Here is a 144179-nt window from a genome sequence, read left to right as displayed (position 1 = left end):
TTCATATGCTATGTGTATTGTTGCAGACATTTTGAGAAGACAAAAACAGTTTAGTCACATTCAGTGTGTTCTTGGAAAGTTACACAATGGCAATGTGCCTGGTATTAAACCTAGTCAGTGAAGGCATGGAGTTGTTTGGAAGTATGGGGAGTGGCATTCTGCAGCCATTCTTTCCAAGTATCACTTCCTGTTCTTTGCAACGAATTCCTAGAAAGCTCTATTTTGCATTCCTTAATTCCTATCTCAGGAAAGTTGTGCATATGTGGTGAAAAAGAATGCCCTCTTTAGGAAGGGAAATTAATTGTCTTACCTCAGTGTGAATTAAGGACATGAAAATTAACACATCAATAGGAAAATATGTAAAAGATAAGTTTCTAAAGAATAGCATTGTATTAAATCACCGAGTGAGGAAAGAGTTGTGGAAAAGTATTTATTCCCTACTTTTCATGTCAAATCATCTTTAAACATATGAAGCCATATTAATACTTGCAATGGTCATTATGCTCTCTGCTTCGTGTACATGGAATAAACAGTCATTCCTTTCTTAAAAATATGAACTGAACACTGGCCGTTACGGTCAGGAAAAGATTTATTTTTGGTTTACTTTTCAGGAAGCCAAATAACCAGTATTGCACGTCCAGAATAAAATAATTCTGTGTATACCATTTGTTCAAGGTCAAAACTTCTATAATACACATCTTTCCCATTAATACTTTTTGAGTACCTCATCAATGACAGATGTGAATGCCTTTCACTATTTTCAAAAGTTTTTCAGTATCAGCACAAGACTATTATTAAGAATTTCTGTTTTAAACCAGATTTTTTTAATGCTCTTTTTTTCATACATCAATAAGATTTAAAATGTGAATTTCTCTTTTCTGCATTTTCAATCAAAAATTCATCATGTAAGATTCATTGACTATAAAGTCTAAGACTGTAGGCATTATGTTGAGGTGAGTACAGTTTCTACTGCATATAAGCTAACTGTTTTTAAGGATTTATTAAGTTCACAGTCTTGGGGGGTTCACAACTTGGGGGTGAATTCTGCCCTTGGATGAGTGTGTGCAATACTCTTTGAATTCAGTGGGAATTCTATGTGAATGACTCAAGGCAGGAAATGGCCTTTAAAAGGTACTGTTTTGCCTTTTAACAATTCATTCACTGCAAACAGAGGCTTTAATCAGTCTCCAGAATAATTTGCTGTTCAAGCAAAACAGCAAACCTCTGACATTAAATTGGGAGAGAAGATGATTAATCTTCAGTATAAACTGGAAGAGACACTGGAAGGGGAAACTGAAGCTCTTCCTTGTGCCATGTCCTCTGCCAGAGAAATCCCTCCTGCAGTGGTTCAGGTGATGAGGCAATGCCCCATGTTCAGCAGCATGATTGAAGCAGTCTGGGCTGGTAAGGATGTCAACACACACTCTGGCTGCTGCATAACTGCCTTGTGATTCTTTTTGCCTGCTTTTCTTTTGCAGGGAGGCTGGAAATAGGGACAAATAGAAAATGGCCTCCCCAGCCCAATACTTCTACTGTAAATTCACGCTTAAAGCAAGACAACAAAAAAGTAGTATGCACAGGAGAGTTCACCAGTATCACTGGTCCAGAGTTTTTCAGCCATTATACTTCATTGTTTCCCTGAGATACTCTCCTGTGATCAAACAGAGCAGCTCCACACATGATTTTGTCACTTAGAAATCAAGATTGAAAGACAAAACTCTATTTATAGATCTCATAAAATTCTGTCCTCAGCTTATTTTTCTACTTCATCTCTTTATGTTTCCCAGTTTCCTGTTTTCATTGGTATAAGGTGAAAATGAAACCATCCTCCTCCCACCTGTTTGTAGCCTTGGTGTCAGAGATTGTATAAAGTACTTGTAAGAAAAAAATACCTGCAAAAAACTCGCCTCTCCAGTGTGTGGGTCCCTTATGATATTCTGGAAGTACTCTGAATGGAAATTTACAATTATGATAGGTCTAAGACAAAAGTATGGTGTGAAAAATATCTAAGAGGAAAGCAGGAGGTGGATCTTTATTCTTCATTCCATGAAACTGCTAAGCACAACCTGATAAAAATAAAAGTTACTTCAGTACCCAGAAGGGAGACCTAAATTCCAACTATGTCCTCAGCAGCAGCTTCAAATGATATTGCAGGTATTCAGAACTAGCACAGTAGAAAGCCAAAGATTTATAACTTACATGAGCTTTTGTTTATTAACAACAGAGAAAAATTCAGTTCTCCTTCAGAATCATTGATTACATTACACACAAAATATTTTGAAAAAACACTGTAAAAGAAAACTTATGTTATCAAACAGAGATGGATGCAGATGATTTGGAACATCAGTTTTGGACTTCCAGCTCCCAACAAAACTCCAATTCTTTCCTTTTAAAAGTCCTATCAAAAGATCACAATTAAAATATTTGTAATATGGCTTTGAAGCTTTAAGTTTAATTATGAGAGGAAGAAGAGCAGCTGCCCAGTCATCAAGTTTCCATGGTGGCATTATATTAACTTATAAAGTGGGGGTTATTCATAATTTTGCATATCTTTATGGCTGTACATCATTCTTTTGCTTCCAAGGGATGGTGCAGAGCTGCCTGAAAGAAGAGCAACTCCGGGAAGGAATTTTGTATCAGACACACTTCTTTCAGGGTTAGTGACAGATTTTCCAAAGGACTATGCTCTGAAAATCTATCAGCAAACAGGGTGTACTGCAATTAGGCCAGATTTCTTTGTGATAGATAGCACAGTGTGGTGCTGAAAAAATTTTAAACCATCAAAAAGCACCAGCTAACATGATACATAATCTTCTACATGCTATGTGATGTGGTTGTGAACATGCAGGGCTCCATCCCTTTCTGCCAACTCTGCTACATAACATCTGGAGTCAAAGGGGCCAGAAACATGGCGTTACCTTATCCATCCTCTTTGTGCTCATTCATTCAAAGAGGAAGCCAATGAACTTTTGTGCTAGCTTGTTTTCTTAAATATGTAGACAAATTGCAAAACCCTACTCTGGCAAGATGACTATCAGGCAATAGCTAATGAGTCATGAACACAGCAGCTGGAGACAATTAGGAATAAACCTCATTAAAATTTGTTTTAATGGCAAAGAAAGAAATTCTGTATCCAAAAACTTTGTAACTGAAATTTTACATACCATTCATTCGTTTGCTTCTTACTTACCTGAACTTAAAATTTCATGTAAGTTCTCTATGGTAAGAACTGTATTTCTATATTTGTTTTTAAAGTACATGACAGTAGGTTACCTGGTGCATTGGTTAAATAAATACCTAATGATGATAGTACTAAAAAATTGTAATAGAAGTACAGCCATTAAAAATTTATCTTTAGAATATGTTTTGGGGAAACATATAATGCTTTCCCCTGCCCTATCTTAGTTCACATAAAGACTGATTCAATCAATTGACTTAAACAAGTTTTAGATGGATCAATTTGTAAAAGCATGCTTTTTAGATTTTATTTTTTTTAATTAATTTTAACTGTTGTTCCAAGAGAATGGGCTTCTATTTCTTCCCTCACTCCCGTCACTTTCCATAGCCTAGTCAGTTAAAATTTCCTTCTTGGTTTTAACCCATTCTACCCTGTTATTCCTCTGTGTAACACACCAAACACTTCTCAAACTATTTTTATAACCACTTTTTGTAAAGTGAACTTCCTCTTATTAATCACCTCCTAGCTTTTTAATGTCTGATGTAGGCCAAGTTCTACAATGTTCCACTGCTTTAATTCCTGACATCCTTCCAGTTTCTCATCACTGTCATGGTGTTGAGTCTGCACAACAAAAGGGTGTCAAGGTTCTCTTCACAAAAACCTTGGAAAAATACAGGAAATTCATGTTTTTATTATTATGTAAGGACTCTGAGACTCATCCTTTTCCTGATGTCAATACCTTTGCACTCTCAGTGCAAGAAAGAAGATTTTGTTAAATTTGGCATAAAAAGTGTTATCTGTGTTCTAAAAATAGAAGTGCATTCAGTAGCTTTAAGATAAAATCCTTATGTGTTGATTTACACAGTGTGACGCTGTACTAATTGTAAGTCACACGTAAACCTTTGCTTCTGAGGATCATTTCTGAAGTCGTTTTATGCTCTCATGCTTTAAGCTCATGAAAAGTTCTCAGACAAAAGTGAAAGAAGATTTGAGTCAAAAGGAAATATGACACTTTATAACATCAAGTGAAAAGGCAACAAGTAAAGTAAATTACTATTTTGGTTTTGCACCTATTTTATAGAAAAATCCCATCATAAGAATATAGCAAAACCAGGCTTTTATCCCCTTACTGGAAGTTGCTTTTGGAGTAACATGAGTACACTGAATGGGTTAACGAGAAAAAAAGAACAGCCTTATAATACCTGCCATCTATGATTATTATAATCTTGCAGACAAATATAATTACAGTGTGTGATGTCTGTTTATGTCTGTGAAAGCTTTGATTGTGTAGTCTTCTTTGCAAAACAGCATAAACAATTATATTGTATAGTAACTAATCCAGTGCTAATGCCCTGGGTTATGGGTGTCACTTCGAACTGCAAGGATTTATGTGGTACTTATAGATGCCTTTTTCAGGTGAATTTGACCACAATGCACTTAATGCTTTACTGATTTGTAGAATCTGGAAGCTGATTAACAGAGTGCAGAGAGGACTGGAATTCCTTAAATAAGAGCACATATAATAAAATAATTACTCCAGAGTTTCATTATCTGATACAGAAATCAAAAGAGAGGCTGTAGTAACTTTGTAATGATTAAAATATTAAGATAGGACCTCTCAAATTTTAAAGACAGGGTTGATTTTACAGAGTAGGTTATATTCAAATTTGTCATCACATATTACCAATGTGCATGTTGCATTCAAAATAAAAGCTCTTAGGTTGCATAGTTCACACCTCTACTTGATTCTTGAAAAACAGGTGTTTTAAGATTTGGTTTTATTTCTTACTATCCTACTCTGATTTGATTGGTAGTAAATGAAACTAATTTCCCCAAGTCAAGTCTGTTTTACCCATGACAGTAATTGGTGAATGATCTCTCCCTGTCCTTATCTCGACCCCCAAGCTTTTTGTTATATTTTTCTCTCCCCTGCCCAGTTGAGGAGGGAGAGTGATGGAGCGGCTTTGGTGGGCACCTGGCATCCAGCCAGGGTCAACCCATCACAAGTTCCCACTTCCTAGCTGCAATCAGGGTATGAGAAAGGATGAACTAGAGGAAGCTGGTGTCAGACCCCCTCTTGGGGTTTTGACTGCCTGGGCTCAGGGCCAGCACTGACAGTGCAGCTGTGTGGCCTTCAGTCAGACAGATGTTTGAGGAAGAGCTGTAAGAAGCCTTAGCAGAGGCTTGTCCCCTTTCCCTCAGGAGCTGCACGAAAGCTGGGCAATTGCCCTTGGTCCCTGCCTGAGCTACGCTACAGCCATGCAGGTGCCTGGCCTTGTACCTCACGGATCCAAATCTGACCCGCTGACCAGGACTTCCTGGCTTGACCTTGGACCTGCCTTACTGCTTATGGACTTGCCTGCTGGCCGATGTGTTGGCTAACTGTCCCCAGACCTGCTCTGCTCTCCTTGTTCAACTACTGTGGGACTGTGCCACTTCTCAGTCTGGCCATTGCCCTCACTGCCTTGCTGCTGCCCTTGGCTCTGCCTCGCCACCCCGGTGGAACAGCCTGCTCTTGCTGCTCCTTCTCTGTTGGAGCTCAATGTGAACCCAGTTTGGCCACTGCTAGAATGAAGAAAGCCTCTGAAAAGGATAATGTTTATGTTTTAGTTCACCTTGTTTAGGCTTAGCTTTCAATTTCTGTGGAATATAGGGGTTTCTTTTTGATGTGGATTTCTTTTTGTGTCATTAAAATTTTGCAGGCCCATGAACGGAGATGTTGCTAATTGGTACTTTCAATGAGACTCAGGTAAAACACTAACCACTTTGACGTCCCAGTCTTCTCATATGTAATGTTTTTACTCTCATTTAAATGTATTTATTTGGAAGTAAATATATAAGATCAAGCCTCTGAGTGCCAATAATTAATACAATAATGTTTCTAGGACACTGTAGTAGCAGTGAAGACGCATTCTCTACATCACCACAAATGTAAATCAGAGCAGGTAACGTTGATGTAGCATGCACAGTGTCTTGATTCTTTCTGTGTAAACTTAGCATACAGTCACAGAACTACAGTAAGGCAAAATGAACATCCCTATTTGTGCTGTTTATGTTCCAGCTTGCTCTATATATATAGAAATAAATTGAAAAATTTAAATTAAAGCAAGCTCTGGCACAAACACTCAAGCACACTCTACTAAGTATATGATTTTTTTGCTTCTCATGATTTAGAATCCAATAGCTAAGAATGGTTTAAGACAGAGGAAATTGCTTACATAAAAGTGAAACTATCATTTTGCCAAGCCTGATGCTTAATTTATCTGTAGCAGCATGTATTTGTTTGCTATTTGTTAATTTCCTCTTAGTCTAAAATTAAACTGAGCTTTCATGAATGGCCTTTCCATTTTTTGTATACCTATTGTAATAAAAAGCTGAAAACAAAACCCAGATACAGGTACTACAGCTAGTGTAATGAAACACAATTTTAAAAGTTGTAATCTAGTTTTCAATCTAGTTTTAAAAAAACAAAAGTATTTCCTCTAACATCCTGTTACAGGACTGATTGTGGTTCCCCAGGACCCTGCAATATTCTAACAAATACAGTAAATAGTATTCATGCTGATATTGGTTTGTGTCATTTGTGGACTTTGTAAATCAGTTGTATTCATCAGTTAGATATCATATAAACTTTCTAAGTGAGATGCTGAAACATGAAAGACACATTGAGTACTGTGTCATACTCAAAAAGCCCCATTTGCATTTTACATGCAGAAGTTCAGTCAGCAGTAAAATTAAAGAGCAAAAAAATTTTTTTGGAAAGTGAGGAGCACGAAATTCAAGAATATAGATTTTTCTGATGCAGTTTTTTAAAATGTTCTTCCTAACTGAAACCAGGAATAACAGACATAGGCAAGATACATAAAAGAAGTATTTATGCAACTATTAATGAATTAAATAATTACTTTGAAAATAGTTTCATTTAACACTTGAAGACTGTAAAAAAGGAAAACAGATTTTATCTAAGTACAGTTCATTTCTTGCATTCTTAAGCCTCTGAATCTGTTCAAGAATACAGAACAAAGTGCTGGTGTGCTGTTCCAAAATAGTGCAAGTTCTACGCTTTCAGGATAGCAGCAGCAGATTGTTTGCGCATATACCTGAATTCATTCATGATGAGCAAGCTGGTGTTGCAGCATAGGAATAATAATTACAATAAAAGCTACTTGAATGTTCAAAATGCCTTTCAGCCAAGATCATTAGGATTCTGCTGTTTGGTTCTCTCCATGTATATATATGCCTGTATGGATATGTCCTTGAGACTCAAAAGTGAGCCTGAATAGCTTGATACCCAGAGGATCACAGCTGTTCATATTTTAATACTGGTTTAGCTTGTAGCCATAAGAGTGTAGTTTTGTATAGAACCTAGAAACACATTCTAGTATATGAGTCCTCACTCTGTCTATACTGCTTGTTAAAAAGTTTTGCTGCAGCTTTTCTGCCAAACATAAGTAGGTCAGGTTTGAGTAAGATCTAATTAGCAATGGGTCTCAGTATAAAAGTATTAAAAAATTCCATTTAAACATTTACCAACAATATTTCATTTTTGAATGACGTGCAGTAGTGTGAACCTTTGACCATGAAAGAACACACAAGTTGCTACTTGACTGCAGAGATATGTAGCAACATAGTTATGCCTTTCTCCACAACTGGAATGGTCAACTCTTTTCTACTATTACCTCATGATACTTATACAAAGATATGTATTGACATGAAAGTTGCAGCCACTGCTGCTTTGCCATTAAATCATACAAAAGCTTACCTTTCTACAAATCTTAAAAAGAAGCTGCCTCCTCAGTCTGAATGTCTAAGAAGGAAGATTTTCTTTTAATTAAAAGGAAAGCAGGCTGATTTTCCTTTGTTATTGTGTTAAAGTCACTAGCAGAACAAGGAATAAATGAGGATAGATCAATAAGCAGTACAAAAAATTAAAACTTCATTCATCATAAGGAAAAAACCCACATTTCAAATAAATGTTCTGGCTTTTTAATATGAAGCTGACCTAGCATTTTTATTCCTGAGTCACGCACAAAAAATGTTGCTGTGCAGTGGACCATTAACAGCATGAAAGCCTGACCATTTTGCAGATTTATGGAATCCCAGTAGGATTTTCTTTCTAAATATAAAATATATGCTACACTCATAGGCAGAGTCTTAAAACAGCATTAATGCTGTGATATCAGCATTGCCAGGAAAACATTCATACTTTGAACTACTGCTGTTGCTGGGCAAGTCTGTCATTTCAAAACTTGAATGAAATCTAAGACTCTCAATACAAATGTGTATTAAAGACTTTGAAAATGACCCACAAAAAATATTGTAAATGAATAAATAATTTTTTAAGTTATTGGAATGTTATCTGAAAAGATCTGACTTCTTAACAAGCCTTTTTAATCACTTTAATTACCCTCACTCTAAGAATGACTGAATGTGCAGAGTGCATAAAGTGAAAGCTATTTGTTTGCAGACAGCCTTGAATGTAAACATTATACTGTAATTGGCTACAGGTTTAGCTTTTCCATCATCACCCTCACACATGAAGGTCTTCAGTGTCTGCCAAAGCAACAGCCAGTCTACTGACAGTTCACTGGATCTTCAGTCTACTGTAACTTTCCAGAAACCTTTGTGAAGAAAAAATGCATTCTCTGAATTATGAGCCAACTACAGATTATATATAGGATATAGTTGATAACATATGTCTGTAAATTCCTTTTATTTATTATATGTTGAGTTGCAGCAGAATTGCATCTGGTTTCCCTTTGTGAGGTAGAGGCATGCTTGTGGACATATCCTGTAATATTTTTTTCTACATTAGCCTGGGATTTGAAATTATACTAATACTTGTCAGCTTTTTGTAGTGGAGAGATATAAAGTGAATTTCTTAAGTGAAATTGTCATTGTCTACAGTTGAGGGGAAGCCAGAAGAGGGCACAGTGGAATACTTTACAAGAGTCTCAGTCAGTGATGACACTGTTCACACTGAAACATTTGTTCATTCTGCAAGAGGAAATGCGGCTGGATTCAAATGCCTGAGAGCAGAGAAGACCCCAATAGCCAGCCCCCCAAAACACCATCAGCTCTCACCTCTAGAGACCCCCAGATCCCACAATCTTTCTGGTCTTTCTCTAGAGCTGGTTGGGACACCCCTGACACACACACTCATGCTCACATGCTCACTCACACGTCTGCACGTGCTCCAGTTGCTGGCTCCACAAACTGACGGACCCTCCAACCCAGAGTCTGACTCCAGTCAGTGCACTCAGAGCCCCATACACACACAGGCACACAGAACAGAGTCTCTCACCCAAGAAAGAGTTGGGAAGGAATTTGGTGAGAAGATAGGACAGACTGCGCTGATCAGGCACAAGGCGTGGCCACACAAGCACATCCACCGGCAATCTATTTACATGTGACAGGCCCTTTCTATCCCCTTATTCCTCTATTTTTCTCACACTTGTTCCTCCCCAAATCACCTGAATTCCTCCCTTTTCCTATCTTTATTTCCTCCCCTAAACATCCCATAGTAAATCCTGTGCATTCCTGAAATGTTCTTCTCCTGCATTTCATAATGTGTCCCATAATCTTAAGCAGCAACTCCCATCAGTCCAAAAGGTACTCCAGTGTTGACTCATCTTGATGGGTTTCACACCTGGACAATGGGGCTCAGACTCTCCTGGAACAGGTCTGATAGGCTGTCCCTTCCTTTTGATCCTTAGTTTGCATTCCTCACCTGCTTTTTTGCCCCTGTGCTCCTCTGGTCACGTAAAGATGGGCCTTTGATGGGCTGATGGCTCCTGTGATGGGCCTGGAAGAAACCTCCCCACCTGCCATTGTGTCTCTATGCTCCTTTGGAGACAAGCATAACATAACACATTCTACAGGTAGGCTGTATTAGAAAGGATTCAGCAGGCAAAACATCCTCAAAACACATAATCCTCAAAACAGCACAGACAAGAAGTTGCTGGACCTCCAGTATTGGGTTGTGTAGTAACAGCAACTTACCTTGTAGCAGAAGTAAGGTCAACTCCCCTTGTACCTTATAATGCTTGTGGGTAGAACAGCATCAGCTGCAGTAAATGATTCCTAAAACTGTTATGTTCTATCACAAATAGAAGCAGAATTTTTCTTCTATTTACCTGGGTAAATAGAGATAAACTCTTAGGGCATATTTAGTCTAAGGAAGCAGGAGCGAACATTATAGTCCAAGGTAATTTGCTTGCAAAGTGAAAGTCTTGTTGACCATTATGCAGTAAAACTGAATTGGAAACAAGGTGTGTTGCTTCCAGTGGAGTTTTAGCTGTCAGGTTATAGACCTTCCAGACCTAGTGGAAATTTAGGACAGAGGTGTCCAAACTACACCTTGCCATCGCTGATAATTCTGTGACAATTCTACCAAATCTATTGATCATGTTCATGTGGTTTCCTGCAATTTTTACTCTTGCAATTTCAATCTGCTGTTGTTTATTTTTGTACCTGTTTGGAACTTTAATTAATATTAATAGGCAGGACACTCATTTGTCATCTTCAGTAGCAGAATGATAGCAAATGAACTTTTCAGATTAAATTCTCAGTGATTTTGTGTGTGGTAAAACCATACGTTAAAAAAAGAATGCAAGACAGTATTGTGGGAGAGAACCCTCTACGAAGGACAATGCTACTCCTGAAGGGTACCTTTCACGTGTAGCGCATACCAGGTATTAGAAAGGACTCAGGATTCTCCATTTCAATTACTTTTATAAAATGTATGGAATGATTTTAGAAAACAATTTTGTATATAGTTTAAGAGAAGACACAGGCTGCATGTGAAAGGGTATAACATTTAACAGGGTGAGCTAAAGGGTATCACAACTCCCTTTTAGTCTCTCAAATAAATTCACATCTGCTGCTGCTGAGATAAAGTAAAATTTACAGGCTTCTATATTTCCACAGATATTAAACATTCAACAACTAGCACAGGGAACTACTTGAATATCGTCCCATTAAATCAATAGAAAACACAGATATTACACTAAAATATTGTTAGAAGTCTGCTAGCATGAGTGAAACAAGTATTTGGCACAGGGCATTAAAATGAGATGACCTGGAAACAAGAAGCATTTGGAAATCCTGGATCGAATTAATGTCTGTAATACCTCCATTAATATGGAACTAAATGTTTAGGGGCGGTTCATTGTATGTAAGTCAAAGATGAAAATAAATATTGTTTGTTGTAAATAAAGAGTAAGAAAGAAATAATACTGAATGTATATAAATTAGTAGTATGCTCTCCCGTTAAATTGATTTCAGTCCTGACCATCTTATCTCAAAAAAGATTACATCAATAATAGAAAAGGGTTTCAAAAAACATTACTGAGGAAATGTAAATGGCTTGGCAAATTTGAGTAATGTGAAAGATCAGCAGTTTCATTAGAGTGAAGGATAGAGTAAAATACACAGAACAAGCTGAAAGAGGAGAATACATCCCATAGATATTCAACGTAGGGAACACATTTCCATGAGATACTACTAATGCCTAATGAGTTTTAGATTTGGAAGTCATATAAACTTTCATGCTAATGGACATAAATCAGCATGTAGAAAGTTAAGAAAAAGTACTTTTCCTCTAGGTAGATTATTTCGGGTACGCTTACTGTGGAGCCCTTTGTGACTTTCCCTGAAGCATCTGCCAATTTATAGAGAGAGGAACTGGACTGAAAGTGTAGAGAATTTCTGGTTCACAATATATACATGACTGTATTTTATTAAATAAAGCTCAAAATATTCTCCTGAAGTATGGCTAAGCAGAAGCTTGATTTTTGTACCAATATATTGCATCCTTTCCATTTCTGATCACTCTGCCTTTGGAATTATGAAAGCAAGAAATTTGCTGGGTTTTCCTGCTTGGTAATTTTTTTTCCTGTTTAGATGTTCCTTTTGTGTTTTCATTGTAATGCACAGAGTAATGCTAATATATTTTTTTTTGAAAAACAGGAGGAAATGCACTGCAAAATACTTTCATGTTTCTCTTAGGATGCTTCATATTATGCTTCTCCCACTCTCAACCCTTCCATATTTACCATGTTTTAAAGAAGAGAAATGTAATTTATTGTCACTGGAAACAGTATTCTTAGTAAGGCACCATGAATGATTGCTGTCACCATTCAGAGATGTATCTCATACTCTGAAAACTAGCTCTAACAAAAACATCCTTTGTTCTCAAGAAAGCACACATAAGATCAAAATATTAGCAAGGCTACCATGGCTGATCTCAGCTATAACATATTCTGTATGTCTAAAATGATCGTGATATTTTATTTTTGTAAACACCCTTTTAAAACTTCCAGATGAGTGTTAACCAGTTATTATAGTGTTTCACAAGATCTTCTTGGCAGACAAACCTCTCTCTGCTGCTAGATAAAGCAAGATTTTTTATTATATATTATTTCTCAGCAATAGTGGTGGGTTCTAAAGGAGCAGTTATACCAAATATCACTGACAACTCACAATCTTGGGGTAAGCTGTATGGTACTATCGGGGTATTTGTAATTCATCACAGTCCCTTTTATGTTTACTAACTTTGATGTTAATCCATGAGTAGGATGTCCTTCAGTGAATGAAATCTGTTTTTACAGCTGTTTTAAAATTGATTGGATTGCAGGCACGCCTACTGAAATCATTCAACCAATTGAAGAAACAGAATGAGATTCGGATTATAGGGTTTCAGATAATGCCAAGTCCCTTGTGAAAGGTATGTTATTTCTTCTCTTTGTTCTGCTTTTGGAAAAGTATAGCTGTGGGTTGGTGGTTTTTTCCAACTGTATAGGTCATAGGAATTATAAAGATTTCCAAAGAAAAATCACAGTCTGTGTTCTGAATAAAGCTAATCCAGGGCAGAGTAGTTTGCAAAGTTATTTAGTATGTTATATATGATCATCATTAGTGTTCTTTCAGGGACACAGGAATATGTTCTTTAGGTATCTGTTCAAAACAATTGAAATATTTAAGTTTTGATTATTATTTAATCATATCATTTGTTAGCAAAGCTCTTACAACGAATCATACTATACAATATATTACACAACCATTAAGGGTAGAAACCATTTTTGTCAAAGTGCAACTGAAGCTGGTTCCTTACAGCAGGGACTGAAAGGCTGCTGCCCTGCTCACCAAAACCCTTGAAGTCAGTTAGTCCTAAGAAGAGCAACTGATTCAAAGGATTTCAGCATGCACATCTTCATAAGCTGAAGGTGTAAAAAATAGTCATGCCATAGAGAAAACCAGCTGACTACAGCTGGGGAGTCTACTAAATAACTTGGCATTTTTCTTTCAGAAACCTTGAGGCCTACTCCTTTGGTTATCTATGGACTGTTAAGGCACTGAAGTTGATTTCAATGCAGATTTACATATACTCATTTTTTCAGAGAAGCCTTTTGTTTGCAGAAGAAGCTGCATGAACAAGCCCTAGAAAAGTACATTTCTAGTATCAACAAATATATATGACTTTAACTATTTTTCAACTAAAATAGTGCTCATTCATCTGAAATAGTTGCATTCATTTACATTCTGTAACTTCTGTGTGCTAAAATACATTGACTGAATATATCCACACTAATGCTGAAAAAAAGTGTAAACTTATTTGTATGTAAATATAGTAAGAGAGGTATTTTATATTGACCTCATAAGGCTTTTAGCACTGTCCACCGTAACATCCTCAGAAGCAAATTAGGGTACAGTGACAGGGTTACTACCAAGTGAACTGAAAACCCTTCCACATTATCTAACTAGAATGATACATCAGTACAGGTTCCACAAGGATCTGTCCTGTGTTTGGTCCAGTAATTTTGCTAATGATTTGCATCATGGAATAGAAAACAGACATCACATTTGAAGATAAGACAACTTAGGAGAAGTTGCAAGTATAATGGAAATCATAACTGCATTCAAAACATTCTTCATAAACTGAAAAGGTGATGCTGAAAAGAGCCTGCTGCTCAACAGGAACCAATGTCAAAGTTTTACATATAGGAAGCAACGATCAGCTATACAGACACAGTATGGACAGTAACAGGTGAGGGAGGAGTTCTGCAACTCTCATACCTTTTGTTCAAGGCATGTTGAATTGTCCTTTTGGTCTGCTTGATATCAGCTGGAGAACTCCATCCAGTCTTGGACAGCAATACTTAAAGAAAGTAGACAGAGATCTGGGAAACATGATAGATGATCACAGGTTGGAAGAAAGTAGCTAAAAAAGGCTGAGAGAAGGCAGCAAGGAAGGGAATATGTTATTAACCTGGCCTATGTTGATATGATGAGAAAGAATAGCCTAAAATTGCAGGAAAGAAAATTTAAACTAGACATTACAAACTACGGTGTAATTAAGAAGTATAATAACATATGGGCATAGATAGATTCAGCAGATTTAGGATCACCAGTAGCTACATGACCCTTAAAGACAGGTTTGGTGGCTTAGTGCACCCCAAGCTTAATATCATCCCAAAGTCAGTTTTTATTACCCGGTCTTAATCAGAAACCAATAAAGTAACACAATCTTAATCAAAAGCAAGCATTAATCTGATGTGCAGAAGTTTGATTGTCAATTTACACATTTACATGAAATGTAAAGTACAATTTATCTTCATAAATATGAAGGTAACAATGACTAAGCATTGCTTTAGGAGGTTCACCTCTGAGCAACACTGGGTATTTCAGCAGGCTATAATGGCATCTAAACATGCCCAGAATACCTTGGCATTTTCAAAGATGGGAAGGGAAGGCAATGGAGTGATGAAAGGAAACTTTTCACCACTGAGTTAATATTAAGAAAAACAGAAAGAGTGGGAGGGAGGGGGGTTTTGAATATGAATAGCTCTCAGAGATAATCTGCTATAAAAATAAGTATGACTCCCCACTGACAGATTCCTTTCCATTAGTACAACTTGAAGATGCAGGGTTGTACATCAGCCAGAAACCATGAAGTATATTTTAGCTTGGCAGTTAGATAAAATAGGGTGAGAAAAACTTCTGGAACTTACTAAGCACTAGGTAGAGGTATAGGCATCTTTTAATTTCTGTACCTATTTTCTGAATACCTGTATTATCTTTTTTGTTTGTTTTTATTCTGTAAATGTATACCGTTGCCTCAAGCCAGGTGAATTTAGTTATTCTATGAGAGAAGATTTATTTCATTTTGAAGTATGTGCTAAACCTGCAGACACGGACAATCAAGCATTTTAGCATTTCCCAGCATATTATTAGAAGCTGACATTGTCTCTGCTCTAACTGGAGGGCTGATAATGTAGGCATCTACAATTAAAAAGTTTTTAGATTTCAACTAAACAAATCATTTGGAATGTGTCAGACCATCTTTAAATCCATTGCTGAAGCCTTTTAGGATGAGATTTCGTAAGATATATCAGGAGTAATTCAGATACAGTTCATTCTGTTTTGCAAGAGGAGGGTAGATTAGATATTCCTATTTTCCAAAAGCCTATGAGTATGCCTATTATGCAATCAAAGAAGGTATTGAAGCACAGATAGGTGACAGAGATTACCTTTAATCCAGGTAACACAGAGAGTAAGAGCAATGAAGACCTCACGGACTTTTTAGAGCTGTACAGGCTTTCTGGCATCCAGGATGTATGATCACAGGCTCCATTATTCTAATGTGCCATTTCCTGATATTTTACCTCTACCATGTTCTTTTTCTCTAAAGTCAACAACATTCAATATATGAACCTTCCTGTAGACCTAGCTATTTTTTTCCATCAATGTGATGGGTTGACCCTGGCTGGATGCCAGATGCCCACCAAAGCCATTCTATCACTCCCTCCACCTCAGCTGGACAGGGGAGAGAAAATATAACAAAGGGCTCATGGGTTGAGATAAGGACAGGGAGAGATCACTCAACCAATTACTGTCACGGGCAAAACAGACCCAACCTGGGGAAAATTAATGCAATTTATTACCAATCAACCAGAGTAGGATAATGAGAAATAAAACCAAATCTCAAAACACCTTCCCTCCACCCCTCCCTTCTTCCCAGGCACAGCTTCACTCCCGGATTCTCTACCTACCCCCCCTAGTGGCACAGGGGGATGGGGAATGGGGGTTGCGGTCAGTTCATCACACGCTGTCTCTGCCGTTACATCCTCTTCAGGGGCAGGACTCATCACACTCTTCCCCTGCTCCAGCGTGGGATCCCTCCCATGGGAGACAGTCCTCCAGGAACTTCTCCAACATGAGTCCTTCCCATGGGCTGCAGTTCTTCACGAACTGCTCCAGCATGGGTCCCTTCCACAGTGTGCAGTCCTTCAGGTGCACACTGCTCCAGCGTGGATCCCCCATGGGGTCACAAGTCCTGCCAGAAAACCTGCTCCAGCGTGGGATCCTCTCTCCATGGGGCCACAGGTCCTGCCAGGAGCCTGCTCCAGCGCTGACTTCCCACGAGGTCACAGCGTCCTTTGGGCATCCACCTGCTCCAGTGTGGGGTCCTCCACGGCCTGCAGGTGGATATCTGCTCCACCGTTGACCTCCATGGGCTGCAGGGGGACAGCCTGCCTCACCATGGTCTTCCCCACGGGCTGCAGGGGAATCTCTGCTCCGGTGCCTGGAGCACCTCCTCCCCCTCCTTCTTCATCATCCTGGGGGTCTGCAGGGTTGTTTCTCTCACATGGTCTCACTCCTTTCTCCAGCTGCTATTTCTGTGCCCCCTGCAACTTTTTTCCTCTTCTTAAATATGTTATCACAGAGGCGCTACCACTGTTGCTGATGGGCTCAGCCTTGGCCGGCGGTGGGTCCATCTTAGAGCCGGCTGGTATTGGCTCTATGGGACATAGGGGAAGCTTCCAGTAGCTTCTCACAGAAGCCACCCCTGTAAACCCCCCTGCCCCACTACCAAGACCTTGCCACGCAAAACCAATACAATCAAGTATATTGGAAGGTCCTTACTATATGCCTAAAGTGAAATGGGACAAATCTTGTCCGAAGTGGGTGTCACTTTTTTGTATGCCAAGCACACAGCCCAGATTCAACTGAATTATCACAGATTAGTAAATTTGCATGATTAGCTGAACTGTGTTTGCTGTCTCTGTGGTTGTCCCTAGCCTGCAGAAAGTGAAAGAAAATATCACAAAGCTTAAACTGAAATGAGAAATTGACTGACTAATAGACTATAATATCAAGATTTACCTAGTTACCTATAAAAGAGAACTGTTCCTTAGGCATCCCCTCCTATGTCCCCAACTAAAAAGTAACAAAGCATTTATTCCCAGAAAAAAAGATTGCTGAGAATATCATGGGTATGGCACTTTATAATCACTCTTTGTATGTTTTGGTCTATGTTTTTATTTTCTGAACTATTTCATAAAGATAATTGATAAACTAATTTATACCATTGTAAAAGATTTAAAAGTCTGTCTGTGTAAGACAATAGGGGCACTGAAAGGAATTTAAGCAAAGTCTTTTTATTAATAGCATACTCAGTTACCATATCTCAGCTGACATATATTTACTTCCACCGTGGTCTCTTTATTTTTAGTCCAAGGCTTTAGTTTCTTAAGCCAGACCTTGCAGCACTGAACGAAACAACTCAATAAAACCAATTTGGATACAATACTCAGAACTGGTACTTACTGCAATATCCAGTGTTGGTGACAGGCTGTCTGGAGCCCTGCCAATGCTGATTTAGCAGTATATGCCAGCTCAGTGAGTCAGAAACAGTTTTTACATGTGCCAGCTCAATTGTGCAAGGTTGCTCAGAAATCCCTTTCAATTTTCAGGCAGAATAATTGCTGTATTTCCAATCTACTTTCCTTAGGAGAAAGGAACAAAGGAAAGAAGAAGCATCAATAGAATGGCTTTTACTATCAAATTTGTAGCCTGCTCTGGAAGGTCACTGCTTTGAAAATATTTCACTGTAAGTGAATATTTAGGTCATGTGACAGTGGGTGCAGCTTTCTGTCATTCAAGTATGCAAGCAAAAATAGTAATGGAAAAGAATAAGTGCTATTAAACAGTAGGAATAAAGGTTAAAAAAGTCACTTGTTTAGGAAAAAAATAGTTTAGCAAAGACTTAGGAATGTACATGTATAGTTCTGTGTAAATTTAGCCCACATATCATATCTGAGAGCAAAAAAGAAACACGGAACACAGGTATGGCATGATCTTTTTAAATATGTCCTTAATGAAATGATCTGGTAACAGTAAGGTTGTTGGGATAATACTATCCCCTGAGTATAGAATGAGTTTGTAGAAAATGCCAGTTTCAGTCCAATTCCTGTAGAGTTCCTCTGTTCAGCTCACTATGAAATGTGAAAACAGCATTTTTAAGAACCAAGCCAAAATAGCTATTCATCATTTGCCTTGGACAGCATCATTACTGACTGGTTGCATAAAAAGCAAATTGTAATTTAGTCTTTATGGAAACCAGAACCCAACTGGAATAGGCTTATATTGCTTGATTTAAAAAATAATAATAAGACTGGATAAGAGGATAAAATGTATATTATAATAGTCACTGAAATCAATAACCATCACTTACTGAGTACCTGTGACAAGACTGGTATAGTGTAAAACAAAGAAAAGTTGCCATCTACTCAAATTTCCATATAAGGAAATTACAATCTCAGTAAGAGAAACAACATTGTTTGAACACCCAAAACCCATGTTCCCTACCCCAAAATCTAGTTACAAGAGCTGAAATAGGTGATTGGGAAAAGAAATTCTCCATTCCTAGGTTTTGAATGAATAACAAGCATGCTCAGTAAGACTATTTTTTCCCAAGGGGTGAAGGACCTCCTTGTGCTCCCACCTGTCTTTCTCATGTGACAAATGACCATTAATCCCAATGGGTTTAAGAGTCAGATAACTTCCTGCTACTTTTAACCTCCGAAAATTCCCTCTCAGCATATTTGTACCAATCTCTCTTTCTTTTCTGCTTCCACCACTGACTCTAACAAAGCTGGCTGACTTCCCATCAGAATTCTCTCTTGATAAGTTTTCTATGCCTGTTTTCTCTTATTTCATGTCTCACTCTTACACAACATCAAGCAGGCCTCTGTAGCTAAGACCTAGCTTATGCCATTCTAATCACTTGAGACACTGAAGAACAGTTTCCTTTATTTGCTTCTAGACATTATTTACCTTCTACATTTCTCCAAAAGGAAATACTCAAGAGTTCTTAACAGCTGATGAGGTGCTTATAATAACCACTTAGATAATAAAAGTAACATGAAAAAAATAGATTTTTTTTAATACTGACCCCACTTCCTCCTTAAATATGGCTCACAACAAAAACTGAAATAAAAGGATGCAAAGGGAATTTTTTTTAAGTTTAGAATTATTTTATCAATGTTAATGGAAATGAGCCATTTTAACAAAATCAACAATTTAAATTATATTTCAGTATATTTTAATCTAAAGCAATGTCAGTGTAAATAGGCACTGTTAAACCAAGATTGGATGGGGTTTTGAGTGCTTCAGCTTCTGCTTTAAAACACCTGCATTGAAAGACACATGCAAAAACTCTAAGTCCAAAAAATGTTAAAAACTATAAAATCAAACATATCTTCAAGTAGAAAAACTGGATACAAAAGCTGAACTTGCGAGTGTCCATGTAATCTACAGGGTTGGTTGTTCATAAACCATGTTCTCACATTGCAAAATTTACCTCATGATAGACCTTAAACTTCTCTGAGAGAAATGTAGCCATCTGGGAAATGTAGCAGGTGTCATTGCAAAATATTGCATCACATAATTATATTACAAGTGTCACAGTGACATATTATGTGAGATTTGTGGTCTGGTGGTCTGTACAGATCATCTACTGAGCTGTGCAAATACATAATGGGGACAAAGGGTACTATGCCCCCTTTGCAGGATGGAAACCAAGTTCCTCTTGGCAAGGCAAAACCATTGTAACAAAAGAGATGAATAATTTAGACTTAATTTCTGGATTACATGTATCTTCACCCAGGGATATATGCATGGTCAAAGGCTATAGGGACCAGCAAACTTCAGCTTAATCAGGCATAACCTGACACCCAATATTAAAATAACTCGTGTGGTCTTCTTTGTTAATCAGAGTCTGTCATTTTTTCTACTACTGAACTAACTCTTATTACTGATGAAATGTCACAACACATTTCTGCACAGTTGCTGAGGAAAGTGAATGTGTTGGTCAAATGACTTTCAGTATAAAATATCTAACTTTCCGCAATAGCAGCTTTCAAATGACTGACATAATAGGGAAGGTTTGAACAGCACTAGTTAATCTGATGGTTGGCAAATGCAATACTGGGCACAGTGCGTTAATTATGTTGTCTACATGGGTGGCAGTTCCTTATGATATTTGTCTACATGTGTGCAATTTAAAAAAAAAAAGGAGAAAAATGAGAACATGGGATTTTGATAGTGATGGATCACTGAATTCCCAAGAAAGAATGTAGCTGGTATTCTCAAGAATTCCCAACATAAACATGCAACAATCATATAGCTATTCCCATGCCTTAATCTCTTCCTGCAGTAAAACTAGTGAAGAGTGGAATAAGTCCAGTAAATTAACTTGGAGGATATAAAACCACCATCCAGGAAATTTAATATTATTCCAAAAACTAGGGCGTGCAAGGTAAGGTGGCCATTAACCTGTAGAAGGAACAGATAGATATACACAGTATAAGTGAGTTAATGTGCAATGGTTGGAGTGTGGGAGACAGTCTGGTCTGGTCATTCTTTTTTCCCCACTCGTCTTAAACTGTTTCTAGCTGCAGTGCTGATTTTTGTTCTTTTGAGGAAAATAAGCTTGGGTATATTGGAAATCAGTCAGAGAGAGAGAAGCTTTTCCCCAATTATTATTAAAAGAGCTTGTTGAGAAGAACAAGAGTTGGAAGCTAGCCATGATGGGACAAATAAATTCACGTTTCAGAATCTGGTTGGGAAAGAGCACTGTGTTCAAGGGATGTGATAAGACTGTATATGTAAAGCTTTTGCTGTTTCTTCTTCATATATCTTCTTACCAAAAAACGTATCACACTTCGAAGACAAGAGCACTGAGTTTGTGTAAGTGAGATCAACTTCTTGTAATGGCCCTTTGGGGCAACTCTCAGTGTATATTTGGGGGTATATAAATTCAGGTATATCTTTTTTTATTCTCCTGTTTTTCTCATCATTATGCATTATACTTACATGACAATAATATCCAATAACCTCTCTACACAAAAGTTACTAGAAAAGAAGAAATATGTGTAATTTGTCTTATGTAGAATTGTTAGGGTTTGGATATAGAAATGCTCTCAAAACACTTTTACTTCAGTCTTGGTTCTGCCTCTGATTTGCTATAAAATGTTGAACAGAACGTTCTTCCCAGATTTTCCAGTAATAACATTTTGGTTCTGTCCTTTCTGATGTGTCTGTTTTGAGATGTTGAAGCATGTCCTCTGCCTTTTCCCCTACTACTCAGAAAGCAAAATCCTATTTCTACTGATTACACTAATATAGTATATTCCTACAGACCAGAAGGGAACAAGATCTGCTTAAGAGCTTTTGCAGTCAACAAAAGATCATAAGGCTTTCAGCTGTTTGTAGGCTTGCCTTGTTAGTTTGAGCAATAGTGAAAGTTCAGCACTGAATATCATCATTCAGTACTGGCAGCCATAAATTAGGCAGATTACTTACCACTTAAAAATATACAGCAGCCCTCAGAAGTTTCTCAAATATGCAGTAGAGTAGCTTCATGCTTTCACTTCAGCAGTCCATTGTTTCTACTTAATACTAGCCTTATGAAGCTTCACAAAAACCGTTCACCCCCATCATTCCACAATATTTTGTATGTAGTCCACAAGATACCTCCTAACTTGGTCTGCAGTGAATCCAGAGGAATAACCCAGATTCTCATCTACAAGTTGATGAATTATAGGATTATATGACAGGAGAAAAAACCTAAAGCCTAATGTTTTCAGATTGCTCGGATGTTGTGAGACAGGGCATCTCTGTTGCTAATTAGAGTCAGGTGAAGCAATTTGAGTAAGGTAAAGTAATTATATCTGAAAGTTCTTGGCTGGAAAAATATGCCATAGAGAGAGTCTATGAATGGTAAGATCGTACCTTTGGGCTGGTTTATGACAGTGGCAAATGAGCACTCATTTATCCATAGTGAAATCTGTTTACATGGATAGACTTACCTACATATAGGAAAGCAATAGAGTAATGCTCTTGACAAATCTAAAATTCAATCTGAAGCTATTGAAATGAATATGTTTGAAGAAATTATTGGAATGGTGAGAATGAACACTGAATACAAGGAATCTTCAAGTAGGGTGCCATCTTTATTATTTAAACAAAGAATATATAGGGTTGCATCATAATCAAGGCTTTATCTGTTCGACTGAAATGTGTGAACCTACATGGCCAAAAATGTATACATTTTTGCATTAAACTGATGAAAACTTTCCAAATTTACCCTCTATATTTTTCCTTTTACAGAAACATATCTGTCAAGCTCATGATTACTAAACGCAGTTCTGTCACATTAAAAAAATGTATCTGTGACAAAGATGAGATGACTGTGAACAAGGCCAGTGACACTGAGCTACAGCAGGACAGAATAAAGCAGAAGGTTTGATAATGAGAGATTACACTTTCCAGCTATTCTTGAGGACCAGAGGGAGGGAATTATTTGGTTTATGCTGGCAGCAATTTCCCTAAGCCATGTGAGATGGCATACCTCAAGCTGTTGCAAATGTAGGCAGAACAACCACAGGCCATGGCTCTTGGTTGGATCTAGATTCCCTGGGGTATAAAATATATTGAAAAGGCTCCTAAATAGGGGCTGATCACTTAATTTGACTGTTTGAATGGAAGTCCCACATATTCTTCAATCGCTAACACTTGTTCACAGCTCCCTTGAAGCTTAATAATCACTTCTGATTTTTTTTTTAAATTAGATTAGCTGCTCGTGGTTACAGTTTTACAACTGTAACATATCAAATGTGTTAAGCAGTACTTATGCACTGTCCCCTTTTCTAGGTTCTATAAAGCTGCAGTGAACAAAGTTTATTAAGCTCCTGCTGTGTTTAAGTTTCCTACGGGTCAGTTTTAATAAACTGTTTGTTTCTTCAGAAATGTACAGTGGCCACATTAATCCCCAGTCCTTGAAAACTTAAAACTTAAATCAAGCATTCCCAAAGAACATTTGAAAAGAGAAACATATTAGTATTCATTTGTAGATATTTAAATAGCCCATGATTTATCATTTTTCTGTAAGGAAATTGTGGTTAATTGCAATGGTTAAAGATTGTGTTGTACATTTTTCTGAAGCAGCAATACTTATAGCCTTTTGTCCTTTATAATGTCACTGCAAGAAAAAAATCATTCAAGGTTTTCAGTTTTAGCGAACCAGAAACACCTTTATCGAAACACAAAACCCACCTATTCTTATGCAAATTCTATGTCAGACATATAAATGACCCTTTTTGTCATTCCTCTGCAGGAGTTGACTGATTCATACTACTAGTCTAAAATATACATACAAATCACAGCACTAAGAAAAATTTCTTTTCATGTCAGATAATGTAAACTTTATTATAAAATACTTCACAATTACATATATTGTATTTCAATTTAAATCCAGTCAGGTGTTCTGTAAGGATAATATGCCTTAGACTGAAGCAAGGCACTTATAGTAAAAATGTACTGACTTTATCCACCTAATTATGTTTAGATAGGTAAGAATGTAAATGTGTCTCTGTGTGTCTGCTTGTGTGTGTATCGTATAGACCATTTGTAAATTGCCATAAAGATTAGTCACCTAATTAGTTGCTACTGTATATTATTTTTTAAAAGATCCAGATAGAGGATACATTGGCAAATGTTCAGACCATCTTTATGTTATTACATCTAATTGTAAACATCAACACATTTAATTATCATGCAAGCATGAACAATTATGTCATTACTTGGTAAACATACATGAAAGGTTATGCATCACTGCCATATATTATAAAATATTAGTAATATCATGAAAGACAACCATACCAAACTTCGTCCCCAGTCTTTGGTTTACTCATCATTTGAGAAAGTCACAATAATGAGATTACTAACACAGAAGATTGTTCTTCTGATGAGGAATATGTATCTATTCCATCTGAAACATCATCTTTCTTTTAGTATCTTGTTGAAGTTGTTTATACAAGTTTATACATCCTTGACAATATTTAGTCACATACATGCCACCACAGAAAACAGAAGCAAACATCCATTTTCCTTCTGAAGAGGCCTTATGAAAACTAACTTACACATCTTTAAAGATATGGGGGAGAAAATAATCTAGGATCACAGAAGCTGCATTGTGCTTTTTAATTTGTTTGAAAGCAGATAAGGAGTAGGCTAACAAAAAGGTAGTAAATTTATGTTATCATTTTTACACATGCTCCTACACATAAAAGACACTAATTTTAGAAAATGTCTAGACTTAAGGTTGTCTAACATTTTACCATTTTAATATTCAATTTTGACTTGCATTTAAATTTGCTAAATTTTCAAACTCTGGACTGAAATTCTCATGTCTGCTGTTGGATGCTGAATATTTTTCAAAGATTTGCTAATACTATAAAAGCCTTTCATAAGGAATTCTTAGTCCATGCATGCTTTGGAGCAGAAACCTCAATTTTGTCCAGCCAAATACAGCCAAGTTACAAACTTTTAGATATTACAGTTCATACTGTACTAAGGAATATCACATACTAGATCTTAGTAAGAAGCTTTTAGAATTGAGCAATATATTATTTCCTGAACACTAGGCATGCTTAACTCAATAGTGCATGACAGTATGTGCACTAGGCATCCTTCAACTCTACCCAGCAGCTGACGGGCCCATGCAGTCCAACGTACTCCAAGTCGAAGAGACTATGTCAAGTCCAAAAGGGTTTTAGGCATGTCAGCATCAAACTGCATCCATTCTAATAAACCTGCTAAGGCCACAGGCTCATTAGCCACAGGGCAGCAATCTGCCAACATAACTCTACTGTTTCCTGCTTAATTGCTCCAGAATTATTCTGCTGTGAGAAAAATACCTGTGAAGCATGCTCGGAAAATGGCTGTAACATCAGATTCAAGACAGTAGCCTACTATTTACTAGCTATTTTTCCAGATATACTACTAAAGTTCTGTGCTGGTGACTATATACAAGATGCAACATTGTTACTATGCAGCTAATTTTTGCTGTTTGTTTGCTGGCAAAAAAATCAGAATTTGTACTTATTGTAGTGCAAGAATGTTAATTTTCTAAGTTAGAAACTCAAAACTTAGGAAACCCAAGAATTAAGGTTGATTCAGCAATGTTAATTCAGCCTTCACACATATGTATTAGGCTGTAGTCCTTATTTATCTGTTCTTGCAATAATTTTTTCACATTTTGCCTAATTGAATAGACTACACTATGTTCTGGATGCATATCAAGGATAAACTGTGAGGGAAAATAATGACCAAAAGAAAACTGATTAATCCATCATGTAACTAGGAAAGTCTGTAGGAGCAGACTATGTCTTGAAATGATAGGTAAAGGATAAGGGATTTGAATTGTGACAGTGAGAACTGAATCTACCACAAAGTTCTAATGTGATGGTAATCGAGACACTTAAACCAAAATTTTCACATATGGCTGCTAATGGCTGCTAAAAATGGCCACATTTTCTGGGTACCTATTTGAGTCATCCTTGGCAGATACATAGAAGTGCCAAGTGATCACAGCTGTGACTGAAATGAGTTGGATCTATGCTTGTTATTTAAAATGCTCTGAAAAATCAGGCCCAAACTCTTTCAAATTAGCAAAATATTAGTGAAAACTTGATCATTTTAATTTCTTTCAAAACTTTAATTTCTTGTACAGACTTCCTTAATACTGGCAGAATTATTTTACAAGTTCTTGAGTTTTTAATAATCTCATGGTTTTAATACAGAATTTTTTGTTGTTTTGATGTACCTTAAATAGGTAGACTTAAATGCCCAGACTCAAATGACCTATATTCCACCAAAGTATCTATGCCTACTGTCAAATTCAGAAATGACATTAATGCTTGCAATACTGTTTCCACTTGCAATAAGCCAAGTTAGCCTCTGAATGAATTTAGCGCTGTAATGTTAGACTGACTGTAAACCGTAGCTGGTTAAATGAAGTTTCAGATGGGCATAGAGATGCTATTTCCATTGCATTATCGAGGAAGTTCACTTCCTTGCTTGTTTTCACTGTTCCTACACCCACTGGAAATGTGGAGTGTCTTCATCATTTTCAGAAACTTACAGACAGCATCATGCAAGGACATATGTTGAAGACTGAGATAATCAAGCATACATCAAAGATTTCAGTTTCTGACCTCTGGGCTACTTCCAAGCTAGCTTTCATCTGATATGTGTTTTTATTTTTTTTAATTAATTAAATTAACTGACAGTTTATTTCCTGGTGGTAACAAGATCATATTTATAAACAGGATATATCCTGTATATCCTACTTTGCAACAACAGAGTTTTAGTAGGAAAACTTGGCTATTTCTAGCTAGTGGAAGCAATTAGCCTGGGATGATCATAGAATCACAAAATGGTTGAGGTTGGAAGGTCATTAGTCCCACTCCTTGCTCAGGCAGGGTGAGCTAGAGCAGGTTGCTCAGAACCATGCCAAGTCAGGTGTTTATTATCTAGCACAGACAGAGACTCCACAACCTCACTATACTAACACACCTGTATTCAAATTAGCTTATATTTATTTCTACATTTTATTTCCTTCTTGAATTGCCTAAAAGTCCTCCCTGCTAAATGGTTATACCATTATAATACAACATGAATAGTCATCAGTTTTCATCAACTTCCAATCTACTTCTAGGACAACTACTTTCTTAAACTGAATGCAAATTAAATACAGTACCCTTCAAATCTGATAATCCTATCAAATAATAGAAGCGGATCAAAAACTTAAAGAATGAAAGTCACAATGATTTTGACTGAATTCAGTCCCTGTTTTTACACCTTTTCATCCACTGTACATATTTAAACTGTATAGTCTGCATTTCTACTCAGGCGCTAAGCCTGTAAAGATGTAATGCATGCTTAAACTTAATGGATTTTATCTCCATTGAATTCCAAAGCATTAAAGTGTGCCATGTTGTAGAGTTTCCATGTTTCACATGGTTGTTCTGCCATTGTAGAATAGCTGGTGTTTGTGGTCTGAGAATCAACGTTTTCTGCAGTTTTGATGAGTATCATTTGTTCTTCCTGAAAACCAAGCTTTTGAGCACTTGTAATGTATGACCACTTATAAATTGATAGTATTCTTGTTAGTGTGATGGGTTGCCAGTTGCTTTCTTTTTGAAGTCTAATATATTTTCCAAGTTATGGTTGGGGAAACTGTTTGGCATTCATCTTCCATTATTGCTCTAAGCAGGTTTCCTGAAGGATAATTCTTTTGTTACTGCTTACTATCTTTTGTCAAGAACATATTGAAATTTGGTAATAAACTGTATGTTCTTCTTCCTATAAATCTGAGAGTTATTGATTCTGATTAAATACTGTGAAAGGTATTGCAATAGTTCAGCAGAGGATTGGGGAGAATGAAGAGGTAGCAAAGTCTGTTTGTAACTAACACAGGTAATCTCCCTGCATACAAAATTTATCATTGCCTTTATAGTTATATGTGTAGACTGTTCAGTCAGTAAGAGGTAGTACAGGACAGGGGGTATGCGTGTGTGAGATGTAGGGGTCTGGTGAGGTGTGAAATTTATAATGAAGGAAGGTAAGTTTTCAATCAAAGGAAAAGCCTTGACCTTGGAAGGGAATGTAGGAAAGGAACGAGAGAAGAGTAGTACCCTGAGCCTCAAAGTGTCAGGTGATGGTAGTTTAAGTGGTGAAGTGTTGGTCCTGAGTGCAAAATGATCAAACAGGAGGAAGAGGAAATTGTAACATGAAATGGGGCAGTATTTCTGAAGAGAGAGCTTAAGCTCTCTTAGAGATCTTAAGTTAGTGACTGGAAAATTATGGAAGATTCTGAGCTAAGAATGGTTGAATTGCATTGTCGAAATTGAGTGCAGAAAAAGTAAAATAAATCATGTATAGAATTGGCGGTGTGCATGTTGACATAAGAGGGCAAGACTTGAGCTAGATTTGAATGAATGAAATTGAGAGTGGAGACAGGGAAGAGGTGACACAGTGATCAAAATTTATCGCAACCTGTCCTTACTACAAAGTGTCACAGTTTTCTATTTTAACACTGAAAGTGAGATGAAGAGTGTGTCCCCCTCTTTTTTTTTTTTCTAAATTCCTGGCTAGCTTCCCTTTCCCTGTGCCAGAACGTTTCCCTGAGAACCCCTGAACACAACACCCCAGTTTTTCACTTTAAAAATATGATCAGTCTGCAAGGAGATAGAAAGAATCTGCAGATTGCTACTGACTTACCAGTTATTTTGGCATCATTTTCCACATGACCTATCTTGGGAGATATTTTAACTCACATTGTGAGTGATGCTTCCAAATGGAAACCTCGATCTTTAATGGTTGATTTTGCAGCACCAGCCAGTCTCATAATCTTGATCTGAGTAACATCTTGGTCGGATGCTTTTCATATTTGCTATCTTTGCTTTCAGCTACACCAGTGTAAATATACTAGTATTCAGTTAAGTGTCTCAGTCTAATGAAGTACAATTTATTCTGAATTTTGGTCTATCATCTCATGAGGGACAGTAGACATTCAAAATACACACTGACTTTCTAGAATGTGGTAAGTCTTTTGGTAATCATCCACCTTCATTAGCTAAATGAATGTTTAGTATGCCTAGCTGACAATTACTGATTTGCAGGCAAAGTAATTCCAAATATCTGTCATCACAGCTAGAAATCTAGAATCTCACCAAAGTCTCTGGTTGTAAATGTAGATTTGATGTTTTAAGGATAGAAGAGGTTGGTTAGAAAGGGAAATAAAACCATTGATCTTTGACAGAAAATATAAAATAGATTCTGACTTCCTCATCCCTACTTATCTGGGAATGACTTGGGAATTCCCTTTCAGCATAGGTCCAGTGGGGAGGAAACAACACAATATGCATTCTCTTGGATCCTCCAACACTTGCCATCCTACTGGGCTGATGGTACTTCTCCCTCTTTTTGGCAACAGAGGAAAAGGAAAAGAACTTTCCTCATCCGTTTGTGTCAGAGAATATATTCCACTACCGTTTAAAATGCAGTTTTCCCCATAATGAGTAAGACATAGTATTTAGCTTCCTAAAACAGCCTCTGGATGGAAGTGCAATGTGTTCCAATACAGTTTGCTTTCACATGTGCAATTTGTTTGTGACTCATGAATCCCCATCAATATGCCTTCTGTAGAAGACGTTATAAATGCCATCAATCCTTTATTTGTATTTGAATCACATGTATAAGGCACTGTGATTTCATAAGATACCAAGCAGATTTTGAGAGGACAGCAGTCTTCATCTCCAGAACAACAACAAAAAAAATCATTTATGTGCAAGATTTTAGTGAAAAGTCAATGTGAAAGAGCAACAGAAATTCCTCACAAAGCCTCCCCCCACTTCAATCCCTCCCACTGCCTCTCCGTTGTCATCCTTCTTAAATATCACCTCTCCTTTCCATCAGGACTGGCACTCAAGGATACCAGATGGCAGCCTCAAGATTGTAGCACCCTTTAATGTCTGCCCTTTACTGTCTGGCAAAAGTGTTGACATTTCTGCCTTGAATGAGAACTGAAAACATTTAAAAATATATTCAACATGAACAGTCAGTGTCTAAGATGTTGTTTACACACTGCTAATGGGCTTTGACTTTAATAGAATGATCCTTAGGTCTGCAGAACCCACAGTCAGGTGTGAACTGGATATTTTCTTCTGTTATTTCCATTACATTAGAGAAACAACCAGCCTTGCTGCCCATAGACTTAAGAGCTGCGCATACTATTTCCATCAGCAAATATGAAAGCACTGTTGTGGGTTTTCTTGCAAGCATCAAGCTATGAGAGTACAATCTCCCAGAACAGCCCCCAGGAAGCTCTGCCTCCTCCTCTGGGAGGAGTTGTTACCTGGGTAGGATCAGGAACAAGGCAGGTTCGTAAGTTTAAGGGCCAAAAATAAGAAGTTCATGTGCTATTAAACACCTGAGTCTTGAGCAGTTTTTGGACTTTAATACTCACCATCACAGGTTTTTTGTCTTTAGTTGTGCACTGATTTTCAGGAGGTAAATTATATAAACGCCTCTTCATCACTGAAAATAAAATTAATTTAGTTGGTTGGCTGAACTGAGCGAAGAAATAATGGAGTGAATTGTTCATTTCTAGGAATAAGCTTCAGGGAAACCTCTGGAATTCTTTTTTTCTGAAGGACTCAAAATAGGCACCTGAATCCATGAGACTGGTATTTTCTGTAAAATATTAAACACTCTCAACATACAGTAGAACAGAGTTACAAACTGTTAGTATGTCATTGTATTGGGCATTGGCTGAATGCACCCCTGACACTTTTGAAGAAAGCACTGCAACTCCTGCAACTCATTTATAGCACAGTATTATTTCTGATGGACATAAAAAAACCCTGTTTGTCTCTTCTTCATCATAAGCTATTAGATAGCTCTTACTATAAAGTATCTGAGACAGCATTTCATGTTTTACACGTTTGCAGAGTTCTCTTTTTTGTTGTTAATTTGCCTTTAAATTACTCCCAGTTGTTAACAGGCAGAAATTTCCCATTAACAATATATATGGCCCTTTAATCCTCAAATATGTGGAACAATTCAAGACATATAGGTGACAAAATATCGGAATAATTTACCAACAAATCCCTCTGATTAATGTATACTGCTTAAAGATTTAGCACAGAAGGACTACACGTGTCTAGGAAATGAATACTACTTTCTGCTTGCAAACCCTGTATTTTGACAGGCCATATTGTCTTGAGATAGAACATCAGAAGAAGAATGAATAATTTAATCAGAAATAGATGAGACAAATAGTATAAGGGACAGTACATGGATTTCCTTCTTGAAAGCTGAAGTCTACCCATGCTTCACATGACTGGCCAACCATTCCACACTAAACAGTGAGCTGGTTGGAAGAGGGTTTCTTCATGTTAGTTTGTAAACCAAATAAATAAAACATTCAGATTGCTGGTAGATGCAGTGAGTTGTTCTGTGGATTTAAGGAGGCACATAGCTTTTAGTGCTCTTATTAAAACTCTGTAAGGTCATTTTAAAATTGAAACTACTACCTGGTTGATCTGAAATTTTTTAATCAATTTTTTATTCAAAAAAAACAATTAAAACAGTAGGGTTCATTTCCATAAAAATATTACATAGATTTACTTTTTGCATCCAAGCTTTTATCCAGAATAATATTCCATACAATTTGTTCATCTGAAAAAATTTAATACCCTTGTACTTCATTAGACATCTCCCTTCTTTTCCTCAGCAGCATGAAAAACTGTAGGACAGAGTTATTTTTAGATGGAGTGAGCAGAGCGAGAAAATCTGTGTCTTATTTAGGAAAAAAATACATATATTAAGAACTAAATATGAATGGTCTCTATTGATCAAAAGAGGTGGAATAAGCATGTGGGACACAAATGGCTTATGTCAAGGTGTGCTGTTCCTGCATTTCCTTATTGTTCTTTCATATTTCAAATGCTGTTTTATTTCATCTTCACATTAGAACCTGCTGAGTGATAGGGTTAGAGAAATCTAGTGTTTTAAAATTTGCATGTCTAATCTCTGTTTATTGGTATTTTGATGACATCTAGTGGTGACAAAGCTGTTAGCCAATTTTATGTCCTATGCTGATGTAGCAGGATCATTGCATTATGAAGAATGCTTGTAACAGTGCAAGCCTGGCATTTCGTAAGCTGCAGAAGAAAAGGCTCAGCAACAGTTCTCTCTTCTTTCACTGCCTAATCATAGGGAACAGTGAATTTCTGGTACTTTCAAATACAAAGGAACTGACATTCTTGTAGATTATTTTAAGATTTCAATTTTGATATTGTCAAGAGTGGTAGCAAAATAGAAGACTAGAACTAGGGTTAGATGATGCCATAGTGAAATCTTGATAGCCACCCTGTTCTTCAGTCACTACCTGCTGCCAACAAGGTAAAAATATTGTGTACAAATTGTAAGTGTTTTTATGCAATAAAGCAATACCTGGTGCTGATAGAAAGCCGCAGAAAACATACAGGTTTTAGATGTGTCTAAATGAAAGAGAATGAATCTCAGCTGCCCTGGCTGTGAATATCAAACCAGTTTTACATATGTTAGATCACTGCCTTTGTTAGAATTCACATCCATATCTGCAAAATCAGTCGCAGGCCCTGTGTATGCAATAAAGTAAAAAAAGAAATCAAGCTGTGAGAATTCTCTTTTTCTCTCCCTCAGAGAATTAGTGTTGAATAGAGATACTTTGGTTGAACAGCACTATTTTCTACAACACAAACATTTTATTTTTAATAAATATTTATGAGGAGTTGGCAGGGGAGGAAGAGGTTATATTTTGTTGATTAGAAAAAAACAGTGATTCAATAAATGACATTAAGCTACTGGCTTTGCTTTTGTTTCAGTACTATGAATATGTAGTAAGAGAGTGTGTGAGAGAGAGTGAGAGAGAGAGTGTGTGTGTGTCTGTTTGAAAGAGAAAGAGTGTGTGAGACAGGTGGCAGTGGGGTTGCTATAGCAATTACTTGTCACTAATGATAGGAGGGTAATTACTGCAGCAAATTCCCACATAGCTATTCAGCACACAAGTTAGACTATTTCCCATCCTAAAATTTTCTTTCTGTATTTGCAAGATTACCTTTTTCGCCAGATGGCTACAGGCTGCATTTCTCAAATTTACAATAGAGTAAAACCAGAAGTTCATTAATTATGGTGTCACTGGAATCAAAATTTAGTCACCTCATCAATTTTGAAAGAGGCACTGAAGTTCTGTCTTTTGGGGTCTACTTTTCTCGAGACACAATATAAAATTTTGTTTTTCAGAACAGTTTTTGTAAGTTCAGTGTCAAAAACATATTGAGGTCACCTTCAATGTTGCATTCAAGTAATTGAGATTAGTATGTGATTGAGTCTGACTCATCACTTAATTGCACAAGATGTAAATCAGGTTTTTCTGCAGTGAACTAATAAAATTAAACTATTAATAACTGCAAACAACTACAAATCAGGCCATGTTTGAAGGAAAATAGACTCAGACATTGAGAGAGTCATTGAGAGAGTTTCATTGCAACATATTCATTAGTATATTTTTCATTTCCTCTCTTTCGATTATTTGTAGCTTAACAGTGGTTTATCACCTCGTGCAAATCAAAAAAGAAATCTACATTACATTTCATCTTTAGGCTGGTTCATTCTGCAGTGTTTAAAACATTTCTAAAGGAATGCATATAGATGCAACTTCTTTGCTAATATATATAATGAAAATTTTTGTTTTGTGTAGAGCAATCATCACTAATAAAATGGTCTCGAAAGGTGTGTATCTCATTTCCACAAAAACATGGTGTTACCTTGGCTACAGTATTTCTTAATGATTCGCTTTTCCTTAATGATTCTCTTTATCCTTTTACCTGCCTTTTACTAATGAAAATATGGATTACAGACATTACCTTTTAATTAGCTGGTGGCAAATATGTGGAATTACAGGCTGCTTTAGAGAGTTCATTTTTTCCCCCAGCTGGCTGGACCGTGATGATTTGAGGGAATACACAATATTTTCTGTCTTTTCAAGAACATGAAGTAATGGATTTCATAACTACAAGCTGGAAAGATAGCACCTAGGCTTCCTAGGTGGATGAGATTTTCTATTGTGCCATAATTGACAAATGTTTGATGCACTCCAACTTAAGTGTATTTCTTTCTGAATCATTTGTCATAAAATATAAAACTGTGCATCTCTCTGGTTACTGGTATTAAAAAATCAGGCAAATCTGCTTACCTAGGCTTATTTCACTTTCCATCCTTCAGGCAATTTACTGATAAATTCATTTTTCCCACTTTTGTTTCTCCAACATTACCTTTAATTAATGTAAAAAAAAAGATACCTGTTATTTGGTGTATTAATATTGCTAAAAGAAACCCTTATAAAATGCAACTGTTTGGAGTTATTTTTTAGTACAATTGAGTTATTTCAATTCATAGATAAAAACAGGTTAATATACTGGAAGTTAAAATCCACTTGCCAGCTGATGACCTTGTGCAGTAATTAAAATAATACTTTCTAAGACAACATGAATAATTGTATGTTTAAATAAGGATTTTCACAATTTCCTTTCCTTTGTTTATGCCTCAGGTGAACATTTCATAAATGGGAAGGTTGATTTATAATCTGCTTCTGATGTGTGAATCAGTAAATCTTATGAATCAGTTTCTCCTCAAAGACAGAACTTGAATTCCCAAGGATTTCATGAAAAGCACTTCCCATTTTTCTCACTAAAAATATATAGCTTGATGCCAATTAAAATTCAGTGCACAGTGTATCCAGTAACCCTGATAATCAGTAAAAACATGTCAGAGAGCAAGATGGTTTCTCCAACTGAATGGAAATCTCAACAAGCAGTTAACCTACAATGGGAAGAAATTCATTACTGGGATAGCTTGATGCCTTACAGCACTTGAAAAGCTGATTAAAGAATTAATGAGGCAAAACTATATAAAATCCTGGCAAAAGCGGAAGGAAGGGTGATGACATATATTTCAGCTTGCACCAATACTTATTTTGGCTCAGAACAACAAAAAAATATATCGATCAGACTGCTACATGTTACTTTAGTGTACAAGAATGACAATTTCTTCCCCCAAACCCCACATCGTTTTTATTGTTTCAGCTCTTTGACTCTTGATGACTTGAGTTCAAGTCCCAAACAGACTTCTGATCAGCAGGGTAGCTGATTTCAGAATAAAGAGAGAGAGAAAATGTGTAAACTTGGTGAAGTGCTCCACAAGCTCCAGCTTGCAAACCTCACAGAGATTGCAGCCCATCCAGCTCGCAAACTCTCACCTAATACAACATGCTGTAAGTTGTGAAGAAATGTGTTTAAGTATAAATAGGCTGTACTGGCTTCAGGAAGTAAAACTGTTCCCTTAGTTTAGTCAACACATTGCTTGCTGGGGAAGCTGAGAGGACAATGTCCTGGGCTCACCAGTGATTTCCCCCTGTAAAATGAAAGTTAGCAATAATTGTGTGTATAATATTGTCTATTAGGTGGTGCATAAAGGCTTGCATTGTATGTACATACTGTAGTTGTATAGAAAACATTACAGAGTGAGCCTGCTTTTAGCTTGACGCCTCATACAGTGGTAATTAAGGAGAACAGTCTTTTGATTTGCTACTATTTGCAGTTCTGCAGGAAAAACTGAGTTTAGGCTATCTTGTGCTGTGCATTGTTGCCATGTTTAATCTTCTGATTCGCTAGGAACAATTACATGCGACACCTATGGGGAATTTAATTGCTTAGCTCCTGCCTCTACGGCAATTGTAATTATGGTGCAGTACTATTTGGAAAAAAAAAAGGAGACAGAGAAAAAAAAGTGCGGTGTTTTTTAGAACATAGCACTGAATAATACCAAGGTTAGATTTATACAACAGCATAGCTCCAAGAATTAGCTTCCAGAATTAACCCTGTATTTCTTTTGATGAGAGGCCAGACAAAATAAAGCATTGGTTATTGTAAATATCCTCATGTAAAGCCTTCCATTCAAGCCTATCAAGTGCATTTATCCTCCCAATATATGTGGGAGTTAGCACAGCTTCTTTTTTTTCCCCTCCTTCTCCAGCTGAGGAAACTAAGGCACAGAAATGTGCTGCCTGATTTGTCTTTATGAAAAATCCAAAGGAGAGCAAATTAGTATGTAAGAAATTTTTAATTTCTAGCATTTCCAAGCTCCTTTTACTTTTCACGTATGCAGCTTTGAAAGAAACATAATGGGCAAAAGACATGCATGCCTTTTTAAGCTGTAAGACCTTAAAAAAATCTGTAAAATGGAACATAATAAACAAATAAATTAATAAATGTTGCTGTGCACTATTCTGCTGATAAGTCCTGTTGAGCAGAATTGAAGATGTCATTGTCTGAATCATCCTGCACGATCTCAACCAAAGGAAGTTGTAGACAGGATTATCCTACTGCATTCTAAAGGAAATTTTAAAGAGAATCCAAAGATTCTTGTACTCCTTACAGAAAGGAAAGAATGATCACTGCTTTGTTTGCAGTAAGGCATTTTTATTTCTTTCATCATCTAGATGATTTTCAGAACTGATTTTGATGGCAATTCAGTTAGAAATTAAACTCTCGTCAGAAGTCTTCCAGTGGCTTCACAAGTTAACACTCTTTTAGAAGTGGGGCACAGATCAAAATCAGGACCAATACTCCACAGAATAGAGCCCATTCTGGCTGAAGAATTCAGGACATTTAATAATAATGCTGAGGTTTATTTGTCTCAAATAAACACTAATCATACAGAAGTGAAATTCACTCACAATTTTCCATAAGGTACCTGTTCACCTTCAACATCTGCTACAGTCCCCTTTAAATGATATACAACATGGCCAAACATGTGACCTATAGATAGCAAAAAGGCGACCCACTCCTTTGGTATAATTATACTGTACAACAAATATACATTTAAGATAACTGCTAGGTTTTCCTCTTTGCAGCCTATCAAACATAAGTTTAGTCATGCCAGAGAAGGTATAATGCTATAATTGCCTGTATGAATCTTGGTAGCATTTAGACAATGTGCTGCAAAAGTGCACTGTACATACCCCTGCAGATCTGCTGCTGTGATTAACCTGAGAAATTTTGTATGAGAAAGAAAGTAACTAAGAGAAATGTGTTTTCTTCAGATAATTATTAACTTCTTTTGACACTGACATCAACAGAACTGACAAGATCTCTTTGAAAGTCAAGATTACCTTTCTGGAAATTTTGCATTCTTTGTGATTAAAAGAAAAAATACCTACATTGACATTTTAAGCTTTTCCGAAGTTTCATATTAAAAAAGCAAAGGAGTTGATGGAAGATCCTTGGAAGGCCAAAGGGAACAAATTTCATAAAAGAATCATGATAATTTTTTCCACACAGTATATCCTTTTTTTTTTTCCCCCAGTTAGTAACTCTAACTACATAGAGTTATGACAATAGCTAGTCATTTCACTGAATTAGCAGTCCCATGTGTGAACTACCTATACCCACTCTCCCCACCTTTCGTTATGTTGTAAAAGACTTTTTCTGGACTGATACAAGACTGGTTAGGTTTTCTACTCAGAACATAATCTGTGTGTTCAAAGCCGATGTGATAATGTCTCTGAGAAGTCAGCACATGGGAACTGTCATTTGAAGACCGTTATTTTGCCACCATCTAGCCAAACAACATTGGAAAAGTCACTTGAAATCTTTGTTCTTTGAATTTCTCATTTGTAAAGTAAAGATACTATCAACCAATATTTGCAAATTGCTTTGTGCTTCTGTTATAAGTTTAAAGTAATTTTTGTCTTTACCTCAAGACCATGTTCTGACTTTGTTTCCTCCAAATTTACATATCTAACCCTCGACCAACCTCAAACTGCATCCCTTGTTTTATGATGTGAACAGTGCAGGCATAGTACAGAAGAGAAGAGACTCCAAACAGTGAATCTGAATGCACTTTTAAACATGCTTTTCCATTGCAGATATTTGCAAATGAAACCCTGTGATGCAACATTTAATTCCCACGAGAAGTGCTATTCTCATTATATCTTCTGTCTGTATACAAGCTTCTGCTGTGTTACTTGTATTGCCATTTTCAGCAGGGACTCAGAAGAGAGAAAGGATAGAAACTCAGACGGAATTACTAAACTGTAACACAAAGATAATGAACTCTAATGCAACAGGACAGCAAATTAAAAGACTGGGAAGTTGTTAGCCCATGTAAAAATAGGAAGAAAAAGAGCTTTATTCCATACTTTTGAAGCATTCTTCAAAGCTCAGAGAGCCTACTAAACGAAGCAGTCCAGTTAATCTGCCTAGAGCTCCTCAGTGCAGCTCTCTTTACAAAAGAAATCCAACCAGACATTTTTAAGAGCAATTATTTTTTTATGAAAAGGAAATAACTAAGACCTAGAAAGGCACATTAGGGGCTAGAAGACACACCAATCAGGAAATGGTTTAAGATCCCCATTCAGCTCAATTTGTTTTAAAGTATTTCAAATGCCCTGAATACAGCAAATTCTACAAATAGCCAAGTGGCTGGGAGACATAGTGCATATTGCCAAACAGATTTAAATGCAAAACCAAGACTCTTGTTTCCCAAAGCTGTGGAGGGTGAGTATAACACTGTCCAGTCTTAAGGCAAAGCTAGTCTTCACTGTTTTTATGTATTTCCCTACCAGAGTCCTAATGTTCCCCTTCTATGCAAATATACCTACGGAAGAACAAACCCATACAGAAATTTCGTAGTTCCAAAAATGGCATGGATTTGGCAAAATCGTGTCCTGATTCACAACATTATCAACCACAAACATTCAAGCATCATAAACCACTCCCTGTCCTTTGCTTTGGCATCAAAATTATAATAATTTAAAAATATGCATTTAATAATACATTTTAGAATTTTATTTACTTTTCATTTTTAAAACTCTTGTGAAAATCTAAATCATATGTTAATTTTTTTTTGAGAAACATGAAGTCCAGGAATTTGTGTTTTTATTAAAACAAATCCTTAGATTCCCCTCTATCCAAATAATTTTAGCAGCTGAAACATGCAGAAATGTACCATGTAACACAAGACCATGATAAAATCTGAAAGATTGCAATGTTGGATCCATGGGCTGCAGTTTAGTTTTATTGCTCCAGAAGTTTATGGGTACTGTCACGTGAAAGGGTACAAAAACCATTGTAATCTTGACCTTTTCAAGTAACTGGCATTCTGCAAATGTTCTGACACTTCTGATTTATGGGACTGGGTGAATTTTCTTTTTTTCTGGAAAAAATAAGCTATCTGAATCTCTTAGTCTGGATAGGAACCTGAGAATTGAAAGAAATGAAGACAATATTTCCAGATTTTTGTGGACAAAAGCACTACTACTCAGGAAATCAGATATTCAGCTGTGTCTGCAGGTTATAGAAAGCTACGACATAATCTGTCAGCAGAATGAGAGTGACTTGCAAAGTCCTTTGCAAAGCTTGCAAGACAGAATAATTCAGAATATTTCTAACAAGACTATTGATTGCAAAAGCACATTTTCTTTCTACTTACCCACATTTCTGATTTTAAAGGCCTGCACAATAATGGTGAAGTATATGGAGCTGAAAAAAAAAGTAAAAGCTGCATACAGAATCTCTGATATCTGATCAAAGACAAGCCATTTGAGAAATTTCGTAAGCAACCACAACTATTGAAGGCTAAATTAAAACCATCTACTGAGAGATGATATGTGAAATAATTTCTGTTAAATAAAAAGTAATAAATGGGCATTAAAACACAATATGAATCTAGTCAAATGGCAAAGACCAGCTTTGTTCCTAAGACACATGGAAAAAATTTCAGAGAATTTCACTGAAGAAGCACTGTGTCAGGCACACAGTGAAAGCAGTCAGTTTCCATGTTTCAGCATGAGTTGCACCACACAATACAAAGAAAAGCAGAAGTGTATTAATAAGCATGTAGCTAGAAGACAAAGCTGTTGTCATGCAGAAAAAGACTCTTTCTTGGATATCATAAAATGTACAAGATAAAACTTTTTTTCAGATGACATATTTGTGATTTTGCAAACAAATTAACATTAAAGAAGGATTAGGAATGATGATGACCTGGTGGAAAAAAGTATGAATTATGCCTTTTTTGTGTAGGTGCATGTTGTAAATTCACAGTGGCATATTTCTAGAATACTAGCCACCCTTCAAACTGTGAGACAAAAGTTTCCAAACGCAAACCCCAAAGGTAGGTTCTCACTTTCTGAAGAAAAAGGTGAAAAAAACCCATTAACTAACTTAATGACATCCAAAAGTTATGATATATCATAGGTATAATACCGAAATCCCTGTGAAACACCTGTATTACATGTAAGATCTCATAACCATTCAGGACTAAGTAAAAGCTGACCATTATTGAATTCTCCATCATGTGACTGGAATATCAGTGTTTACCACAATAAAGCAAAACTATTTAAGAAGTGTTACAGAATAAGAGCTTTAAGTAGGTGAACACAATTCCTCTCAACAGAAGCACTGCTATTAAAGATAAGAGAATAAACCTTCCACCCCAATAGGTAGAACACCGTCGCAAGCCACTGGTGTGAAAACAGAACTATGGCAAAAATGATGATCGCATGTAGAAGAAATGTTGTGTCTTCAAACTTTCAAACTAATGGTTAAGTGATTTGTTCCATGGTCATGATAGCTATTCTTGCATATCAGTCGTGTCACACTCATTCCTGAGGATCAGTCCTTCAAAAAGCACCAAGGCTAAAAAAACTAAGGCTAATACAGCTTTCCAGTTCTTTCGGGATACTCAAAATACTACTGCCTATGTTCCTTCACTGACACCTAATCACTAATAGTGAAAGTCACTGAACACACAGCAAACAAACGCTATGATAGAAGCCTAGCTGAATGAATTGTTTGGATAATAAAGCCCTGGGACTCAATATTTAAATCCCATGAACAAACGTCCAATGAGACACAGAATCACTTCGGCTAAAAATTTGTCTGTCTCCCAGAGCGTGCTATGAAGTGATTTTATTGGGCATTCATTGCTATTTTTATTTAGCATTATGTTTTGTTTTCACTTGCATGAAATGGCAAGCAAAATGAAGTCTCAACTTCAATGTTCAATTAGTTTTATTTAAGCATTAAAATAATTGACTGTTTCATGGAATCTAGCTTCATTCGAGCCAGATTTTGTATCCTTCTTGTCATTATCTTTTCCTATCCTTCAAAGAATGTTTCCAGAAAAATGTTTATAAAAACCTCTTTTTGTTCTGCTAACCCTGCAAACTAAACATGTTCCATTTATTTTTAAATTAAGTGAAAATTAGCCAGGTGTGATAGATAAGCTTTCTATACACAGGTCTAAATATTGACGAAAGGAGATGTGTCACTGGAAAAATCATCAGTCTAGCAATTATCACGTTAGCATGTTAAGTGGAAAAAGATGTGAAACTTCCAAATGTGTCAATACAGATTATTTCATTTCCACCAGCTACCAGCTATACTGTGAACATCAGTGCCTTAATGTATACTCAGCAGCAGGTTGGCTTTTGCAAGCAAATACCTTAACGTGACATCCAGAATTGTCAAATCTGTGGTGAAATCATGTATGTTTCCTCCAGAAATGGGCTGCCAAGCAAATATTAGACATTTCTAGAAGGTCAGACAGTACAGGGATAAAGCCAGAGGACAGGGACAGGAACAAAGAGCCAGAAAGGGCGGTCCCTCACAGACGTGGCAGTGACTTTCAGGTCCAAAGCGGGGTGGACAGGGAACAGAGGAGAAGGAGCTGGTCACCATTTCCCCAGAGAGGAAGTAGCAGCAGAGAACAAAACATGCTAAAACTATTTTTAATAGTAGGTCCAGAAACCAGCTGTGATTTTAACAGCTGGTTCTGCCAGACTAAATCCAACCTCCTTCAGTACAGTCCTGATCCTTTTACAGTTCCCTGCCCAAAACTTAAATGGGATTGGTAGCCAAAAAAGAAAGCCTTTTTCTCACTTTCTTCCAACCTCTACTCATTTCAGATCCCTACATGTTAATAATTTCTCGGATAAGGCATGTGTTTGCCATTTTCATAATCTAGTCAATGTCACAGTACTTGCAAGTCAGTTTAACCTTTTCTATTGCTGCTGTCCATTAAAGATTTTTTCACAAAGTTAAATTAAGGTACCTTCATTAATAAGTAACAGACAACTGTGTGGATTGTCCGGCTCATAGTTCACAAACGAGTTTCACCATGTCTAGTGCACACAGGCCACTCATGGGGGGTTATAAAAGCGACCCAGCCTTGGATTGCCTTGAGGCCCTGTCTCTCTGCAGAGACGACTCAGTGGGAGCTGTGTAGACAGCTTAGTGCCGGGTTGTCTGATAAACCCTAAACTGAACAGAGCAGTGGCTGTACCATTCAAAGAACCAAAACCTGAACTGAGCCTTGAAATCCCCTAACAAATAGTATGCCCTGAGTCTCAATCCAACCACTATTCAGTTGCCTGAGGAAGCAAGGTAAAAAAAAAACCAAAACCTGGAGGGTTTCAGCTTCAGCTTCAACTGACAACCTTGTGTATTCAATCACAGACCAACAAAGGAAAGATAAGGGGAAACTCCACTCAGATATACATAATCCATTTAGGCATATATCATAATCCACTCAGACACAGTCATACACACCATTCCACAAGTCAGGGGATAAAAACTCCAAGATTCAGGTTGGAAATGGGGGAGTCACTTCTCCAAGTATACAGTTGGCTTGTGAAGGAAACCCTTCCCCGCCTTGATCAGGACACCAATTGAGGTAACTTCCCTGGGATTGAAAGCCCTTGCCTGGAGGCGTAAGTGAATATTGTTTATGCTTTAAGTTTGTAAACACGTGTGTGCTTGAGTTTGTCTGTGAATCGCTTGTGGTTGTAATAATGTACTATTCTTGCCTTAAAAAATTGCAAAAGTGCATTCCTCCATTGTATCTGTAAAACCTGCAATAGTGGCGTGTTAAGTCTGTAAGTGAAGTTCAAATAAATCATTTGCTTGAACCTTGCAGTTAAGTCTGTGAGTGAAGTTCAAGTCGTTTGCTTGAACCTTGCAGTTAAGTCTGTGAGTGGAGTTCAGTTCGTTTGCTTGAACCTTGCTGTTAAGTCCTTTTCCGTCACATTAACAACATGAGGAAGACAGAATAATAATCCATGTAGTTGAACAGGGTGCATTTGAAACATATATTTTTCTTTACAATGCAAATAATTTAATTCATTCAAAGAGCCCTTAGTGGACTAGTGCCTACACTAGGTTTGGAGTTGAAACTCTTTCTCTGGTGAATAATAGCACTGGCAATTTTGTGACAGCTTATGAGAGCCAGAATCACAGGATAATAGCTCTCAGGATATGTTATTTTGGAGAGGGAACTTACAGACAGTTCTCACCCCAGTGTCACCTAACAGCATGAGATAAATACCCTTGAGACCAATTAAACTTTCTTTCAAGATCTCATATAATCTATGGCTTTTTAATATGATTTAAAAGAAAAAAGACATTACTTTTAAAAAGCCAGTGGCACATGATGTATGCTCAAAACATGAGACATTTTTGGTAATGAGTAATCCTATATGTATCAATATAAGGTTAGCAGCATGGGCAGTGCCTCAAACAAAGCCTGGGGGCATCGATGGAGAGAAACCCAACAAGTTCAGTGACTTTGGATCAGACCATTACTGAATGACTCCAGGCCACATTGTGCAATTTGTATGGGTAGTTTTGTTAAGAGCTACAGTACACGACTACTGTATTCTGGCTAAATTATGACCCACCTTTGTAGACTCCTCTAGGAGGCCCTGTAGAAGGCATGTGGGCAAGAGAGAATTTATGATGCAGCTTGATCACAGAAATCCCGTTACTGAGGTGTTGAACTTGTTTGTAACAGCATACGCTGTACCATGGCCTAATAGACCTTTTTAGGTGAAGATGAATAAAATCTTCTTAACTTTATTTGCACCGATTTTTCCTTAAAAGCATCGTTATTCGATAGTTTAAGCTTCTTTGGCCTCAGAAGTGCATTATGCAGGCTGCTGGTGGGATAGCGCAAACATTATTCAAAGCTTGAAACTACTTTTCCACAGAAACAAATCTGCATATGCTAATTTTTAATAAGTACTGGCAGGTTATTAAGATGTGTTACCTCCTCATCTACTTCCTTTGAGAATTTTACTATTCTTTGAATTCTAGCAAGAACTCCCAAATACATAAAACAGTGACAAAAAGATGACATTCATATAAATAGCACAATTTTTATGTAGAATGCCTCTATGAACAAGTAGGTTTTTCCTATTTTTCGTTGCAAATAGTTTGCAGGGTATTAAATTTAAGATATTGCAATCATCCCATTCACCTCTTTTTCAATGTTCTCAGGAGTCCAGGGCTTGCAATCTCCCAAAACATATAAGAATTTCAAGACAAAATTTCAAAAGCTAACGAGAAAGATATTTTAAGATTTCCTTTATGTCTTTTTTTACTCTGCCTTGGTGCTCAGCATCATGCAAGATTTGGCCCCAAGTCATGGAGATTTTAGGCAATAGTTTCCCCATGCTTAAATTTTAAAAGTAGTTGCCATAGCAACTGCCAGACACAGCATATGGTGTGTCTGTTACCTCCAAGATAACAGAGCAATTTCTAAAGAATTTTCTTTACAATATGTTACGAACCTTTGTACTTTTTACATTTTTTCAGAGTGCAGTATAAGGTACTGTTGTTCCCTGACATTCTCTTCAAGTTGAATGCTCATTTTGTAACTCTCTCTTTCATATTAGGCAAATATTTCCCTCTCTTCCTTGTCTTTTTATTCTCCCAATATTCAGCAAAATGTGAAAGAATGAAGTGGGGAAAAGGAAACATCTATTAAGTTTTATCTAAAGATTTTACTTAGTTTTGCTACAATGTTACCTTCACAGTGACAATCAAAAGACAAAAACAAAGAAAAAGAATACAGAAAAAGACAGAAACCTTATTAAAACTTCTTTAATATATAGGTGCTGGGCAGTCAGTCATTTTGCAGAACTATATGCAGCCTTTGACTCCCACACTCGCCCAGCTTCTCATCTCCAATGAAGAATTAATATCTGTGCAAAGTGGCTTCAAACAAGAGGAACTCAGAAACATGCCTGTCACCTCTTGTTTGCTAGGTAATACACTCCCCTCAAAGACCAATGTTGCAGACCCTCTTCCAAATGGCTTGGCTCTACCGTGTGTAGCTCCTGAAGAGAAATCCCCTAGGACAGCCTGCGAGTGGGATGACCCTGTCTTCCTTCCTCCACGCACCCGAGAAGATCCCACTGTCCAGCAGAGCTCCCAACAGTTAAGCATCTCAATGCTTGCCTTGCTTCATAGAATCACATGCAGATTCAGAAAATACGGGAAATAGGCCTTTATTCCTCCTTGCGCCCCTTTGTGGTTATATAAGCTGAGACAGGATGAAAAGAATAGTTACCAGGATATGTAATAATGTTCTGCTCTGTAATTCTCCGTCCCTTGAGTCCTTCATTCTGACAACTTTCTGCAGTTAAGGAGCCTTCTGCATATATCTTCTAAAAAATTAAAAAATAAAACTCCACCAAAACAGGAAGTATGAGTGCACATTTAATTCTCCCCCTGAGGAGAAGCTAAGAAAGAGAATGAGCCACTCATTATACACTTAGCTTAATGCACAACTACGAGGTGCTGACACTACCCTGATGAAGATAGAAGATGGTGTAAGAACAGAATAAAATATTTTAAAGGGGACTTCACATATTTGGGGTTATTTTCCTTTATTTACTCTTCATTTACCATGGTTAGCTCTCAGGGAAGGGGTAATCATTCTGTAATTGGAATTGTATGTGATTACCTTCAAGAAATACTTGGCCCAATGTTTTGCAAGTAAATGCTTATATTTCATTAACAAGTTGCATGGTTTATTGCAGCAATTTATAGTGTAAATATATTTTTCGAAATCCTCTTTTGCTGCCTGGGCAAGGGGAGAAAGACACCAAAGAGCATAGCAGCAGGCACTATTTCTGGGCAAGTGTAACTTTCAGTAAAGGCCGCATGACTGTGCTGTGGGAAAAACAGGAGAAATTTTTGCTGCTAAAAAGAGACTAGTGACAGCATTTTTTTCCTAGTAATAGCAGCTGAAGTTAACTAACCATAGTTACAGGAAAAGCAATGGTAGTAACTTCAGGTCTTAGCTGCTAAATGGCATGTAACAGAAAGATAATGAGGATCATGTGTGAGTTTCACTTCATTTTAGTCATGCATTATCAATTTATTAGCCTGGACCATTTAGGAGAGGAAAATTACTTATGGTGTCCTGACTGATTGAAGGATACTGAGAAAATATGATAAATATGTTTAATTAAAAATACATGTTATTTATTGTATATAATGTAAAAGTTGTGATGAAATGAAAATTCTATAATGTAGGAAGATAGAGTTGTCATACACCATGCCTCACTTTTATTTATGCTGTAGATAATATCATAGGTAGATCATGTGTTAAGGCGTTAAGGTCATTTCAATACCTGTGAATGTAATGTTTCTCTTAAATTGTAATTTCATAGGTTCTTATGGCTTAGTTTTTCTTGCCGGCTCATGGATGGCATTATCTTTTGCATCAGACATACGCTTGACATTAGGGTCTCCGCAAGTCCCTAAAGGAACAGTTGATCTCTCTCCCACTTAGTCACTTCATTTTACTGAAACAACCTCTTTCCACTTAATTCTGAATTTTTCTAGTTCTGCTCTTAGCAATCAACCACAATCTCCACAGACACTGGCTGTCTGTACTAGCCAGCCACCAGGCCACATGGTGTACAAGAAGGGGCTGAAAGAAGTGGGTTTGTTCAGTCTTAAGAAGAATAAGCAAAGGGCAGTTCTTATTGACCTTATTGCTGTCTTCAACTACCTACTAGGAGAGCATGGAAGAACTGAGAACCCCTCCTTCTACAGTGCACAATGATAGGATGAGAGGTGGTGGACACAAATTGCAACATGGGAAATTCCAATTAGATGTTAGGAAAAATATTTTCACCGTAGTCAAATAGTGGAACAAGTTTCCCAGAGAAGTTGTGGCATCACCACCACTCAAAACTGAATCAGGCAAGGTACTGAGTAACCTATTTAAGTTGGTTTTGCTTTGAGTGGGGCCAGATGACCTCAAAAGGTCTCTTCCAACCTAAATTATGTGGTGATTCTGTGATTCTATTCAACACCAGTTCAGGAGAGCTCAGCAGGCAGTGTTTGTCATTGAAGAAACTACTCTAATTGAAAATCTGAGTTTGCCTGAAAGAATAGGTCCCTCTTATAAGTGAAAGGGTGTGATTTATCCAAAAGTAGCTTGTGCCACAGAGGGGGAGGTTGGTATTGTTCTCTTTTGGATGTATTTTTTCTATATTGGCACAGAGCATGTAGAATTTAAGAGTTATTCCTGATGAAAATATAAATAGCACAGAATCAACTCCTAAACACAAATGCACCAAATTTAAAATAACTGATAAGTTTCCTTTCAGTATGTCTTATTCTATTTCAGGAAACGTAGAACCCAGTAAGTTATATTCAAAGCCCCTCTATAATTAAGTGCAAGTGAAGTATATCGCTACAGCATATTAGTGACTCCATGTAAACATATTTTCCTCCTGAATGGTTATAAACAGGCACACCATAACCTCATTTTTAGCTTTTTTCCACATTATAAATTCATTTTTCTCTTTGCAAAATGTCAGTTTCTTTCCAGCAGGTTAATCCCAGGAGGTCTGGTAACTACAATTACTCCATTTAAATATTCCACATATCTGTCAAGACTCAAAAGAATTCTGTAGTGTCAGTTTAAATATAAATATATATAATTCTAGTTAATAATCATCACTTCAAGTCTGTTATGAAAACTGTATTACTCATTCAGAGTGTGTGTGATGTTGTGTACATATGCAGCATTTGTTGCAGCATTTTCATTGATTTATTCATTAAAAACAACCATACTAACTGCAACACATCAATGATCTCATGCAGATAACAATGCTCTTCAAAAGTAAACTTGTCTATAAGTTTTTATTACAATTACTTTGGGAAAAAGCACCAGGAATTTCCGAGCTTTTTATACAGAGAATGCTGAAAATTTATATAATACTGTAAAAGCAAATGCTAGCAAAACATATTTGATGCTTTTCATTTCTCTGTCATTTCCATCTAGAGAAAATCTTTTCATTTACCAGTGACCAGAAGTTTATTTTTTTCTTGGTAGGGGGTAGGAAGGTTTGGGGGAGTTGACAATTTTCTGCTGCCTTATAATAGCCTGAAACACCACATAGTTAAAAGACAAGTATCTTAATAACTTAGAAACTAAAATTGTAATGTTGATCAAAAATAGATCACCATTTATTTTCCTTAAGTTGAATGTGCTTATTGGGTCTTCATTTATTTAGCCTGCTAGAATAGCCTTTGCAACACAGGTAAAAGTGTAACTGTTTTTACAACGAAAGTTTGAAAGTAGCAGAATGAATATCCTTATGCCCAGCAAACACATACCAATGAATAGCATTTCAACGCTTTTAATCTCCATGACAACCCACCTCAGATTCTTCAATAAAATGCCACTTTACATGCACACAAACATACTCATTTACGCACACCTACCATGTGTTCATAAATATCATCAGTGCTGTGCATCTTAAAACCATGTATAATATCATTGATGTCTTTCTCTTGGAAAACTAATCAGTCAGCACTCCAGCTAAAAACTTAATTCGTATCCTTCTGCTTCTCTTAACTGTCAAATAAACAAAAGGCAAAGAGATAGATACAAAATATGGCTCAAACATATAGGGACATACCTTGAGTTTTGGCAAGCATCAGGAGAAATACCTGATACATAAATAAATCAGAAGAATTACTTCAAAGACCTACACAACAGAATCACAAATCGCATAGCAGAATTATTCACAGTACTTTTTTCTGTCTCAGAAAGGAAATAGTTGACTTAAATATTATAAGCAGAGCACTCACTAAGCTGTGTGAGTAAGGATCTAACTACCGATATGAGTCACATATTGATGTATATGTGGCTCACAACTAATACTGGAAAAATCATGACAAATGCTTAAAAAACTGTCCCAAGACCAAAGTTCAGTTTAAGCCACTCCAGGAAATGGGACGTTACAGAGATCTGCCCACATAAAGGAAACAGATACCTGCTGCCATTTGCCCAGCTTGTAATACTGCATTCACAAAAGTCACTAATTACAGCCCATTATCTTGCCTGGTTTGGGTTTTTAGGACTGGTTCGCTGGACTACCCGTGCTGTCACAGCTGTAACATACCGGCTGGGAGGATGCACCGCATCAGTGCAGAATGCAGTATTGTCACAAGTGAAAGAAAAATGTATGCTCAGGCCTGGAAGTGGGCCTGCCAAACTTTCACGTGCATGACCTGAATGGATCACCATAGCTGCAACTCATATCCTCCTCCAGCCTGCAGCTTCGAAAGGCAGCATGCCCCTGTCCCCAGCCCTCTGGAGCCTCTGCTCCAGCAAATCCTGCCAGCACTTCTACATAACCTGTTCTAACGATCTCTTATATCTAACACCCCTGCCCAAACACAATAGGCTTTATTAGTCAGGGTTAATTGCACATGTTTTGAGTACCATTTGTACCTGTTAAGCTACTCTGCAAGGTAATAGCTGATGAACTGAGCAGGTCTCTTTTTCCTGCCTTCTCCCAGGGTGTGTCAAAGGGTAGCCTAGCCATCAGTATCAATTTTAGGAAAAGCACTTTTCTCCACACACACACACAAAAAAAAAAGAGAAGAAAAAGTCAGAAGCAGCTTTCAGCTGTGGGAATAGCTGCCTCTCTGGCATCCCAGGCCATCCCTTACTTTCTCACGAGCCTGCTCATCACAAGACCTTTTATCCCAACTAGGATGGTCAGTGCACAGCAAATGACATAAAACTCCTGTGAATCTCACTGCCAGCCTGGAAGCACACGTGAGAAACTCAGCAGAGAGAAATCTGAAATACTACCAGGTATCTTTTGTGATAGACATGCACAGAAATTCTCAGCATTCTCCTTCTTGTCTGTTCCTTTCTACCACCCTTGCACTGACCTCTACTACAGAAAGGACACTTCAGCATACCTGTATTTGCATGGTGTGTCACAGGACCTTAAGGGCTTAGGAAGGGCTTGAGGGCACGTTGAAGACCTTCAGTGTGCATATGAATGGCTTGGCCTTTAACGAGTCTCAGAAGGCATTATGGATGCAGGCTAGCTGACCCCTATACTTTGCTAAAAGACACATAACAGAATTGTTTCAGAAAATGTGAGGGGGGCAAGGGCAGGGGGCATTTTGCAGTCTTGGAGTAACCACTGCTGCATTATCTGGCTAGTCTGCAGGCATCCTCGAGCAGTAATCTATCACATGTGTTAACTCTGCCTATTCATTTAAGACTAGCTGTGAACTCTGTAATAAAAGTGCCAGTTTCAACATCAGCACTAACTTTTGCTGTTGCCTTAGATGTCCAGCCAAAAAAAAAAAAGCTTCCTGCAGCCCAAGTACATCTCCCATAATGTAGTAATACTAATAACACTGTCTGTCCCAAAAGCCTCCAGTGTGGCCACCCCCTTCCTATGACTCTGTCAATAGAAGACATATTGTGCATTCTAAAATGGCATTGCATTATACTATAAAATAAAGGTAACTTGCTTAAGTTAAGTCCATAAACGCCAAATTAAGTTTATTTTCAAACTTCAGTACATAAAATCTGCAGTCCATTTCACTACAAGCCAACAAAATGAGTCTGTCAAGACGTATTCCTAAAAATTTCTTGCTCGGCCCTGTAACTTCGTCATATAATACTTTCCCTGCTTGAGAAACTTCAATATGAATTCTTATTGAGACAGAAAGTCATCTGCCTTTTAATTAGACATTTATGCTCATTCTAAATCTGGCAAAAGGTCAGAAATTCTAAAAGGCTAAAATTTAATTCTTTCCCTAAAGTAGATTTAAAATCTTTTCTCACAGTAAAATGGTAGAGTTCCAGGGTGACAGAGGTATATACAAGAGTTTACAAGGCAAAATGAAACCTTCCTGTAAAAAAAATGCCTTGAGATGCTTCCCCTTCTAGCCTTTCTTCACTGATGGCCAGTTGCATCCCTTCTAAGTTTTCATTATCCTCCCTCCATTAAAATGACCACCTAAGTTACTAAAAGACAATGTATAATATATATAATCTCCTTTCATGCATGTTGAATGCTACATGCAGCCTCAAAATCCTAACGCTTGATTGTACTGTCTAGACTGAACATCTAAATTTCATACCTAGAGCTTCCCTGAAATGCTTTGTTTTGTAAGCTGGTGTTGATGGTGCCAAAAAGAGCTGAGCTACGTTATTTAGGTACTCATTACTCAAACACAACAAAAGGTAGGAGTTACCTTTTATCTGCATTTCTAAGATGTAGAGAGCCCAAGGTTGGCCTGTCCATCTCTAGAGCATGGATCATTGTAGAACATAAACCTGTAGGGATTAACTTTATTGTTTTCTCACTATTTCTTTAAGGCACTATTAAAATCAAATTAAAATGACAGTGAATTGAACTTTTCATGTCGCCTGGATATAGGTCAGGGTAGATTAAGAAAGTCACAGGTTCAGAGATACTAATTCTTATTAATCATAATGATATTTTTCACACTATAGTTACCACATTGGTAACAATTTCATTTTAGATGAAGAACCCTGCCAACAGGTAGCTAAAACTTTCATTGCCACCTCTGTTTCTAATGGAAATCTAATATAGGGACCACATGTTTTATATGGAATTAGCAGAGCTTTTAAGCTGTCAAGACCCAATGCAGGTTATTAGAAGATCTAGCCATGCAACTCATAGTAAGAATAAGCATCTTCTTCCTACTGACTCAGTTTAAGTGTTAAACCAAAGCTTCACTTTTTTAAAAAATGTATTACAGTGTTGTCCCACAAACAGGGTTCATTTACCTGGTGTGCAAGCCAGAGTCGAGGTATTTTCAAATTAATTTCATTGCTGTGCACGAATAGGTGCCTGTCTCAAGACAGCACACCCTCCTCTCAAAACTTGTCACATTTATACACTTAACTAATACATATTCTTTGTCATTTTCCTTAATGATTGGTTCTTTCTTCTTCACCCCTCATGTAAATTAGTGTGCAGATTCTGTCTTCTTCCCTCATTGTCTTCTTTTGAGTAGGTGGTATCATCTGAGTAGGTGGTCAATGAGCCGGTGGTCGCGATCTCCCCCTATAGGAATTACCTTTTACCTACTTCTTACTCTGTCTTGGCAGTTCCAAGCGGTTCTTCAAGGTTTATTGACCAGACCACAATCCATTACCTTTTCTGACATGAACATAAAGCCCCATTGCCTAGTAGTTAGTTCCTAAACCCTAAATCGTGTCTAGTTATTGTGTCCCTATTTTAAGTGTTAACTGATGGGGGCTATACACAGCACTTTAGCAGCTCCCTTGTTATTTCAATCATATTATACATATTAATTGATAACAATATGTTCATTTTATAACTACTGCATCATGCAGTTAATTCTCAAGTCAAAAATACTATTTGTCTAGGATCCTAATGACATTTACAGGGCCTACAGTTAAATAAACAAAAGATATTTTACCATCTCTCAGTGTCTTGTCCTTGTAAAAATTACATAGTGTACTTCCACAGAAATGTATCTTTTCTTCTGTTTAGTTTATTACCTACAGAAAAGAAGTTTTAAGTATCTTTTTATGTCTTGAAGCTGTAGTCTCTAAACTATATGTAATTACTTTCAATGAAAAAAAACCCCTATAATGGGAATAGTTTTATTGTCATATTTTTACTAGTGGGTGTGAGAAGTGATTTAACTTACAGGTACTGATTATTTAATTGTATTGATATAGAGCATACAGCCTACCATGACTAGTGAATCATTCAGACTGACAAGAGGAGGTGTAAAAACTCTTCTTGCTTCTATTCTGCCATATCCTTCCAGTTTTACAAAGGAAAAAGCTTTATTCATAGGTGGGGGGTTAAGCCATTAAAGTTCCTGATAACAGCTATGAATGCATAAAGCAAACACGTCAAATCCATACGGTATAATTCTGAAATTAATTGGATAATGAAACAAACTATTCCCAGAGATGACTATATCATCAGATACACAATATAGCTGACTCTGAGCCTACATGTGGTTTAAAAATAATCTTTGTAAACTTTATAAAATTAAGCTTATATATAAATTGCTTATTCTAATGTGCTCCATTTCATTTATTAGTGTGTGACCTTTATTCAACACAATTGTTGCATAAACCCATTTTCTTGTTTAGATGTGAAAAGACACCACAAACTATTAAAGTCTTAGCTACATCATTATGTATGAAAGTAATTGTACTGTGTATTTTTAAACTTACAGCCCTGCAGCTGTAGTTGATTAAAAGAACATGAATTTAATCTGCAGAATAATTGTGCTTTGGACAATACTTGACCAAAAATAATTAAGCAGAATTAGATAAATTCTCCGTCTGGCTTTCAGCAACCCGAAAAGAAAAAGCTACCTATAGATAGGCTTGAATATGACTGTTTGAGTTCTACACTAATATTATACAGAAATAATAGGGCTCAGATCTTAGATATACAACAAAGCACAGGCTTTTGGCTAAAAAAAAATCTGTTTTTCTTTTCTTCCTCATCAGTTTTTATGTTTTTCACTAAACACAAGGTGACAAAAAGCAAGTGACTAAGGGATTCACATAAATCTCTTCATTTCTTTTCAGTATCACTTTTTGATGAGAATAACTAAAAATAAGATGCACGTTATCTGCTTTCTTTAAATAGTTATAATTTTGTATAGTTACAGCCAACAATAGAATTTAAAGTTACACTTTTCTTATTGTTTTTCGTATAGTTTTAAAATAACATATCTTTCTGTTTGTGTGGGTTTTTTCACTATGTAGTATACATATCCAAAATTGTTATCTTCTATTTTCAGTAACATTAATAGTTCCTTTACTAGTATAAATGAATATTCTAAGAAGCTGGGTGAAAGCAATGTCCTGAAAGCATTAACAAATTTGCATAGTAACAGAAACATTAAGTGTAAGATGAGATTTTTCTTTTTATTACTTTTTTTCTTGTTATTAACAGAAGAAACAAAATAAGGTAAGAGCTGTGTTAGAAGAGATCCAGCACTGGTAAAAGAGTTCTGAAATAGCGATTATATTCACTAAATAGTGAAAGAGTTCCTTTTAAGTACTGCCACGTGCTTGTTTTCCCAGAAATGAAGTGGGTTTTTTCAACAAATTACTAAAAATCTGCCTGGTACTTGTAGTCCAAGAAGAGCAATGTTGCTGAAGGGAAATCTTTTCTCCTTTTTTTTTATTTTGTACTAAAGACAACCGCAACAGGTCTGCCTGCAGGGCAAAAACCTCAGAAAATGAAGAAGTTGAGAATGGTTGTATATTCTGTACAGCTTCAGAAGTGACACATTTGTAATGGCCCATGGGAAGAAAGCTGGCACATCTGGACAACTCTTTGGTGAAAACAAGTTATATTTTATGGAATAAAAATGAATGAAATTTTTGGCTGGCCAGCTATCTTCAGATAAGGAAGCTAGACTATACTAAGTAATGCAACATGAAAAAATTATTGCAATTTCACTTGGATGACACTTGAAATGAAAATAATTCCTGGTCTAAGGTGAAGATTGCAGATCCTGACAGAAGAATCTTTGTGCTTGTAAATTTAGCACAGCTTACTTCTAACAACTGGGATTTCATGATTGTTGATGATTTCCAAGTTGCTTTTCAGAACAGTGCATAACAGTATTTTTATTTAAACATGAACTAGAAATTATAAGTATAGCAATTCACCCTGTTTATCAATTTATAATTACTAAAAAGGATGAAACCACTAGAATTGAACTTACTCTTTGAAATGACAGGATTGAAGAGAATCATAAGAACAACTTAGAGACCTGAATAGGGAATGTGAGCATTGATACAGGATGTTGTAAGTCTGATAAAGAATTCTATTAAAATATTGTTATTCAGCATCAAATTGTAAAAAATATTTTTAGATGAGGTGAAAAATCATAGAATGGTAAAGCTTAAAGAACAGATAATGCAATTATAACAAGATACAGGTGGGCTACTTAAATTATCATATTCCACTTAACAACTCAGTGATCATAATCATTTTGCAACTCTATTATATCGAGCTATGAAGAATAATTTAGAAAATCATTGACTCCATCTAGTGGTGATTTTCTGTAATTTTCACTTGCAACTCTGCTTCAGTGGGGAACTCTATTCCAAGCTTCGATTTCAATTTGTAACACTTGAGGAAACAACAACAGATAACAACACAATCCACTTCATTGATATATGAAAAGCTTTTAGAATTTTTATAGTATTGAAGTAAATCACTTTCAAAACCTATGCTCAAGCATATAAATTTTAATCTTAGGAAAATCAATTGGTAGTAATGCCAAAATCTCTTCCAAGAATAGCGCTCAAAATATCTTGCAAAGAAAGTCAACATAATTTTTCATAGGCTACAACTTGGGAAGCTGAGACAGGGGAAAATGAGACAATTTTGGCCAGTGCCAGAATGCGGAAAAGAACCTTAGCCTCCCCAGCCTCTTGGCTCAGGGCTGTCCCGCAGAGAACCAGGACAGGGGAGGCAGTCTTTCTCCTTGGATGTCTTTGGCTCAGATCAACACCAGAGTAGTGGTGACTGGTACTCTGTAATGACACAGGAAATGAAGTGGTATTTCTTCTTTTTATAACTTAGAGGAGGGAGCCATATCACTGCAGCCAACACTTTAGCCCTTACAAGTAACCACGTTTGCAGCCTGCTGAGACAATATAAAGACTCAGACCTCAGAACGTGATCTGCTTACTCAGTCCCCATGACCATATAATTGAATTGAAGTGGCAGCATGGAATGAAGAAATTTACACTGCCACTCCCCAATGATCTACCTTATTCCATAGAAAAAAAAACAGGTCAAGTCCCCAGGGAAATAACTGTCATTTTTCAAAAGCATTTAATCCAGATGAAGTCATTTAGGATATTCTTGTTCATCTAACAACTGAAATGTAAGTCTGCCTGCGAAGTTTGAGAGACTTGGAAAGCACTAGGCACTAGGCTGCCATATGTTTATTCAGGGTCATTGAAAGGAAAATTAAGTCCATTAGCGATCAGAATCAAAGGAACTAGAGACAAAGGTGATTTTAACATTGTGAAGGTTTGAGGTTTGGGGGAGTGTGGACATCAAACAAGGTTAACTTTTATTTCTGTTGTTACAACAATACTGTTCAAGCAATATGGTGGACCTCAGGAAGGAGGTGTGGCCATGACAGGGCAATAAAAATGTCCCAAATACTCTTCTGTTCTATGTAAAGTCACATAAATAACATTTCCCAATTAATGATTTGGAAAGCTATCAACAAATTGTGAACTGGTCCACAGCTATGAGAAAAATATCAATTACTGATATAAATAAACATCATTCCATAAGCAGGACAATTGGGGTTCAACTCTAGCTTGTTCTGACTACCTTGTCAGTCACAGTCTGCACACCTAGGACGCTGAGCAAAGGATTAGCACTGTAGTGAACTGTCCCTTCAGAGCTAAAATTTGAATGTTGAAAGCATTCACTGGTGAAATTATCCAAAGATTATTTTGAGTGAGTAAACTTGGCAAACAGAGTGTTCTCCTAAAAGCAGTATAAACAGTACATGTCAATAAAGCAGCTCACTTAGCCTCTGTTAGTTTTAATCAGCCACAGTTGATTCACAGAGTTTGTACAGCTAAGCCCTCTCCCACTCAAACCTATCTTCCTTTGACAAGAGTACTAATGAAAATTCACTGGATTGAAGGAATTCTTAGCTACCAGCACTCATTCTCCCAAGCTATTACATGTGTTCAGTACACTGCTTCCAGGACAAAGTAGTATTCTACATGCTGTCCTTGTCAACACCTGTGGATGAATAGAGCATCTTTAAATAATTCTCTAGACAACTGAGAGTGACTCGGTAGCTAAACAGTTAAAAAATCCTGGAATTTCACAGGATACTTGTCTCTCAGACATGATTATCAAAACAAAAATTGAGGAAAAGTTCTTCTTTTCCAATTTTCAAGTGACAGAGGTACTAGATGACTGTCTTCATGTAAGAGCCAACTGCAGCCTAACGAGAGATCAGTCATTTAGGGTACATTACATCCTCTACAACATCTAACTAATAATTTGGTATGAGTAGTTTGATATAAGTTCCCTTCTCTTCTGACCGTTCATAAATAAGAGGTAGATCAACACAATAAATGCAGTTGAAACAGATACAGTATTATACTTTTCATGGTAAGTGATGCAGCAAACAGAGTTGGAAGAAACACAGCTTTATTAACGTATTAAAAAGACCCATGTCAGGTGCTGGCACTTTTCTATTTGCCTTATAAATTATACCCCAGAGCTGGTCCCCCGTGCACAGTTCTAATACTCTGGTCTTATAGCTGTATACTAGAACCTTCTTCTCCTATTACACTAATACCTTAGAAAAAGGAAAAATGCCTAAACAGAAGAACAGGCCTTTTAATAGGAATAATTTTCCATGCTTTTAGTTTAAAAACTATTAACTTTATAATAAAATTCTTTATTTGTAACTATTTGCATAATTGAAATGAATAAAGGCTGTACTCCCTTGATAATGATCCAATAAAAGAATGTATTCAAGGAACTAAATAATCTCCTGCTATTTTTAATCTTTTGTCTAGCCAACTTTCAGATCTTGGGCAATTTGCAGAATGTGAGAAGTCTGGATAATCGTGGATTGTGGTAGTGAGTTTCAGCTCTAAATTTCTGCAATGAGATAACACTTGAGACAACATCTCAGCCCAATTTATTTGTGTTCTCCAAAGAAGGTCTTCCTCGGTAGGATGGGATGATAGTAAATTAAACACAGAATTCTTATGTAAGGGTGTCACAGCTGAATTCAGGTGCAGAATATATCATAATCATTAAAACAAGATTTCAGGTTATCTAGCCATTTCAGAGCTGAGAACTTAACCTCAGCTCAGCGCTTGAGAAGAAATAATAAAGAGGTTTAAGATCAAATTTCCTTCCTCTGTAAATACAAAAGAAATCCTTGGTAACAAATACAGAAATCAAGACTCATTTGTCACCAGTGAATAATGCTTCCTTGGCTTGTGTTAGCTCATCTGGTATTTTCCTTACATCTATCCACCACCTTCATGAGAGCACCGCATAGACCCTTCCCTCCCAGGCTCTGTTGTGGCAAACAAAATGTAGGTATCCGTATGTAGATAACCCCCTGATAGCTTCCTGCTTTTTACTTAAGTGAAGTACATCAGCAGAGAGCTTACTGAGGCCATCACCATTTTTCTTCTGCTTTTGTCAGACTTCAGAACTAATCTTTCATGGTGAAATTCCTATATTAGCATCTAAATCTTTTGAAAAGAGATGAAGTGTTACAAACCAACAAAATTGCAACAGGCATTCTGGATCTTGGAGCTGGGATCTTCATTCATATGTAATTCAGAGGCATTTGTGCAGCACAGGACAATTACCTACTCCCTCAGGGTACACCACTGGTTTCACATGGGAGTGTATCTGTCTTGTCTGGGTCTGATGAAAACAAAGGGCTTGCAGGGAGCACTGAAGGATGATCTACCATTGTCTGAGAAGACAAAATTAGCATCTTGATTGTCACTGTTAAACCCAAAGGTCTTTAAAAAACATGTATTTAAAAAAAAACCCAAACAACGTACTTTCGTCAGGGAAGCTTCCTTTGTAGTGTGTGAACTTTTGTCACTGTATCTGTACAAATTATAAGAGTCTCATCCATCTTAGTTGTGAATGAAGTTCAGAGCATCAGTATCAAGGGAAAAGAAAATATGATTGACTGTATATTAGGTAAAAGGAATTTAAAGTCAACTCTAAACGATGGTCAACCTTCAATGACAATTCAGGGGTGTGTTCCCATGGTTTCCAAAATCTGGGGCTCTTTCTGACATTATCATCAAAGATCAGCAAAACAATAACAAGCCCCATTTATTAAGAAAGAAAAACTAGTACTCATCACCTCTCCAGCAGGGTTCTCAATGAGCTTTTAGCAGAAGTAACACGCTAAGGGGGGAACAGACAGAAACCTTCTTCAAATAAAAAAGCCATATCTGATGTACACCCTTGGTTGATTTCAAGATGTTTGAGAAATTTCTCTTTCTGCATCCACTGACTGCTCCCTCATCTGAGTCTTCTTGAGTGGTGTAAGGTAACCTGTTTCACTCCACTGACATGGACTTGTTTAGTTATTACTCAGTAAGTAAGCTGACTACAGTCTGACTGAAGTACTTTGGTTCAACAGATTTCAGCTAAGTTTGCTTCTGCTTATTTATAAAAAATTTAAGACCTCCATAGTAAGCTAAACAGAAAACACCAGCTCTTAAAGGAACAACCCCTGCCCACCTTTAAAATAAGTATTTTATTTAAATGCTCTAAGAATATGTTTTACATTCTACTTAACTTTGTATAGACAAGATTCCTGTCTGAGGTAGGTTAGGAATATTTCATAAGCAAGGCTACCTATCTCCCAAATTATGTAAAATATTTGTATGCTCAAATGAACATCTCAAGAAACCTTAACCTGTTTTAAGAAATACTGAAAGACTTCAATGTTCAAAGAACTAAGTGGCAGTAGGATATCAAAACATTTTCCCAACTACCTATTTTCCTTAAAGCTACTTACTGTACAAAAAAGATACAATTTTCTTTTGGACTATTTTATAAGTCTCTGAACCAAAAGTATTTCTCTTTACAGAAATGAATTCAGAGTGCTGAAGAAGCTATATAAGACCACTTCTCTTTAAGACCTAACAGTGTTCTCCCGCCCTTTAAATAACAGGACGTATCTTGCTCTTTGAAAAGATTGTGGCTGGCTGTTTGCATCTTAAATACTTCACAAAGTATTATCAGCATCACTCACAATCTGCAATTAATGACTCTACAAAATGCTTTCTGCAAGGCAAGTATTAACGGACATTTAAATATAACTTTCAAACATAAACCAAAACAAACTATTCAAGCAAAACAGCACGTTTACACGTACAGGCTAGAGTTTGTTCATTTGGATTGGCAGATGGTAAGTGGAAGTTTTCCTGCCTCTTATTTACAGGATGAAAAAGGAAAAACTTTCTAATTTTTTTAATGAACCTAAAAATCTCAGTAAGCAAGCAAGTAAAAAAACATAGATACATCAACTACAACTGGTCATCACATGTAGAAAGGTAATTTTAAGCACTTTCTCAACTCCAGGAAGGGTAACAGATACAACGTGTGTGATCACTTTCACCTCCATATCCCGGTTGTTCCCCCAGGGTTCACCTACACAACGCCATTGCCTTGCCCTCGGTGGAGTGCTGGTTGCGGATCACAGCTACATCAAAAGAGAAGCACCGTTTAAACTTTTAGCTCAGGAAGGAAAAATCATATGCACTTTAGCTTATGTCCTGTCTGAAAGGCCAAGGAGTGGAACAGCGTGGTATTGCATTTGTATAGACACATTAAGCTGCTGACCCATAATGAACACAGCAATGCAGGCAGCAGATGAGCTCTGCCGGGTGAAGCCACACCATCTCACAGCAGGACAAATATCACCCCTAACCACTGCTGCTCACATACCTGCTTATTATCTGAGCAACCCGGTACCGAGACCTGAAATTGCTGTTTTGTGAGGGAATTTGTGCTGCCAAGTGGTGGTATGTTTGAGTTCAAAAGATACCGAGAACAGCCAGAAGTGATTTCAGATCAAAACATTCAAACAAGGACCAGAAAAGATAACAGGGGAGAACTAGGGGAAAAAAAATTGTGGTTTTTTGGTAAATAGTGAGCTAGTACTTTTCAAAGGATTATGTGAAAACACAGGAACCAAGAGAGTCCATGATTAAAAAAAAAAATAATAAAAAAAAATTAAGGTAAGCTGGCCACCTTTCTCCTAAAAACAATTAAAGAATAAGGACCTGATTAGTTATTATTTTAATTGTATTAATATAAAACCATGCAAATTGAGCATAAAATGCTGCCATTGTGGTGACAGAGTATTTCCATACATTCTGTATGGTATGTCTAAATATTTTGATGGTTTTAATATTTTGTACCAGCCATGGAAACTGGTTTGCTGCTAGATGACTTTAAAAGTGAGATTCGGTAAAAAGTTATCAGAAATCTTATACTAACACTATGATTGAAACAATAGACAGAAGTATAGCCAAGCAATCAACTAGTAGAGGTAGTTACTCATAAGTTTTGCAGTTCTTTGCTCTTATGACTAGATGTTCCTGTACGCTAGATGAGAACAATCTTGAAACTGACCACATGTGATTGAAACTGCGTTAAGCTTCAAGAACAAGGACAAGAACAAAGACTTCAAGGACAGCCAACAGAATCTCAAATGGGTCAGTGGTCATAAAAGCAGCCCTTCAACTCAAATGAATTCTTCATTGTGCATGATCAGATGTAGGCAGTACTATGATAATCAGTTACAATAATTTTTTGGTGTATGTATAGTAATCTGTAATTGTTACCCCATATAACCTGTTTGTGCTGAAGCTGTGGCATGCACACTAGGTGGAAATATCCCCCGTGCATCCAGCGCTGCAATAAAGAATGCCTGCTTTCCAAAATGAGTCTTAGAGAGTTTCTTTGACCAGCTTTTCGGTATCAGTGGTTAGGTCCTAAAAACTTAACAAGCGATGCCATGACTGAGCATCTCCATATGTGATTTGGAGTTCTAGACCACCTAACATACTTCAGATGTTTAGAGGAGGTTGCTTGTCTGAGTTCTACATAAATATAGAAAAATGTTTGAGGCTGTCTCATTAAAAAAAAAAATAACCCATAAAACCCAGCAGAACACACAGATACATTCAAACGTTAATTCTTCTTTTAAAGCTTTTTCTCCCTGCTGGGTAGGACTACCTGAATGACTGATAAAGACTAAAAGAAAACAAAAATGTTCAGGCTTTTTCTGACTGAAAATAATTTAAAAAAAAACCTAACAGAACATATCAGCTGACCCTAAAATGGAATATTCTGTACTTGGAAATTATTAGCATACAGCAAGGGAAATGGTATATATTACAAAAGCCGGAGGTAGTATAATAATAACATCCTTTCTTTATTCAGTAGACCATTACTTGGGATATTTATCCAGAATGTGGCAGACTGGGGTTTAACCCCCAACTCTCAAAAGACAACATTAAAGCTTGTCATTCCCACTGACAGTGTAACATTTCCTTCTATATATTAGAATAGTCAGCAAGCCAGAGAGAGTACAGGCAAGAATGATATTCTACACTTCTTGAAAATGTAAATTCAAATCCACATAGGAGGATGGAATCTATTCTGGATTTTTCATATAGCAGGTAGATGCTCAGTTATTGGATAAAATGGGACACCCACCATACTGAAGCACATTTAGGAAAACCAGCGTAATATGTTAAAAATAGCTTTTTTTTTTTTTTTTTAAGCAAACCAATAATTGCCTATAATTGTCTATGTCTACCTTTTGCCCTGTTTCACATCCAGAGATGCCCTTCTTTCCCTGTTTCACATCCAGAGATGCCCTTCTTTTTCAGAAGTACACACTGTAAGGATACGTGGAATAATAATTTTTTATTGAGAATATCTGATTAACAGCTGTTTAACATACAAGACTTAGAAAACAGACAGGAGAAGCAATTAAGCCTCAGATACACAAACCCAGAAGACAACGAATACCAAAGACCAGAAATCTCGGGCTACTGATGGGCCATTGAAGGAACCACTCAAAATCTTGAGGAGATTCAACCGGAACTTTCTAACTGATGAGGGGGAAGAAAGATTATCACAAGTCTCTCAGGACAGAACAAACTCATTATGGTATATTTTAGGGCATTTGTATGATTGTGCAAAATGCACTATGGGATTTTTAGTGGAAAGGCCAAAGATGGGGAAAGGGTGGGATGAAGGTACATTGAGGATGAACAAGCACAGGAAAACAGAGAGGCAGCGGGACAACAAGGGCCAGCCATGTGAAAACAAGCTGCTGGTCAGCACACTTGCCTAGACAAGTCCTAACCGCGTTCCCAGGTAAGTTCCCTGTTCTGTCTGTGTGTGCCGCTAAAGAACTTCAAGCCAGGGTAGCTAGCAAGCAAGGTCAGTGGTCTGGGATCTAGCTACTGGAGAAAGTGTGGGTCTGGATGTCAGGTACTGCAGAGACTCCAGGTTTGACAGGCAAGTTACAGAGGAGAATATAGGTCTGGACCAGGTATCGGAGAGATCCACCTGGGTAAGTGGGAGATCTGCTACCAACAGTGTCTGGTGGGTGGGTGGGTGCCGTGCTGAGGACACCTGCTCAGCATTCCCACCGGCTGGACCTCAGGCCGAGGGGCTGCAGCAGCCTGGCTGTACCGTACAGGGAAGGAGAGCTCACCTACGTCCCAAAGCCCACAGGACTGCGCTTCCTTTTCACGCAGTCCACCATTACAGCAGCATTCAGACGGCAAAACATCAGCATAAACATCAAATACAGAGCTTCAGCAGAGAAACTCCATTTTACTGTAGCAAGCGTCATTGCATCCAAGTGGGTTTCCCATCAGCTATGGGAAAAACAGGTCAGCGCTGCGGCCTTACAGCGGGATAGCTCAGGCCCCTTGAGAACAGGCTGTGAAAGGCAGCAATTTAAAAACAAGCAAGCAAACAGACGAAGTGGACTTTCAGAAAAAAACCCATCTTGTTTCCTTAGGTAGGTACTGCAAAGCAGGCTTTCTGGAAAAGCCTGCCTGGTATTACGGCGTTTGCAAGGGCTGAGGGTTAGCAGCCTGTGGAGACCCTGTTCCTTCCCAGGGCAGAGGTTACTGATGACAGGCCAGGCTGACGACGCGTTAGGCCCTGGCCACCGCCGTTTGCAGGGTTTCCCCTCCCCGCGGATCGCCCCTCTCCCCGCCGTCCCCAACGGCCACGCAGTCCCGCAGAACACCCGCCGGCACCGGCAGCGCTGCCCCCCGGCAGGAGCGGGGCGGCGGACCCGGACCCGGACCCGGACCCGGACCCGGACCCCGGCGCGGCCCGCCGGCCCCTCACAGCCCCCGCCAGGCCCCCCGGCCGAGTACCGATCTCCAGGATCGCCGGTCCCCTCCCGCCGAGCGCCGATGCAACGGATGGCGGGCGCGGCGGTGGGCGGAGCGAGGGCCCCGGCTTCCCCGCTTCCGGAAGGGCGGCGGATGTTGGGGTTTGAATTGTCTGTCAGTTAGGGCGGGCGGCTCGGCGTCGGGGCGGCCGCCGGAGCGCCGCGGTGGTGGGGCTGCCTTTGGGGTGAGTAACGCCTTCGGTGGGCTGAGGCTTCGTCCTGCTGCCGCTGGGCCGGGGGGGTCAGAGGGCGAGTGCCGCCCTACAAGGGCGAGGAGAGGCGGGGGGGAGGGCGGGCGCCGGAGGGGCGGTGGAGGCCGCCGCGGCGGTGGGAGCGGGAGGCCCCCGCTTCCCCCTGAGGGGAGCCGAGCCGAGCCGGGCCGGGCAGCAACGGGCAACCGCTTCCCAGCCCGCGCTTCGGGGCGCAAGCGGCGCCTGGCTCCCGCCGCTTGTCTGGAGGCAGAAAATAGCGGAACAACTGACCTGAGAGGTACTTCTGCCTCCCTCCCGTCGCGCTTCTGGGAGGAAAACTGGCAGGAGGCGGCCAGCGGCGCGGGGAGGCTCGCCCAGGGCGGCCGCGGGAGGGAGGGAGCGAGGGAGGGAGAGAGGCGGGACGGGGCTGGCGGGTGGCTCTTCCCACAAACCCTGCCACGGCCCTTGTGCCTTTTAAAAGGACGGCGGTCAGGTGTCGTGGTTGAACCCCTGTGAGACTCGGGCAGTAAGTGGCCACCCGAATCCTAATCAGTTGGGGTTCCTCGAAACCTGGCGGGAGTTCTGCTCCCGCCCGGGTGGTGGTTGCTGGGGGGGCGGTTCTCTCAGGACACGGCGCTGTGTTACCAACGGCGAGATGAACTGGAGACATTGTCATGGGTACATTCAGGATACACAGCGTGCACGGGTGGGATATCGGAGGGTTCTTTTGCTCGTATGCTAGAGAAAACGTGTACCTGAAACCTTGCCTCTTGGGGTTGTTTTTCTTGCTTTTTCTTTTCCCATCCTCTACTTAAAAAAAACTCTTAAAAACACCTTATGTTCTGGAGCAGTAAAGAGTTCTAGAACTTAGCAAAACCTAAATATCCACTCTGAGCATTTTTTTAGCCTATTTAGGCAAAGTAGATACATTTTATTTGCACTTCGGTTTTTATAAACACTGGGTGATAAGGTGCCTTGCAGATAGACTGATGAAGAATTGTTTCGTTCCTGTAGAAAGCCTGTACGACTTGTGCGTGGAGCCTCAATGGTTGTTCTCGCATGTCTATTAACTTGCAAATTTGAACTCCGGGTTCGTTTCCCTGAAGGAAGGGGCGGGAAAGGAAACGATTTTTTGTTTTGTTTTGCTGGAGCCAGGGAAAGGTAGGAAGGTGCTCTGGTTTCCAGCCACATATCGGCTTTCCCCACCTGGTAGGGCTTTTTACAACACACTGAGGTGAAAATCTCCTCTTGTGTGGTTAGACACAGATTGTTTCTTTGTTGTATTAACCTAGTAGATTCAGGACTGTGAAGCTGACAGTGACCATTCTTGGGAAATCCTGAAGAGAAGGGAATGTGTGTGAGCTGTGTGCTTGTCTCTTGTTCCCCGTGTACCTGATTAAGTATTTTTTATTTTTTGTAATTTAGAAGGAGGGAAGTGACTTTCTGGGAAAACTGGAACATGGAACCAATTATTTCATCTGACTGTCGGTGCCATGTGTGTTCTTAAGAGCCTTTTGACCTAATTTGGTTCTGGCATTGTTTATTTTTTTGTTTTCCTTTTAGACCATTTTCTGGTGTCATGGTTTAACCCCAGTCAGCAACTAAACACCACACAGCCGCTCAATCACTTCCCCCCCCCCCGCCCCCCCCAGTGGGATGGGGGAGAAAACTGGGAAAAGTAGTAGAACTTGTGCATTGAGATAAGAACGGTTTAATAGAACAGAAAAGAAGAAACTAATAACGATAACACTAATAAAATGACAGCAGTAATAATAAAAGGATTGGAATATACAAATGATGCACAATATAATTGCTCACCACCTGCTGATCAATGCCCAGTTAGTCCTCAAGTGACGATCCGCTGCCCCCACTCCCCCCAGTTCCTATACTAGATGGGACATCCCATGGTATGGAATACCCCCTTGGCCAGTTTGGGTCAGCTGCCCTGGCTGTGTCCTGTGCCAACTGCTTGTGCCCCTCCAGCTTTCTTGTTGGCTGGGCATGAGAAGCTGAAAAATCCTTGACTTTAGACTAAACATTACTTAGCAACAACTGAGAACATCAGTGTTATCAACATTCTTCTCACACCTAACTCAAAAACATAGCACTGTACCAGCTACTAGGAAGACAATTAACTCTATCCCAGCTGAAATCAGGACATCTGGCAAAGGTCTTTTGTGTACAACTACGTTTGTTCTCTAACAAAGTGCAATGGCGTTGAGCAGTTGCCTTATGCCTGAGATTTTTGCCTTCCGTTTTTTTCTTTTTCAATACAACTCCTTTCCTAAAACTCCAGTTAAATGGCAGCAGTACTTTATTTGTAGTAGTTTGGATTAGCCCGAGGTTTGTTCCGGAAGCCCACCTGGCAGTCATCTAAACTGTAAATACTAAAACTCTGATACCTCAGAGTCTGTCAGGCTTCTGGTTTGGACGCTGGATTTTTTTACTGGTTGCCTCTCTGCTCACTTTGGTGTGTGTGAAGGAAATTGTCTGCCTACCTGTGAGGTCAAGTGTGGGTGGATCTGCAGGCAATGACCGGCGATTCTTGTCTTGCAAAACTTACGTAATGCTTCAGCTTCCCAAGAGAAGGCAAGTCAAGATCTCCAGATATGTTCCTAAAAGGGTTCTACTTTGCACTAGAGAAAGAATAAATCATCTTAGTGCTGCAATGAAGAAATATGTATTTTTAAAATTCTTTTCCAAGGTGGCCTAGGGTGCATGCTGTGGCACACCGTAAAGGCCAGCTGCTGGTGTATCCATGTTAATGTATCTTGGGGATTTAATTCTTTGGGGCATGTAATGTTTGAAAGAAATGTGGGTTAGATGAATGCTTGTAAATAAATTACTCCCCACTTCAGAATGTAAAATACATAGTTCTAAATGGTGTAAATTCCCCCGTAAACATGAATGTTTCTAAATAAATTACTCCCCACTTCAGAATGTAAAATACATAGTTCTAAATGGTGTAAATTCCCTTGTATGCATGTCCCTGTTTTGGATTCCTCGCAATGGTTTTTTTTTTTTTGGTCCTAGGCCAGGATTTCTTTGACTAGGCCAGGATCCTGCATTTTCTCCAAACAATGGAGACTATCTTCATAGTTGTGTCACCATCCTACCCAGTTAATCTTTTTCTTCCAAGTTCCTCCTGTTAATACAATCTTTATTTGAGCACAAGTCACTGCCACTTCCTTGGTTGTCCTTGGATCATTATTTTTGATGTTTAAAAAAACTACAAACTCTTCTGTACAATTAAGTCTACACATAACTACGTGTTGCATTGGACTTTATTTTCTCTTTTGAAAGTAAAATTTCTTGTTTGATAGTTTGGGGAAGTAGCTAAATGTTGCTACATGTTTCATTGGTCTGGGAATATTTTTTCTGAACATTTGCATCCTGCTTTCTGAAGCCTTATTTCTCACAACAACAGTTGAATTATAATGTTCTTTTTTTCTTTAACTACTTTGCTGAGTTTGGGGTTTTTTTCAATTTAAAATAAAATAAAATATAAAAGTGGTATATAATGGTCACTGTTAATGCACTAGATGTACGTAACACCTTATTTCTTTTCCATGATAGACAGCCAGAAGAACTCAGGATGAGTGAAAACAATAATTTTGACATTCAAAGTGCATGTAAGTAAGGTTTTCATTAAATAGTTACAGAAATCTTTAATCTGCATATATAATACCAATTATAACTTACTTTATTTGGGCTCAAAGAACAGGTGGATTTTCAGTAATCAAATTGTGTTGGAATCCCTTGTCTCAGGGAATGAAAAAGAAATAACTTGTAAACTTCCTTGGATTTGTTTGCTGTAATTGGAATATTTTAAAATGGTCTTTCCTGCAGATGTTTTAAGAAAGTAACTTTGGGAATTCAGCTGCCAAATCACACACAGCTATGTTTGAGATGTATCATTCAAGACTTTCTTAGGCTGAAGCAGTACCTCTATTCTCATCTCTACTATGACTGTTCTTGATGTTAGAATATTGAAAATGTATCTTATATAGCTATTGAGAATTAAAGGGAAGATATTAAATGTCTGTGGAAGTATGTTAGTGAGCTAGGAACTGCAGAAATGGAGAAATCCTCAAGGTTTTAGTTAACTCCAATGTTGTCTCAAATCCTTGAATGTTTTGAAACTCGCATACATCTTAAAAGCACTGGTAGCATATGACTTGATACAGTCAGGATACCATTCATAGGCTTTTCACAAAGATTATTACATAGGTATACAAAGAAGCAGTTAAGTTGCTTCATGGGTTCTTATATGGTGATGTCTTTATGTACAATACTAAAAACAATTAGATGGCGTATTTCACATGGATCTGGACATTGATGGCCATTTGATAATTCGGGTGTTTTGGGAAGAATGTTTCAGTTGGGAGCACAATCGGCTTGTGAATTTAGCTTGGGTGATAGCCCTCTCCTGAATCAGCAGGCAGGTGGAACTGCTGAAGTATTTTCTTCTCAGGAACTAGAGCAGGAACGAATAGTACCCTCTTCTGTATTTACCATGGAATTCAATGTTAAGGAGAGAGGGGTATCTACCGTCCTTTTATCCAGTAATCTACTTCAAGATGCATGTGATTAAAAAAGATTAAAGTTACTGCTCTACAGCTGATCCCTAGTAATTCCAGTACATTTACTGTGATTATAAACATGATTCTATATTTTAGTCTGTGTTCTCTGTGGACGGACAGATGACTGCCCTGAAAAGTATGGAGAAAAAAGGACCTATGTGGAATACGATCTCACTGTTCATTATTACTGTTTGGTAAGTATATGGTATTGATCTTGGAGCTTGTCTGTGTTAACTGGAGAAAAAAAAAAAAGTAAATGCGACAAGTATTAAATAGTAATAACCTATCCAAACAGTTGTTATAACAGTTTTGTTGTTGTAAAGCTTGAACCATCAGCTTCAACTTGTAGCCTTGAAGGCTTGTACTTGTCACACGCAGCAGATGAAATAAATAAATCCCAGCAAGACTTTATTCAAAGTTAAATTCTGTTCACGATCCATTTAAATGAATTATTTAGTTAATTTTCCCAACCTATCATAGCAATGAAGGTACATGTTAAGAGAAAGGGAACAGATTGCACCTACATATTAGCTTCTGTAAGAGAAGTGTAGTTTCAAAATTTAGAATGTGAAAATTCCACCCCTTGTGAAAAACGTAGAGAAAAGTGGTTTTTTCCTTGTTTCTCATTAGTTCTTGTTTGGCTGTGAGTTATTCTCTGACAATATATAGGACATTGTAACACTTAAGAAATAGTCCCTACTTTTCAGGTTAGTAATATGTACCCCCTACTGATCATGTAGAGCTACAGTATCAGTAATTAGAAGCTTATAATTTGAACAAAGCTATGGATATAAACTACAGTTGAGTATCTTTCGTTATTACACTTGACATTTTCCAATATTCATATTCTTAAAGGTATACTCAGACTACCTTTCAAACTCTAAATTTTTGCAGGTCTTTAAAATGACTGCTTTAAAAAAAAATTTGGGTTTGTTTTTTTTGTTAATAAATACAGTTTGAATTTTTTTCCCAAATTTAAAAAAAAACCCAACAGTCTCAAGAATATCAGGAACAATTTGGCATTTTTGTTTGTTTTCTCAATCAGTTCTTTAAAGACTGTGTTGATTGCAGATGGCGTAATAGGTTGGATATTGTATCCTTTAAAGACTAGTCAGAGTAGAGATTTTCTGAAGTTACATAAAGATAGAATTATTTTTTTTCTTAAATAATTTTTAAGCAGCTAGAAGGAAATTTAGGTCTGTTTGTGATAATTTTGTCTTGTGCATAAGGCCATATGAAATAATAGGAAAAAGTCCTTTCCTGATGGAGCAGAACAGCTAGGAAAGGGCATGCTTGCAACACTGAAACTTATGATTTATATGATACTTTACTGTGATGAGCTTCCTGCAGTCATCTTTTAGGTTTTGGTCCCTGCTTCTTTTTAAAAACAAACAAAACCCTGTGATTTAAATATAGTGAATATTATATAAGAAAAGAGTTTTTCTAGAAGGAGACCAGTTAGTGGTGCAGTTTCATTTTTCTTTGCCAAATATCTCACAATTGGGAAAAAATATATTCTTAATTGGCTTTCATATAAAACTTTACATTTATTCGACTAAAATGTTGATAAAACTCTAGTTAGAAAATGGTGCTGTGTTGAAATAATAAAATGAGAACTATAAAATGAGATTGTGAAGAATATAGGAGTCATCAGGGTGTGAAACTATTTAGTTGAAGCCTGTGAAGTAACTGCCTTACTAAGTAACTTTAATCTAAATTATGATTAGGCTCGTCTGACTTGCCTAGTTACTTGACTCTGTTTTAATTTAATTCTCCTCTAAAGTGAATTACTTTTTCCTCTTAGGTTGCACTTCAGCACAGATACTTCCTACTGTGCTTCATTAGCTCCACAGCACAATTGTCATTCATGTTAACTAAACTAATTTAATTTTACTTCCTCTGAAGGTTTATATGCTGAAAGTAGTTGTTTGACAATTATCTGAATCGTCTGTATACTTCAAAAAGGAAGGTAAAATACACCATCTTGGGCTCTACAGTATTAAATAAGACTTTGATGTTATGAAATACTTACTTTCATGTTACTGGTTACTACTCCCTATTGTATCATATTGGGCAAAAATACATAGATGTTTTGGATCTTTTTTTTAATCATTAAAATGTTTGTACACAAGTTTTGTTAGACTAAACTTCTTTCTTACTTGACAAATGCAGTGTAGGTAATTTTAAATCTTTAGGTAGGCGAATGTTTTAAAATACTTAATTTGTTTTCATAGTTGATGTCAAGTGGCATTTGGCAGAGAGGGGAAGAAGGTGAAGGTGTAGATGGATTCTTAATCACAGATATTAGAAAAGAAGTAAATAGAGCTGCAAAACTGGTAAGAATGAAATCTTTGGTATTTACAAGGAAAAGAAAAAGTAACTTTTAAGTGCACTTAGTATCACCTGTGGGGTTTGTTTTCTTTTCTTTCTTCAATGGGCAGTGTGCTGACCCCATTGAAGCATCCGAATTTTACATTTAAGTAACAAGTATATTGGGTTTGTGGAACCCACAAGGGACAATAAAACTTGCAGAAGTTTGCGAATATTTTTATTTCCTGGGTATGTTGCAGATAAATGAATAAGAGCAAATTACACGTGCATAATACCTCATGACATTATGCTGAGCCTCAGGCTGGCATTATATAATTTTATAGATGCAACTAAACTATAGGTACTGGTAAAATAACTTGTATTTTGGCTTATGTGTCACAAGTCAACATGCATCTAAAACAATACATAATCAAAGTCTGTGAAATAACTGTATCTTTATTCTTTGAAATAGAGCTAAAACACTATAGTCTTGCACTGTTACAATCTATTGGCTGATATTCTTTCTTACACATTTTATAATTTTTCTGTTGGTTTAATTCTGCAATTTTACTTGGACTTTAGATGTTAATATTCTGTTATATCTGAAACAAATTATTCCTAGAAATGTAATATCTGTAAGAAAAAGGGTGCTTCAATTGGATGTGTAGCTCCCAAATGCAAACGAAGTTACCATTTTCCTTGTGGGGTGCAAAAGGAATGCATTTTCCAGTTCATGGAAGACTTCAGGTAGGTTCTGGTGTTTTGTTGCTTTTTCATTTTCAATTAATTATATTTATACAGGAGGTGATTTTTTTCATGGGTTGTCATTGGATAGGCTGTTAATTATAAACGTCATTTGGGTCTTCTAAGAAAAAATATCTATTTGTGGAAAACTTGAAGGCCAAGCAGTTATATTGCATACCTAGTACCTATAAGCTAAATTCTCAACGCTTTTAAAGATACAATTTAATGCTTCTACAAGTAGTTAAATTGTTTATAAACAATTGAGCATTAAATCCTAAACTCTGAAATACCTGCAAAATGGTTGGTTTTGGTTTTTTGTTTGTCTGCCTCCTTGCCTTTGTTGAAGTGGCAAAGGTTTGGCTGCCTATCTCTCAGTAGTGAAAACACACTGCCATTCTGTCGTGTTTCAAAGTGCAAGGCTTCTAGATCTGCTTATTAGAGATGGATTGCAGGAGAAGTGGGTTTAATATCAAATGTCTAAAAAACAATTTTATTTTCTTTTACTATCATCTGTCCAGAATCTTGGCTGTCGTCAAAATACTCTTGAGTGCATTTGATAACAGCTTTATTCTGCCTACTGTAAGCTGACTTTGTAGGGTGGGTGGATTGAAGTCTGGTGGGTACTTCAACTTTTAAATAAACAACTCGTATTAAGTCAAGCACACATAAAAAACAATGCATTTTCAGAAAAGTTTCTTCTAGAGCTGCATTTCTTGCCTGTCTTATTTCTTTGAAAATATGCTAAATTATAAAATTCATCACACTAACTAGATTCTGCAGAATCCATATGCAAGCTCAAAATTGCTACTTTAACATTATGGTAACATTGAAATATAGGAGGAACTTAAAGTTCTGAGGACAGGAAATGTATTATTTGGACCAAAAGAAGTTTTGAGAGAAAGGGGGTATATGATCTCTGTAATTTACAGAGCATCAGTTGGCAACATGCTTCTTCCTTACTATTGTTCTGTTGACTTGCTCTGTTAGATACATAATTTGTTTATATCTGTTGTGGTTTAACCCTGATAGGCAGCAGAGCACCACACAGCCGCTTGCTCACTACCCCTAGCGGGATGGGGAGAGAACTGGAAGGGTAAAAGTGAGAAAACTCGTGGGTTGAGATAAAGACAGCTTAATAGGTAAAGCAACAGCTGCATGCACAAGCAAAGCAGAACAAGGAATTCATTCACCACTTCCCATCGGCAGGCAGGCGTTCAGCCATCTCCAGGAAAGCAGGGCTCCATCATGTGTAACAGTTACTTGGGAAGACAAATGCCATAACTCTGAATGTCTCCCCTTCCTCTTTCTTTCCCCCAGTTTTATTGCTGAGCCTGACATCATGGTCTGGAATACCCCTTGGGTCAGTTGGGGTCAGCTGTCCCAGCTGTGTCCCCTGCCAATTTCTTGTGCACCCCCAGCCTGCTCACTGGTGGGGTGAGGAGCAGAAAAAGCCTTGACTCTGTGTAAGCACTGCTCAGCAGTAACTAAAACATCCTTGTGTTATCAACGCTGTTTTCATCACAAATCCAAAATACAGCACCATACAAGCTACTATGAAGAAAATTAACTATCCCAGCCAAAACCAGTATGCGTCTGCCTTTTTAGCTTGTTGCACAGTGTTTATTCATGAAAAAGAGATATAATAGGGAATTCATTTTGCTATCTTCAGATTTTATGAGGAAGGTTCTTAAAATGTTGTTTTGATAAGGGAACCTTAAATTATTATTTTTAGATCCTACTGTTGGGAACATAAACCAGTCCAAAAGTTTCCAGATAAAGAATCTAGAGGAACTTCACAGTGTACAATATGCCTGGATTTGGTTGAACAGCTTCCAATATACACTGTATTGAAAAGTCCCTGCTGTAAAAATGCTTGGTTTCATCGAGAATGCTTGCAGGTAACACAGATTCTCTCTTTCTTTTCTCTCTGCATGCATGGAGATCACGTTTCTCTGTTGTCCTTAAAAATAATGGAACAGTTGCTTAAAATTGTGTAAAACTGCTTAGGGTTAATGTAGGCAGTAGGTATGGAAATATACTAGGTTTGAAGGACAATACTAAAAATGTGTTTTGGACACCAGTGTCTTACAAGTAAGTTGGGTTTTTTTGTTGTTGTTTGTTTTGTTAAATGCTATTAATTCCCCCACCCCATGTTTCTGCATGTGTGATACACTTCATGCCTTTAGTTATTTTTAGGAACTGAAGTCCGGCCTAGGTAATTCCCTTCTTGCAAGTCATTATGTGCAGAATCTAAGTGCTAAAAATGTCATTCATCCATCAGTTCTCTTAGCCTAAGTCCAGAGCTGGAATAAGTTACAAGTTTGTACACTCATTCTAGAACTGGAGAGGTTGACTGAAAAGGATTGTGCTTTTGTTTATGAACCTGATTCTAGCATGTGAGCTCTTGTCCTTTAAAGGAAGAGAAAATGCTTGCTGTTTGCTTCAATGTCAAGTGATGTCATGATTGATGTCAGCTTTAACATCCATGTCAGGACAGTGTGTATGAATGTAATGGTTATAGATATTAAGGCATATTTGTTGGTATCCTAAGGGTGATAGTAATTCAATAATTGGTTTTGTTTTTTGTTGTGTGTTTGTTTTTTTTTCTTCACACAGTATCAAGCTTTGAGTGCTGGGATATTTTTCTTTAGGTGCACAGTGTGTAATAACAAGGACAAATTTCAAAAAGAAATGTTGAGAATGGGTATACACATTCCAGAAAAGTAAGTAATTTTGTAAATAATCACTCTTCTATAAAACTTTGATAGGGTGTTAAAACAATTTTTAATTTATTCTATAGAACTGCATCTATTAAAATGTGAAACCTCAGTTCTACCTTCAATGGTAGAAATGTTTGGTTTGGTAAGGAGTAGCCTGTTTCCTTTTAGTTATGCATAAAAATTGTCAAAGGCCAAATTAGTCACCTCAAACATAAAGCAGGAAGCTCTGAAAAGTCATTTTTTAATGCCATGATTCAACCAGGGACCTATTTAAAAGATTAAAACGCTTCTTAAATACAATAATTTCTCATTAACATAGATGTTGCTGAGAAGTGTATTTTCTGTGCCTAAGTTTTTAAATTACCTGAATTTCTGTCCAGACAGTATTATAATCGACTGATTACTCATCCATACAGCTTCTATCTTCTCCTGTGGGATTGCTAAGGATATGTTGTGGTGGGTTGACCCTGGCTGGATGCCAGGTGCCCACCAAAGCTGTTCTATCACTTTGTCCCCCCAGCTGGACAGGGGAGAGAAAATATAACAAAGGGCTTGGGAGTCAAGATAAGGACAGGGAGAGATCACTCACCAATTATTGTCAGGGGCAAAACAGACTCCACCCAAAACAGACACCTTCTTTCCACCACCCACTTCTTCCTGGGCACAGCTTCACTCCTGGATTCTCTAAACACCCCCCCCAAGTGGCGCAGGGGGATGGGGAATGGGGTTTGTGGTCAGTTTATCATGTTATCTCTGCCACTTCATCCTCTTCAGGGTCAGGACTCATCACACTCTTCCCCTGCTCCAGCGTGGGGTCCCTCCCATGGGAGACAATCCTCCACGAACTTCTCCAACGTGGGTCCTTCTCACGGGCTGCAGTTCTTCACGAACTGCTCCAGCATGGGTCCCTTCCACAGTGTGCAGTCCTTCAGGAGCACACTGCTCTAGTGTGGATCCCCCATGGGGTCACAAGTCCTGCCAGAAAACCTGGTCCGTGGGCTCTTCTTTCCACAGATCCACAGGTTCTGCCAGGAGCCTGCTCCAGCACAGGCTTCCCACAAGGTCACAGCCTCCTTTGGTCACCCACTTGCTCCGGCATGTGTTCTCCATGGGCTGCAGGTGGAGATCTGCTCCACCACACCATGGACCTCCATGGGCTGCAGGGGGACAGCCTGCCTCACCATGGTCTTCCCCACGGGCTGCAGGGGAACCTCTGCTCCGGTGCCTGGAGCATCTCCTCCCCCTCCTTCACTGACCTGGGGGTCTGCAGGGTAGTTTCTCTCACATGGTCTCACTCCTTTCTCCAGCTGCCATTTCTGTGCCCCAGCAACTTTTTTCCCTTCTTAAATATGTTATCACAGAGGTGCTACCATTATTGCTGTTGGGCTTGGCCTTCGCCAGCAGTGGGTCCATCTTAGAGCCGGCTGGTATTGGCTCTGTCGGACACAGGAGAAGCTTCTAGCAGCTTCTCACAGAAGGCACCCCTGTAACCCCCCCCCACTACCAAAACCTTGCCACACAAACCCAATACGTATGTTTAGTATAACAACTGCTTCTAAAATTCTGAGCTGGTTTTCATAACTTTCCACCATTTGATGGAGCTCAAAATAAGACAGAAAGTGATCAGAATGATGTTTCTTTGTTAGAAGTAGTATTCTTTAATAACTGTTAGTCTCTTCAGAGACTACCATTAATTCTCTCCAGAGACAGAGGCTCAAGATTTTGGAGAGGAAGAAGAGTCAAAATACTTGGTGAATTTTGCCATACTGGCCTCAAAAATTCTGAGTTACTTTTCATGAGACCATTTTCAGTGGTAACTTGAGTAGACTGCCAAAACAAATATCCATATCTGCTGTGAGAAAGAAAGTGGAATAATATGAAACAGAGCAAACATGCACTGAGGTCATGCAAAAAATAATAAATGCTTCCATCAACTGTACGCAAGAAAAAGTCTGTCTGTGTATTTTATAGTATTATTTTTGTTCCAAAACTTTTTTCTTCCTCCTCTCAGTTGTCTAGCTGTTGCCTAGAACATTACATGATTGAAATATCTTCACATGGTTATTACATACATCTTTTCCAAAGACAGAGTGACCCATTTAAACAATCAGAAATACAGTTATAATAACAGATCTTCTGCCTTGTTAATAGGGATGCATCTTGGGAACTTGAAGAGAATGCGTATCAAGAGTTACTGCAATGTTATCAACACTGTGACGTTAAAAGATGCCTCTGCAAGAAAGGAAGAGACTATAATGAACCTGATAGGTATGACACTTTTGTAGGAAGATATAACCTAGGGTGGAATAGATTTTTGGTGGGTTTTTAATTATTTTTTGTTTAAATGCTGTAATACTTTTCAGCATCAGGTTTTAATGTCAAGCCAAGACACAGTGTCCAAGTAAAATGTTTTGTTTACTCCCTATAACCATACTATTTTAATACTAATTTTCTCTAATTTAATCAGGTTATAAAAGCCGAGAAAATCAAACCAATCAATTATCAGTTTTGTCCTTGTTCTTATTTGATACAGAGCTGAAGTAGAATTTGTACATCTGCATAACATGTAGAACAGCATGTGCTTAAACTAATGTTGTGTAGCTTTCATTCAAAGCTTAATTCAACAATTTAGTAATTGTTAGAGTAATTAATACCTTTACGAGAAATTCATTAAAGTACTAGACTACGATGAAAACTAATTAGCTGTGTAAAATCAATCTAAAATAAACGTAGCTGCGAGCTATCCCTCCGCATGCAAATGGCAGCTAGAATATTGCTGATAGCTTAATGAGAGGCTTGAGTGATCATGTAAAAGGCTTTATTCTGCTCTACCACTTGCTTGATTTTCAATTAACAAGTTCATTTTCTACATTCTTTCTTGCTTTATTTGTGTGCTTCTGAAATGTATGTCTTCCATTGGCATGAGTATACACAAAGCTGTCAGACCCTCTACTGCAAAGACTTGTTTCTGTAGTACTGTGGTAGGTTACTCCCTGGAGACATTAACTTTGCTTTGTATAGATTTGCCCAAACATTGCTTGGTTCATTCATGGTATGTGTGCACTTCAGGATTTACTTTGCATTGTACATTTAAGCGAAATTGAAGAAATCTAGACAAAAACCCAACAGATACTTAAACACTGTCATTAATGAAGAGTCTTATTCAGAATGTGTAAGAATAATCAGATATGCTTCTTTGAAAAATTTACCATTTGGAAAAGCTCAGTGGTGGATACCCATAAAATACAGAGAATGTTGCTGGCTAGCAACATGAGGAGAAAATACTGGCTGCAAGCTATTGACTTCAAGGCAGGGGAGCACACTAACTCAGCCTCTTTCAATATAATGTGCTGGAACATGGGTAGCTTTTTGTTTTTCTTCCCTTGTTGCTGCCAGGAATTTCAAGTACATCTTGTCTGAAGAAAGTTCCCCTTGATTATATACAGTCCTACCAGATTGATAAAATCATGCTTTGTTAGTTTAGTGTCTAGATTACACTTACTGTTGAATATTCTTTGTTTTAACTAGCCTCGTTCTTCTGTCTAATTCTAAATACACAAGTTTTTAATTTTAGTAAGTGGGAAATAAAGCGTTGTCAGTGTTGTGGTTCCCGTGGAACTCATTTGGCCTGTTCATCTATGAAGTCATGGGAGCAAAACTGGGAGTGCATGGAATGCAGAAGTATCTTTGCAAAATCAGGTAAAGTTATGGATGTGACAGTGACTTCTTAAAATGATAAATTTTAATACTATGTATTTTACAGCTACCACATTCACTAAATTAATGTAATTTAATTATACAGGGAACTATAGCAAACAGAAAAAGCGTTCTTTGGCTACCTCCGAAAAGACAGACAGGACAACCTGTTGGCTGGAAGAGCCATCTCCAAAGTGCCCTCGGCAGTCACGTGAATCTCAACGCAATTTTCTTCTCCAGTGTGTAACTTTCTGTTTTCAAGCAGAAACTGATTATAACATAAAATAGCATTTAAACATGAGGAGATGATGGCTTATTCCATAGGAGAAACTTCTTACACTAAATTGCAAATTGAATAAAATTGGAGTAAAGTTTAGTGATTGAAGTTTTCTGAGAAAGCAGTGAACTCTGTAAATTTGCTATAGTTATTCGCGTTAGGTGGCCTGTAAACCAGTTTTTAGTTTGATAATTAGATCCTTGTAAAAGAAATTTTAACAATTTAAAGGTAACTTCCGATGTACAAATGGTAAAACTTAAAGCTAAGGTTGCTTATCAGTATTTTTTCCATGTTAATAGTGTGCTAGAAATCTAGCTTACAGAGATGTTTATATAAATAGTGTTTTCCTCTGCTGTAATAAAAACTTTTCAAGTCTGTAGAAACTAATATTTTTAGTTTTTACTTATTGTATCAGTCAGGACTTCCATCTCATGTATAGGGACATGCAACTAAAAACGGATTCTAAAACCACCACATAATAAATTGTTGAATTATTATTTTTAAAATTGTAGTTCAGGAACTGATGGACTTCATGTAAATGAACATACAAATAAGATTCAGTACTGAAATAGGGGGAAATTATATTGCTACCTTCAAATAGGAAGTGTTTATGCATTCTTTAATTGTATCTCTTCTTAAAATACTGTTTTGACTTATAGATCACCAAAGATAATGTGCCAGAACAATTTGTCACCCTGCTCACACCTAGAACTTCCAGCATCCAACAGAGTGACGATGTCCTTATCTCCACTGATGTCAAACGGGAACTGGTCCCTGAGGAAAAAGTATTTTCTTCTATTTTTCTTACATTGAAGAGTAATCTAGCACATGGCTTTATACCATGTTTCCTACAGAACATGGTGGGAGGGGGTGTGTGTGTGTATATATATAGTGGCTATATATATTTGTGTGGGTGTATATATAGTCACTGGAAAAATGGAGTGAGTATGCTGAAGAGCTGAAGTCATAACTTGATAAAGGGTTCTGCTGTTTCTAGATGCTGGGGGGGGGTGAGGAGAAACGAATACCTATTGAGAATTTTTAGGTTAGGTAGTGAGGGGATCAAAACCCAGAAATGCGTATTTGTCCATACTGAAGCATGGCTAGCCATTCCTTATTTAGAAAAGGGGGAATAAAAATCCCAATTACTTTCTTGTTAGACTTTTCCTGAATTTTCAATGTTTTTTGCATTTGTACCATAGGAATAGTTTGTGATTATGCTAAAATCAGTGGTAAAATAATGTGTTTTAATATAGAATATTCAGCTTAAGGATATAAAATTGTCTTGAGTAATTAATTTATGAATTCTACCCATAACGTGCTAAAAATTCTGATAAGGGAATTGGCTACTTCTAGTAAGTATGGTATTTGAAATAGTTTTGGTTGCACGTTAGAAAACAAAGAAGGGGTCTTATTTAGTCTGGCATTCTATTTTTTTAAACAAGAACTGCAACATTTCTCCCTACTCAAATATATTTTTTATTATAGTGGCAAAGATAAAATATTAGTGAATAGTTGACGGTGTATTCTAATTTGGTTGCAAAACATCTCTTTAACACAAACATGGTAAGCGCTTCAATTTCTCACTTGTTTCACATTGTTCAAATGTAGAATGATGGTGTGAGAATTGTTTGGCATGATGTTGGTGTAATTGAATTAAGAAAATAACTGTTCATTTTATGCCAAGGTAATTATTTCTACCTCCTTTTTTCTAGTTCTTAGAGGTACTTTAAAATTTGCTACTACAGAGTTAAAATCTGAAGAATCTACACCAAATATTTTACTGATACATAATTTAGGCAATACCTAAGTGTACCAAAGTGTTCAAAGAGCTTTTTTCTTAATAGATTTTAGGATGTTTCCTGTATAACTGTTGCTAATTATGAATCACAGATTTAATCTAAAAATACATGCAACTTTCTTTAGGCATTTAAGAAAGCAAAGAAGGGAAGTTTCTAATATACTGAAGGAATTAAAGCTACAAGTTAATACAAAAACTACAAGGCTTAACATCAATGCAGAAAATATCTGGAATAGTGCTTTAAAAGGATTTAGACAGCGCAACTTCAGTGCTACAAACACCATTGAAATAAAGTTCACAAACTGCAAAAACAGATCAAAGGCAGATACTTCTCCTGCATCAAAACACTGTTTTTTCCAATTATTAATGCTTCACCTTCAGAATTCATCATTGTTTGAGGGCTCTTCTGCAAAGAACTTGTCCCTTGATTTTCAAGGTAATTAAATGCTTTGTTCAAAAATACATTAAGAACTATGTAACTTGAAAGGTTTTTAAATCTTCAGCCAGTATGATTGTCAGTTCACAATTGTAGTCCTGATAGATAGAAATTGTTTTTTGAATGTTTTTCCTTTTCAATTCTAAAGGGCTGTGGGGTGTGGATTTATAATAACAAAAAAATTTGGTTTAGTTGGAAAAGTTGATGACAACCAAGGAAAAAATACAGCATATAATTAGACTTGGAACTTTTTAATTAATGTATTTGTTCTCTAGAAGTGAATTTCTGTCTTCCTGACTCACTTTCTCTGTTACTTATTTTCCTTTCCTCAAATTTCTAGAACATTATCTCTGATAGCATACTCCCTAAAGACCCAAAGTTAGCTTCTTTGAGTTCTTATGCTTCAGAATTAAATGTGCATTGGGTACAAAGTAGAATAGGAAGTTACATCGCCTCCCAAACCTTGACAGTGGCTGAAGAGATGGAGTAAAAGAATATGGTACTCCTATGTAAAAAATACCAGTCTTATTGTTTCAACCAGCAGGAGATGGCAAACCTCACTTGTTGTGTCTCCTAAAGTAAGAAGGAATGTATTATGAGATTTTTCTATAAAAATAGTGAGGATCACAAATGATTGTTATGCATATATAATGAATTTTTTTTTTTCATTTGCAGCTGTAAAAGAGAATCTTTATTTTGAAGCTGGTAAAATGATTGCAGTTTCTCTGGTTCACGGTGGTCCATCTCCTGGTTTCTTTTCCAAAACGCTGTTCAATTGTCTTGTCTATGGTCCAGAGAACGTGAAGCCAGCTTTGGAAGATGTAGCTGATGTCGATGTAGCACAAACAATAAAAATGGTAAATAAAACTAAACTTATTGGCAAATTCTTGTTCAAGACTATATTTGGAGTTAAAGAAGGGCTTATTGAATATAACTTTAGTTCAAATTAAAAAGCTTATTTTATATATATATATACACACGTAGTAAACAAATTCCTAACTTTTATCTTCTGATACAGATAAAATATGCAGATAGTCTGTCCAGCCTACAGTCTACAATACATGACTGTTATGAATTCCTTGCTGCTGCTGGATGTTTAAGACCTATAACAGCTTTGTGTGATAAGAATATGCTGGTGAATGACATATTGATCCATCATGTAATCAAGAGAATTACTTCACCCTTAGAAAGGTTTGTTTTGTTTGAATTTTCAAACTTCCTGGAATTTTTTTTCCTTACTGAAATACTAAATAACATGTTGCTAAAACTAATTTTCCTAATGTTCTTATTCTCTATTTAAACCAATGAAATGTGCTGTAATTATCAGTGGATTAAGTAGCAACTGTTAACTAGTTAGTTAAACTGAAAGACTGAATTTATTTTTCTATATATCCACTCCATTCAACTTCTTAGTCATATCCCTTTTTTAGCCTTATGAAGAGGGCAGATTCACAGTTGTAAACTATAGCATGACAAAGACCTTTGCACTACAAAATTTCTCTAGCTTATGTTCATTTTTAATTCAGAATTGTTTGCATTTAGAATCTTTTAAATTTTAGGAGTGTTAAACATATGTTTAGAATTTAAATGAGTTTTCCAAAGTTCTAATTAGGGAGATTGTGTGTGCCATTAGGAGGACAATGTGCGTAAGCGTAAGTTGGCCTACTTAGAATGTAAGCATTGTATTGGTGTTTCCATGAGTTAGTGATGACTTCAAATAGCTGGGAAAGTTGCAGCTGTTGACTTTTTTGATTGGTCTCTGACTTTGCTTCCAATTTGCATTCTTTATCTGCTCAGTAAAAAGGCATTGGATGTTAATTTTTCCAACAAGTATAGCTGGATTTATACTTAACACGTTTATGGTGTTATCTTTGACAAATTTGAATCAACTGAATCTCCAAGAGCTATGAAAACTAATTTTGAATGTGACAGTTTTTTTAACAAAGTTGAGAGTAATTAAGTGTTTCAGTCAAGGCCCTCTGTGGCATATTTGATCAATCTATATCATATTTTCAAACTAGTCAGTTAAAAAGTGAAAGGTACTAAGTAGCTGGTTTGGTTATGGGAAAATGTGGGTTTGTGCATTTTTGGAGATGGGCTTAAAATGAGAAAAATATGAGTAAAGCAAGATTTTGCTTGTCAGTATCAAGGACTGAGAGTAAGTGAAGAATTAGTTACTTTCGCTGTTAATGTTCTACACCACTGACTGAGCACTTTCAACACGTTTATTCTGAATTTTACTGATTGAGCTTATCGATATCTAAGTAGTAAGTAAACAAGTAAAATTTTAGTTCTGATTTAACGTAGTGGTTAAATTGTAAAGCCAGTTGCTTGAAATGTTCTTACCCAGTACACAGTAACTAGTGAAATTTTTTCAACCTGCAGAGCTGTTTTAAAAAAAAATAAAAAATTGGTTAAATCACAGAATCAAATTGGTGTGTAGGTTGGAAGGGACTTCTGGAAGTCGTCTTGTCTACCACCCCCTACTCAAGCCAGGTCTCCTAGAATCAGTTGCCCAGGACTGTGTCCAGACAGCTTCTGAATATCTCCATGGATGGGAGACTCTACATCCTCTGTGGGCAACCTACACCAGTGCTCGGTCACCCTCACAGTAAAAAAAGTGTTTCCTGATGTTCAGACAGAACCTCCTGTGTTTTAGTTTGTGCCCACTGCCTCCGGTCCTGTCACTGGGCACTGCTGAAGAGAGCCTCGCTCTGACTTCTTTGCACACTCCCTTCAGATACTTCTACAGATTGAGATTCTGCCCGAGCCTTCTCTTCTCCAGAATGAACAGTCCCAGCCCTCTCAGCCTTACTTCGTAGGGTTACGCTCCAGTTCCTTAATCATCCTAATGGCCCTCTGCTGGATTCTCTCCAGTATGTCCATATCTTTCTTGTACTGGGGAGCCCAGAACTGGACACAGCACTCCAAGTGTGGCTTTAAGAGTGCTGAGCGGAGGGAAAGGATCATCTCCCTTGGCCTGCTGGCACCGTGATTCCTAAGGCAGCCTAGGATACTGTTATCTGCATTTGCCCCAGGGAGAAATAGCATGTAAACACATGCAGACTGCAGAAGCCAAGTGAAGACTATCTCTTAAAACACCTCATTTTGCCTAGGAACAAGGAATTTAAACTGTGGTTTCTAAAGAGATATTTGTAAGAAAGAAATTCAGTATGTTCCTACATAAAAATAAGTAAACTATGCAAAGTAAACAGTCAAGTACCAGGAAATAAAGTTAATTTCTGCATATCACTGGTATTTCTTTCATCTGCCCCAAAAGCTCCACAGAACCATGCAGACTGTTAAAATGAGAATTAAACACATTTTCCAAGGTGAAAACAATATGGGACTACTATATACACATTATTGACAAGACTTGGAGGCTGCGGGTGGGGAAACTTTATTATGTCCAGACTTACAGCTTTATAAAATAAAGAGCACAATTAGTTACTGGCTTTCTGATTGCATGCTTGCTCTTTTTTTTTTCCCCACCTGCTAGTTTTAGGCAAGGTTTGAAAACTCTTGGTGTGCTAGAGAAAATGCAAATGCATCCGGATGCGTTCTCTAGTATATTGTGCCACAAACCTGAAAGACTTTCAGCAGGAACTATTTGTGATCTCTTTGCAATCCATTCCTCATCAGATGTAAATAAAGTTGAAGGTGCTGATTTTTGGATGAGTTATTTACAAGATGTGGAAGGTAAGTAATTTTTTTTTTCTTTCCCCCCCTTCCCTGTTCAGGGTATTTAGTCGCTGGTATACATACAGGGTTTGGTTTTTATAGTTCAGTGGGGTAAATAAATGAAGGTTTTGAGGTCACTGTCACTTCCTAATTGTTTCTTCTCCCCCCTCTTTCTTACTAATTATAATTTCTGAAACTGTTGCCCAATCAGGATCAAACTTGAGAAAGGTAAATATCTGAAAGATTGGTACTAGAACTCCTGTGAGTTTTAAAAAACAAAAACAACCCAACAAAAAAACCAACCTGAGTGGTACAGAAAAATCCTTTAAGCCCCTCTCGTCAGTTATGCTGTGAACTTACTCTTCTTAGTGTGTGTCTCCAAAAAAAATAGAAAAAAGTGGTCTTTTCTTGCAGAATAGTTGTTGGGTTTGTTTTTGTTATTTTTTTTAATTAAGATTTTTTCAGAACTAACCCAAGTGGGATTTTCTTGCTAAAATTTTTCTTATTTGGCCATATAACTGCATGTTCATTCATATTGATCTGGGGTTTCCTGATTTTAGGGTTTTCTTCCTCTAACACTTAACATGCAGGGTAGTGGTTTATGGGTAATAAGCAATAAACGATACAATCTAATCCTATTTTTTAGGTGGCGAGTCTGTAGTGACATTGGAGGATATCCTGTTCTTTGTAACAGGCTCTTTTTCTATACCGCCTGTTGGTTTTGATCCTGAACCTACTATTAAATTTTTGCATATAATGTATCCTGTTAGAAACAGACTCCTTCATTGCTTAGAGCTCCCTATAACAAAGACATACGAGCAGTTTAAAAATAAAATGGAGTTCACCATCAGAAACACACTAAGAATCGAAAGAGAATAATATTTTTGCTACTAAACTGGATGTTGGAAACTTCAATTTTCTGCAGGAACGTCTGCTTGCAAATCGCTACTGTATTTTTGGACAGCATGCTCTTGGCCTTTTCCCACTTTTCCCCCAAAGATATGCTAATAGTAGTAATCTTGTAAGATGGAAGACAATTTTCAAATGAAAATACACTTTATCTCTTGAATCATCTTCCTGTTTGAAGTTGGCTTTGAGTCAGCAATCTCTTGCAGAAGTACTTTAAATGTCTACTTTTGCTGTAGACATGTGTGAAATGTTACCAAACTGTAACATTCTAGCTATTTCCCACAGGTAAGTATGTTGATTGTACTACATACTTCAGTAACTTACTTATCAAAGTCAAATCAGGTACATTTAGAAGATAACTGCTGTAGAGCTTTTTTTCAAGTAAAACTGTGATGCAGTATTTCAGTTGTTCCATGTATATTTTTTCAGTAATTGTTTTTATATTGCTGATTCATTTACATTTTGATGATTGATAAAAACCTATGAAAGTTAGAAACTTGGGAATTTTAAGGTCATTGTGGTTAGTGCATTAAAATATTAAGGTCTGGAGAAAACCTAGGCAAAATAATAAGGCACAAGAACAATATCTGGTTGAACTTGAGTGTCTGTTGTTAAACAAAATCTTTGACATTTGCACACATTTCTGCATTCTACTGTTATACATTAGTTTTTAATTACACATATAGCCAAAATAGTAAAAACTAGAAGTAAATCTTAAATATGCAACAATAAGTGGTCTTTCAAAATGAAATATAAGAGTTAGACTTAATGTTGTTGAGTATGAAAGGATAAGAACTTGTTGCTTGTTAGAACATGTTACTTCGTCTTCTGTGGAAGTCAGTATTTTCATAGAAATATGCACTAAAACTATTTGTTAATCTAACATCAAACTTGTCAGTGCCTGACACTTTTCTACCTTTTAGTCTAAACTCTTTCTGTTCAATTGTAGGTGCATTCTGAGCAACTTCAACTGCATAAAATATATTTCAATTCTGCAGTATTTTTATTAAGCCATAAAAGTAGTGAAATTCCTACATTGTAACACTTTAATATTACTAATACTGAAACTATGAAACTAAAAGGACGTTTTTAAGTACAGGTTTTTTAAATGTATGCAGGTGTCTCTTAAAATTACTATTGTCCCCCCTGTCAGTTTGAACACTTATATTATGTCCCAAACATAGGTTGTGCTATAGATGTATATAGATAGATACATGTATGTATGTATCTATCTATCTATATATATCTACATTCTTCAAAATACTGCAAAGTAATCATACACTTTTTTTATTAATATAGCTTGGTTTTGATTGAAAATACAAGCAAGATTGCTTTACTTTTGAATGCCTTGTCAAGAAAGTACGTCCACAGTAAACTATAAATGGATAGGTGCTTCAAAAAAAAAAAAAAGGCAAACTAATCTGGTTTCAGGTTCTAATTAACAAATTGTATTACTAAATGCTAATTACATAGCAGTGTATTGCAATTCAAGAACTGTGGAAGTGGTAGTCAAGACTCACTAAATTTGAGACCATGCTATAAAGTGTTAAAGAGGCAGGTGGGTATTTAAATTACACAGTTCAATTAACAATCTGTAGGTATTTTGAAATCTTTCTTAAACTGCTAAAGCTTCTCTCTTGATCTTGGGAGACATCGCTAATATTTTTTTATACAGACCTATTTCCATCAGTGGGCAACAAAAGTGTGCATGCCACTTAAAAAATGTTGGTTTATTTCAGAGTCTAAGTAGATTGCTACAAGGCTTGGATCAGGCATTTCTCACTACTTTCAAATAGCTAAAACAATCTAATCTCATCAAAGTCCTGTCATTAGAAATTTAAGAATATTTGAACTTAAGATAGGGCTAGTGGTATTTTTCTGGTTCTGAGCCAAAAGCATATTAAAGTCCCCTTTAAAATTAAATGTATGAACTCTTGGAGAACGTCATTTGACTTGTTTATATACGAAGCAATTTCTCATTATCTTCTGATTTTTTTTCTCCAATACTATTCCATGTTTGTCTTTGCATAATTTTTGAAGGTCATACTGCCAATAACTTGTTTATATTCTTATCCTTCAGAATGGTCTGTTACCATTATAAGGAAATTGGCTTGTTGCAAATTTATTTGTTTAATAAGGATTCATGTTGCATGTTCATATTTTTAAAATATAGCAGTCTCCTGCAGAGAGAATATTATACTTTAAAAATGAGTGGTGTACCCAGTGCAGTATTCCTTTTTCTTACCTAGTTAGAGATAAATGTCTTCTGTAATATTATGTTATTTTTCTGTATGGGGCGTACAGAACTTACAGAAAGAAGTAGCAAGCAGAGCATGGATAATTTTAAAGGACAGTTCTTGGACTTTTGGTACTTGCAGTGCAAAGGGAGATGGTTTAGAACTTTGAACTAAATAAACTGCATTTTAAAACCTTCAATGGAGAAAGAAATAATAAGGTAATGTGAACATAAGGCTTCAAAAAGTATCTGAGATAAAAATAGTGTTCACACCTTTTATTGCTTATTAGTTTTGAATTCAGCAGTTGATATGTTTTATATAAGGGTAGAACTAACCTGTTTGTCAGCTTTAAGAAATCTCAAGTTACTTTAAAACTGCTATACAATGCTATATCAAAGCATGGTATTTGTAAAATCCTCTAGTCTCTAATATTGCTTGAAAAGATTTTTCTTACACAGAACTTGTCCCCATTTTCTAATACTGATGTGTGCACATTCAGGACAAGTTGTCTTTCCTTTCTTGTCAGTTTGATCAGCTCTATCTAGACATTCTAATATAGTCTTTGATATATTCGGGTTGTATTCCTAAATGCTACTACAGAGAGGAACTTCCTCTCTCCTGCTCTTTTTCAGCATTTATTTATATAGACCAATCTTAAATTTACTCTACCTGTTCATTAAAATTCCATTGAATAAGCTGACTTCCAATCTATCAAAACACAGAAAGGTCTCTTCTGTCTGGAAACCATAAGAGCAATTTCTGTAGCTATAATGACCATCAGGTTTTTAATTGCTATAGTAGGTCACTGAAGTGCAATATTATTGGGTAGTTTTCATTTTACATGAACTTTAACCTGAGGTACATCTGGTAATTAGGGACATTGCTTACTTTCAGTATTTCTGTAACACAGGGAGAATAACTGCATATGCATTAGCTGTTGTGTATTAAATATATTTTTATAGAAGTTACATCTTTTACAAGATTTGCCGGGGCCACAAGAGAACTATTGCAGTCCTCTTTGACTGTGTTTGGCCAAAGAACTTCACCCCACAGTTTCTGCATCAAACCCTAAGCTGGAATTAGCACATCAAATAAGCTGTTTATTTTCTAGAGTGATCATTTTCTAGTAAATGATAATAGATTAGTATTAGTGGGTTTAGTATGGTGTCCTTAAAGCACATATAATTTAGGAAAAAAAAAACAAACTCAAAAACTATATTTGAAAAACCAGGGGATAAGAAAGTTCTGTGACTTGCTGTCACCCACGCAAAGGATGCTTACTGTTGGCATTTTTAACTGGTTTATGAGTGAAATATACTCAAAAGGAGAATAAATTAGTATCTATTATTAGTATCTAGTCAAAAGTATTTGACTTTTTCATGAAGATGGTCAGTTTTGGGATTGGAAGACTTGAGGATTTTGAGAGGTATATTTAAAATGTAGAGTAGAGTATTCATCATTAATTCATACTCACATTCTGTGTGTGTATTTTGAAAATAACATCAAAAGATTCTCATTCAAATAGAAGGAAATCCAGTTCTGGAGGCTACAAACTACGCTTTTAAAGTTTATCTTGATTCTGTATTACAGCAAAGCATTTTAAAGCTCAAGCTTTACTCTTTTTTACTTAAGGGAATTGCTAGTTGGACAAAAGAAAAATGAAAATGCAAAAACTTCTGAAATGTCAAATCATGTATACAGAAAATCATTGTCAAAATATTAATGTTTGTAAAAAAAATGCAACTGATTTTGTATTGCATAAACAATGTTCTTTTTAAACTTATGGTAATTAGAATATCATGCAAGAAAGTATAATTTTGTGAATAATTTTAGCTCTAACTTGAACTGCAGGATCAGTGTCTGAAATGTTGCATCTTCAAGCAACATTATACTTGACAGGTGTAGCATCAGTGTTGAAATAATAGGTAATTGTGGGAAATAACTGTCGTGTATGTTCAAAGTGCAATAAAGGGTTAAATTTCTGTTGGAATAAATATGTAACTTCAGTCTTTTTATTTTGGTGATTTAATGGGGTGTAGCTGTAGAGGCGTTATCGCTGTTTTCTGTGGCTTGATTGGTGTACCTATGTACAGCTTTATATACGTCTGTAGCATGTTTACCCAGATGGGTACCTTTGTGACTGAGTTAGGGTGAGTGGGACTCTTGCCGCTGTAGGATTTGTGTGAGGGCACAGCTGTAAGGGCGTGGAGAACCCAGAAGGAAGGCCGTGGGTTGGCGTGTGCTACCTGAGGCAGAGACAGGCAAACTGTCACTATTTTCCTTTTCAATGGCTCACTAAAACTTGATGACTTTAGTTGTAGCTAGCTGCCTGTTTTTGAAACATCATTCCTTTTCATGTAGTTAACCTGCCCTGGTTGCATTTAAGTTATGTTCCAGAGAGCGCTTCAGTTAGCTCTTCTTTCAAATTCAGTCTGTGAGTAGAGCAAAACCGGTTAATGCGACTTTTTGCTCGGAAAAAAAAAAAAAGGTGGGAAAGAGCACCAGGCTCTTGTCCGAAAGATCTCAATCTGTTCTTTTGTTCGCAGCTGAGGAAAAGCAGAGGCCCGAATCTTAAATCCTGAGATGCACTTTCTTAATTACAGCTCCCTCACGAACGGGGGCTGCCTCCGGGCGGGAGGCACCACCTTCCCCCGCGCTGCGGCCCGCCGGGGCGGGGAGAGCGCACAGCTGTGCCGCGGCTGCCGCCGGGGGAGGGGGTCGGGGCGGGGGGGACCGCCCGGCCCGGCCCGGCCCGACCCCACCAGCCGGCGGGGGCACGGCACCTGCGGCGGAGGAGGGGCGGCGGGAGCCCTGCGGGCCGCCACGTCGTCCGGCGGCTGCGTACGCGGCGGTGGGCGGGGCGCGGCGGCGCGGCCGGGCTGGCGGGTCGGGAAGATGGCGGCCGGTATCCGGGAGAAGCAGACAGGTAAGCGGCTTCCCGCCGTCTCCGTCGCGCGGCGGCGCAGCTGCCTTCCCCGGGGCTCCGGGGAGGGAGGGACCGAGGTCAGCCTCACGCTGCGGCCGGGGGCTCCTGCCTGCCGTCCCGCCCCCGTCCTTTCCCCCGGCGGGGCCCCGGAGCGGGACGTGGGCGTCTGCGAGCCCCTTCGCCTCCCCCGGGGGATTCGCGCCCTCTCACCCGGCTTGGGTCTCCCGGCAATGGGACGGCGGCCTTCCTCCTCCTCCTCCTCCTCCTCCTCAGCTGCCTCTGCAGCGGCGGGCCTGGGGCTCCGGGGGCCTCTGGCCGCTGCTCTTGCCGAGGGGGCCCGGCCCGGCCCGGCTGTGGGGCACAGGGCCGGGTGTGTGCTCTGCCCGGCGGCGGCGGGCCCGGGCCCCCAGGAAGGGGCTTGCCTGGGCCCGGGGCTTGAGCGGTGCCCTTCTCCCGTGGCCGTGGGGAGCGGGTTGTGCTTTCCCTCCGTTTCAGCTTCCTTTCTACCCCTGGCAAGGATCAATGGGAAGTATCGTTTAATGCTGTGAAAATAAAGCTGCTGTTGTGGTGCTCCTGTTAAGACAATATAGAGGTCTTGGAGCGCATGCTGACCCTCAAGAAATTGAGAATGCGAGATTAACGACTACAAGTAATTACGTAGGAGGTTTTCTGTGGGTAGAGGGCTAGTTATTCAGTCTCTCCTTTCTTCTCTGGCTTGATGTTGTTTTGTGGAGCGTTGAACCACCCATTTGAACACACTCCTAAAGCATAGAGCATGCCAACTCCATAGTCCTCTACTTCCCTTGCTTGCCAAAGTTTTTGTCAAGTAGTTTTGAGCTGTAATCTTGTAACCTTCTCCTTGACAACTGCAGTATCTTTCTGGTGGTATAGAGGATTCTGGGTGCATTTGTTTAACATGAAATGTCTAAAATCATCTGCTGAAAAATCTTAGTCTGAGTCTCTGTGTGGGCCTTAAATATTTACTAGTATTCTCCATCTTCTTTTTGTACCAGAAGTCTACTTTCCGTAATCTCGTTCTTGTGGCTATCTACCATTAATAGTGCTGTTTGATGTTCCTTTGCAATCCTTTACTTTTTTTCTCTTTGCTACCTTTCTGATAGAGCTCACTGTCTTTGACATATTCCATACAGCTTTATTCTTTCCTATTGTGCTTCATCTTGTTACTTGATTATTTCAGTCAACCTTTAGCACTGAACCCATGTTGTCTTCCACTGGGGAGGTCATTTGCAAGGAGGTAGATTGAATAATTGAAAGATACTCAGAAAAAGGAAAAGATTTATTATCATTTAGTATTTGTATTACCATGTATGTGCACCATCTGTTGTGACCTTTATCCTGGTTCATAACCAGTCAAAGCATATTGTTGTGCAAGCACAGTAAAAACCTGATCCTTGCCCCAGAGAGTATTCAGCCTAAAAGTAAATGAAATGGTGATATAAATACCAAAAAGAAACCCAGAGACATGCTGAATGTTTGTCATGATTGTCATAGCACATCACTAGTCTGATTGGTGTCTTCCTTTAGTAGAGAGCTTATGCCGAGTTTTAATTTAAATGGTGCACTCTACAAAGCAGCTGCTTCAGATCCAATAGTACCAAAACACGTAACCGTGCAGCTTTATAGAAAATTGTTCATATGGCTGAAATGTATGGAAGGTGTCACTGGCAGTGAGGGAGTGAAGTCTCCAGGAGCGGTCTGTAATCAGCTTTCAGCATTGTTCTGTGGTGTTTAAGAAAAAAAAAAAAAGGAGGAAAAAAGTGTTAAGCAAGTGGAAGACTGGATTCCAGGGAGGCCCAGCACTCACTGCTAGCTTTCTTCCTCCCATGGTCAAGTTTCACTTCTGGTAATGTGATTTGAAAAGGCAGCACACAGAAGGAGGAAGCAGGGACAGACTGCGAAGGAGAACTGTTAGAAACATTGTCTGGGCATGGATGGATGGTGTTAGGAAAGCCAAAGTTCAACTGGAGTTGAGACTTGCAGCGGGTGTCAAAAGCAATGAGAAGAGTTTCTGCTGCGACATTAGTAGTGAAAATACGAATAAGGAAAAATGTTGGATCATTGCTAAATGGAGCCAGTCATTTAGTGGTGATGGGACACAGGTAAGGCTGAGGTACCCAATGCCTTCTTTGCCTCTGTCTTCACCAACAAATTCTTGCAGGCCTTTGTGTCACTTTGGAGTCAGTCATGGAGTGAATCTTCTTGGAAAATATTTTCCATCATTACGTGAAGGAGAAGGCAAGCATGAATTTATGTATGGTAAATCACGCCTGACCAGCCTGATTGCCTTCAGTGATAAAATGACTGGATTTGTAGGCAACAGGGGAGCAGAGTATGTAATTTACTTTGACTTTAGCAAGGCTTTTGGCATTGTATTCTTGTATCCAAGTGAGGATGGTATGGGCTGGAGGGATGGACAAATAGATAAGTAAAAAAATGGTTGGATGGTCAAGCTCAGAGGGTTGCAATTAATCAGACACACTATAACCTGGAGGCTGGTAACAACTGGAGCACCACATGGGTCTATCCTGTCACCTGTCCTGTTTAAAATCTCTATCAGTGATGTTGAGGAAGCGTCAAAGTGCACTCTCATTAAGTGTGCAGGTGACAGCGAACTAGGGGAATCAGTTCATGTACTCGAGAGCAGAGCTGCCACTCAGAGGGACTTAGATGGGCAAGAGGAATGGGCCAACAGGGATCTCTTGAAATTCAGCAACGGCAAATATAAACTCCTGCACCTGCAAAGGAAGAACCCCTTGCAATGTACAGGCAACAGTGCAGGGGACTGGCAGACTGAAGAGCAGCTCTGCCAAAAAGGCCTGCGAGGGCTCCCAGTAGACAGCAAGCTGAACGTGAGCCCACAGTGTGCCCCCGCATAGCAGCATCCCGGGCCATATTCACAGGAGCACAGCCAGTAGATCAAGGGGAGTGATTATCAGGAGACCACATCTAGATACCATGCCCAGTTTGTGGCTACCAGTACAGGAAATGTGTTCATGTTGGAGGGAGTTCAGCAAAGGACCACCAAGATGGTCAGGGGCTGAAGCACTGTGAGGTGAGGCTGCAGGACTAGGGCTTGTTCTGCTCGGAGAAAAGGAGGCTCCAAGGGGGACCTAACAGCAGCTCTGCAGTAGCTATGGAGGGGGCATTGAGAAGATGGAGCCAGGCTCCTTGTGGTGGTGTGTAGCAGGAGGGTGAGGGACAACAGATATACGTTGAAACAAGGTGTTCAAACTGGTTATAAGGAAAAACTTTTTCACCTCAAGGATGGTCAGTGCCACACGTTGCGCAGTGTGGTTGTGGCATCTCCATCCCTGGAGACCTGACTGGATAGAGCCCTGAGCAGCCTGGCCTGGACTCACAGCTGACCGTGCCTGAGCAGGAGGTTGGACTAGAGATCTCCCGCGGTCCTTTCCAGCCTGAGCTGTCCTATGATACTGTAAACCCCAGGGAACAGCACTGAGTATGCTCACAAGCTTCCTTCAGCTGAAGAGCCGGAAGTTAACCGTTTCTGCTGCTTTCCGTTTATGAGCAAAGTGGTATACCTTGCTTTGATTTCTGGAAGTTTTTCCGCTTTGCAAAGCTTTGTGATGATTTTGTTTATGAGTTTGAAGAGAATAGCCACTAACTTCTATTGATGCAAATAGGCTTTTGCTGCTAGTCAAAGATGAGAGAACAGCACATAGTGTATTGTTTAATCAGATAAATGAGGAAGGACTCCTTACTTAATAGATTTATAAGTTAGAGGTAGGTGAAGGAATCTGCTTTGCTTTCTGTGTTGAATGTGAAATTAAATGAAAGCTCATTCCTGTTTCAAAGCGTTTTTCTGCTGCAAATTAGGGGTGGGTTTTGTACCCCTTAAAGCAGCAATTTCTTCCTGTGAGTTCTAAAAACGTTTCAAAATGTGTGTCAGTTTTAGTCAGGTGAAAAGGTATTTTTTGCTTGTGTGTATGCTGTTGTTCCTGTGGGGTAGGAAAAGCAGATCAGAGGAATAAAACAAACTAGTTCCTGCTGTACAGAATGCCCCTTCAGGAACATACTGGAATTATTTTTAAGGCAAACTGCAATAGAATATAGTCCATATAACTAAGGAGAGAGAGTCTTTCTTCATGTTTTAGGACTTGCTTCTTTTCCTTTTGCAGCATCTTCCAGAGCCCATAAATTCTAGCTGAAGTGTGCCACTTGTCAGTCAAAGCTGCATAAAAATAATGAAAATGTGACTTGTTGTATTTATATTTTATGATGGTTTTCCTCTCAAATGAAATGTATAATAAAACCCTGGTAATGTGTTTAATCTCTGTTGTTGAAGTATAAAGAGAGCAAAGCATTATTCTGCTTTATTTTCCAGTGGCTTTGAAACGTATGCTGAACTTCAATGTTCCTCCTGTTAAAAACAGCACAGGAGAACCAGTATGGAAGGTAAGAACTATTTGAACAGGAATAGGAGAATTTTAGAGTGTTCAAAAAAGTTCAGATTTTCAAATGGTAACTAACTCGAATATCTTCTCAACTTGTGCAAAATATTTTTTCCTGTGTGGTATGAATATACAGAATTGAATATCAGAATTGCTGAGAAAAATACGTATCTGAGATATTGGCTCGTTGAAGACCCAGTGACTAATTGTTTAAGCAATATTTTAATAAGCAACTGGGGAGGACATTTTTTAAATATACTTGGATCTCATTGATACCTGTTGGCAGAAACTTACATGATACCTTACAGGTGAACTCACAAAGTCAGAAAGAAGTCCATAGAAAGGGAAGAGCTATTGATAGCCTTAAATTTAGGACAACTGAGCTCAAGGCTACCTTTATTAGCTTTAAAAAGTAAGTAATTTGTGAGAAGTTTTTGCTGCTACAAAGCATATATTATGTCTCTTCATCTATTCAGTTGTCTTTTTTTTTTTTGCCATTTCCTTTTTTATCCTCTTTGCTTCTCCTTTTATTTCCTCCCAAATGCACTCAGAGAAATTCTGTACTTACCATAACAAATTTCTGACAGCAGATTCCTGTTTGACTGACACTTTTCAAGAGATGGAAGTGATGAATTTATTTTCCTTTATCACTGAGTTTCTTTTTTTTTTTTTTTTTTTTAAATTAGTAAGCACAAATGGAAGTCCATGACAAATGAATGATGAATTATAAATTGGTAAATGTTTAGCACTTTTCAGGTTAGGACAGTAGTTCCTTAAACCTGAATTCCTGTATACACTGTATCCTGTATTCTACTGTATCCACTTTTTACACCACTTTGTAAAAAGATGTGTATCTATTTCAGGTTCTCATTTATGACAGATTTGGACAAGATATAATCTCACCTTTACTGTCAGTGAAAGAGCTGAGAGATATGGGGATCACTTTGCATCTGTAAGTAAAAAAAAAGCAGTTTGGTTGGGGTTTTTTTCCTAAAAAGAACTTTATTTAATATTCCCCCAAAATCACAAACAAAACATTGAAAATCATTTGATTAATAACTACTAAAATAAAGATTATACCCTGAGTTGTTTCTAAAATCAGGTGTTATTACTCAGAATCGGGGAGTGGAAAGGTCATTCCAAACACTGTTCAGTAGGATTTCTTACTAAGTAGAGGAGGCCCCTGCTCAAAAATAAGAATTATCCAATAGGTGTTTTGGGGAGAATCTGTCTGTACAATTCCCTTTGTATTCATATATCTTAAAATTTTTTTGGCACAAGCTGTTTCATGGGACTGTGCATATTGTCTGTCTCTTTTGCACATAGATTTTAATTGTCTCTTGTCAAAGATACTATTTTAAGAGATTTCCATTTCTCTTTCTCCAGATTACATTTATTTAGTTCAGTGTCGTTCCTTAGCTGTGGTAATAGTCACGGAGGATCTTTGAAGATACTTTTTTTTTTCTCTTTTCAGAAGTTTGTTAACTTTTACTAAGCGAAGGCTAGAAATGGAAAAACAGTTTAACATGTTGACGTATCAGCAGAAATGTGAGAGAAACATGTAAGCACCTTGCCTGTCTTTATTGTAATGAGCAGGAAAGGCAAGTTTAATAGTATGAGATAGGCAGCGTTTTTTGTTATCATGTCAACAATTAATAATTGGTATATGAACTTCATGGATGCAGTATTTTACCTTCCTCTGAATGGATTAATCTATTTTTTAAGATTTGCAAAGCCTTTTCTCAAGCTTTGAGTAAACTTCTGAGACCTCTGTTAATATATTCAGCCAAAAATTATACAAATACGATTTTGCTATTTTTTCATGTTTTGTTCTTGCTAAAATCTGGCTAAATATAGGGAGAAGTTGTAGGAAATTGAATGTGTCTGTATAAATAAATAATTTCTTTAATTTTTATAATTTTACATAAATCAGAGGAGGAACGCATTAGAGATCTACTTTTGATTCCTTTCAGGCTTTTGCATTCAGATCGGGATGCTATTCCAGATGTTCCAGCTGTTTACTTTGTAATGCCAACAGAAGAAAATATTGACAGAATGTGCCAGGTGACTTGCATGCTTAATGTTTCAAATGAGTGGACACAACAGAGGTAGTGTGTGTGAAGCATTCACCAGAGTGTGACCATTCTGTATTGTGCATGTCTGAACACCTTTGCTTGCATTTTTTCTGTATTAGCACATACTAGTCATAAAAACGTTACCCAACATTTTTACACACAAAACTTCAGTTTCCCAGGAAGTCAAAGGGTAAATATGTCTCTGTGTTTCGGGGAGAGAATTCAGGGAGTGAAAAGACAAGAGGCAGTGGGCACAAATGGAAATACAGGCAATTCCATTTAAACATAAGAAAAAGCTATTTTAATGAGGGTGGCTGAATGCTGGAACAGATTACCTGGAGAGTTTGTGGAGTCTCCATCCTTGGAGATGTTAAAAATTCATCTGGACACAATCTTGAGCCATCTGTTCTCTTTGACTCTGCTTTGAGTGGGGAGGGGGTTGGACTAGGCTAACCTCAGTTTTTCACATTCTCTGGCAGGAATTGATGGAAGGTTGACATCAGAGCAAAGGGTACTTTTGGTCAGTGGTAAGGTATGGAGTAGTAGTTGCTATCTGGTAGCTTAAATTTCATTTCCTGGTTTTGGCAGTTCTGTGTTAGGTTAATTATATCTAGTAATGTAGTCAAAACACTGCGTACAGGGCTGTATGAACAGACAGCTAAGCACTTTCAAAAGTTTAGTTTGTGATGTTCCAATTATCTACAGTCATAGTAGAATTAAGAATGTTTTTTAATTAGTCAGAAATATATTAGTACATATCCAGGAAAAATGTTGTGATTTTCCTACCTTTTAGGATCTTCGAAACCAGCTTTATGAATCTTATTATTTAAACTTTATTTCTGCCATTTCGAGAAGTAAACTGGAAGATATTGCAAATGCTGCCATAGGTGCTAATGCAGTAACTCAAGTGGCTAAGGTAAGAAAATCCCCCAGTCTCTTATGTTAAGAGTTACTACTGTTACAGTTGTTATTGCATTCTTACGTGGCCACTTCAGTGCCATACACAGCTTTTCTGACTGAATCATTTAGCTAGATTCAATCTCAGGCATAGATTTACTTGGGGGGAGAAGGAAATTTACAGTCATCTCAGTAATGCAGCTTAATACTATACTTCAACTTAGTCAAAAGTCCAAGCACTGCGAGACCTTTGTGCTAAATGGTAAGACGGGAAATACAGTGGTTTCAGAGTATTCCTAATCTCATAAGCTCAATAAGTGCATCCAGTGCATATATAAGGGGGTGGGGATTTTAGCTCCTAAATACACAAGAAGTGCAGTATGAGTGCAGTTGTCATTTTAACTAGGAAGTGTACTGTAGAGGTGGATGTTTCTTACATACACACTATTATTCAGTACACTCCTATACCTTTATGATTTAAAGGCAGGTTATCAGGTATGTACCCTCTTATTTTTGTTGAATGCATGTACCAAAACCTGCAAATTTTTAACTAATTTTTTTCATATATATGTAAATACATTCACTTTTTCTCACTCTTGTTAGGGAGTACTACTGGTATGAGAGAAAGAAGCTGTTGTGAAATGAAATGAAAACTACTAGTATTGTTTAAGCCTTAGGTCTTCAGCAGGAGTAAATTGGTGTAGCACTGTGAACTAACTTTCTTAAATCTATTTTTCTGTTGTGATGTCCCATTAAGAGTTTATGCTATAAAGAGGTTTATTTTTTTTCCTGAATGTACAGGTATGTTACAGAAAAATTGGAATTCATGAGCTATATTCTCTCTTTGTGTAAAAAGTGCCCTCTTTTCTCTCTCCTGCCTGAGTGCTCAGCACTGCTCATGTTGTAGTCCTTCATATTAATAAAAAATAAACCTGTAGTATTATAATGTCCTCCATATGTGTTTTTTTCATTGATGATTGGCTACTAAAAATTTGTCCACAGAATACTTCCAAGTTGGACTGTTTTCTTTTAGCACTTTACAGGTGCTCTAATTTTTTGTGTTATCACTCAATCCTTACACAGGCTTTTTAATTCATACATTATATCTTGCATTTCTTTCTTTTAATATGTAGCTCTGTAAAAGATTCAAAAAGAAGTAGCAATAAATCACAGAGGTTTTTTTATGCTTCATTCTGCACTGCTCTGACCATTATTCCTTGATTTCTAGGTGTTCGATCAATATCTTAATTTTATTACTTTAGAAGATGACATGTTCGTATTGTGTAACCAAAACAAAGAACTTGTTTCATATCGTGGTAAGTAAAATTTGTATAAAAATTATACTGGAACGTCTAAAGTTGAAATTTACTTTTGAAGTTTGATGATTTTATTTTGCTTTGATCTGCTTGGAATTCAGGATAATCTGTTAGATGTGTAGTTTAAATTCATGAAGGAAGCAGTTCTTAGATACTAATTTCAGCATCTTGACTACACAGATACTGTAATATTGAAAAATAATCATGTATTTTTAAATAACAAATTTAGTAAAGCAAAACTGCAGTATAGACATTTATGGATAGTAGGGGGTTTTATACATGGAATAATACAGGAAAAATTTCATATTTTTTACACATGTAGGTAGACACTGGGTGGCTGCTGTGTTTACACACCACTATTTAGTCATAATTGTTTCTGCAGTTCTTAAGGAATTAAGTATTTTGTTTCTGTGTGAATGGTCAGTTGGAAAGTTACTGTAAGGAATGTAAAGCAAGAAAGATGACTAACTGATAGAGTTTCTTGTATCTTCTAGATAGTGAGCAGTCAGTACCTGCTTTTCTTATGCAAGACATGAAAACATGGGGCTGTGCAAGGGGAAATGGTTAGGATCAGGGGCTGGAGTAGCACAGGGAATAATCTGGGAAAGGGCATTCTAGAAAATAAGAAATGCTGATTGCTTCTGCAAGCATGTGAGCCAAGCATGTCAGCTTCTCTGTAAAGTCTCAGAGTTGCAAGTGAAGTCAGCCACGTGGAACTCTTTTTATTTTTATTGGGACTTCTGTTGGACCTGTTATGGAACCTAGCAGGAAAACCAAGTGGCTGCCTTAGGTCAATTACCTCTACAGCTATGGTGCTACAGCAGCTCAAGTCAATATATATACTAGTTGTCATAATTGTCCACGTGGTTTTCCTCCCTCCTTTGATCTGATTTCTGTGCTTCCCTGACCCATTCAATATGCTAAATCAACAGAGAATGTCACTCTACCTCTCCTACTCCTCTCACTCAAATGGCTATTACAGGGTGGGTTGTCTTGTTGCCCCGCTGTAGTTTGCCTCATCTTCTCCTCCTTTTACATCAGAACCAGTAATCTTGGAGCTGCAGAGTGTTTGTTCATTTGACTCACTCCATAGGAAATACCAGCTTATTTGTGTGATCTACAAATCCAATCCAAGGGAAGCAGCACAAGTGTGTAAGTCAGAGGCAAGATAGCCCTGTTTTAGCAGCAGCTCCTCATTACTTTAGTGTAGTCACAGCGACTACGTGCAGTGTCACACAGTTAATTCCTAATTTATTTGGATGCACAGAACACTAACTAGTGACCAGGTGGAGATGAGAAGTCTCCATATGCCTAACATTTAGCACTGAGATTTTTCTCCTCATTTGCCCTATTTCCAAAGTCAGTACCTTTCTTTGAAACTGGATGCATAATACTGAGTTCTGTCTCACACTGGGGATTGATTCCATTGTCAGAATGAAGGGCATTTTTTTTTCAAAAGCAGACTTTTTTTTTTTCTAAAACTTGCTGTTAAGAGTTTTAGTAATAATTGTTTTGTGATGTGTTTGTGTGTATGTAAAGATACTTGACTGGCTCTCATAAGATTCCTGCTAGCTAACAAGGAATTTGAATTAAAATGACTGAAACCATTTTGCACCCGTCAGTTTCTATGTTGGTTTTTTTCCTCTCTTGGGCCCCTGAAATTTGCCACATGACATGTGGTTTCACACTATGTTTAAACCAATCTAGAAGTGGGCTGTTTCCAAAAGCTGATCGAACAGAAATCTAATCTCCCATAGAGAGTGATTAGTTTTCCATTAGAGCACTGAGCCAATCCATCTTACTGTGTGAGTTCTAGATCTGACACAGGCAGGCAGTAGGAGTACAGGGGCAAAGAAGAAGTGGTCTTTTGCCTTTGGAGAGTAACACTAGCAGGAAACTGCCAGTTTGTGTATAGTTTCATAATCTACATAAGTCAGTGTAAGTCTGATGGTGATGAAAGACTGCTGCTATTCTTGCAGCAGCACTGCCATGTATGGCCACACATGTAGCTGAATGAGTGAACCAAGAACAAATATAACAAAAAAGGTTAATTTTCAGTTTCCTGATTTCCTGGCTGTATGACTGCGTTTACAGAGAGGTAATGTCAGGACAAATAAGCATGATAACATTCTTCAATTATGTAAAAGGCTTTCACAGACAGAACAGTGATAAGACATTCTCTTGGTCCATGTAGTAATGGACAAGAAGTGATGAGCTTAAATTGCAACAAAAAAGTTTCTGAACAGATACTAGAAGCACTTTCTAACATTAAAGATAGTGAAATACTAGAATAGATTACCTATAAACATTATGGCATTTTCATGACTGGGAGGCTTTGGGAATTGGTTTAGACACAGAAATAACAAGGTTTAACTCATCTTTGGGCAAGAGGACTGACTAGATAATTCCCCAGGCTCCCTCTGGTTCTGTTTTTCTATGACTCTGTAGAAGGAAGAGTAAATGGGTAATATTGGTATAAAGTCGATCTTCCTGGCATCCTGTTTGATGCTATTTGAATGCTTCTTTACCAAATTTGGATCAATTTTGTAAAACAGCAAGAAAACATAGGAGACCTAAGCTTACTTTTCTGTAATAGATGCAGTCCCCATAAGCTTGTTACAGTGGAGAGAAAGGAATATATAGAAAACATGATAGAACATCTTACTGAAAGATTATTAATGAAGTTTCTCAAAGGTTGACCTAAGGAGCAGTAATATTGAATGTTTGTGTTGAGTGCTATGGTACAAAAAAAGGAGTGTGCTCATAAAATGTGCATGTTACACAAAATTAGAAGGCACTGACAGTATGCAGATTACTGGAACATCATAAATGAGTACCTTAAACATAATAAAAGGGGGGGAATTAAATTTTAAAATTGAGAAAAGCAAGGGAGTAAAAATAAGATTATTTCCCCCTGTAAACTGGGAGACCATTAGTTGGAGATAACTGCGGAATGATAGCCCCAGTTAATTTCAAAGCTTTGTCATTACAGAAGAATACAGATATTGGGAACAGTCTGCCTTTCTTGGTGCTGATATTTCAGAAACTTGAACTCAGAATTTAAAAATGCTAATGGGGGTGCTTCTGTTGCTGCTGTTATCCTAGCAGCCTAGTAAAAAGTTGGACTTACTAAGTATAGCTGCTGGTAGAAATTGCTAATATAATCCATCTCTAAAGTTCTTAGAGGACAAAAGCTGGGGAAAAAAAGCACCTTTAAAGTTAGAGAATGATTATGGCTGTCCATGCACAAATTTGGGATGGAAGGCTTATTAATGTTCAGAGCTTTGAAGTTCATTTTTTAAGAAATAATATAAGACAAGTAATTATGTGAGAAATTTTTTAAAGTAAAATAAAACAAACAAGGATGGGATCTATGGCATGAGTCCTGAGACAGTGCTTGACTTGAGACCTGTGATAAGACTAGGTTTGATGTTTCCTGTTTGCCATTATATTCTTGTCAGTGTTAATTATTTAATGGAAGTGTTGCTATATGTGTCTTGTTCTGATCTAAATATGTGAAAGAAATCTTTCTAACTGTAGTGTGAAATGTTTTAGAACTGGGGAATTATCCCTAACCTAGAGACTGACAGTAAATTTATTTTTTTTTAAAAAAAAAGGGGAAAAAGGAAAAGGAATCTCCATTACAAGAGATTTAGAATCTTTAAATATGGATATCTGCATACTGTAATTCTCTTTAAATTACACAAGTAATTCTTGAGGATTTTATATCTGAAAAATGGTTTCCAAGTGGATGGCCATTTTTGTTTCATAATGTGGTTTCATAGGAGGTTTGTAATAATGTCATACTAACACAATCCAGAAGTTACAGTATACATTGTCAGAGATAATTGGAAAAGATTGTGTAGTGTTTGATCTTATACAGTGAGCAATAATTAAGTTCTCCCGTTCTTTTTCTCAAAAAAAGGGTGGGGTGGGAATGGATGTGCTAAGAGGGGCATTTCATGATTTGACCTCTTCTGCAACAAAAGCTGTTGGATATTAACAGCCATTAGGTAAGAATAGGATCGCTTTCTCAGTATTAAAGTGGCATAAACTTTCTTTAACCCTATTCTTAACTCTTTTCCACGCTGTTTTAGCCATTAACCGACCAGATATAACAGACACAGAAATGGAAACTATAATGGATACTATTGTTGATAGTCTCTTCTGTTTTTTTGTTACACTTGGTAAGTGTTCAAATTCTAGCATATTTTCTGTATGCTTTCCTTGTAGAGAAGATCCATATTCAATGAGATACCTAGAAGTTTAGGGTCTTCATATAGCAAATTAAAGGCAGAATTAGATCTGTGACAGAAATCTTAATAGTTCGCTGGATGGGTTAATGATCTTGCTCAAATCATTGCTGTACATCACTGCAAAAGACAATAAAGGCTGTCCTATGTGGGAGTTGAGTCTTAGTCTTCAGTATCAATGGGAGAAGAATAGTGAAATGCAAAGGTTTGGATTCACTGTTTTTAGAAAATCCTAGTTTGCAATGAAGATCAATAGTGCTTTGAGTTTGGATTTGTAGCTCTCAAAAACACACAAACCCTGCAAAGATCTAACTGAAATAACTCAAGAATTAGGAAGATATATGAAATTTACTTATTTTACAGTGAGTTTTCTTGATTCTTATTAGCTCATACATTTTTCATAGTGATGACATTTAATCTAAGTTCTCACTGAAGTCAGTCAGTCTGAGATAGCATTGCTACAAGGGGAGCTGGGGATCGCTATGGGACAGTCTGTTCAAGAGAGATTCCCTTGGACCTATTGAGTTCTTTCACGTGTTAGTTTGATACAAATTAATTCTCTTTTACTCAGTCACTTAAACTCTATGGTATTGGCATTTTCATATTTATATAGATAAGTGAGAAACTGTAGCTAAAGATTTTGAAACCTGAAAGCCAATGGAAAATGTGCTTTTGAAAATAACATTACCCTGCAGTGAGTTGTAACTGGTATATTGTGGTGGTAGTGGTGTTATAACACTTATTATTATTGTTTTCAAGGGACTTACAACCTTTTGAAACTAACTTTTAATGCTTCTATACGAGATTGTTTGTCCCCTTCACAGTACATTAGCTATCTTTCTAGTGTACACTATATTTCTCATAAATTCCTGTGTGAGGTATTCATTTTTGTGAAATGTTATTTAATATTCTATATAGTATTTTCGTTTTATAGATGAAGACTGCAGGAGACAAATTTAATATAAGTTTGTATTGTCCACTTGAAAAATTTAATCTCAGAATGTTACTTAAAAATTTGTTTCATGAAAAGTACACTAATTTATAATCTGAAAATTATAATGCAAGTAGAAGTCAATATATCTTTTATTAGGAGCTATTCCTATAATCAGATGCTCAAGAGGAACTGCAGCTGAAATGGTGGCAGTGGTAAGAAACTATTTTCTAAACAAGTATCATTGTTTTAAAACTTTCCTAACACCTTGTTTCCTTTTCTCAATACTAGGCAGAGATCTAGTGTCATTGTATCCTTTCCCTTATGAAGGAAATAAAACTGGAAAGGAGATACACCGATTCTCCTTTCTGACTTCAGGTCATCTGATGCAGCTCATCTGTAGAAATCATTATATTATGGAATCGGCTGATGAGAAACTTAAACATGAACAATCATTCCTAATCTAGAGTTTATCAAGATTTTCTGACAGGCATAATTACAACCATTAAGCTACATCTACACAGTTTAAAAAGTGGCTGTCTGGCCTGGGGTTTTCTGTATGTCTTAGTAAGAAATGTTTATCTGTCTTACTGGGAGACCCTGTAAGTACAAGACATTTTTATGATATCAAACTAAACTGACATTCAACTTGATCATTAAGTAGGGATGAAATTTCCAAACTAAATCACAGTTAAAAATCTCTACAGCACTGTCTTCATTGGGAGGCACTGTGCTTCATTTCTTCCATCTTCCTCCCATCTTTGTTTGTCAGTGAAGCCTTAATACTGATTAAACCTAAGCATTCAGTATGCATGCATTCATGTTGAGAGTAATCTCATTTTTATGAAACACCTAGTGTGGGTAGTGTCTGACAGCCCAATTTGCTGCTTCTGCTGTGGTTCCCTCTTGGTGCTTCCTACTGGTATTTTCTATTTGCATGTTTAGGGAGAGGTTGCTAATTGCCTGGGAGGTGATTAGTGGACATAAAGGAAACACCTTCTCTGTAGTCCTGCATAAAGGTATAAATGCTGCAGGGAGAAAATAGAAGGAAGAGATTTCTTCCTTTCCCATGTGCAGTGGACCTAGATTTCCTGCAGCTATCACATTTATAAACTACAAAATCAGTACAATAAATCTTTAAATGTTGACCATATAAAGAGGTTTGGAAACCGTTTGTTTGTTAAAAGCTGTTTTGTTTCCCCCCCCCCACTCAGAAATTGGATAAGAAGCTCAGAGAGAATCTAAGAGATGCCAGAAACAGTCTTTTTACAGGTGACACACTTGGAGCTGGCCAGTTCAGGTATGGTGTTAGTAATAACTATGTATTTTTATTTTTCATATTTCAGTTGTCTGAAATATCTCATTAGGATAAGTCACCACTGTACTGAAAACTGTATTTACAAGAATTTGGTTCAAATTCTATATTATAAGAATTTATGTACTCTTAAGGGAGTTTTCCAATCTCTTAGGATAACCGGTTTGAAAACTTTTACAGCTAATAAGTGTGCAGTCCTACAACAGTCATGCAAAAATTATTTAACGAACCAGGTAATTTTGTTCACCCTGTAAACCCGGCAAGAACCATGCTCCTGCAGATACACTCAGTTTACAGGACCACGATATGCAGTTGTCTGAACGTATCTTCACAACGTTAGTCCATTAAAAAGAAAGAAATACCCGTGTTCTCACTGGTGAGCACTGTTACCAGTTGTAGTTAGGTCAAAAGCAAGTGTTTGTCAGCTGATCCCTATATCTGCCAGAGAAGGACTGCTTAAGGACTACCACTTGGATAATTAGATAATTAAGGACTTTTAAGTCATGACCATTTGAATCCTTTGAGGGGAAAGAGAGGTGAGAAAAGACTTTGTGGATGCTTGCATGCATCTGATGCCTTCTCAGTAGCCTCTGGTGTATACCATTACCCCCAGATAGTTGGAATACTCCACAGGCTGCCTTAGGAAACTATTACAGGAGTTCACACTGTACATGGAAGAGGTGAGGAGACGTATTGGAAAGACTGTAGCTGAAGGAAACAGTTATGATCTCCTGACTGGATATAAAATAGTCATATTTTTATCTCAAATTAAGAGCGTAACTTGGATAAAAGACACAAAAAACATAAAAGGTGGCAAAATGGAATGAGATTGAAAGGTATTAAGAGAGAGAATAGCTGTGAAATACCAGTTCCCTCATTTTCATGGGAACTGAACTGCAACCGTTGTTTTTCCTTCAGGAGGTGGCTTGTTCTCCTGACAGTATAGCATCGTTACCCTCAGAAAATAAAAATGCAGGGAAAAGGAAACATGGGAACCTGTAACCAGTTAAATGGCTTCAGATCTTTAGTTTTGTTTTCAGAATCAGGTGACTAAGGCTCTTGAGATTTTATATATATATATATATGTGAAAATACTTACTGTAAGGAAATCCAGAGCATGGAATTAACATCCTTTTACTCTGTTCAAATACACTGTAATTTAGCCATCACATTTACTGTAGGGTTAATGTGCTTGAGGGAAATGGTTGCAGTAATGTTCTGTCAATTCACAGCCTTCCTATCTTCACTGTAAATTTTTCCTGTAGCTATAACCCAAGACATTTAGGCATGTCTGCATTCTTTTTCTGCAAAATTGACTATTGATGGAATTACCACAGTGCATCTCAGAAGTTCTTAATTTTTCTTTATGGACTTCATATACAAGCAAAGAGAAAAATGAAATTAAAAACCCTTGAAAGAGAGATTTTATATTTGAGGTTCATAATGGGGATTAAGGTGGGATATTACCCACTCAGACAGTTGTTTGGAACTCAAATGTGCATCCACACAAGGAGGTATTAGTTAATATCTAGAAGACTAGTTACTGTTTAGTGTTTTGACTTCTGCTCAATATTTATGCATTGGTAATTTCACTTAGTACAAAATAAAATAATCTTTTTATCATTACTAAGACAACGATTCATGGAATTTCTGGCAGTGATCAGCCCCAGATGCTTTGGGGAAGGCTGGAAGAACTCTGCAGTAGGCAGTTTGGCTTTTAACTTAAAATATGGTGTAGAAGGTGGCTGATATCACTCAGGATGTTACTGGGGTGTTCTAAACATGTTTAAAGAAATACTAATACAGTGTCATCTTTTCAGCTTCCAAAGGCCCCTATTAGTCCTTGTTGACAGAAACATAGATTTAGCAACTCCTCTACATCATACTTGGACATACCAAGCTTTAGTGCATGATGTTCTGGTAAGAATAAAGCTGATTTTGTTACCAAAACTATTTTTTCACTCAGTTTGTTATTAAACTTGATGCCAGATTCTCTCTTAATCCAAAGTCTGTTTTGTCTGTTTTATTTGGAAATTGTTTAGTAAAAAACAACTTGGAAGACTTTCTCTAGAAGGTTTATTTAGCAATAACTTCTAAAATGGTTAAAAAGTTGAAATCTTGATATTAGCAAAAGATAGGTAATTCAGCAGTCCTAGTTTTTTCTTCAGTAATTCATGATCTTTTGTGTTATGTAAACTCCAAACTCGATTAAGCACAATTCAGTTTTGAAAAACAGATTATTTTAATGAGTTTTTAATCCAATTTTAGTATGTTTGAATTTCTAAAAATACTTATTTCTGGGTTTCTCCACAAGGTGGCGTAGGTGTTCAGTATAGAGAGAGAGAGTGGTATATGACCCTACTGTGAGGAATCTAAAATCGATTTTTTAAATTTTTTTTTTCAGATAGCTTTAAACCACTTTTATTTCCTCAAGTTTACTTTATAAAACCAGTAGTAGATATGTACTTGAATGAAACTAAATACTATTTACCTAAGATTTATGCATTTCATATATAGTTACAGAGCAAATAATGAAAGATAATATGAGTAAGAATAATTACTATCTGGAGGCTTTTTTATACTGTAGAGTTAGTCAAGCAAATCATTTCAATATCTAGCTTTGAGAAATATTTTGGTTTTATTGTTGAGACTGTTAGAGGAGTATGTAAAACATGCACATGCACACATGTGTGTGTATACAAAGTTGACCGTGAACTGTATAGTCATACCGTGTTGTCCAGAAACTTGGCATTGCTACAGTGAAAATATTTTAACACTAATGGGATGGTTTAGGACACTTCATTACTTTTATGTAATTTGTTCCTTATGAGAAGTCCCTTCTCTTAAGTTTAAAGGGTGCTTTTGACAAGTAAGCAATTTTTGGCCTAGTTTCTTTAGGAAAGGCATATATGAAAACAACACAGCTTGCATTGTGTTTTCTCCAATAACTGTCCAACTGGCTAGAGACTTGCAAATGGAAGTACTGAATTTCTACAGGTTTCTTTTGAAAATCACTGAAAGAGTAGGGGATGGGAACCTAAATTAGAATTTTTACAGGTGTAAATGCTATTGCACAAGGTCTACACTTATTTCAGTTTGTTACCTGCTAACCATTTAATCCGCAAATGCTCATTTACTAGAAAGTAAATCTATGCAAAGCTCCATGTACTTGCTTCCTACTTAGCTGCCAGGTAGAGAAGGTAGTGTCTGGTGGCCTCAGGCATGTGTTGGGGTAGGACTTTGGTGCATCAAGATGCAGAGGGATCAAAGATGTAGTGGAAGCTGAGGGCAACTAGTGGTACAAATATGTAGGGGTATTAGAATAACACTAGAAGAATGATTTGAGGATCATTGGATATTTATCTGTACTGCATCAGGCTTCAGTAGTTTCTCTGGAACTACTTGTTAAATGTTGCATGTTGACTGAGTTGATAGGATTATGAATTTGTCTAGTGAAATTGCAACCAAGTGGCCTGTGATTCCATGTCAAGGGCAAAAGTTTAATTTCTAAAACAGTCAAGTTATTCACCTTAAAGGCAAGCATGCCAGGTTCTTCACGTACTGAGCATAATATTTCATGAAATAACCACAGTAGCCTTTTAAAAGGCCATAAACTGTAACTCTGAATGTGTTACCAAGTTGATGATTATGTAAACTGTACTTTCAAATCAATTGTTTTTCATTTAAGCTGTCAGTTACAGTAGTCCAGGAATTCTGTGGGGTGCTGAACTAAATGCTAACCCAGCCACAAAGTTGTGTGCTGCATCCATTTGGATTATAATCATGGTCTTTCTACACATAAACAGGCTTTTGTGAGGAGATTCCCATTTCTGAATAAAAAACCTTTCAGGAGTAGATACAGAAAAATGGGAGGCATGGATGGAAAGCCTTATAAAGACAAAATGGGAAGGTGAAAGGAGGAACACTAATCAATAAGGATCATTTTGGTAAAACTCCCTGTCAATGCCAGAACTGACATGGAAACTCAGGTCACTGGTGAGTTAAATTGAGGGAAAACATAGATCTCCATTAAAAATTACAGCTGAATTTGCAATCAAATGATTTTGTTTTCAGTTTTTATTGTACATATGTACTTGAAAAATTTTTGCTGAAACACTAAACATGTCTTGTAAGATGAAGTTTGTGCTCATTGACTGCATGTGCTTCCTTTGAGTAGCTACTTGGTTTTGTTTCTGTTCTGGCATGGATCATTTATAGTAATTCATTTTAAATGTGAACTCTGCCAAGGGATAACTAGAAACGTTAAAAAAATTTTGTTTGACTATTCACTTACAGTGATCTAGTTCTGTATATTTTAATGAACATAATAAAGTGGAGTTTTATTTCTGGAAAAAAAAACTATTCTAAAAAATTCGTGGCAGATTCTGTATAGTTGAAGATATGACTATCATTATTTGCCAAGCAGAGAGCACCTTTGAAATTTTAAATGTTCTTAAAGAGGCTTAGAACAAAGTCAGCAAGTGGAGTACTTGTTAATCTTTGTTGAAAGCCGGAGGGAATATGTGTGCTGCAGAAAATACAGAGCTGTTCTTGGCAAAAGTAATGAGCGAAACAGCCAGAAGACATATAGGGAGCAGTGTGGTGACATATTACGTGACCATAACTGTGTCATCTAGCAAAAAGCTGTAGTTTCTAGGTTCATGCATCTGTGGAGGAAGAAAACCTATATGGAGAAATAGCAGCCTTGTTGCAAACTGTTGCTGTATCATGCACTCACTATTTTACTAGTGTTTGAAAAAATAGTGTAAGAGCTGTGAAGGTGTAGCTAAATAGTCCTCACAGTGCATATTCCTGTTGCTGATGTCATGAGCTTCTTTGCAGCTTTGATACATGTGCTGTAGTTGTGGAAGTGAAATTCAGCCTTAGAAGCACTTTTTGTCTGCAACACAGACACTTCTGTTACTTTAAAGTTTTGGTCACTTGTTAAACCTCAGTTATTCCTAAAGAATTTATTTTTTGTACAGAAAACAGTGTTCAGAGTTCAGTGTCAGAAGATTGCTTGCCTGTGAGACAATCAGGTGTCTTTGCTTAATATCTGTTGCTTTTTTTGGTATTTTTTCAGTAAGTGTGAGTAATTTTGGAGTTCTTATATTGCTGCTGTTGTTATCTAGTTAGTTAGTAAATCTTTTCCTGCCCTCCTATGAAATTCTGATAAATACCTGTGTTAATATTTTTTAGAAAATATTCTGGAAGATAATTGGTTGACTATAAAAGACTGATTAAATAGTTAAAAACTGTCAAATATTTACATGATTCCTCTTTTTTTAGGATTTCCATTTGAATAGAGTTAACTTGGAAGAATCACCAGGAATGGAAAGTTCTCCAGCAGGTGCTAGACCTAAGAAAAAAAATAAGAAGTCCTATGATTTAACTGCCTCTGATAAATTCTGGCAAAAGCATAAGGGCAGGTAAGCTGTATAGGTACAGAGTTTATATTAATTTAGTCAATATAAATTCTAAGTATTCTTCATATTATGGTAGTTCTATTTTTAAGCTTCTTCGAAAATATTTTTGAAGTTGTTTTTTTTTTTTAAGGAATGATCCTTCTCAATATTCGTTGTCCATGTTAATTGTATATTAGCTTTTTGTTACAGAGCACAAAATTGTTCTTATCAAAATTATATAAAAATATCGAAAGCAGTGAATATATCTTAGAAAGTTTAAATAAACCTACAGTAAGATGTCATTATTTTCACTGATTTGATACTCCTGCATGATTTGTATGTTGATATTTCTGAAAATGTTTTCATGATCTTCTTGATCATGCAAGCTGTCCGGTTCTAGTGTTTCTATTTGTTGATTTAACTGAGCCTAATGCAGAGTATTGTGTTAGTCCTTTTCCAGAGGTAGCTGAGTCTGTTCAGCAAGAACTGGAATCCTACAGAGCCCAAGAAGATGAAGTCAAAAGACTTAAAAGTATCATGGTAAGTTTTATCACCTATATGTGCTTTATGTAAAACATAATAGGACTTGTAGAGATGCTTAGCGTACTCTGTCACCCCCCACACAAAAATTATCAGCATATGCTGGTTTTTAGGCATTATAGAAGTACCCTATTTCATGAGAAGGTTCAATTTCTTGTGTTTATTGGCATTACATTTATATAACTTCCATAATAACTGTAAAGCACTATCCAGGCATTAATGTCATTATGAGAAAATAGGTTCTAAATGCACTGACTTTATTTGCATGTGTGATCTTTGTATTTATTATGACTGTTTTTATTCTTCTTTCCAAACGCTTCACCAAAACCCAGGGTATAGAAGGTGAGGATGAAGGAGCAATAAGTATGCTTTCTGATAATACAGCTAAGCTAACATCAGCTGTCAGGTAAGTAATCAATAATGCATTATTGTTTAATTGGGAACCATTTCTAATTCTTTCTGTCATTTCTCTTTTAATATCCTTTGAAATAAATAGTTTTAAAGTAGGCTATTCAGCTCAATAGTAGAGTTTAAATGGTTCATAATTCTGGTAGAGTTTAATGCAATGTCCTAGACAAGTACTTGCACTTGTAACTTCCACAGCATGTGTCCGTTAGCCTTCTGTACATGACTTTGGAGTGTTTCCTCAGCAAACCTGAATAATCTGGGTGCATCATAGATTTGCTTACATGCTTCCACCAGAAGAACCCAACTACCTACCTCTGCATTCCTTCCTTAAAAAAATTGTTAGTGAAATCCACTTCCTGAGGCATCTGCTTGCTTTGTACAGTGTGTAATTAATTACATTTTGATTAATGTAGTTACTGTAACATCTGTTGGCAAGGTTATAGTCATCAAGAACTCTGCATGGGAAATTTACGCTCCTGCTTTTGAGACCTAGCCACCATGGATGAAACTGCAAGTCTGAGATTTAGATTTGTTCCTCATTATAAATCTGTTTTTCATTCCACTGATGCCTTGGAGAAGTGAGTTGTTCAGTTTGCTGCTTTTCACTAAGACCCCAATCAGAAGAAAGAATGAACAATAATTATGCGGAGGATAGATGGGGTGATATGGCCAGTGTCTTGTGAAATCTAGCATGTGTCTGCATTAGTTAGTTGTCTCTATGAGTTTCAGAAGTTGTTTTGTATGCTGTGCCCTGGTTAGAATTTAACTGGAATTAGAAAGGATGTGTGATGGATGAGACAGTTTCAAAAAAGTGAGCAGATGTTTCCAAGCTCCCCCTACAAAGTTTTAAAGTTCTGTAGATATTCTCAAGATGCTGGTTTTCAGGTTAAGGCAGCAAGGTATGAAAGTGACAAGCATCAAAAGCTTTAAACTGATAGCCAAAAAAATAAAATCATATGACTAAAGCTTCATCAGGAAATTCTACTGTTCAGTTAGCCTCTGTATGACTGTTTTCTTTAATCTGGCATTATTAAGGAAGATCTTGTCCCCCTTCAGAATAGTGTATAACACAGTAAACTCTTGCAACATTTCAGCTCTAAGCTTTGGAATTATGCTGAGAAGTCCAAATACTGTTAAGATCTTCCATTTAGAAGATCTGGATTTGGAAGAATTAAACTAGGCTTTGCTGTTTTGTTGTCCATCATCTGCTAGCAGGATTAAGATACCCTTCAGAGTTGTTTTAGACTTTACAATTTCTAGAAAACTTTGGGATATCTATTAGCAATTAAAAACCAGAGGTTCTAACATAGAGGATCTCCTGTCTTTTTTTCCATTCTTTTTTTTAAATGCAGTCTTTTACAAAGTCAGTACTAATCACCTTCTAGCTATAAGGTCATTAATGGCCAATCATCATAGGTAACATTGATTTTATAATTGCTTAAAGGAGGAAAGAAAGTATGGTTACCTAACTGCATGGTTCTTCAGGCCATGTAGTCAATGTCATTAAGTGCCTTCTCATCTGCTTATTATTAAACTGAGTAAGACACTGACTGTTTGGAGTGCTTTTGAAAGTGAAAGTGTATAGACCCTGAGCAGTCTTCTATACATGTGATGCCCAAGTGCCAGCAATGAAAATCATGTAGATCACAACACCTTAAGTAAAAAATTTTCTACGAAGTAAACTTAACCATTCAGTTTCCCATTTTACAAAAGAAAAGATTTCCATCATGAATCCTGCATAGAGAATTGTGTTCTATGCAGAAGCACCTGTGACAAATTCCAGGACATCCAGATGTTCTGTTTTTATTTGACAGATATTATTATTTAATATTATTTTATATTATTTGACAGATACTATTATTTAGCAGATATTGACACTTTAATATGTATCAGACATTAACTAAATGTTGCTTATATAAACCATAATTCTAGTAGATTATTTGTTTAGGTAAGCAGAGCATATATCTGTTGTTGATCACAAGCTTTTAATAGGAATATGAAATTACCCACATTATGTGTATTTTTTGCTAGTCAAGGTAAAAACCTATTTTATTACATGTGGATAACGTCCTTCTGTTATGAGAATCATTACATCTATACTTAATAATTTTTTAGTTCCAGTCCTATTGTATTCTATAATCTTAGATTTTAATAATCTTTAAAGGTCTCTTCCAACCCAAACTGTTCTATGATTCTGTAAATTTTTTTGTACTGACTGTATACAATACACAATTCAACTAACTGCAACTCAGCAGGTTAGTTTGTATTTAATCTCTTCAGCTCTCTTCCAGAACTTCTGGAAAAGAAGAGGCTCATTGATCTTCATACAAATGTTGCAACAGCCGTTTTGGAGCATATAAAGGTATGATTGCTCTCCAACTTCAGTTTTCTATCAGTAGTGCTCCTTACCTGGAGAAATATATTTGAGCACGTGAAGTAAGATAAGAAAGTGAGCCTTCTCAGTTGTGCTACCTTTTACAGAAAATGCTGTGACTTCAGTCTAAGCAATTTTCTGTTCTGTGTGTGTTTATTGGAAGGGTACTGTTTACCATTCAGCAACGAAAATGATACCCAGAGGTGTGGCAATAATGATGCAAGTTACTAAACTGGTCTTTTCGGCAGGGTCTGTGTTAGATGTCTTGTGCATAATTCAAGCACTTCAGAAGGATGCTTGTGCCCTTTTCAGTTTAAGTCTGCTGCTCTTGTATCAGAGAACTTGCAAACAGTTTCAGTATCAAGTAAAGACCGTGGTTACTACTAGGATAACTTGGAAGATGGATCTGCTTTCACAGTATGAGAACAGAAATTATAGATGAGACTTTCAGAAACACTGAAATTCTGTTTTTAACAGTGATTCAAGCACCAAGTCTCACTGAAAATCAGTAGTTAGAAAATTTTACCCCATGCTATTTATTACTCCTGGAAGGCAATGTGTTTTGAAGCTAACTTTAACATTTGTAAAGTGCGTAAGATCTGTCCTCAGTTATTACTGCTACTGAATTTTTTTAAACTAAGTATTATAAACGAACAAAGGATTCATTCTGAATTTTAATGAATAAATGGGTTTTACATATGTATAAAATTGGGGCAGAGATATAAGTGTGTCCGTTTGGCTCATTACTGTAGGGGCTAGTTTATGGGCTTTTGCAGGATTAGGCATGTCAATTTTCGTATCTGGCAATTTAAAAGTAGTGCACTAATACCATTGAAAAAAATAGAAGTTGACGATGTCAATATTTTATTTGATGCCTTGTCTGTAAATTCACTTTTCTGAGAAAGATACTGAGACAGTAATGGCAAGCCTACAGCAGTAGTAGTTTATATATTATTTGTTGGACGGATGCCAGGTTTCAGAGCAGGATGTGGAATGGCAATAACATCAGTTTTGATTGCCAGTGTCCTCTTGGCAACGGACTGGAGTCAGATGCACTTGTTCGTTCTCCATTAGGTGATAGTGACACAGTCTTCTCTTACTTCGAGGTGGAAGGGATTACCTTAGGGTCCCTCTGCTATAGCACTCTACTAGCCCTTAGGCTCTTTCCTCTGACAGACAGCCTGCTATTAGAGAGTTCCCAGGGGAGGGGTGATCCATTTCTCCATAAATGATTCTTAATTCTGGTATTGTGCAGTGCTCAGGCTCCTTACCTTCTTATTGTACAGCTGTCAAAGAAGGTTGTGAGACAAATGGGCATGGAGTTTCTTCAATATATCAATGATATGTGCATCTGTATCATCTTTTCTTTTAATTTAGAACAAATAACTTCCTTCATCTCCAGATATTTAGGAAAATATCTTAAACTCAAACTAATGGAGAAGCACATACTTTTCTCTTGGAATTTACCCACATTAAAACCATTTCACTGAATGAATGTAGAGTTTCTTCCAACTGCTTTGTCCTGTACATTTCCCCCCTTCTTTTCACTCTCCAGTGTTACAAAAAGTATCTATCTGGAGCTGTGGAATTTTAACATGCAGGATGATATGATACCTAATGGATTTCTCAAAAATACCCTGAAAAAGGCCAATATCTCAGCCAGTACTTTTTAAAGGCATTCTGATGGCACCATGAGGATGTGGTTAATAGGTTTTTTTATACAGTTAAATAATTAAACCAGATTAGGGTAAAAGAGAATTTTTTTGGCATGTGCCTAGTCATGAGGAGCTAGTGAGACACCATGCTTTTCTTCAGGTTACTGTATTTTCACTTTTAAAATAATCTGGAGGCACATTTGTACTTTAAAATAGACTGTTTGCATTGTCAATTATGGGGTTTTTTGTTACATGAAGTATTAGAGCATTTTTCTTCACTACATATATGAGAATCAGTGCAAGGAATGCTACGACACCTGCTTTAGATATACTAAGTGAATTTAATTTTTCTTGTGGTCATATTTTAGTGTTCAGTTTACAGCTGCTTTCTACATTCTCTTGGATTGTTTTCTAAGACACAGCAAGAGGAAACCAGAAATTAATCACATACTCAGGGGTCCTGGCAGTTTTCTGGCATATCTAAGTGTTTAGTGAAATAGTGGAAAGAATGCATCACTTTTTTCACTAAGTGAACCATCAAGTATTTATTGTCAGTGCTTAGAACAAATGCATGCTTGTTTTGCATTGATTGTTTTTCTCTGAAGAAGCTGGTGACTGAAGGACTGTACCCCACAAATAACAGATTTAGGACTAGAATTCTATGTATCTTTCTAACTGCTTTAGAGCTTCAAGTAATGCTTATCTTTGCATGTCATTCTAATATGAATACTAGGATTACTGAAGAATGTTAAATCATGGCATATGAAAAGGTGTACACATACACTTTCCTAAAATGATTAATTGGAGAGGGGGATAGATTAGATAACATCTTGCTAGAATTCTATACAGGAATTTAAGTGGCAGACTTACGTGAATTATTATCTGTCTTAGATTACTTACACTTGTTTGGTTTAAGGTTTTATTTTTTAATTCCTACATAGTTTTTTTTATCATGTATCTCCCATTTTGCTTGATCTCAAGGCCTGATACTTTGATTGACTCCATTATTGGGATTTCCAATAGTCTTTCAAATTATCAAATTCGTGTTTTGTAAAGGAATTCCACTGTTTTAACTACTCTGTTTTAAATGAGGTTACATTTTTGTCTTACTGTGTGAACAGAAGTGGTATGTGTTTGTGAAATGTGTGTGTCACAGTGGTCCAGGCTGTTTTTCTGTAGTTGAGAACTGATAATTGAGTGACTTTCCAGTAAACAACAGTTTTTTCCGAGTTCAGTTACAGTGACCTTTCCGGCATCATTCTGTGCAGTTCAGTTGAAGGGAACTGGCTGTAGCTGCCACTTTCAGCCTTGTCCCAGAGTTTCTCTTCCTCTTGATAGGAGCACACTATAATTACCTGACCAACCTCACTCATTCTGGGGGCTGTTATTTCTGGTTGCTTTCTGTCAGTATCTTTGAGAAATTCCTCCCAGTAAATTCTTAGAAAATTTCTTTTCTCTTCTGCATGTTCTCTCTCTCTCTAAAAGGAAGAGCCTTTGTACTGTAAAGACAATAGGAGAGTCTCCAACAAGTCCTTACAAAAATGACCCTCTAAGAGATTTCAACAGGTCCTGCTTCCACTTCTCTGCTTAAAAAAGAAGGAATTTTGTGTTCATCTTGAAGTACAGTGCTCAGGGAGAGACTCCCATGCACTTCAGTAATTTTCCCTAAAATTTCCTAAAATTTTCCCAAATTTCCCAAATTTGTTTTGGCTTACAAACAGCCTGTTTCTAAAGATACTAAGTTGAAGGCTTTCACAAATATATTTAAAAAAAAAAAAAAAAAGACAAACAAGCTGAAGTGTAGCACTTTAACTGCAATACAGGTCCTGTCCCTGAATTGGCAGCTAGAAAGGTCTCCTGAATGAGGTTGTAGAACAAGATATCATACTAGGAAATCAAGAGCAGGAGGCAGAAAGGGAATAACTGTAAATGAATCTTGATTTTATTATTGTTTTTATTATTATTTTTCTTCACTTTGCTTGCCAGTTTAGCACCCATAAGAACCTCTTCTTTGCTGTCTTCTTTTATGAATCTACAGGATTGTATAGCTCCTATTCCCCAGCTTTTCCTCTTGGCTTGTCTGTGAGTTTGCAATTGAATGAGGAAAATTGTACTTACTTAAATTAAATGGGACATCTGCTTCTTATCAGCACTTCTTAGACAAGCTGGCTCTTCGGCAAGTAACTGTCTCATTGATGTGACATATCTGGGAAATCTGTGAAAAGGTAACTAGTAGTGTTTAAGGGTATTCAGTAATCTGTATTAAAATTTATGAGATGTCCATCTAATTCCTAGTGAACTAGTATTAGAAAAATATTGCCCCAGTTAACATCTTTGCTAGTGGCCTTCATTAGTTATCGAGTGAAGAAGCAGCTGAATAGACTCACCATATTGATCCATCTCTTTAGTTCGTGCTCTTGTTGCATCAAAAAGAGTCTCAAAAATTTTACATTGCTGCTTACCTTTGATGTCTGTATTGTGGATAGAAATAAAGGACCTGGAGTTTTAGGGTTTTCAGTTTGGGTTTCTTTTTTTTCCCAAAGAGTGTCAAGTTCACACTTGAAAAGTAATTGTCCAAAATTTTTTAAGAGGGTGAGTATGTACATGTACCATTAATGTTTCAGTTTAGGCTCAAAGTATAGCAAGTATGTGCAACCAGTGAGCTTTCTTTGCTGCGGTTAGTCTGTTTTGCTCAGCAGTCTTAGTCAAAGAGTCATAAAGTTGCACGTGGTTGAGAAGAATTTTATCTAGTTTGTGCTCCAAATAAGTTAACAACTGTAAATCTGTTCTTACTATTGAAAGTATCTCATGTTTGAATTACATAATTTTATTTAAAAATTGATCTGTAGACAAATATAATGAATTAATGAATCTTTGTTTTTATGTTGTACATTTTTACATGCCATCTGAATAAATTTGTCTTAAACAGATCACCAGCTAAGATAATATGGGCATTGCCAAATTCAACAATAATATATTTATCTTAATAGGATTAAGTTTCCACATTTCAAGACAATCCTTTGTTTGTTGGATGCCTTTTGTCTGGGAAAAATATTTTAAACTTAAAAACATTGAATTTAGCTCCATGTAAGGAGATACAAATGTAGTTAAAATACAAAAAGCAAGCAAATGTAATGGAAAAACTAGAAAAATTGTAGTAGTTTCTTTGCAATAGTTTTATCTCTCTAGAGAGAATTAAGGAAACTATAATACAGATAGTCTCCAAGTTGCTGTAGAATTGAAGTCACAGAACATGTCTGACGTGCTGGATACCATATTGCATCTGAAGTAAGGACTTGGAAAAAGGCTGGTAGTTCAGTTCTATTCAGACTGTAAACTAGTGTAACATCACCACTGATAATCCCTTTAACTTTGGCTAAATACAAGATTAATCCAAGGTTTTACAGTAGCTTAACTACCAAAATTTGCCTGTGACTACTCTTCTGACATGAGCTCAAGGTAAATATAGCTTGAAAGAAGCTCTAGCCCTTTGGGGGTTTTTTTGGTCACTTCATACACCTTATACGTAGTTGTAGTTGCTATGACGAACAGCAGAAGACATCCTTCTGCCCCTGAAAGTAGCAAGTGGTCATTTTTTGAGCACTCTTTGTGGTAGTTTACTTTCTAAGCTGTAATTGCAATCTTCCACAAAGGCTTTAAGTTAAGTTGCTGTTCTGCAAGCAACTGCTCCTCTCAATGAGTTCAGTAGATGGTGAATGAGAAATGCAAGTGTTATATAGCTAACTGCATCATAAGCTGATTGCCAAAGGCTTTCAATATTAAACTATTCTTGTGACGTACCTCTTTTATTTTTTATTCTCATCTCCAACTCTTCTTTTGATGAATTTACAATACTCAAAAGGTGAAATACCCTAGTAACCTTAGGCTAGAGAAGTACCTTTTTTTTTCCCTTTTTTGGGGGTGGTGGTGAAATAACTGGTTTTTAAAATTCCATTTCCTTATTTGTGATCTCAGGAATAATTTTAGTAGAATTCAAAAACATGTGAAAACCAGACTTAGGAAGTTTTTATGTTGCTGTTGTTACAACCACCACTGCGCTGGGTTAGAAGGTGCCATACCACTTTTGCATGCCTTGGCATTGTCAGGCAAAATTTCCTGAATCTCTTAACCCAAGAAAAGCCCCAGTGGCTCTTGCCTCACTCTGGCAATATCATTTCAGTTTCCCAATGGGTATGATGTGGAGCTGAAACACTTCCAAGGCAACAAGATGGAGATCCACTCTGCCAGCCTCCTCTTTGAGCCAATACATAGCTGAATGTGTCCAAACACCAGGATTTAGTTAGTTACCAGATATTAAGGTTTTGTAAGCTGAGTAGTTGTAACATTTGTTGTGATGCTACATTTTAATGTTCAAATGCTCATAATGATCTGTGATGTAACAGAAGTTTTTTAAGTAAGTTTTGGAATGCATTTGTCTGTCTTTAGATTGTAAGTTCATTATATGATGGTTGGGAAGTGCAAAGCTTGGGTATTGATGCAGATGTATTGCAATGCAGACATTAGTTGCATGACCATGTGATGTCTTCCATAAAGTTTGTGCCTCATTAATTTTGTGCAGTCCCTGTGCCATCCTCCCCAAAAAATGGGTTTTCACAATTTCATCTACATGTGTCATTGTATAATGAGAGACTTCTTTTCCAGTGTTAGCAAGATAATCTAATTATGAAGTCTTCTCCATCTTTGGTGTGAATGAATTTATCTGCATTGAGTAATTGCCTTGTTGACTGAGAGACTTGAGGTTTAGCATAAATTTGGCTTAATATTCACTTGACCATGATGGCAAAACCATAGTTGAAAACAAAAGCTCCTCTTCTGGTTTAATATATGCATGTCAGACATCCCTTACTTAACTTGCATTTTCACTTTTAATATGAGAATTACATAACCATCAGTTTTCTGAGAGTTAATAAAAGCATATTACAGCTTTAGTTATTTTTACTGAAAATTTATTTTAAAATAAATTTTTAAAAATGGTCTAGATAACTAAATCTATATACCTTTTTAAAGAGGAAATAAATACTCTTTCACAGTGTTATAGATGTTAACCCTAACGCTTACTTTTAAACAGAGTCGAAAGCTGGATGTGTATTTTGAATATGAGGAAAAAATAATGAGCAAATCCACTCTGGATAAATCACTTCTGGACATGATTTCTGACCCAGATGGTAAGTACTTTAAATATGAACTTGGTATAAAATTTGTTGAGATATACAATAAATCTGTACCTGCTGAGTCTTCAGGGCATTGGTAAAGAGCTTATGTGCAGGCTGTGCAATGCTTGTAAAGAAAACAGCTTTTTATTGATTTTTAGTAGCAGTCTAGAGAGTTTAGTATTTTGGTTGAGTAATATCCAAAATATTGGCAACTTTTGAAGATCCCCTAAAATCCTTTCCTAACTCCTTGTTTCTGAAGGTCAAAATATTTTAACTCTTGTACTTCTCCAGTGTTTATTAGTAGAGCTTGGAATTGTGTGTGGTCTGAACAATACTGATTCTTTAAAATCCTACTGCATGTTTTATAACGCATACAGACCTCACAAACAGAATGAGAAAGGGCATTTCATAGAATTTGGTTAGATCAAGGGGTTGTAACATAGGTAGCTTTTGCTTGTGTGAGGAAAAAAAAATGGATGGGAGAAGGGAAGCAAGACATAAATTGGCCAGTTCACTGAGAGACTCACCTGAAATTTTGCATGCATTGACCCAGCTGTGGAATGTCTGTTTTCATTGCTGTGAGAGCAATACATCCCAGTTTCTGTTTCATACATGGTTCATGCATAACAAAGCTTTACACACTGGGTGATACTCAGAGTCTCTGTTAGCAGTAGTCACTACAGGTCCTTCTGTAGGAGGCTGAGTCCAGAATGGGTTCTCAGCTTTTCATAGTATCATAGCATCAACTCTCATTTCAGCCTCTCACAACCTGAGGTATGTCACAACCCTCTGACAGATTTCAATATGATCTGATACCAGTTGGCTGGAACAAAATAACCTGCAGAGCAAGATTGTAAAACTTAAGTTATGACCACTGGCCTGTCTGCGTATTGGCAAGTATGTTGGCAAACCTCAAGCATTTACAGACCCAGGGTTTCTGCTCTTTTCCCAGTATGCTCTTTAAGACAATGTTTTGTTACTGCATGCTTATATGTGTAGTCTTGTAGCTACATACTGGACATAATGTTTGCTTAGAGTTTGTATAATGATTCATATTTATAGAAAGAGTATATGTAAATCCTGCTGAAATTTTTAAAAAATCTTTTATTAGTGTCTGTGCTATAGAATCAAAAGGTAGTAGAAGAAATAGTATATGGTTAGTAGAAGTCTGAGCTAAAATTTTACAGATCCCATATTGGATCAGGTCTAGAAACTAACAGACTTTCAGGAAATCTGATGTCAGGCATCAATCTGTAATTCAGTACGGGCTATCTTTGTTAATATGAAGCTAATAAGAATATGTGTAATCTGTACTTCTGTTCAGCCTCAATACAAACTAGTCCTTTTCCATGTTCAGAATTAATTGTTCATGTACTATTTTGATTTCAGCTTTTAAGTTTGTGTGAACTTAGATATGAAAACAGAAATTATTATGCTTGCTAGTATTTCCTACCAGGTCAATTACTTTTTACCTGAATCCACATTTTCTATGCGTTTTTAGATAGCAGTATAAAGCAGATTGTTTTCCATGCCTGATGTATCGTATCAGCATTCCTATTAGCAAAGTTCTTGGGTTTTACACAAGAGAAAGATTAGATTTCCAAGCTGGAGTTTTCTTTCATAAGCTAAGTATTCAGGTGTTCACAGTAGCACATTAGCATTTCCTATGCATTCCCTGGGTTTAAGATAAGTTTACGTAACAAAAGGATTTCCGGGCATGCTATATTGTAAAACTGGCCAGCTTCCTGTTGTGTGTTTCACTGAGAAATACCAGCAGAAAACATTTTGAAGGAATGATGCATGAAGTCTTCCAATGCTTTTAGTGGTAAACGATTTGTTTGCATTATCTGTGGGGATACTTGTCTTGTGGACAATGATATCTGCAGAGGTCTTCACAAAAACACTTAGACTTGACCAATTAACAGCCTCCCATTTCTTACTATGTTGTACTTATCTACCACTCAGGGCTATTAGCTGTCTCCCAGTTCAGTGGATATTATATCCTAGAGTGGTGATAAAATGAGAGTTACTGATTTTGCTTTCCTCTAGTAGTTACTCAGTAGCCCTAAAGGCTGCCTGCTGGTTTTTGAGTGGAAAATAAAATTGTTATGTTCTAGGTTTACGAAGGTAAGTTTTGTTCAGAACGCTCTATGCTGCTACAGAGCATAGCCTAGAAAAAAATAGTGAACATTTTACAGGCAACTGACCTGGGTTTTATAGCTGTTTATCACAGCTATGATTTACGTCAGTAGTATGTCAAGGGTAAAGTACTTTTGCCAAACAAAGTGGTTTTCCTAAGATTTAGTAAAGTGTACACAATACAATCACAGATTTTTAAAAAAATGTATTATCTTTTAGTAAGACAAAATATCACTTACACCAATGTGTAAGTGAGACCACTTACACTCTTGTGAGCACAAACCTTCTAGTTTTGTAGACATGGTAAATAGGCCCAGCGAGAGAAATAATATAATATTGAGTGCCAGTGTATTCCAGTTGAAACTGAAACTTAGTGATCAGCAGACGGCTGAAACAAGCTATAAACTGTCAAGCTGGAAACAAGTTTTCAAGTCAGTTACGCTGTATATTTAGAATGTTTAAAGTGGGTTTTTTTACCCAAATGAACTCAAAGTGGATGTCTACATTGAAAGCTGGCTTTTGGTTTAGATTGATAGTACAACATTTATTCAGTTCTTGGATCTTCTGGTTTACTGGTATTTAGTAAAGGTTAATAAAACTTATTTCACAGAAAAAATTGTACCAGGTCATAAATGATCATTATGACAGTGCTCACTCTTAACTTCTGCCAAGCTAAATACATGCTCACATATAAACAAAAGTTGCAGATTAGATTAGATGATCCCCTGCTGATATGATCCACATTCCATAGTGGGGGGGGGGGGGGGGGGGGTGAGGGGTGGTGAAACAAAAACCCAGAAAAAATTCTTTTTTCTTACCCACAAGTACAAGAAAGTGCCTTTTTATAAAATGTTGTACTATATCTAAAGGTAGCAAGCTTTTTTAACGAAGTATTGGATTACAAATTTGACATGTTTTGAAAAGCTATACTTCTGAAATCTTCATTGGACACTATGGTCTTTACTAGTAGTGATTGTCTTTTAGAAAAAAGTAGATGGCATTCCAAATCTGCTGTAGTAGGTTATAGTCCAAGTAACACAGGGTTGGCCACATCATTGTTTTGATCTGGCAGAGATGAATTTTGATTGCCATTGATAGATAATGCTTCCCAAGAATTTGTAGCAGTGGTTTTTTTCTAACAAGTGGTGTGACAGAAGATGATTCAGGAAGTGAAATCCTTCCTGAAGGCAAGTTGGAAGTTCAGGATTTTGTTCCTGACCAAAAGTTCACATAAGTGCTTTTGCAGCTCTCAAGTGTTTCAGTACAGTCAACCGTAGGGCTGCATAAACAAATTGTAGAGCTAAAAAATAATGTGTTGTGGCTTTTACTTTTGTGATTTTTCTTTAGTCTTCTCTTTCATGGATCTACTCCTTGCTAATCCCTGCATAAAATAAGACGTAATGCCACTACATAACTTTTTTAATATGTTATTTGAAGATTAATATTCGCTACAAGCAAAAGGGGGAAGTGTAAGTAAACTTTCAGAAACAGTGAGCCAGTCTAACCCAACTTTTATTAAAAGTGCTAAATGTCTATCATTTTATACACTGAAGGCAGCCATGGTAATAGATAACAATTATTGTCATAACTGAAGGTCTGAATGTACATATATATTATTACTAAAGAGCAATTAACATAGCAGCATATTTACAATTGTAGTTTTCTAATTTTTTTATTATTTTTTTTTACTGCAGCGGGAACTCCAGAAGACAAAATGCGATTATTTCTTATCTATTACATAAGCTCAGCTCAGGCACCTTCAGAGGTATGTATGTTCTTTACAGCTTTCAACACCAGATTCTACCACACAGGATTTTTCTGTATCTTTTCAGCACTGAATAGGTATTTCTGCTTCTTTTATGAAGCGACATATGAAATGACCAGGAAATATTAAAACTTCAAATAAATTTTGTAGTATTATCAGGGAATCTGCTCACAAAGCTTTAGCCATCATTTCAAAAGATATGAATGAGTAGTAAGAAGGAAGATTATCTTTTGAAATATTTAGTTCAGAGTTACTGCAAGACACATCTTGGCATGCTTTCTATTATTCTGCTCTACTGCTCAATAGAAGCAGATAAAACAAAATATTAATATGACTCTCTTCACTCTATCCTTGTATATTCAAGCATAATTGGGTCAGTTGACAAGCAGATGAATAAAGGAGAAATGCTTCTTGTGCCAATATCTGAATAATTTGGGAAACTATTTCTTAATATTTCTTTTGAACTTATGATGATTAATTTCAAGGAAGATTTTTATTATACTGTAGAAACATTATGTCGTAGAAAAAATATGTTGGGTTAGGCAAAAAGAAAGTATTCTCATAAATGTGTATTAACTCCTCTTCATTTTTATTATTTGTTGTTGTGACGCTTTACAGAAACCACTATTCTGATAACTTTCTTAAAGATGCTGATATAAAAGACTGTTCCGATATCTGAAAGTGCACAGGATTTAATTCCACAAATACTGTTCAGTTTAATGAGAGCTGCTTATAGCAAATTGCATTCTAAGTTCTGTTTTCATAGTTGGTAGGAAATGGGATTAAGACTCATAATTACTTCTTAACTTTGATTAATGCTATAACTTTACACTGCTTATTTAATATTTAGATAAGGATATCTTGTCTTTCTGCATAAAGAGAGTTAAGAGTAGTTTCAACCTTTTGCAATTCTCCACTTCATAATTTCAGATTGATTTGGAGCAGTATAAAAAAGCATTGACGGATGCAGGTTGTAATCTTGCTCCTTTGAGCTACATAAAACAATGGAAGTAAGTAATTTCTTTTTTCTCCTACATGAGGCTATAACTGGGTAATTTTACAGAACTCAGCATTGTTACTAAAGAATTATGTGTTACTTCTCATACATCGTAAATTATCCTTAAACATTTACTCTGGCATATTTTTTTGCTGTCACTGTTATGGTAATACATGCAAATCTTATTTTAAAACTAAACTCCAGTAATGCCAGAACACTGTTGAACATGACACATAATAGTGTACTTAATCATCCAAGACAGAAACAACTTACTGAATTAAATGAAAAGTTGTGCTAGCTCAGACTCCATATTTTTTTGGTTCATACCAGAGGGCCATGCTGCCTTTCAGTTATTCTAGTTTTATGTGGTATCAAAATAAATTCTTTGTCTTTTAAGTATAAAATCTAATTCCTTACAGTTCCTTAACTATTGTCTTTCTAGACAAGTGGGGTGCATGTAATAAATAGTTACTTCCTGAAAGAGTTTGAGAAGCAGAAGTTTTTTCACTTTCAGATGACCAGAATGGAACATTCTACAGCAGTATGTGCCATGAGATAAGCATTTGATTTCTATCCCTGCTTTCACAGGGCTTTCACTAAGATGGCTTCAGCTCCAACCAGCTATGGAAACACTACACCTAAACCTTTGGGGTATGCTTCTGATTATTTTTTCTGTAAGCCTTTGGTTTCTTTTAACCTACTTTAGTAGTACTGAAAATGTGATTAGTGCTATACAAGGCCCAGAACAAAACATTTCTCTATTTGTAAAATGTTTTAAGTTACAGACAATTACAAGCACTCATCTCCCCTTAACAGTGCGTAGGACTTACACACAAGAAAATAAAAGCATCTGTGACCAAATCCACAAAGTAACTTAATATAGTGATATCTGCACCTGCACATTAAATATACTCTCACAGGAGAAGAATTCAGCACCAGGAAATGGATCTCTGACAGCCATCATTTTGAACCTTATTTAATCAATGGCAGAAGATAAGAACAGCCCTGTGTATTCAAAACTGGTTCTCTCCTTTTTCATTAGGATGTCCTGGACTGGGTATCTGTCTGCTTGTTGAAGGGTGTAATTATTTATTTCAAGACATGAAAAGAAAAGATAATGACTGGGCTAAGGGTACATATATCCCATACAGGACACAGGATATGGGACTTGGGTCCTCCCGTGCTTGAGAGGATTTGAATCCTCATTACCAACTTTACTTTCAGGAATGCACTGACACTGTCATAAGGAAACTGTGGTGCAGTATGGTTAGAGAGAATTCCAGTGCTGTCTCACTTAGAAAAATTACTGTTTGGTTGGTTGGAAACACTGAGCATCTCTGTTAACTCTGGTGATTAGGACACCCACTTGAAAGGAGCACTCAAATCCTTACGTTACTGAAGTTGTAAAACAAACTGTTCAATGGATTATAGACTAGAATTCAAGACTCCTATTGTGATAGGTGAGGATCTAACTGCTAGATTATAGGTGTATTCCCATATACTTGGTTGCCATGTGGTTTGAAGAATATATTTCATGACAAATTGAATGACTTGATACTTAAGTCCCATTAACTTTAATGGGAATTGGATGTCAGCATAAAACTTAAGAATCTTACACATCGTCTTTATTTTGTTTTTCAGTCTGTTTTCACGTGTTATGAATACAGGATCACAGTTTGTAATGGAAGGAGTGAAGAACTTGGTACTGAAGCAACAAGTAAGTTTAAAAACCAATTAAAAAAAAAAGTATCATCACATGAGCATTGTGAACACTTAGAAAAACAACTTTCAGTACCTCTGTCATATTAATAAAATTAGTTGTACAGTAAAAAACAACATCAACCTCTGCTGGTGGATAGATCTATCTCTTTGTAGCTTCTGGTTTTTAGAGAAGTAATGACTAATGTTCAAATTTTTTTTTAATACCTTCATTTGTAAGGAATTAGATTCCAATGTACACCCCCCAAAAGAAAACAAACAACAAAAAAAAGACACACTGGTTGTATAACTCGTTGTAGCTGAAATTTTGAATTGTCATTCCCAGAACCCTGTTTGCCTGTAGAGGACACATTATTTTCTCCAAAATGCACTTTCATCAAGTGGCAATAAATAAATATTTACTGTTAAAAATCTTAATTCTGTAATATTTTGACATCAAGATTTCTAAGAAAAAGATCATTCGTTGTATTATAATTCTTAGTGGAAGAATCAGAATTTAACTTAGAAATGCAGCATATCAGAACTAAATAAAATGAAATCTTACCTCTAATTAAAGATGCATCTTTTTGACATAGTTAATCTTATCATAGCTGTTGTTTGTTTAATCATCCTATTATACACATAATTAATGCATGAAAAATGTCAGCTATCACATAAAGGTTTTAAAAGATTGTGCCCGTGGCTTTTGTAGGGAAGTCAATGAAGTTTATTCTGTGGGAATTTCACTATGACTAGGTATGATAAGTCGCATTGCACAGTTACAAATCAGTGGCATGTCATGAAATATAGTTGAGAAAACTGTTATAAATATGCAGCTTGCCTGTATATTGTGTTTTATAGAGATATTCAGATAAACTGTTACTTGTAACAATAAATAATAATTCTATTCTAAATAAGACTTCCTGTTCTTCTTGAATTAAACATTTTGTCATTTCTTCTAACATGTGGCTTTAAAAAGTTAGTAGCATTCTTGACAAAATGGCTAACTTTTTGGGGGGTTCTGAGTGAGTAAGAAGCCACAATGCCAATGTTTTCAGGATATTTTTTTCTGGCTTTTAATTCCTTCTCCAGGTGTTTTGGGGTAGCCAAACAAAACACTATTCTTCCTCATATTTTTTAGCCTGATGTAGGTCTGTGGTATTTCTATTAAAGTTAACTTTTTATTCCTCATTCAGTCATTTGGGGATTTACATTGGATTTTTACTAAGCATTTTTCAGTGTTATTTGTAGAGAATCTTTTGGAATATTCTTTTTTGATATATTCTGTCAACAAGACACTTTTCCAATTCTGTTGCTATGTAAACTCTCCCTCAGTTTATTATAACTAAAGTGGTTTGACTGTTTAGTACTTCAGATCCTTTGTCCAAGCTAACATTTCCCATCTTAAATAAGGAAAAGTCATCTTGAATCTCAAAGTTTATTCCTTTCCAGTTCATCCAAACATTTGTTGCCAGGATTGCTTTTTTTACCTATTTCTTTGACAACATTAGTTCTTTTTTAGAATCACACCCTTAGCTCTCATCCTCAGCTTTAAAATTCTTTCCTTAAACTGCAAAGTATTTTTTTAATAAGAATGCATACATCATCACATGTCTGCATATATTGGTAATACCTAAATACAACTCCGTTCTTGTCTTCACACTTCTTTTTACACTATCTGTTCATCCCCTAGCTAGATGCTCCTCAGATGTTTGCATTTTCTGTGCAGAAAGGTAATTTAGGTGATGATAAAACTGCTCAACCTTTACAAAATATAAGAAAAAAACTGTTTAAAGTAGTATTTCAAATGCTCTGTAAACTATTCTGTAAATAATAGCATGCCTGTGAATAATTGTTAGTAAGCATTTCAGCATTCCATTAATTTCACATTATGTTTTACAGAATCTACCAGTCACACGTATTTTAGACAACCTTATGGAGATGAAGTCAAACCCCGTAAGTATAAATGCCTTCAGATGGAAAGACGTGGAACAAATGAAATCTTGAGGCTGTGAGATGTAATATGCCATGGCTATTTTTTTTCATTGTAACGCAGTTAAATCTAATCATGCTGTATCTCAAGAATAGATCCATTTTCATAACTATTTCATAAGATTTTTTGCATAAAAATAGTTTCTAAATAATGACTATTTATTGTGTCTCATTGGAACTAATGTTTTTGAGGTTTTTTTCCAATTCTGAGCTTCTGTTACTCTTGTGCTATACTGAGTTTCTGCTGCTCCGAAATTTCTAAAAGTTGAACCGTGGGCCGAAATTTTCTTTGCATCAAGGGGATTTTTTTATTTATTTTTTTTTTTAAGAGCATGAGTTCAGAAGCAAAGTAGTTACAGAGAGGTATGTTAAAGAAAATTTTGTTTCCCACATCTTTAAAGCTTTACTATTCAGAGGAAGATATTTTAGTACTCATGCAGTCTTTCAGTTTGCAATCAGAGTTGGTTTTCTGTCAGAAAAGTCCTCTTTTCCCCTTGTTTCTGGGAAAATTTGCTGAGACTTACATAAGTTACAAACTTTTGAAACGCTTAAATGTTAGCTAGATAGTCAAGACATTTGCTAGAATTTACAGCTAAAAATAGCCCTGTCTTTTTATACATAGTGTATAGTCAAAGCAGTCTTTTCTTACTATGTACTTCGTTCCTTCAGAACTCTAACATAAAACCATCCTGTGCACAAACTTCTTCTGAAAATATCACCTGTTAAAAGTAATTTAGAAAGCTTTAATATGTTTGCCACATTGTATCAGTCATCCTGTTTTAATGTCATCAGTGTCAGAGAGATGCAATTGTTATATTTCACACTGGTTAGTAGGTTTAAAACATTCTTCTTAGCCCACTTTCAACTTCAGTTATTAACTATATGTAAACGGAGATAAATAATGGTAAAATACGAAAATTATCAACATGCAAGTAATCCTGTCTTTTCTTAAGCTGTATTTCATAGATAATATATTGTCATGATTGTTAGCAGAAAATTCGCTCTCTCTTAAACAAAGAAATTGACACTTGTTTTCAGTGGCAGTGGATTGTTGTCCCTATTTGCAAGACCTAGAAAATAGGTACGGAGCTACTTTTATCTAGTCAACCAGTAGAGGTCACTCAGAACACTTAATACAGAAATCCAAAATAAAAAACTACAGATAACTTACAAGCAGGTGAAAAAAGAAAACAATTTTTCTTAAATAAACGCTAGCTTTCTCAGGGTACAAGTTTAGGAATTGATTTGGAAAAGTGTACACATCACACAGGGGTTTTTTGCTGATGTGATATTGTTACAGTTCACTTAATAGAAAACAGCTACGATCACTTTGATAATTTGGAGAAAACATTGATCTTCTCACTTGAAAAAGCAGAGATTGAGCCAGTCAGACAGCAGCTTCATGTTTCACTGCCATGTCAGAGACTGGTATTCATGGCCCAAAACAGGGAGTCCTACTTCTCAAGTCATAAGAGACCAGGCAAGCCCTAAAGAATGATTCTGCTAACCTGCAGGAAATTTGACAGCAACTTTTTGAGTAAGTTTCAGCTAACAGAAGCAACCCAGAGAGTCATTCTGGAATATGTTTAGACTTGCTGTACCATCAACAGAAATGAAATTGTATCTGGAAAAGGTCAATGTGTAGAAATAGGCCACCGTGGCCACTCTTCATCTTCTGATGTTTGAGGTCCTTTTCTATTTCCCAGAATTTTTGCACTGCAGGCAAAATACAAAGGGAGGGGGAAAAAAAGCTTAAGATTCTATTTATTTTTTTTTTTTTACAAAATAGAAAAAAATTTCCTTTATAATTAATTGAATCTTACTAACTACAGTGATCACTGTATGAAATGTACATACAGATAAAAGTTGTAATGCAAAATTAGAACAGATTATTGAGAAGTCAAACAATTATTACAAAGAACATAAATTATTTTCTAAGTATAAAATGCAACAATAAAGTAAATATATGAAATATACAACTTGTATCACCAACATTCGCAAATGTTACTGTCAGTTGTGATTTTAAACCTATTTAGAATGATATGCTGTGCAAAGCTCTGTAGGGTTATCTGTAAATCACTTTGTGTATTACTTGTCCCTGCTGCTTCTTTTGTTTCACAGCTACCAGGAAGCACAAATGAGTCTACCCCTGTGTTTTCCAAGTTTTTCGGAAGCGGGAACAGATAGAACAGTTCTTATGGGCAATAATACCATCCTGTAATTTTTTTAATTTGTCTAGATTGTTTAACTATAGTTACGCTTTTTCTTGAAATACTTATTCAGAAACATTCATTGATGACCTTAAAGGAATCCGTTACTTGGGTTTTTTTAAGTAGTATTAACATTTATTGGTTGAAGCAGGTTTTTAAGCAATTGCTTTAGGATTATGTTTTCATAAAGGAATGTTCTTTTCATAAATCTAACATAGTTGCTTTGTTTTGGTATCGCTAAATGAAGATTGATTAAAACTTTAAATCCTCCTAACAAAAAAAAATAAATCGTATTGTCAAGTATACATAAATTTTAACCCATAGTTGTGAAATTGCCCACCACTTACTACAGAATTACCGAGATTCTTTTAAGTATCTTCCACAAAATGCTTTGATTCTTCTTATCTTTGATAAGTAAACCTTTAATATTTTTATGACAAAGTCCCAAAGGGGTTTAGCCTCTGTCAATATAGTATGTGCATTTGTATTCACTTAAGAGGTAGGTAAGTCTTATTTGTGAATAGAACTGTATTTTGGTTACTATCATCCCTTTCAGTGAATATAGTATCTTTCAGGCTTAGGATATACCTACCGTGTGATTACCTTTCATGCATTACAACAAAAAAATTCTAAAAATGGAGGACTTCCTTAATCCAAACTAGTCATGTTAGCTTCTGCAGAAAACCAATACAGACTGAAAGTCAAGCATATTCCCATGGGTCTTTTTCCATTTTTATTTGAAATCTTGAAAATTAAGATTATAATTTCAAAAGTATGAATTTTAGTCTGGAATTGCTTAGGAGGTCACAGATTCAGTTGTGTCTAAGGAAACTGCTATACAGTTGTTTTTATTGGCAGACTAGCTATTTCTTAAAGTAAACAAAGTCTAGTAGGGTTTCTTTCCCTGCACCCTCAGAACTGATTTCAGCAGGAATGGTGTATTTAAAACAACAAAAAAAATAAACTAGCTTATCACATTTCTATTACTTTACCACTTTTTGTGTGTCTACTTACACAAGCCCACAGTGAAAAAACACAGCAGTAACACATTCAGGAGGAAATGTTTGTAATACTTTTTTTTTAACTCTGATTTTAGTTCTGGCATTGATCTGTAATTCATTCTAACAAGCGAGGAAGCTGCAGCTCTTTATCCAAGTTAAAGGTTTCTCAAATACCTCTCAGTTTCAGCAGCAATATCTATCCTTTCCCAGCTCTCTCATTACTTCAAAGTCACTACTGTACCATCTTTATGTACAAGGCTGCCAAAATCATAAAGCTGGCAGCCTTTACAAATGCAGTTGAAATTCCTGGTGGAGCATATAAAAAAAGCATTTTACAGGGCTTCAGTGTGAAATTAGATCTAAATTAATTTTTTTTAAAAAAGAGGATGAGAGACATATTTTATATAATTACATGTAAGTCCTTAATATCAAATAGATTTATTTTCTGTGTGTGTAACCACCACACGTATGCTAAATATTTTGTAGTAATAGAGGTAGTTATGCTTTGTGAGCTCAAATAAACTCCCCAGAAAATGGCTACTGCTCAAGAAGAATTATTTCTGCTCTACAGAATCATCAAAACACAGAGATTTTGCATGTAAGCACCCAGATGAAATCAACTGTAGTCCTGCACGTAGTTTATCCACAAACTAAACTTCACAGTACCTGGATGAAAATGTAGTATAGAAACAGAAGAAAGCCAAGTAGTTGTCAGAAGGAGTTACTAAGAAGTTTTGTTTTTCATCCGTAATAATTGGCAAAAATCCTGCTTGTTGCCAATAAAAATATTGGAATTGCTTCAGTGTTTTGTGTGAAGAACATTTTTTTTTATATAGTTTAGACAGTCAGACTTGTCAAATTCTTGTGGAACTCATTTCTTCAAGAGCTTAATTTTGATTTAATAGTAGTCATAAATCATGAAATGAAAAGGGTAAGTTACATAACAGTAGCAGATTTTGATCTATCTTGTATTTAGCATTCATTGCCATAGAAGTGTTTTGTTTTATAATATTAAATCAATAGCAGATCTCTAACCTGGAAAATTTTAGCATTTATAACTAACCCTGTGATGTTCCTCTAAAGCTGGTAGCACCTTAATTTTTCTTTCTGCCTACTGCCTTTCTATTGGGATTTATTATGCAACCAATGTATTTTTTGGAAAGTGTGTAATAGTCAATTTTAGATGAACCAGAAACAAAAAGCTCAATAGCACCCTTCATAGCTCTTGCACTGTTGTTTATTCTCTACTTGGTTCAGTTATGTACAAATACCGTAAGTATTAGTAGACACCACAATTAATTTTGAAAGATGTGACTGCTAAGTGCAAAACGACATTGGTTTGAATGATGTTTAATGTAATAGATACAAGCAGAAATTCATAAGCCAAAATTCCAATCTTTTGAGATAAAAAGTACGTTTTTAATAGGAGACAGATGACTACCGGTATTTTGACCCCAAGATGCTACGAGGCAGTGACAGGTGAGTTTACTATGAGTTTTGCTTCTTTCCTCATAGCCTTTTCACAGCGTAACTTAAGAAATCCGGTTTTATTTTACATGCTGACTACAATTAACTACTTGTAGTCATTAATTCTAAGTTACAACAGTTGCTGTTGAAAGAATTCACAACAGGAAGTGGATCAACCAGATAAATTTTTATAACACTGCAAAAAAAAAAAATATCTTTTGTTCCAGTGACTGAACATGCTGCTAACATGTACATTGGTTTAGTCACAGGAATGTGTACTAATATTTAGCAATAATAAATGTTAGAATTCTTTATAGGTGTACTGCTTGGTTTCTTTGAAAATTTGTAGGTTTTCACTGTTAAATTAAAAAGTCATTGGATAGTGCACCAAAATTTCTTTATCACTTTTTAAACAGTTAAAATTTTCATTTGAATACAACTCTTATTTAGTAATTTGTTAATAAACTTGCAAAAAAAAATCACAAAAAAATTGACTGCATTTGGTCTTGTACAGGCACATGCACATTTTATATTCATGTGCATATCAAGGGAGAGGTGGATTTAGTTTATTTTGCCAATAAAAGAGAGGAAGTGGAATTACACTAGAAGTTTATAAATCTGTATCTTTTGCTTTATATTTTTGACCAATAACTGTGGCTGATAATCTCACCTCTAATACCCTAGAAACAGAGAAGATAGATACTTAATTTTAACATACCTTCTAAAAATAATTTTCACCAAACCTCTGGGAAAACAATCAGCTTGTTTAATTGCAGGGATTTATTACAGGATGACTATGGATAAAATAGGTCCAGAATTGGTTTTAGTTATGTACCTAAAAATCTGTCTCTGCTTCCTCTAGTCTTGAAATATGGAAAGTATATTTCTGACAGCATAAGTAGTAATAGGAAACAAATTTCAGATAATGTGTATGTTTCATTAGAAAGTATTATTACAGACTATATAATTTCAAAGATAAGCAGATTTTCAAAGCATCAAAAAAGAAAATTGCCAGTATTTTGTATTTCATTTTAATTGCAACTTTCATTGTTTTGTTATGCTTTTATAGCATTTTTGGAGCATTTTGTGCAGAAGTGCAAAGATTTGTTTTATTAAAGCTGAAGGGTTTTTCTCATGTAAATGTGCATTTTTACCCACTCCAAGTAGTTCTTACATTGCTTTAAACAATGTAAAGATATGCATTTATACCAGTTCATTAATGTGCCATTCTGTATAGCTACAATAATCATCATAGGGAAAAACTTAATTTCTAGTTTGTGGTTTGTTTGGGTTTTTTACATAAACTGAAATTATATTCCTTAAATCATATTTGAGCATGACAACAAAACTCTAGTATAGCTATATAAGGGTTTCTTCTAATTCTCCCTTCAACTATTTACGTAGATGATAAAAAACCATAGCTTGGCTGGCTTGACAAAATATTACTAGTTTAAAGTAACAATATCAATTAGTATAATTAATGGAATGATATTAAAAAGTGACTAATTTTTTTCTAACATACTCCTGTTTTAAGAAATACTGGCATTTCTACCTATTATTTTTTAAATAGAGTAGGATCTACATTACTGTAATTCAGTCTTAACAGTATCTTTATATCCTGTGTAAAGCCTACATCAAGTATAAACAGGCCTTGCCCTCTGAAAGGATAACATAAAATGTATGTGGATTTGTCATATCATATTCAAACGACTAGAGAATTGGGGTAACAGTTCCACTTATGGGCAGTCTGTAGTACTCATGCCAGATCAAAACAACATGTTAGAGATAGCCATTCCCTCTCAAAACCTATTTTTCTGGTACACTGGACTCCATGTTGGGTCAATTGTTATTGGTCACTCAGAGAAAACTTCTTGAAATAAGGCAAAAGGTAAGTTGAAGGGCAAAATGCAATGCTTTTAATCTGTCTTAGAACAGAAGATGTATTTGACTACCTGGGGCTGCAGGCCCGTACAGGGCAGGAAGGTAGTGAGCAAAGGGCAGGCGAGCAGACTGACCCTTCAGAGCTTTCTCTTTGCTTTTTCCCTTCCTCCTGAAGATGCAAGGTGATGCAGGAAAAGAGGTTTCTCCCCCTCTCCCTGCTACTTCCCTGTGGCTAGGACTGTGTATTCAAATGGAGAGGAAGAGTCTGTACCAGCCAAACTGTAACTTACATTCTCCTCCTTAAATCATTTTAATCCTAATGTTGTTGCTGTGACACCTGACAGCAGAACACATTCCTGCTGCCTATAGTAGTTTTTGAGATTTTTGAAGCGTCAATAAGTACACATGCAGGCACTGCAGACTGACTGGCTTACCTAGTTAAGATTCCAATAGGCAGGATTTGTAAGTGTCATGAACGGTGCTAATACTGATGAAATTTTTTGCTCGTTGTATTTGCTCCTAGCTAGTAGCACTATAGTTAGAGCTTTTAAGCTTGAAAAGAAGTGTTGACACAAAGCTTATGATTCAAACAGCAACCTTTAAACTGATGAAGTAAAACTCCTGTTTACTGATGTATTCAGTCCTGTAGAATGAATGATTTTCCATAACAAATCATTTAAATAGAATACTTACAGAATGAATGCAGAAAGGCATTATTGCTCTATTTTATATGCCTAATATTATATAGTATTCCATAAACATGATGTGTGCATGATACTTATTTTGCGTATTTATATTAATGTCTAATAAAATTTAAATTGTAGTTTGTGTTTCTTTTTATAGCTCAGTTCCAAGAAACAAAAATCCATTCCAGGAGGTAAGTCACATAGAAATTATTTTTCAATGTTCATGTGTTAAAAAAAAAAAAAAAAAAAAAATCCTGAAGTACCAGTCATTTTTTATGATCACAATTAAGAAAACGAGAGGTCTTGTTTGCAAAAAAACACTTAGACTAATTATACCTAGTATTAATTATAATTAGCTGTTATTCTGAAGAAGTCTTTTCATCTTCAAAGGACTATGCAAACATTAACTAATACTGGAGGAAAAAAAATCTAGAAAATTCTTCTGGAGGTAATTACAGGGATTTATTAATATCATAATTGGGTACTCAGCAATTTAAAACCCCCATTTTTATACCAGATCTTTAGAATGTTCTCTAGATTGAATCCTTTGCCTGGCTTTAAACAGCAGTGTTGACCACTGATTTAAGTGACAGTAATTTAAACAGTCTCTGCAATTAAAGGAAAAAAGCAAAACAACAAATGTAATTTTATACTAATGCCAGTAACTTTCAGTAATTTTCAACATGAGTATTTACAAATAGTAAAAGTCTTGCTTACCTGATCTTACTACCAAGTTTCATAAGCAAAATCTTTGCCTTGGCAATATACAGAAGTCTCAGATTTCTCTTGAAATGTCTTAATTATCCTCCTGAACAAAAGAAATAGACGTGGTGTCATATATATATATGGCTAGCAAAAATGTCTATATAAAATTCATATAGTGTAGTCAAACAATTTTGGATAGTGAATGTTAACAAAAATGATGCAACTCTTAAGACTCCTTTTTCTGTTCATTAAGTGTTCTCTTTTAAGCATAGCCCAGAAAATACTGGTGGTCTGTAATGTTATAGATTATTACCAGTGGTAAGTGAGAGGGGGGGAAATAATGAGAAAGTATATTCCTTTATAACAGAAGTATTTTATTTGTGTCCCAAATCAATTCTTAAGCATCCATGGAAATATTTTAACTGTTCCTATGGTCACTGGAGACATCTCCGCTCAAAGAAGTAAAATGTTGAAACTGCATATGTTTCAAATATTTTTTAGTAGAAGATAGTGACATGTTAAAAGCTCTCAGCTTGCTGTTCTGCATCCTACTAAAAACTCTTCTATTATCTTCTTTAGGGCAGGAAGCTAGTGGTTCTGTATCCAGTTCTTATTAGACTGCAGTGTGATTAGAATGATTTTTACTGTAGGTTTAATGATTTGGTATATATTTTACCACTGAAATGTTAAGAATTTGAATGCATACTCTGATTATATGTGTGTTGCCTTTTAGGCAATAGTGTTTGTAGTTGGAGGAGGCAACTATATTGAATATCAAAATCTTATTGACTACATAAAGGTATGTGCACTTCTGTCGGTTGTAGTCCATAACTTACTGATAGAAACCAGTTTTAGCAGGGTTTGTGTAACATTTAGTATTTAGAAGATTAAGTCTATGAAACTAGCCTTAACATCCTTATTATATACAGACTCTGGGAAAAAAGTATGTACAAAATCAGTATAAAATGTGGAGTATTAATTCAGACCAACAAAGAGTTACTGTTTCTGGTATTTTTGCTCATGTTGCACTTTTTAATTGAGTAAATAAACTGCGTTCTGCTTTATTTTGTCTTCATACACACTAACATGGTTGGAAACTGTCAGCAGATGTAGCTAACTGAATTAACCTGTCTTCTGTACTGACACATCAAATGCTGTCAGTTTGGCTATTCATATTGTTTTGGAGTCCTGTTACTAGTTTTCATTTGCTGTTGTTAAATAAAGCAGCTGTAGCATATCATAGCCTTGAAAGTAAGGAACTGCTCAGAATTCGCTAGTTTTCATGAATACCACAGAAGAGATACTACGGTGCTTTTTCATATGCAACTTCACAACATGAAGTCAGTTCAAAACAAGGCCTACAGATAACAGTATCTTATTTTACAACAATCATACTTGAGCATAATGTCTGTTGTTTCAGAAGCCAACATAATGCAAATACTATGCTATCTGTCAGAGCAAAGATCAGATCAGCATCAATATCTGAGCATTTATTATTTATCCACATTTAGAAGTTTTTGCTAATGAGTTAACAGAAGCTTATTCTTGATATGCTGCGTCATTTGATTCTGTGTAGAAAGCATAAGAGGCGTCATACGCACAAAGCAGAAAATACATAACCAACTATAATGCTGGTGTAACAGATTTAAGTTCTCTGGTTCCAGCTGGCCAGCCTAGCAGAACACATGTATACCAAAAATCAGTGGATGGAGAAAAGTAACTACATCATTACAGTTCTTGGAAGGCAGGGGTGTGGGATTCAAGCACTTTCCAGGCATAAAAAAAATACAAAAGGAACCTTGATAAAATTTTGAAGTAGGTAATAAATTATTTAAGAGCAGCAGCATACCATTCTTCCTTCCAGATCATGACCTTGTTCATGGTACTATCGTCCTGTCCTGTGGTGGACTGGATTGAGGCTTTTCACACAAAAGAACAAATATGGAGCATTAGTCACTGAAAAACACTTCTTCCACAAAACAAGTACATGAGAGTTTTATGTCCAGGTAAATCTTGAAGAACGTAAAGTCAGAACGTGTGTGCAGAGGTGTTTCCCCCCACCCCCAACAGGCAGCCATTTTGGAACAGAGCTGGTCTGGATAGGGGAAGGGAGAGGAAGGGGAATGTAAATTAAAGAAATTGTTCAGGCTCAGCTTAGCACTTTCCACTATCCTGGATAACTCATTATAGCATTCATTGGGGCATCTGCCTGGAGCAGAGTGCACTGTCAAACTTTTGGCTTGCTCCTTAGTTTACCCAAAGCCGCTTCAGATGCCATATCAATTCAAAAGAATGCCCAGCAACATGTGTATTAGTGATGTGTATTTGTTACTTCCTACTAAAATAAAACACTGAATCCCCTAGGGGCTAATACATTTCTCTGATATGTAGCTGCATACTGACAGAGCCGAGGTTTGCTGTGTATGCTTATAGGTATATACACAGAGCCTTTGTATAAGGACAAGTTAAACACTCAGCACTTCATACAAAGTGACAGGAAGCTGGCGTTTATGAGGAATAAGAGGGCAATCAGGAGGTCATTTGGTAGACAGATGGAGAGGACAGAAGGAGCTGAAAACTACAGGAACGATAATGTTAGATCTTACGGAGAGTCAGAAGTTGGACATAGTTATTCTTCTAGAACCCATGGACAGAGGTTTCTTCATCATCAGTTGTCACAGCTGAAGGGTGCTGTATGTTTCTTCAGACTGCATACTTAGTCAGTGGGAGATGACCTCCCCAAGGGGGAAGACTCCCTCACCTTTATTCCATTTAGCTGCTCGCTCTTGAAAAAACAAGAAAGGTCAATGAAAGCCTTAATTCCACCGCCCACCCCCCAGAGACTTGTCTGCCTCTCCCAGGTGACTTACAGGCTTATCCAATAAAATCTGCTTTTCCATGTGGTACACTTCCAGCATCTGTTGTTTCAACAGATGTAGCTTAGTAATTATTCTAATATTCAATCAGTCTTCCTCCAGAATAAAAAGAGAAAAATCAACAGTTCTGTTCTTGCAAGCAGATACCACAAAGCTTTTATTCACTGCTTTATTTTTCTAAGTACTATCTGTTTTGCCAGTTTGCCTTGAAAAGCACAGAGAAAGTATTTAAAATTTTCTAAAACAGGAAGCAATGTTCATTCAGCTTTGACATTCTGGGTTTTTTCTGTAGGACAATTAAGAGGAACCCTCAAATCCAATTATTAGCAGTTCTGTGCTAGAATAGACTATTTCACATTGTCAAAAAGCAAATATTTACAGTGTCAGTAAGGCAGATTGTGCCTTAAAATAAATATATTGGCCAAGTTCAGTTCAACATGCTGAAAATGTGTAATCAAAATTGCAAGCCATAGGGAGCCTCCAAGAGGAGACTAGCATACTGTTTTGTGCAAAAGAATTTAGCATGTCCTTTAATTTTCTTCTGTAGATGGTTAGAAAGATACTGCTTGATGATCTGTTCCAAACTACCTGGGATAGATGTTATCATTTATCACAAGAAATGTAAATCCAGCATAAGTTTCTCAGTCATTAAATAATACTGGACTTGGGAAGAGTACTGAGGCTTGGGGTTTTTTTTTTTTTAGATGTTAAGCAGTTTTGACTTGACTCCAATGATTATTTGGAGATGTAGCTCTTTGTTTTAATGGACTAAGTATTTAACTTTAAATAAAAGCATACACATTTTAAAAATTACTTTTTTTAGAAGAATATATACAACAGACTGGAAGTGTATGTTAATGAATTTTAGAGCTGCCTGAAAGGCAACAGTCCCATTTCACAAATATTTGTATAGTTTAAAACTTTGGGGGGTACTAGGCAGAAACAAATGCTATACAGTCACACCAGTTTAGATCAAAACCAGATTAAAAAAGATTTAAAAAACTGGCCTGAAAAGTGGGAAGATGCAAGCTCAAGATCCTGCTCAGTGACAAGAATCACTTATTGCCACAAACCACTCAAAATTAATAAAGATGAGGACTTGAACTAGGATTACCATCTCCCCAATTAGCATGTGACCACCAGCTAAGGACTGTTCGAATCTGCTTCTGTTACTTTCTGCTGAAACAGCACAATTGGTAATACATATGAAACAAAATCATTTTTTCAAGGCTTATGTTCCTATTTTGCTCTTTAATAAGTAAGTTTTACCTAACTAATACAGGAAAATGCAAAATAATTTAACAGTAAAACAGATTTCTCAAGCCTATGCTTGAACCTTGAGGAACCATGGGATTATTAGCCCAACACTGGAAATAATCTGAAACTATGTATTACTTAAACTAATTTTCACTTCCAAACTGCTAATATAGCACTTTGGTAGCCTATCAAGCAAATGCAGTTAAATTGCAAACTAGGTTTCTCATACAGCCAATTGAAATCAACATAACTGTTTCAGAATCCCTTTACCAAAAAAAGTGCTGTTTTTTACATCACCACGTGGAAATGAATTACAGATTGAAGTTTTCTGGCTCTAACACAACAGAAATGGTAAATATGTCATTATTCTTAGCGCAGTGCCATTATTTTAGGATTTGCTCAAGTAAGGTTGTTAACTTCCCAAGCCATTCATAGATCCATCAGAGAACTTAGCATTCTAGTGATTTTAAATGTGTAAAATGCCCCATTATTTCCACATTCTTTCTGCCTCTGGTCTTGCATTTTCCACTTCAATTTAATTAGAGGGTTTTTTTACTCTGGTGGAACAACTGTTCTTTTTCCAGCCAAAAGTGTAAGACTTCAACATCATCAAGATTATTTTTTTTTTGGTATACAATTAGTTTAAGCCAATTCTGCTGTTCTGTTCTGTTAAACACTTGATTTCTTCCTGTCCTTTATTTAGGGTAAACAAGGCAAACATGTCCTGTATGGCTGCAGTGAACTTTTTAATGCTACACAGTTTATAAAACAGGTAGGTACCTTTGATAACCTCTATAATATTAATTACTTCTGTAACTGTGTGTTGACTTACTTACCTTTACGTCTCTCCATGGAAAAAACAAACTATTTGTGAAAGATTAATACATGTTCTTGTTATCTATTTTCACTTGATGGAAATGGGGGTTTGGAGTCATTATTTTTAATTAACTTTTGAAGGCCTGTATTGCCAATGTGAGTTCACAGGTAATGCAGGTGAACAGCTTCATAACAATTGCCTTAACATAAATCCTAATGAAAAAAATGACTCAGTTCTTGATACTTTCACAAATAGCATGTCTTTCCAGGCTATTCTAGCGACTTTTACACGTTAAAAACTGCTATTGAACTGATCTTTAAACCTTTGTCCTAAATTTTGCTATTTATAAATACTGGCCTAGTGGGAGCTTGATGTTGTCCGTACCAGTACTAAAATCAATCTTTTAGTGCTGTTAAAAACACCATCACCATTACTTCTCTATGCCTCATTCCAATACAAATGCAAAATAAAAATTATTCATGGTGGTCAGCCAATAGCAGCCCTTCCGTAACTGTCACCACCTATGGTTTTACTTCCTACTCAGATGAGAATAAATTGTTATTCCAAACTACATTTTAAAGAACTGAATTAATTCTTGTTGCATTTGAAAGAGACAAATGGTACTTACCAGTTTATAACTCTTCAGTCAGCTTAATTAACTTTTTTGTTGACTTGACTGTGCGCACTGCACCTTCACCTCTGAGATTTATTCAAATCTTAAGATTTGAAGCTCAGATCCTCTCCCGTGAGGGTATGCATTAAATATTCTATTACCAGCATACTTTTGGTTGTAAGAGACAAACAAAGCTTATAGGACAGAAATATTTACCGTATGAACTGAATATTAGTTGGACTGAAAGAATAAGATGAACAACCTAATAGTTTTCTGTCTCTTCACATTTAGCTGTCCCAACTTGGCCAGAAATAAGACTGAAACACCATTACCTGGATGGCAACGTGACAACAGAGAATTGTTAAAATATTCAGATATCTTCATATCTATAATTTTGTCATTATATTAAAACTTAAACCCATTTCATTATTATTATAACCTTTAAAAAAAATCTGTAATTAATACGGTGTATATCAACATTTCAGAAATAAACGTTAAAACCTGCTACATTTTTGGTGGGGGTCAGTTTCACATTATTACATTCTAAATGCAGTATTAGCTATAGCATATGACAGAGCTGGCTGAAAAGCATAGCATTTTCAAGTTCTTATGTATAGTTTCTGTTACAGTAAACAAAGCAATAGCTTGAAGAAGAGGTCAACTCTGTCTTTAGGAAATGTGGTGTTCTTTAAAGCCAGACTATTTAACAAAATTGAAAAGGACAAA

At 36.8% G+C, this 144179-nt stretch overlaps 2 protein-coding genes across 6 annotated transcripts; both read left to right on the top strand.

Annotated features, from left to right (window-relative positions):
• Positions 1 to 62608: 62608 nt before the first annotated feature.
• On the top strand, positions 62609 to 89636 carry G2E3 (G2/M-phase specific E3 ubiquitin protein ligase). 5 transcript variants are annotated; one of them, XM_075030346.1, is made up of 17 exons: positions 64230 to 64247; positions 67830 to 67885; positions 68933 to 69030; positions 70742 to 70805; positions 71071 to 71172; positions 71769 to 71893; positions 73623 to 73788; positions 74507 to 74613; positions 76762 to 76878; positions 78185 to 78309; positions 78413 to 78545; positions 79243 to 79368; positions 80510 to 80820; positions 81496 to 81677; positions 81839 to 82011; positions 84320 to 84519; positions 85148 to 89636. In XM_075030346.1, exons 5-17 carry the CDS (start codon positions 71074 to 71076, stop codon positions 85378 to 85380), a joined length of 2097 nt encoding a protein of 698 aa, XP_074886447.1. In that variant the 5' UTR covers positions 64230 to 64247; positions 67830 to 67885; positions 68933 to 69030; positions 70742 to 70805; positions 71071 to 71073; the 3' UTR covers positions 85381 to 89636. The 5 variants fall into 5 exon arrangements, with proteins under 5 accessions (XP_074886446.1, XP_074886444.1, XP_074886448.1 ...); XM_075030345.1 differs by lacking the exons at positions 64230 to 64247; positions 70742 to 70805 and adding an exon at positions 62609 to 63222; XM_075030343.1 differs by lacking the exon at positions 70742 to 70805 and having other exon boundaries at positions 64148 to 64247.
• Positions 89637 to 90443: 807 nt separating this feature from the next.
• SCFD1 (sec1 family domain containing 1) lies at positions 90444 to 143960 on the top strand. The gene is made up of 25 exons (XM_075030348.1): positions 90444 to 90573; positions 94940 to 95010; positions 95870 to 95958; positions 96980 to 97070; positions 97875 to 97997; positions 99207 to 99294; positions 103392 to 103481; positions 104638 to 104693; positions 105693 to 105778; positions 107614 to 107713; positions 111083 to 111222; positions 111648 to 111738; positions 112071 to 112144; positions 114427 to 114508; positions 121265 to 121361; positions 125183 to 125253; positions 126184 to 126263; positions 126839 to 126901; positions 127892 to 127967; positions 129851 to 129904; positions 134578 to 134630; positions 137343 to 137376; positions 138624 to 138689; positions 142727 to 142795; positions 143745 to 143960. The coding sequence occupies exons 1-25, from the start codon at positions 90543 to 90545 to the stop codon at positions 143766 to 143768; spliced, it is 1899 nt and encodes a 632-aa protein (XP_074886449.1). The 5' UTR covers positions 90444 to 90542; the 3' UTR covers positions 143769 to 143960.
• Positions 143961 to 144179: the final 219 nt, after the last annotated feature.

Source organism: Buteo buteo, chromosome 6 (assembly GCF_964188355.1).
Source record: "Buteo buteo chromosome 6, bButBut1.hap1.1, whole genome shotgun sequence".
Taxonomy (NCBI): domain Eukaryota; kingdom Metazoa; phylum Chordata; class Aves; order Accipitriformes; family Accipitridae; genus Buteo; species Buteo buteo.
This window is presented reverse-complemented; position numbering and strand designations above follow the sequence as displayed.

Excerpts from the sequence above, each read along its gene's own strand:
- G2E3 (XM_075030345.1), top strand. The coding sequence starts at position 67,849 with ATGAGTGAAAACAATAATTTTGACATTCAAAGTGCAT. Across the intron at positions 78,546-79,242 it reads CAACGCAATTTTCTTCTCCA|ATCACCAAAGATAATGTGCC; the intron begins GTGTGTAACTTT and ends TTTGACTTATAG. Across the intron at positions 84,520-85,147 it reads TTATTTACAAGATGTGGAAG|GTGGCGAGTCTGTAGTGACA; the intron begins GTAAGTAATTTT and ends CCTATTTTTTAG.
- SCFD1 (XM_075030348.1), top strand. The coding sequence starts at position 90,543 with ATGGCGGCCGGTATCCGGGAGAAGCAGACAG. Across the intron at positions 111,739-112,070 it reads AAAGACTTAAAAGTATCATG|GGTATAGAAGGTGAGGATGA; the intron begins GTAAGTTTTATC and ends ACCAAAACCCAG. Across the intron at positions 142,796-143,744 it reads CTACACAGTTTATAAAACAG|CTGTCCCAACTTGGCCAGAA; the intron begins GTAGGTACCTTT and ends CTTCACATTTAG.